This window comes from Bos grunniens, chromosome 4 (assembly GCF_055505025.1).
Source record: "Bos grunniens cultivar Pamir isolate PY7600 chromosome 4, Bosgru_T2T1.0, whole genome shotgun sequence".
In the NCBI taxonomy this organism is placed as follows: Eukaryota; Metazoa; Chordata; class Mammalia; order Artiodactyla; family Bovidae; genus Bos; species Bos grunniens.
The window spans coordinates 32,129,624-32,258,335 of NC_141168.1; the positions used below are offsets into that span (position 1 = coordinate 32,129,624).

The 128,712-nt window shown below is 37.9% G+C and overlaps 1 protein-coding gene across 4 annotated transcripts; it reads left to right on the forward strand.

Annotated features, from left to right (window-relative positions):
* The first annotated feature begins 31,120 nt into the window (after positions 1-31,120).
* On the forward strand, positions 31,121-113,035 carry LOC147373895 (actin nucleation-promoting factor WASL). Of its 4 annotated transcripts, none has more exons than XM_086395815.1 (12): positions 31,121-31,259; positions 73,451-73,585; positions 76,187-76,273; positions 77,869-77,965; positions 81,323-81,346; positions 90,802-90,970; positions 91,978-92,020; positions 93,828-93,981; positions 95,833-95,850; positions 99,835-100,355; positions 107,450-107,558; positions 110,373-113,035. In XM_086395815.1, the coding sequence occupies exons 2-12, from the start codon at positions 73,454-73,456 to the stop codon at positions 110,432-110,434; spliced, it is 1,416 nt and encodes a 471-aa protein (XP_086251941.1). In that variant the 5' UTR covers positions 31,121-31,259; positions 73,451-73,453; the 3' UTR covers positions 110,435-113,035. The 4 variants fall into 4 exon arrangements, with proteins under 4 accessions (XP_086251941.1, XP_086251943.1, XP_086251939.1 ...); XM_086395813.1 differs by lacking the exon at positions 31,121-31,259 and adding an exon at positions 31,418-31,827; XM_086395817.1 differs by lacking the exon at positions 95,833-95,850.
* Positions 113,036-128,712: the final 15,677 nt, after the last annotated feature.

Here is a 128,712-nt window from a genome sequence, read left to right on the forward strand (position 1 = left end):
AAAGCTCCAGAAAGAATGAAGTGGATGGGCCAAAGGGGAAATGACACTAGGTTGTGGATATGTCTGTTGGTGAAAATAAAGTAATATGCTATAAAGAACAATATTGCATAGGAACCTGGGATGTTAGGTCCTTGAATCAAGGTAAATGATATGGTCAAGCATGAGATGGCAGGACTGAATATAGACGTCTTAGTAATCAGTGAATTAAAATAGATAGGAATGGGTAAATTTAATTCAAATGACCATCATATTTATTATTGTGGGCAAGAATCCTTTAGAAGAAATGGAGTAGCCTTCATAGTCAACAAAAGAGTCTGAAATACAGCACTCAGGTGCAATCCCCAAAATGACAGAATTATCTTGGTTAGTTTCCAACACAAATTATTCAACATCACAATAATCTAAGTTTATGCCCCAACCACTAATGCCAAAGATGTTGCAGTTGACCAGCTCTATGAAGATTTACAACACCTTCTAGAACTAACACCAAAAAAGAATGTCCTTTTCATCTTTTGGGGACTGGAATAGAAAAGTATGAAGTCAAGAGATACCTGGAATAACAGGCAGGTTTGGCCTTGGAGTACAAAATTAAGCATGGCAAAAGCTAAAGAGTTGTGTCAAGAGAACATACTGGTCATAGCAAACACCCTCTTCCAACAACACAAGAGATGACTCTACATATAGACATCACCAGATGGTTAATACTAATATCAGATTGATTATGTTCTTTGTAGCCAAAGATGGAGAAACTCTATACAGTCAGTAAAAACAAGACCTAAAGCTGAAGGTCACCCAGATCATGAACTCTTATTGCATAATTCAGGCTTAAATTGAAGAAAATAGGAAAAATTTCTAGGCCATCAGGTATGACCTAAATAAAGCCCCTTATGATTATACAGCAGAGGTGATGAAGAGATTCAAGGGATTAGATCTGGTAGACAGAGTGCCTGAAGAACTAGGGATGGATATTTATAACACTGTACAGGAGGCAGTGACCAAAACCATCCCAAAGGAAAAAAAAATGCAAGAAGGTGAATTGGTTGTCTGAGGAGGCTTTATAAATAGCTAAGAAAAGAAGAAAAGTGAAAGACAAGTGAGAAAGGGAAAGATATATCCAACTAAATGCAAAGTTTCAGAGAACAGCAAGTAGAGATAAGAAGGCCTCCTTAAATGAATAATGCAAGGAAAATAGAAGAAAACAATAGAATGGGAAAGATTAGAAATCTCTTCAGGGAAACGGGAAATATCAAGGGAACATTTCATGCAAGGATGGGCAGGATAAATTACTGAAATGGTAAGGACCTAGCAGAAGCAGAAGAAATGAAGAAGAGGTGGCAAGAAAACACAGAAGAACTATACAAAAAAGGTCTTAAACACTTGGATAACCACAATAATGTGGTCACTCACCTAGAGTCAGACATCCTGGAGTGTGAAGTCAAGTGGGCCTTAGGAAGCATTACTACAAGCAAAGCTAGCAGAGGTGATGGAATTCCTGCTGAGCTATTTAAAATCCTAAAAGATGATTACTGTTAAAGTGCTGCACTCAATATGTCAGCAGATTTGGAAAATTCAGCAGTGGCCACGGCACTTGGAAAAGGTTAATTTTCATTCCAATCCCAAAGAAGAGCAATGCCAAAGAATGTTCAAACTACTGTACAATTTTGTTCATGTCACATGCTAGCAAAGTGAAAGTGAAAGTCTGTCACGTCTGACTCTTTGTGACCCCATGGACTATACAGTCCATGGAATTCTCCAGGCCAGAATACTGGAGTGGGTAGCCTTTTCTTTCTCCAGGGGATCTTCCCAACCCAGGGATCAAACCCAGGTCCCCTGAATTGCAGGTGGATTCTTTACCAACTGAGGACCAGGGAAGTCCAAGAATACTGGAGTGGGTAGCCTATCCTTTCTCCAGTGGATCTTCCCAACCTAGGAATCGAACCAGGGTTTCCTGCATTGCAGGTGGATTCTTTACCAGCTGAGCTACCAGGGAAATCTAGCAGGTAATGCTTAAAATCCTTCAAGTTAGGCTTCAGCAATATGTGAACAGAGAAATTCCAGTTGTACAAGCTGGGTTTCAAAGAGGCGGAGGAACCACAGTTCAAATTGCTAAAATTTGTTGTATCATAAAGAAAGCAAGGAAGTTCCAGAAAAAAAAAAAAAAATTCTGCTTCATTGACTACATCAAAGTCTTTGACTGGGTAGATCCCAACAAACTATGGAATATTCTCAAAGAGATGGGAGTACCAGAACACTTTGTGTGTCTCCTGAGAAATCTGTATGAGGGTTAAGAAGCAACAGTTAGAACCAGATATGGAACAACTTACTGGTTCAAAATTCAGAAAGGAGTACGACAAGCCTGTATATTGTCACCCTGTTTATTTAACTTCTACACAGAGCATAGCATAGGAAATGCCAGGCTGAATGAATCATAAGCTAGAATAAAGATTGGCAGGAGAAATATCAACAAACTCAGATATGCAAAGATGATACCAGCCTAATGGAAAGAGGAACTAAAGAGCCTCTTGATGAAGGTGAAGGAGGAGAGTGAAAAACCTGGCCTGAAACTCAACATTCAAAAAACTAAGATCATTGCATCTGGTCCCATCAATTCATGGCAAATTGAAGGGGAAAAAGTGGAAACAGTGTCAGATTTTATTTTCCAGGGCTCCAAAATCAGTGCAGATGGTGACTGCAGCCATGGAATTAAAAGACACTTGTTCCTTGGTAGAAAAGCCAAGAGAAACCTAGACAGAATATTAAAAAGCAGAGACATCACTTTACAAATGTTCATGTATTCAAAGCTATGGTTTTTCCAGTAGTCTTGTTTGGATGTGAGATTTAGACCATAAAGAAAGCTGAGCACCAAAGAATTGATGCTTCTGAACTGCGGTGCTGGAGGAGACTTGAGAGTCCCTTGGACTGCAAGGAGATCAAACCATTCAATTCTAAAGGAAATCGGTCCTGAATAATCATTGAAGGACTGATGCTGAAGCTGAAGCTCCAGTATTTTGGCCACTTGATGAAGAGCAAGTGAAGAATAAACTCATTGGAAAAGACCCTGATGCTGGGAAAGTTTGAAGGCAAAAATAGAAGGGGGCAGCAGAGGATGAGATGGTTAGACAGCAACACTGACTCAATGGACATGAATTTGAACAAACTCCAGGAGATAGTGAAGGACATAGGAGCCAGGCGTGCTACAGTCCATGACATTGCAAAGATTCAGATACAACTTATCTGACTAAACAATAACAACTACAGGAAGGAACATGGTGCCCTCCACAGCATTTGTTTCTAGTGAGCAAGTTTCCATGCACTAACTTCCTCAGACTTTCCAAGCCCCAAACAATGCCCTCATGACAATCAACTCATGAAAAGCAGACTCCTTTTAGGCCTGTCCTACCAGTTTTCAAGAAATGCTTCAGTTCAGTTCAGTTCAGTCGCTCAGTCATGTCTGACTCTTTGCGACCCCAGGAATCGCAGCACGCCAGGCCTCCCTGTCCATCACCAACTCCTGGAGTTCACTCAGACTCACATCCATCGAGTCAGTGATGCCATCTCATTCTCTGTCGTCCCCTTCTCCTTCTGCCCCCGATCCCTCCTAGCATCAGAGTCTTTTCCAATCAGTCAACTCTTCCAATGGGGTGGCCAAAGTACTGGAGTTTCAGCTTCAGCATCATTCCTTCCAAAGAAATCCCAGGGCTGATCTCCTTCAGAATGGACTGGTTGGATCTCTTTGCATTCCAAGGGACTCTGAAGAGTCTTCTCCAACACCACAGTTCAAAAGCATCAATTCTTTGGTGCTCAGCTTTCTTCACAGTCCAACTCTCATACAAGAAATGCTTAGTCATGCCTAAATCCTGGCAGTGGACTCAGTCCACTTTGAAGTTGAGATTCCCATCACATAAGAATTTACATGCGAGTTAAGGTAATTTAAATGCAGAGGTCTATAGAAATATACCTTTATTTTATATAGTAGATGTTTTCCTGAAACTTTTATATCAATTCAAAATTTGTAAATTAATTCCTATTTAAAATTGAATATAGAATAGTAAGTATTGGATTGACCAAAAAATTCATTCTGGTTTTTCTATAACATCTTACTGATAAATGCAAATGAATTTTTTGGCCATCTCAATATTTGGTTTCTCTGGGAAAGCCTCTTGTAATCCAATTCTTCTAACTTTCTAGATGGAAAAAGTGGCCCAACCAGTTTAAGCCTCCATTTGAAATAAACGTAGTCTGCCCCATTTTTCCTAATTGCTGTCAGTCTTCTACTTCTGGCTCAGTGAGCATTTCATTATAACAGTTGCCTAGAAAGTTTGCTATTTTAAGGATTCATATGGAAAATGATAACAAAAAAGTGTGTGTGTTTGTGGGGGCACTCTTTCTGTGTATTAGTTAATGGGAGTGGGGAAGAAATCCAGAGATTGAAATGAAGAAATCTAAATCTAAGTCCCTGTTGAATCTGGCTGCACCTAGCATTGTATACATGACACAAAGCAAAGTAGCTCTTTTCCTACATTTATTTTTTTTTTTCTTATTCCAGATACGGTCAAAAGCTAACAAAGTCATTGGTTATTTTCTATGTACAATCCTAGTATGGAGTATGGGACAGGGACTCTACTGGCATATTTTAAGACTTGGAGGGTTTTTTTTTTTTTTAATATTTGAGATAGTTTATGAATTGTTCTGTTGTTCAATCTTTCATTCATTCAACAAGTATTTTTTTAACACCTGTAATGTAACAACTACTAAGCTAGGTTCCAGGTAAAAAGAGTGGAAAAGACATTTCCCTTGTTTCTTATAAAGACAAGAAGAGACATAAAAACAAGATAAGGGTATAAAGAACAGGACAAGAAGAGAAGAAATTTCAATATGGTCTATGGTAAATATACCCATAGAAGAGATATCTAACCCACAGAAAGCTGCACTGGTGTCAGTTCCACCTCCTTCCCCTACCCAAAAACCTGCAGGATGCTGTAAAGAAGAAGTGTTTATTTGGGGTCTTAAGGCAATTCAGAGACACAGATTCAGGTAACCCTAAAAGAGTATTTTCAAGGAAGGCAAAGAATCAGGGGCTTATAAAAGACAAAAAAGCCATAGGTTGTTAAAAGCTGTCTGGTGAGAATTCTGATTGACTCTAACTTGAGTCAGAAAATATTTCTCCTTATGGAATTACAAGTTATTTTAAGGTAGGGTTCTGATGAGTAGATAACCCGTCTTGAGTTATTTTAGGGTAAGGGTTTGATAAGTGTCTTGAATTTCTGGCTGGTGTTCTGGATGATTTCATCAGGTCAAAAGTCAGATTCCATCCAAGCTGAGATGTGCATTTAAGCCACACTTCCTTAAAGTGGTCTTGGCTCCATTGTAGAGAGCTCTTTTAGCAATATCAACTCCATTTTTATTCTCCTTTCACACTGGAAGTAGTGATATCAAAGTTGAGACATTAAGTATGAATTGGAATTATCTGGGGAAACGGTGGTGAAGGAGGTGACAAGATCAAGACTATGGAGGTGAAGAGTCAGAATGGAAAGCTCTTTAGATGACCCAGAGGTGAGACAGTACATGTTCTAGTTCCTGAAGCGTTTCAGGGAGGAAGTATCAAGAGATAAGGCAGGTGAGACATACTTGAATTGGATCAGTAAAACCCTTGAAGAACGTTCATGATATCAACTTCATTGTAGGGACCAGGAGATATAGAAGGGCTTATGAGTAGCTGATTTGCTTTTCAGGAAGATCCTATGACTACAGAGTTGAATCGGAAGCAAAGAAAGAGAGATTCATCAGTTGTAGTTTATTCTGATGACAAAACATAGACTTATGTGAAAGTGAAAGTGAAGTCGCTCGGTCATGTCCGACTCTTTGCGACCCCATGGACTGTAGCCCACCACACTTCTCCGTCCATGGGATTTTCCAGGCAAGAGTACTGGAATGGGTTGCCATGTAGACATAGACAAAACACAGATTTATGACTGCAGTAATAGAGACAGATAGGCATAGCCAAGGACAGAGTTAGTAAGAAAGAGGCAGAATTGACAGGATTTGCTCACTAATTGAAGGGCAGGGCAGAGAAGCATACCTCACAGGTAAGCAAAGCATAGAAGCAAGACTCCAGCTTGTGAGGCAAAGTTCATTCATCCTTGATTCTCCACTGCCTAGCCAGCTGTCATGCAGAACATAGTGTGAAGCAAATATATGATGAATGGATGGATAAACATGGATTCACTGATTGACTATATACATTTATTAGTTAAAAAAAGCAGAGAACTTGAGGGGAAAGATTAAAACAAAGAATGAACATTGATAAAGAAAAAGACAGCTCAATTTGAACAACTCAAAATTTCCCATTTAGGTTGAGACTTCTGTGATATCTTATGAGATCTGAATCATAAGCTTAAGGGATTTAAGCAAAGCAAATAGTAAAGATTTGACTCAAACAATGCACTGGTTGATGTAAAGAAAACACACACACACATACTAAAGTAAAACTGGGAAAGAAAGCTAATCCTATGTGAGAAATGCAGGCTAGGTGAAAACATTCTATGTGATGAACATATAAATACACTGTAGTTATCCTTTTCTAAACCAGTGTAAAACTGAACTAGTACAATTTAACATAAAATTTAAAAACCAATAAGGTAGTGATCAATTTATATGTATCTTAACTTTACATAGAAAAGAGGGAAAGAAACTAAAAAGTACAACAAAATAAACTTTATGTTATTTCTTTATATACTATTCCTAATTATAATTATTAAATAACTAAAATAGCAAATGTCTAATTTTTTAAAAAAATGTAAAACTAGGCTCAAACCTGATGAACTACAGCTTGTGCAATTCTGTCCCATACAAGGGCACAAACAGAAACTCATACAAGAAGAGCATGTACCAAAACTACTGAATTGACTGCCAAATCTGAACAAGGAAACAATAAATCTGAGCAAGAATCAAGAAAAAGATTAAAGATTGACAGTAGCCTCCCTAGATAAGAATAGATTTAAACCATTATAAAAATATTCTACTAAGGGAATAGATGTTCCAGTGACACAGGAAAAAGAAAATCAAATCAAGACAACCAATAAATCTTAAGAGACATCATATTGTGTCATCAATAGCTGATGCTATGAATCTTTTTTCATGGGTGTGGTACAGCCTGCTACCAAATCTAGTATTCTAACTGGAACATTGGTTATTAGCTTCCACTGCCCATCAGTGCAAAGATAGCTCTCTGGGCTCTTTCACTTTTGACTTGAGGCAGAAAGTGCCTAAGTAGGCACTTTCATCAAGTAAAGTTTAGTTATTACCTGAGTTTTCTCTTTCTATGACAATTTTCTATTATTCTGTTTCAAAGATACCCCACTTACCACTGGTTTACTTAACTATTCCATAAGTCACAATTTCTATACCACTTAGTTGAATTAATGGGACCTCTGTGCTATCCAGAATTCTCAGTTTCAATTCTAATTTCTTGCCTATTTGATCATTCCCACCACTCAGATGAGGGGCCACCTATTTTTTTAAATTGCAGCCTTTGGGTTTGAATTTTTGTACCAGAAACATCATTTTAATGGTTAGAAACACTGTTATTTATGCAGCAGCCCCTCAGACAACAATTGCATCTAGATGCCAGAGTATTAAGTGTCCAATGATGCTCTTTCCACCCACTATAAAATTTGGTGCCCACTTCATTTGAACTGTGACTGGACATGCAGTTACCCATGGATTCTATCCACTAACCACTCACTTCCAGTCTTGGTGACTTCTCTTCAAATCCAAGTAATTGAATCATGTACAAACTACCCATAACAAAAATGCCAAAAATATTATACCTAAAAGGTTCTAAGTTTCAACCAATATACTAGCAGGAAGGTATAATGCTATAGTATAGCTCAACTATAAGAACACATACGGAGGAAAAATACAGAATTACAAATGTATGTGGATGATGGGCTGAAAACAAGAAAAATTTGGATGGACTGAAATAAAAAACAATTTCACATGTAAGTAATGGCCATAGAACTATGTGTGACAGCAGCAACTGACAGATTCCTCTGACATGCAGTAGAGTTGGTTTCTGTAATTTGGAGTACAAATAATTATGAATCCATAAGGTAAATATACAGAAGCACAAGTAATAAATTCAATAAATTTTGTCAGTGACTTCCCTAGTAACTCAGCTGGTAAAGAATCTGCCTGCAATTCAGGAGACCCTGGTTTGATTCCTGGGTTGGAAAGATCTGCTGGAGAAGGGATAGGCTACCCACTCCAATATTCTTGGAGTTCTCTGGTGGATCAGCTGGTAAAGAATCTGCCTGCAATGTGGGAGATCTGGGTTCAATCCCTAGGTTGGGAAGATCCTGTGGAGAAGGGAACGGCTACCCACTCCAGTATTCTGGCCTGGAGAATTCCATGGAATGTATAGTCCATGGGGTTGCAAAGAGTCAGACACAGCTGAGCTACTTTCACTTTCATACAACAAAGGGTAGTCTTAATGTAGATGTAATAAGGAAGGAAATGTTGGTCATGGAGTGGTTATAATACCATCAATAGCATTTTACCATTAATCACAAACCATTAATCATGAGGCTCATTTCTAACTATAAGTGTCATTATATTTGTATATCAATATCTACATATAGTGCAGTGGTTCTCAACTGGGGCAACTTTTCCTCCCCAGTTGAGGAGAGGGAGAATTTGGCAATATCTGGGAACATTTTGGGTCCATTAAAATGAAGGATGCTACTGGCATCTAGTGGGTAGAGCCCAGTTCAGTTCAGTCACTTAGTCATGTCTCACTCTTTGCAACCCCATGAATTGCAGCACACCAGGCCTCCCTGTCCATCACCAACTCCCGGAGTCTACCCAAACCCATGTCCATTGAGCCGGTGATGCCATCCAGCCATCTCATCCTCTGTCATCCCCTTCTCCTCCTGCCCCTAACCCTTCCCAGCATTAGGGTCTTTTCCAATGTATCAACTGTTCGCATCAGGTGGCCAAAGTATTGGAGCTTCAACTTCAACATTAGTCCTTCCAATGAACACACAAGACTGATCTCCTTTAGGATGGACTGGTTGGATCTTCTTGCAGTTCAAGGGACTTTCAAGAGCCCTCTCCAACACCACAGTTCAAAAGCATCAATTCTTCGGTGCTCAGCTTTCTTTATAGTCCAACTCTCACATCCATACATGACTACTGGAAAAACCATAGCCTTGACTAGACGGACCTTTGTTGGCAAAGTAATGTCTCTGCTTTTCAATATGCTATCTAGGTTTGTCAAAACTTTCCTCCAAGGAGTAAGCGTCTTTTAATTTCATGGCTTCAATCACCATTCATAGTGATTTTGGAGTGCCCAAAAATAACGTCTGACACTGTTTCCACTGTTTCCCCATCTATTTTCCATGAAGTGATGGGACCAGATGCCATGATCTTAGTTTTCTGAATGTTGAGCTTTAAGCCAACTTTTTCACTTTCCTCTTTCACTTTCATCAAGAGGCTTTTTAGTTCCTCTTCACTTTCTGCCATAAGCACGGTGTCGTCTGCACATCTGAGGTTATTGATGTTGGTAGAGCCCAGAGATGTTACTAAATATCCTATACTGTACAGACATTGTTAAACATGCCTGCATTTATTTAAACAGCTGTCCTTGGAGGTGGGAAAGTGACAAACTGGGAGACTGGGACTAGCGCATACACACTACTATATATAAAATAGATAATAGGGACCTACTGTATAGCACAGGGAACTCTGTTCAATACTCTGTAATGGCCTATATGGGAAAAGAATCTAAAAAGGAATGTGTGTGTAAATATATATATTTATATAATATATGTATAGCTGATTGCTATATAGCAGAAACTAAACAAAACTGTAAATCAAGTATATGCCAACAAAAAAAATTTTTTAATAAAACTAAAGATATTTAAAAAACAAAACAAAAAATGAAGGATCTGTCCTTGATTCTGATATTATGATCAATCTGTTAGTTTAAAATACCCTCCAAAGCAAAGAATTTTCTAGTTCAAAATATCCATAGTGTTGAGGCACAGTAGCCCTAATATACAGTTGTTGAAATCACCCTGATGACCAAATTACCTCCAGGCACCACCTCCTGATAGAATCACATTGCAGGGGTTAAGATTCCAATATATAGAGAGATTCTTTAAGAGAATTTCTTTTGGAATTTTTATCTCCTTTCTCATTATCTCTCAAAAATTCCAATGAGAAAATGTACCAATACTTCTGGAGAGCTTATTCTCTGTAACTAAATTCCAAAAGAAATTTCTCTTAAATTTAAGATTACAATACATAAGAGGAAAGGAGATAAAAACATTTAGTTTATTACAGCTGGTAACCATACCCCTCTTTCTCTTTAGAAACTATCTACCCTAGGATTCTTATATATGGTGTGGACAGAACTGACCCATCTGCCCCAGGCACGTGATGCAAATTTACTAGTCAGAACACTGTAAAACTCCATGCCACATTGATTAGTTAAGTAACATGATGCTTTTCAGGGTGATGAGAACTAGATGTAAGACTTTTGCTTTAGTTGCAGGAAAAGAGGAGTTTGCTTGTGTGTTTTCCCCTGGAATTATTGCTAAACTGGTAGATGATAAGCCCAGGAGCTGCAAGGAGTTAGCACATTGAGGGAGACTGCCAAGGATCATAGCTACATCGAACAAAGCTGAAAGGTAGAGAATAAAGGACTGAGACCTACTGACATCAATGAATGATAGATCCAGCTAAGCCTTTAGAGATCTATCTCAAATTTGTCAGTTAATAGACCCAGTTCTCCCTCTCCCTCTTCTTTTCTTTACATAAGCTAGTTGCACTTAGCTTCTGACACCTGCAGGAAAGAGTCCCTTTTAGTAAAGACATTTTGAGGCAACAAAAGGCATACACAATAGAATTATTTAAAAGAAAATCAGAACCGGATATAGGAGGGCAAAATAAGCCAATCCGAAGTTAATACAAGCCAGTATTTTCCAATGTCTGATATATGTACTACTGATAATATGTGAGAAGACTTTAAACATTATACAAGTCATTTATTCTGACACCTTAACAATATTTTGAAGTAGATTAAAAATATAGTGAGCATGCCAAATCCAAGTATCCTATTAAAATACGTTTCTAAAAGTAAAAACCTGGCTTGATTAAAATTAGAATATTCTTCTGGAGATATGAGAATATGGCAAACATCATAAAGGTGTTATGCGAATATCTGAAATTTTGAAAGCATTGACAGAGTTGACATGACAGCATTAAATTTTGCTCTGAGTATCTGAGCAGACTGAGGTAGGGCAAGTGGGGTTTGCGGGGGTGGGATGTGGAAAGAAACACATAAGAGAAAATGTACCAATGCTTCTGGAGAGCTGATTCTCTGTAAAATCCAAAAGAAATTTCTCACTTAGCAATCTTACAGAGAGGCTATTAACTTATATAACTTAAGTAAAATATTCTGGACAATAGTCTTATCATCAACATAAAAGTAAATCCATAATACTTTTTCTTATAACAATCTTCCATTAAAATCAAGAGTTTTTACACTATAACTTAGTGCATTTGGTTCTATAGGAGGCTTAAGTTAATGCAGTATAACCATGCAGCCTCCCAGGAATCTAATTTAATGGAAAAATAAAAAATAGGTTACTTAAGGGTTTCAATTGAGAGCATTTCCTTTGAAAACTTTTCAAAATACCACATTTCTCACTGGGTATTGAGAGTAACTGAATAGCAAAAAATAATGGTTTAATGCTTTCTTAAGTGGTTTTGAAGGACTGGTGTTGTTCTACATTTCTAACTGAGGACAGACTCTGAGGCTTTCAAAATCAAGAGAACAAAAGACAACTATTATTGATGACAAAAAAGAAAAGGCTTTTTTGTAATTTAAAGACTTTTGTATCAACTACAATTAGGAACCTTCTTATAATAGGTAAGATATCAACATAATAGAAATTCATTTTTAGCAGGTCTTTTCAGTTAGGAACTATAGGAATACAAACTGGAGAGTGGGAAACCTAACAATTTATTGAAGAAAGAAAAATAAGGAACAATTATAATGGAATGGGTAGTCATTCCCTTCTCCAGGGGATCTTCCTGATGTAAGGATTAAACCTGGATCTCCAGCATTGCAGGCAGATTCTTTAACATCTGCGGCACCAGGGAAGCCCAATGGAACAACAGCAATAGGCAAATGAGAGAAACATCAGGAATTGGTCTTGGAAAGCATACTTTGGGAAACAAATGAAAACAGGAAGAGCTAAGTGTTAAAAAATAAAACCTGATCTAACAGAAGAGTGATAGAACATATCCAAAGAATAAAGCTCTTTGAGACATTGCTTTGAACTTGGGACAATGCTTTGCTATACTTAGAAAGCAGGAAGAGTACACTGTTTTCTATTTTACGTATGAAACAATTTTAATCATAGCCTTGGTTTAAACAAACATGAAAAGCATTAGTTGCTCAGTCATGTCCGACTCTTTGCAACACCAAGGACTGTAGCCTGCTAGGTTCCTCTATTGATGGAATTCTCCAGGCAAGAATACTGGAGTGGGTAGCCATTCCCTCTCCAGGGAATCTTCCTAACCTAGGGATCAAACCCAGATCTCTAGCACTGAAGACAGATTCTTTACTGTCTGAGACACCAGAAGATAAGACAAAGACCTGAACTGTTTTTGTAGTGAATTAGTTGAAGAAATGCAGACTCTAGAAAGATGCACTACAAAAGCACTTATTCCATTAAACCTTCATTTCTGATAATTTAAAGATTTGTTACTTTTCTTTTACTTGCATACATATTTGCAAGAAAAACTACCTTATTAGCACATATTGCTTCTTAGAAATTTATGGAAATTAAGAAGGGAATTAAAGGTAAAATATTAAATATTAGAGTAAAAGATCTTAAGTCTCCTTCTTACCATATTTCCCATAGAATTAACAGATAACCAATATTGTCTTTAGAGCAGTCATTTTTCCACTAATGATTACACTTTAAACACTTAACTTGCAAAAATCCATAACATATTGTAACCCAAACAATTGTATACTGTCAATCTCTCTCTTCACTTATACTGACATGACATCCCTCTTTTCTACTCCTGCCTAACTTGCTTAGAAAACAAGGTTATTCCATACAGGCAATATCACCACGTGATTATCACTTTTCTTCACTCTCAATGTGATAATTCATTATCTCTACTTACTACTTGTAGTTTTGTTAATTCAAAAGAAATAAAAGAAAAGAACTTCCAGAAAGATGTTCATTTTTCTATGAGAAATTGACAAGCTTTTTGATTAATATATACTTTGAATAGTGAATAAAATGCTCAAAATAATAAGCTTCTAAACCCTTACTATTGCATTTTTACAGCAGAAATATATTCAGACAGATTACTTAAATATAATACATAATTCCTGGGCAATCCAGCACTACTCTTGAATGTATTTTATCATTCAGAGTCATTACTACATTCAAAATGAATTTTTGGTTTCTTCGTTTATGAGATGTTATATGTATCAAGAGTGTCAGAGAAAAGTAAATAAGATTAGAGAGGAAGTTGGTACATGGCAGAAAATTTTCCAATGAAAATAGGAGAATTTTGAAGGAACTTAGCTGGCTGCAGAGGGTAGTTACAGCATTTACATTCTGATGAGTGAGAACAGAAGTTTCAGCCATGATTCAAAAATTTTGCATTGGGAGAGCCAAGATTATTTAGAAGAAAAGGAGATTGAGACCTACAAAGATCTGAAGTAGTTTCTTAGAACTCTGAACAGTCCTCCTTTAGTTTTTTCCCTCTCTTCCTTTCCTTCCTCCCTTCCTTTTTGTTTCTTCAATTCTTAGTCAACAGATATTTATCGAGAATCTGTACTAGGCAGCAGGGGATCAGGTAACTGAAAAATACAAATATATGGGATTGAATGCATATAAAAATAACAAGGTCCATCACCTTAGAGTCAAGTGAGAAAACATAAATATAAATAAGTTTGATTTGTTTTAAGCTGCAGTGGAATTACATGCAAGATTCCATGTGGGCACAGAGGAGAAAGGAGCATTTTACCTGGGAAATTCAGAAAAGGCTTCACAAAAGTGGTAAATACTTAAACTGATTGTTGAAGTACAAACTTGCCACAGAGACAACCTCAAGGAAACAGAAGAGAAGACATTCCAGTTAGAGGGAATAAGGTGTGAAAAATGTGGCCTGTTGAGGCAACTCCACGACTGATGGAGTGTAAAGACTGAGGGGTTGGGTGCAGGGGGAGGAGTTACCAGAGAAAGAGGTTGAATAAGTTGGTAGGGACAAAGATGGTAGATATCGAAAGGCTGTTTGGGGGCATGGGCAGAAGAGATGAAAAACAGGTGACAATAGATAGTGAATAGGAGATAAAATTGATAAGCTATAGTAGCTGGAGATGAGAGGACAGAGGCAGTGTAAGAGATAGGAGGACAGGATGGTTTTGAGGTTTCTTTTTTTTGCTGTTTTTTTTTTTTTGTTTGTTTAAACATTACAATATTGTATTAGTTTTGCCCAACATCGAAATGAATCCGCCACAGGTATTCCCATGCTCCCCATCCTGAACCCTCCTCCCTCCCCCCTCCCCATACCCTCCCTCTGGGCCATCCCAGTGCACCAGCCCCAAGCATCCAGCATCGTGCATAGAACCTGGACTGGCAACTCGTCTCATACATGACATTACACATGTTTCAATGCCATTCTCCCAAATCTCCCCACCCTCTCCCTCTCCCACAGAGTCCACAAGACTGATCTATACATCAGTGTCTCTTTTGCTGTCTCGTACACAGGGTTATTGTTACCATCTTTCTAAATTCCATATATATGCATTAGTATACTGTATTGGTGTTTTTCTTTCTGGCTTACTTCACTCTGTATAATAGGCTCCAGTTTCATCCACCTCATTAGAACTGATTCAAATGTATTCTTTTTAATGGCTGAGTAATACTCCATTGTGTATATGTACCACCGCTTTCTTATCCATTCATCTGCTGATGGGCATCTAGGTTGCTTCCATGTCCTGGCTATTATAAACAGTGCTGCGATGAACATTGGGGTACGCATGTCTCTTTCCCTTCTGGTTTCCTCAGTGTGTATGCCCAGCAGTGGGATTGCTGGATCATAAGGCAGTTCTATTTCCAGTTTTTTAAGGAATCTCCACACTGTTCTCCATAGTGGCTGTACTAGTTTGCATTCCAACCAACAGTGTAAGAGGGTTCCCTTTTCTCCACACCCTCTCCAGCATTTATTGCTTGTAGTCTTTTGGGTCGCAGCCATTCTGACTGGCGTGAAATGGTATCTCATAGTGGTTTTGATTTGCATTTCTCTGATAATGAGTGATGTTGAGCATCTTTTCATGTGTTTGTTAGCCATCTGTATGTCTTCTTTGGAGAAATGTCTATTTAGTTCTTTGGCCCATTTTTTGATTGGGTCATTTATTTTTCTGGAATTGAGGTGTAGGAGTTGCTTGTATATTTTTGAGATTAGTTGTTTGTCAGTTGCTTCATTTGCTATTATTTTCTCCCATTCTGAAGGCTGCCTTTTCACCTTGCTAATAGTTTCCTTTGTTGTGCAGAAGCTTTTAAGTTTAATTAGGTCCCATTTGTTTATTTTTGCTTTTATTTCCAATATTCTGGGAGGTGGGTCATAGAGGACTGGAAAAGAGTACATATCAGTGTTATTCACTAAGACAAGATTAAGCGCCTGAAGAAGAAAGATTTGTAACAAAGATCATGAGTTTGAACTTGTGCATGATGGCTTTATGGAGCTTATCAGCTGGAGCTATAGATCTAGAGTAAATCCAATGGTGTTTGGAGATGGAGAGCCTGAGGAACATAACACTGGGATGTGTATGAACTTGCGTCAAAACAGGAAACTGTGATAGGATGACACATTCCCCTCATGTGTGTCAGACCTTATAATGTGGGTGCACATAGATACTGGGTTCCCAGGTGGCTTAGTCGTGAAGAATCTGCCTGCCAAGTAGGAGATGTGGGTTCACTCCCTGGGTCAGGAAGATCCCCTGGAGAAGGAAATGGCAATTCACTCCAGTGTTTTTGCCTGGGGAATTCCAAGGACAGAGGAGCCTCGCAGGCTACAGCCCATGAGGCAGACATGACTTAAGTGACCAAATAACAACAACATAGACACCATTATTACATAGGAGTTGAGTCATCACATCAAGTCAGTTTTCCTGCTTATTATAGCTTTCCTCTTTCATCAATTCAGACTCTTAGTCTAACTGAACATAAAGTAAACATACAAGATTCAGTGCCAAAAGTGTCCAGGTGATAAAAGAAGTACCAGTATTCCACTGTGTTTATCTTCCTAACTCTCTTAAAGGAGGAAAGATGGAAATGTGAGAAAGAAAATATGTAACCTCAGTTTTAAACAACTTTTTCAAATTAGTTTAAAATATTATCTTAGTCAAGGATCTGTAGAACTCGTCACCAACCTAAGTCTCTTTGACTATAATGTCTGCAGTATTTTCATTATATTATACTGCCTCTCAATAAAACTTTTAGACACATTTAATTGACAGCTGTGGCTAAATAATAAACCAAATATATCCAACGTATACTCATACTTTTTTGCTTTTTCCATTTTAGACATTAGTGAATGAGGAGTTTGAACTAATAATTGCTAAGGTCCCTTGACTACCAAACAAAGAATAAGGAACTTATTCAAACATGACCACTGATGTTGGCTAAGTTATTTGAGTGTTCAAATACTTAAGTACTTAAAAAAAAAAAATACAGTAACTTCCAGCAATGGGGATTTGAGAGGCATAACTGATTTAAAATTATCAAGTAGTATAGAATATATGGGGGGGGGGGGGCGGTTTGGCCATGCCAAGAAGCATGTGCAATCTTAGTTCCTGAACCAGGGATTGAACCCATGCCCATCTCACTGAAGGGTGGAGTCTCAAAAACTAAACAACTAGAGAAGTCTCTACAATCTAGTTTTGAATATGAATTATACATATTAGAGCAATAATTCCATGAATCATAGTCACCAATTACCTATTATATTCTACTGAGGTAATTAAAAGTAGGAATTTTATGCTCATAGGATTATAATTCTTATCGTGCCCCTCTAAGATGCAGGGGCACAATGCAGACTTATAAATAGGCTTAAATATTCATTTTTAAGCCAGAACAGATTATTCGTAATAATGAAAAGAATAATATATGTTTATCTTCTTTTTTGCACTATCTTTCTGTTGTTATTCAGTTGTAAGTCGTGATTAACAGTGACCCCATGAACTTAGCACGCCAGGCTTCCCTGTTCTTCACTATATCCCGGAGTTTGATCAAACTCATATCCATTAAGTTGATGGTGCCATCCAACCATCTCTTCCTCTGTTGCCCTCTCCTAACAATCATTTCAAGCATCAGGGTCTTTTCCAGTGAGTTGGCTCTTGGCATCAAGTAGCCAAAGTATTGGAGCAATGGTCCTTTCATTGAATATGCAGTGTTGATTATCTTTAGGATTGGCTGGTTTGATCTTGCTGTCCAAGGGACTCACAAAAGTCTTTTCCAGCACCACAGTTTGAAAGCACCAATTATTTGGTACTCAGCTTTCTTCATAGTCAAAATCTCATATCAGTACATGACTACTGGAAAAACCATAGCTTTGAATATATGGACCTTTGTTGGCAAAGTAATGTCTTTGTTTTTTAATATGCTGTCTAGGTTGATCATAGCTTTTCTGTTTTTTAATTTCATGGCTTCAGTCACCATCTGCAGTGATTTTGGAGTCCAAGACAATAAAATTTGTCACTGTTTCCACTTTTGCCAAGTCTATTTCCCCATCTATTCCCATTCCAGCCAGACATCCTGGAATGAAAAGTCAAGTGGGCCTTAGGAAGCATCGCTACGAACAAAGCTAGTGGAGGTGTTGGAATTCCAGTTGAGCTAATTCAAATCCTAAAAGATGATGCTGTGAAAGTACTGCACTCAATATGCCAGCACATTTGGAAAACTCAGCAGTGGCCACAGGACTGGAAAAGGTCAGTTTTCATTCCAGTCCCAAAGAAAGGCAATGCCAAAGAACGTTCAAACTACCACACAACTGTACTCATCTCACATGCTTGCAAAGTAATGTTCAAAATTCTCCAAGCCAGGCTTCAACAATACATGAACTGAGAACTTCCAGATGTTCAAGCTGGATTTAGATAAGGCAGAGGAACCAGAGATCAAATTGCCAACATCCATTGGATCATCAAAAAAGCAAGAGTTCCAGAAAAACATCTAAATCTGTTTTATTGACTACACCAAAGCCTTAGACTGTGTGGATCACAACAAACTGCGGAAAATTCTGAAAAAGATGGGAATACCAGACCACCTGACCTACCTCCTAAGAAATCTGTATGCAGGTCAAGAAGCAAGTTAGAACAGGACATGGAACAACAGACTGGTTCCAAATCAGGAAAGGAGTACATCAAGGATGTATATTGTCACCTTGCTTATTTAACTTATATGCAGAGTACATCATGCAAAATGTTGGGCTGGATGAAGCACAAGTTGGAATCAAGATTGCCGGGAGAAATATCAATAACCTCAGTTATGCAGATGACACTACCCTTATGGCAGAAAGTGAAGAAGAACTAAAGAACCTCTTGATGAAAGTGAAGGAGGAGAGTGAAAAAGCTGGTTTAAAACTCAACATTCAGAAAACTAAGATCGTGGCATCTGGTCCTATCACTTCATGGCAAATAGATAGGGAAGCATTGAAAAGAGTGACAGACTTTATTGGGGTCGGGGGATGGTGTGCTCCATATCACTGCAGATGGTGACTGCAACCATGAAATTAAAAGACACTTGCTGCTTGGAAGAAAATCTATGAGGAGAAGGGGACAATGGAGGATGAGATTTTTGGATGGCATGACCGACTCAATGGACATGAGTTTGCATAAACTCCGGTAGTTGGTGATGGACAGGGAGGCCTGGCGTGCTGCAGTCCATGGGGTCGTAAAGAGCTGGACATGACTGAGTGACTGAACTGAACTGAACTGAACCCAGACAGCATATTAAAAAGCAGAGACATTACTTTGCCAACAAAGGCCCATCTAGTCAAAGCTATGGTTTTTCTAGTAGTCACATATGGATGTGAGAGTTGGACTGTAAAGAAAGCTGAGCACCAAAGAATTGATGCTTTTGAACTGTGGTGTTGGAGAAGACTCTTGAGAGTCCCTTGGACTGCAAAGAGATCAAACCAGTCCATCCTAAAGGAAATCAGTCCTGAATATTCATTGGAAGGATTGATGCTGAAGCTGAAACTCCGATACTTTGGCCACCTGATGTGAAGAACTGACTCATTAGAAAAGACCCTGATGCTGGGAAAGATTAAAGGTGGGAGGAGAAGGGGACAACAGAGGATGAGATACTTGGATGGCATCACCAACTCAATAGACATGAGTTTGAGAGAGCTGAGGGAGTTGGTGATGGATAGGGAAGCCTGGCATGCTTAAGTGCATGGGGTCTCAAAGAGTTGGACATGACTGAGCAACTGAACTGAAATGATTTGCCAAGAAGTGATGAGACCAGATGCCCTGATTTTAGTTTTCTGAATGTTGAGTTTTACAGTGGCTTTTTCACTTTCCTCTGTCACCCTCATCAAGAGACTCTTTATTTCCTCTTTACTTTCTGCCATTAGAGTGGTATCATCTGTATATCTGACGTTGTTGATATTACTCCCAGAAATCTTGATTCCAGCTTGTGATTCATCCAGCCTGGCATTTCTCATTATGTACTCTGTATAGAAGTTAAATAAGCAGAACAACAATATACAGCCTTGATGTACTCCTTGCTCAATTTTGAACCAGTGTGTTGTTCCATATTTGGTTCTAACTGTTGCTTCTTGACCTACATACAAGTTTCTCAGAAGACAGGTAAGGTGGTCTGGTATATCCATCTCTTTAAGAATGTTCCACAGTTTGTTGTGATCCACACAATCAAAAGCTTTTGCGTAATCCATGAAGTGTAATCCATGTTTTTGCGTAATCCACGTTTTGCATAATCCATGTTTTTCTGGAACTCCCTTGCTTTTTCTATAATACAACAGATGTTGGTAATTTGATCTCTGGTTCCTCTACCTTTTCTAAATCCTCCAGCTTATAAATCTCAGTTCATTTACTGCTAAAGCCTAGCTTGAAGGATTTTGAGAATTACTTTGCTAGCATGAGAAAACAGCACAATGGTACAGTAGTTTGAACATTCTTTGGTATTTCCCTTCTTCAAGATTGAAATGAAAACTGACATTTTCCAGTCCTGTGGCCACTGCTGAGTTTTCCAAATTTGTTAACATATTGAGTGCAGCATATTAACAGCATCTTTTAGGATTTTAAATATCTCAGCTGGAATTCCATCACCTTCACTGCCTTTGTTCCTAGTAATGCTTCCTAAGGCCCATTTGATGTCACACTCCAGGATTTCTGGCTCTAAGTAAGTGACCACACCATCATGGTTATCTGGGTCAGTAAGACCTTTCTTTATTTAGTGCTTTTGTGCATTCTTGTCACCTCTTCTTAATCTCTTCTGCTTCTGTTAGATGCTTGCTGTTTCTATCCTTTATCATCCTCATCTTTGCATGAAATGCTCCCCTGGCTTCTCCAATTTTAAGAGATCTGTAATCTTTCCTATTCTATTGTTTTCTTTTATTTCTTTGCATTGTTCACTTAAGAAGGCTTTCTAATCTTTCCTTGCTATTCTCTGGAACTCTGCGTTCAGTTGGGTATATCTTTCCCTTTTCTCCTTTGCCTTTCACTTCTCTTCTTTTCTTAACTATTTGTAAAGACTCCTCAATTTTGCCTTTTTGCATTTCTTCTTGGGAATGGTTTTGGTCACTGCCTCATGTATAATGTTATGGACCTCTGTCCATAGTTTCAGGGACTCTATCAGATCTAATCCCTTGAATCTATTCATCAATTTCACTGTATAATCATAAGGGGTTTGATGTAGGTCATACCTTAATGGCCTAGTGGTTTTCCCTACTTTCTTAAACCTGAATTTTGCAATAAGGAGCTGATGATCTGAGCCACAGTCAGCGCCAGCTCTTCTTTTTACTGACTGCATAGAGCTTTCCATCTCTGGCTGCAAAGTATATAATCAATCTGATTTCAGTATTGACCATCTGTTGATGTCCATGTGTAGAATTTTCTCTTGTGTTGCTGGAAGAGGGTGTTTGCTATGACCAGTGTGTTCTCTTGACAAAATTCTTTAGGTTTTTCCCTGCTTCATTTTGTACACAAAGGCCAAACCTGCCTGTTACTCCAGGTATCTCTTGACTTCCTACTTTTGTATTCCAATCCCCTATGATAAAAAGGACATCTTTTTTTGGTGTAAGTCCTAGAAGGTCTTGTAGGTCTTCATATAACTGTTCAGCTTCCTTAGCATTAGTGATTGGCGCATAGACTTGGATTACTGTGATGTTGAATGGTTTGCCTTGGAAACAAATAGAGATCATTTTGTCATTTTTGAAGCTGCCCCCAAGTAATGCATTTCAGACTCTTTTTTTAACTATGAGGACTACTCCATTTCTTCTACTTTCAGTAAAGATACTCAACTTCTCTGTGCTTCCATTTACTTCTTTGTGAAATGAAAGGAATTAATGATTGCTAAAGAGGAGAAGGCAATGGCAACCCACTCCAGTATGCTTGCCTGGAGAATCCCATGGACGGAGGTGCCTGGTAGGCTGCAGTCCATGGGGTTGTGAAGAGTTGGACATGACTGAGTGACTTCACTTTCACTTTTCGCTTTCATGCATTGGAGAAGGAAATGGAAATCCACTTCAGTGTTCTTGCCTGGAGAATCCCAGGGATGGCGGAGCCTGGTAGGCTGCTATCTATGGAGTCACACAGAGTCAGACACAACTGAAGCGACTTGGCAAAGTCCTTTTCATCTTAAAATTGTATAAGTTCCAAGGCGAAAGACATTCAGCTTTTTTAAAAGAAATGGACTGTGCCCTCCTGGCACAGTGGTAAAGAATCTGCCTGCAACTAGGAGATGAGTTTGATCCCTGGGTCAGGAAGATCCCCTGAAGAAGGAAATAACAACCAACTCCTGTAATCTATGTTGGGGGAGGAGGAGGTGGTTGTTGGTAGAGGTAAGTTTAATCCTCTGGATGTCCTCATGAAGGTCCATACATCATAATCACCAGGATGGTTCTTTTTAAACAGACTGATGAGGCCTACCTCAGCATTTGATTCGGTTTCTGATTCAATGTGGTGCTTGAAGTTTTACAGTTCTAACAAGTTCCCAAGTGAGGTCACCAGGAGGGGAAAACACATTTTGAGAACTATTGGTCTATCTCCTTAAGTCCCTAGAGATGGCCAGTCTATTGTATGTTGTTCTGGTTCTTGTTCTCACTACAGTACTTCATTCCAAAGTTGCTTTCCAGACCAAGTCAACCTTGGTTTACTGTTTTGGCAACTGAATTGAGCTAAAAATGATTATTCCCAGAAGCCCCTAACAATATGCTCTGTATTTCTCGTCTCAGACTGGGCCCCTGGATACCTAAGACTGCTCCGGAAAAAAAAACAAAAACAAAAACAGTTCATACTCTGGATGTGCATTAGTTTGCTGGTCAACTAAGGTTGAGGCCATTCCTATTCATTGTTGTTAGCCACAACCCCCCTCCCTGGTCCCATTAGGTTGTGTGTTGATTTCTGCAGATTGTATTTTCTCTCCAAGGGCTCTTGGAATATCACATGCTTAGTAGCGTATGGCAGAGTCTGGAGATGTGAAGTTTTCTTGACTTGATAGAGCCTGTATAGCTATTTTGTAACTTATGAAAAATACTCAAATGTTGTGCCGTGGATCAAAAATGATCATTTGATTTACAAGTATATATTTAATATTATATAGGTTCAACATTATATAATACAATATACAATATTAAATGTATACTTGTAAATCGATTAGAGCTTCCCAGGTGGTTCAGCAGTAAAGACTCTCCCTGCAATGCAGGGGATGCAGGAAACACTGAGTTTGATCTCTGGGTCAGGAAGACGCCCTGAAGAGGAAATGGCAACCCACTCCAGTATTCTTGCTGGGAAAATCCCATGGACAGAGGAGCCTCATAGGCCACAGTAACCGTAGGCCATAGGGTCACAAAAAGTTGGACAAAACTGAAGTGACTGAAACGACAATGCATGCAGGTTCAATATAAAGAATTAAAAAGATATCGTATCAAGATAAGTAAGACATGATCCGAGCTCTCAGAGAGACTTAAATTTAGAGACAGACATTTAAAAAGTAATGATATACAATGGAAAGTTACTCAGCCATAAAAAGGAACAAAATCGAGTCATTTGTAGAGAACTGGATGGACCCAAAGTCTATCATATAGAGTGAAGTAAGTCAGAAAGAGAAAAACAAATATATTAATGCATATGTATAGAATCTAGAAAAATGGTACAGATAAATCTATTTGCAGGGCAGGAATAGATACATAGATGTAGAGAATGGACAAATGGACACAGGGCGGGGGGAATGGGATGTGATAAATTGAGATTGGGACTGACATATATTCACTATCATGTGTAAAACAGATAGCTAGTGGGAGCCTGCTGTATAGTGCAGGGGGCTCAGCTCAGTGCTCTGTGGTGACATAGATGGGTGAGACTGGGGTGCGGGATGATATGGAGGTCTAGGACTGAGGGGCTATATGTATACATATAGGTGATTCACTTCATTGTATTGCAGAAACTAACAACACTGTAGAGCAACTATACCCCTATTTAAAAAAAAAAAAGTAATGATAATTTCCAAATAGAAAATCTATATATCACTGGCTTTGACAACGTAGTATACTAAAAAAATATGTTGTTTAATGGATTCGCTAAATAGCTATTCATAGATAAATAACATCAAGATATACTATCTTATGGTTCCAATCCATTCAACCATTACTAACTTTCCAAGGGCAGTTCAGTTCAGTTGCTCAGTTGTGTCTAACTCTTTGTGACCTCATGCACTGCAGCATGCCAGGCATCCCTGTCCATCACCAACTCCCAGAGCTTACTCAAACTCATGTCCATCAAGTCAGTGATGCCATCCAACCATCTCATCCTCTGTCATCCCCTTCTCCTCCTACCTTCAATAATTCCAAGCTTCAGGGTCTTTTCAAATGAGTCAGTTCTTCGCATCAGGTGACCAGAGTATTGGAGTTTCAGCTTCAGCATCAGTCCTTCCAATGAATATTCAGGACTGATCTCCTTTAGGATGGACTGGTTGGATCTCCTTGCAGTCTTAGGAGTCTTCTCCAAAACCACAGTTCAAAAGCATCAATTTGTCAGTGCTCAGCTTTCTTTATACCCCAACTCTCACATCCATACATTACTACTGGAAAAATCATATTTTTGACTAGATGGACCTTTGTTGGTAAAGTAATGTCTCTGCTTTTTAATATGTTGATAAGGTTGGTCATAACTTTTCTTCCAAGGAGCAAGCATCTTTTAATTTCATGGCTGCAGACACCATCTGCAGTGATTTTGGAGCCCCCCAAAATAAAGTCTGTCACTGTTTTGTTTCACCATCTATTTGCCATGAAGTAATGGGACCAAATGCCATAATCTTAGTTTTCTCAAGTTGAGTTTTAAGCCAACCTTTTCTCTCTCTTCTTTCACATTCAACAAGAGGCTCTTTAGTTCTTCTTCACTTTCTTCCATAAGGTTGGTGTCATCTGCATATCTGAGGTTATTGATATTTCTCCCGGCAATCTTGATTCCAGCTTGTGCTTCATCCAGCATGGCATTTAGCACAATGTATTATGCATATAAGTTAAATAAGCACGATAACAATATACAGCCTTTACGTACTCCTGTCCCAATTTGGAACCAGTCTGTTTTTCCATGTCTGGTTCTAATTGGTGCTTCTTGACCTGCATACAGATTTCTCAGGAGGCAGGTCAGGTGGTCTGGTATTCCCATTTCTTTCAGAATTTTTCAGTTTGTTGTGATCCACAGTCAAAGGCTTTGGCATAGTCAATAAAGCAGAAACGGATGTTTCTCTGAACTCTCTTACTTTTTCCATGATCCAGTGGATGTTGGCAATTTGATCTCTGGTTTCTCTGCCTTATCTAAATCCAGCATGAATATCGGAAGTTCATGGTTCATGTACTATTGAAGCCTGGCTTGGAGAATTTTGAGCATTACTTGTGTGTGAGATGAGTGCAATTGTGCAGCCGTTTGAACATTCTTTGACATTGCTTTTCTTTGGGATTGGAATGAAAACTGACCTTTTCCAGTCCTGTGGCCACTGCTTGAGTTTTCCTAATTTGCGACATATTGATTGCAGTACTTTCACAGCATCATCTTTTAGGATTTGAAATAGCTCAACTGGAACTCCATCACCCCCACTAGCTTTGTTTGTAGTGATGCTCCCAAAGGCCAACTTGACTTCACATTCCAGGATGTCTGGCTCTAGGTGAGTGATCATTCCACTGTGATTATCTGGGTCATGAAGACCTTTTTTGTAGTTCTTCTGTGTATTCTTGCCACCTCTTTTTAATATCTTCTCCTTCTATTAGGGCCATACCATTTCTGTCCTTTTTTGTGCCCATCTTTGCATGAAACTTTCCCTTGGTAGCTCTAATTTTCTCAAAGAGATCCCCAGTCTTTCCCATTCTATTGTTTTCCCCTATTTCTTTGCACTGATCACTGAGGAATGCTTTCTTATCTTTGCTTGCTATTCTTTAGAACTCTGTATTCAAATGGGTATATTTTTCCTTTTCTTCTTTGCTTTTTGCTTCTCTTCTTTTCACAGTTATTTTTAAGGCCTCCTCAGATAGCCATTTTACTTTTTTGCATTTCTTTTTCTTGGGGATAGTCTTGATCCCTGTCTCGAACCTCTGTCCATACTTCAGGCACTCTATCAGATCTAATCCCTTGAATCTAAGAGAGATAAATCCTCAGCAAATATAATATGAAGTTGATATATAATTCTTTAAGTTGATCAATTAATATATAGTAGCTCAGCATATTATTTAGAAATACATATATAAATGCCAAAAGAAACAGTTCAGACTGGATGACTCTTGGGGGAGCAAGTTCAGTTCAGTTCAGTTCAGTCACTGAGTTGTGTCTGACTCTTTGCAACCCCATGAATAGCAGCACACCAGGCCTCCCTGTCCATCACCATCTCCTGGAGTTCACTTAAGCTCACGTCCATTGAGTCAGTGATGCCATCCAGCCATCTCATCCTCTGTCGTCCCCTTTTCCTCCTGCCCCCAATCCCTCCCAACATCAGAGTCTTTTCCAATGAGTCAACTCTTCAAATAAGGTGTCAAAGTACTAGAGTTTCAGCTTTAGCATCATTCCTTCCAATGAACACCCAGGACGGATCTCCTTTAGAATGGACTGGTTGGATCTCCTTGCAGTCCAAGGGACTCTCAAGAGTCTTCTCCAACACCACAGTTCAAAAACATCAATTCTTTGGTGCTCAGCTTTCTTCACAGTCCAACTCTCACATCCATACATGACCACTGGAAAAACCATAGCCTTGATTAGACGGACCTTTGTTGGCAAAGTAATGTCTCTGCTTTTCAATATGCTATCTAGGTTAGTCATAACTTTTCTTCCAAGGAGTAAGTGTCTTTTAATTTCGTGGCTGCAGTCACCATCTGCAGTGATTTTGGAGCCCCAAAAAATAAAGTCTGACACTGTTTCCACTGTTTCCCCATCTATTTCCCATGAAGTGATGGGACCAGATGCCATGACCTTAGTTTTCTGAATGTTGAGCTTTAAGCCAACTTTTTTACTCAGGGGATAGCAAATGAAGCACAGAATTTCTGGGCTTCCCTGTTGTTATAACCTTTGTAGTATCATTTTATTTTTTAATTCATATGAATGTATCACTTTTAATAAAGCTAAAAATTGATTTTCTAAAAGCTATATGTATTTTCAGTATGTACATACACTGAATTGTGTTGTATAACTGAAACTAATGTTTTATGTTAATTATATCTCAATTAAAATAAAGACAATAAACTTAAGATTTCAACTCTGAAATGGAAAATGAGCTACTAATAAACCCGAAGTATGAAAAGAGTAATAAAAATGAACCCCAAAATTACTGAAATAGAAATTACAAACTTCATCAATGTAACACCAAAAAAGTTATATGATAGAAGAGTCCATATCTTCTATTTTGATAGTTTCAGTGAGGTATTCATAGGGATGCATGGTATCTTCAAATCATCAACATTATCCAAACTGCTTACTCATCCATATGTAGATTGACTGTGAGTATATTATAATAAAGAGGTCAATGTTTTCCCCCTTTATTTGGAATAATTCAACTGAGACACTGAATATTCATTAAAGTAAAAGAGCAGTGGGGGAAAAAAGAACAGTAAGTAGCATATTGGAGACTATACCATACATAGGTCTTGAAATCATTTCTTGAATAAAGGTTATGTTTTAGGTATCTGGAGACCAGCAGTAGTAACTATCACCGATAATTTACTAGCACAATTCAGAATTCAGTTTTCCACAAAGATCAATAAAAAATCTGAATGAGTTGTACATAAGCTATTTCTAAAAAAGTAAGCCCCAGAAAGGCTTGTACTCAAAATGAATTTAAAAAGGAAAGAAGGGGAAAATCATTTGCTAGTTTACTTATCAAGATTTTAGTCCAGGAAAAATGAAATATTTAACTTGGGAGAACAAGAACAAATTCTCTTAAACACTGCTATACATAACATTCACATAAATCCTAAAGCCATGGCACTTGGAGGTTGCATGGGGGAAATGATATTCATCACCCCTGCAGTATCCAAGTTTACTGCTATTCTGTCACTATAACTGGGACTCTGCCATGGGAAAGCAGAACCCTCGACTGGTAATTAAGACCACAATGGCTGCTGAATGCCACAGATCCCTGTGTGCAGCTACCTGAACAGTCCTTTACAAGGAAGGGTGTCACTACATCTTTAAATAATTAACATTAGCAAGGGGACCAGGGTGTTTCAGAAGACTTGCAACAGTACATTAACAATGACATTTATAAAGAAGTGGGTTAACAGAGCAGCAGGACAGGAGAAAGTGGCAAAGTATAAAGATAATGACAGGGAATACACGTGGAAAAAATGCCCTCGTTTTCATAAGTAAACTACCCTAATGTTTTCTGTTAAAATGAGGAGTTAATCTTAAAGGATCTTAGCAAGGCAAGATGAAAATAAAATTTAAAATAGATTCTAATTGAGTCAAGGACAGCCAAATAGGAAATATTAAACAAAACTGCCTATTCTTAGTGATATTCATAGACATTTTAAGAGAGCTTATGCATTTTATACATACAGGAAGATAAAATCCCCAGTCTTCTTAACCTAGCTTACAAACTTCCAAGACAGTTAGTTCAAGGGAAATAGAATACTTCTTATTTCCTGGATCAAATCCAGTCTGTCAAACTGGGTAAAAAGAATTTGAGATAAGAAAATAACTTGCCAAAGAAAACAGAGAGAAAGATGTCTTGTGTTCTGCCAAAAAGAGGATATGCTATCAAGAATGAAAGAAAGAAGGGGACTTGCTGAAACTGTTGAAACAAATATAGCTGGTACTGCTTGGTCTCAGGGTGAACATACAAAAACAGAATCCTTGTATGCATGCTAAAGGAGGAAAATTCAAATACTGCTCGTTCATGTGTTCATAAGAGTAAGGAAGTCCTATCTGGAATGCAGTGTTCATCCTTATGTATTTCACATTTTAAGAACAAAGAGTTGGAAAACGCCTAGAGGCAAGCAAAAATTACAATGCAAGGGTAGAAAATACTTAAATTGCAATTTTGTGGACAAAACATACTTATAATTTGGAGGAAAAGCTAAAGAAATGTTTTGGGCTTCAGACAAAAGCCTATGGTCATTATAATTTACCATTCTCATTTCTAAAGAAAAAAAGGGCAAGTAGTCAGAAAATTACATTTAGAAATAAGACGTTGAAAATGTTCTGAAAGGGAAAAAAAAAAATTAAAACATAGTCTAGGCTAAGGAGATTGTGAAAAGATCGGAGCCCACAGTTCCCACCATGGGATAGATTCCACAGCTTATAGCTACTGTGGAATCATCTATTCTCTCCTGTATCTTCTCTTTTCACAGTCCTTTTCTACATCTCTTTCTCCCATATTCAAAAGGTTGATAATCTACAAGTTTTAGAAGCTGGTAGGCAGGCATAAAAATTTTTATCCTTCAGTTTTTATTATTTAGAAACTAATATGATCCTGTCTCTAGATTTATCGATTTTTACAGTTTTATAATTTCAGCTTATTGGGACATACATAACCTATGTGGCACAATATATAGCCTAACTAGAAATTATGCTCACAAAGAAATTACGTCCCAAATTCACTACTATGTATTTGAAGAATTATACAGAGTCCCAAATATGAAGGGCGGTTTTCCAAGCATTAGGCCTAGATACAACAAAGGTAAAAATACACACTTCAACTCAATGCTAGTTCCCTTAGCTAAGGGAAGGCAGAGCAGACCACAGGCAACGATGATCAATGAGAGGACAAATAGTATTCGACTAACCACTCTCTATCAGGTTCTTTACACATGCTATGTTGGTAAATTTCATAACTCAGAAGTAGGTTTAATTATGTTTATCCTACACCTTTATTAAATAAAAATTATTTTCACTTTATGGATGAGGAAACAAACTCAGAACAGCAACTTGGCCAAAGTCCATAAAGCTATAATGGCTGCACAAGAACTCCAATTTAGGACTATCTGAAGCCTATACTTTTGTTACTATCCTGGTTCATAGGTTTGAAAATATTAGGGCTCTAATCTTTACTTCTCAGTAATTTATAATGCTTTCCACTGTCACTGCGGCTTTAAATTATAGGAATCTCACTTTTGATACTAGACAAACTGATTCAGCTTCTAAGTTTGTTAGTTAAGTTCAACGGCAACTCCTTGTTTATATTTCTGAATTTCCAAACCTAATTATTTTACGAAAAGTCTGCCTGCTTTCTCGAAATCACTTTTTTCCCTAACACTGTAAACCAAGGTAACTTTGACATATCCATATTTTATGTGAGGACTCATAGAACTATGATTACATTTTCCTTTTAGATTTATTTCCATTCAGTTAATTTCATTAAGGCAGCCTTCATTTTAATTTTCTAATAATATTTTTAAAGAGTATTTATAATGGCTTAACAATCTGTTTAGTACACCCAAGATTTGTATTGGGAGCTTTCAGAAATATTAAAATCAAATAGTTTTATCAACTTTCATTTGTCAAAGGACAGATGTCTTGAGTTTAACATACGCTTTTTGTTTAATAATAAGCAAACATGATGGTAAGTAACGATTATGCAATAAATGCTAATTTGTTTAAAGTGGAGATGCTTATTCTATAATTCAGAACAGTGTTTATTTATCATCTCCATATTACCAAACTTCGTTTTAAGACAGCTGTCTAGTGTTTAACCTACTGACCAAAGGGAGTTACCCTAGGTAGTTTCCAATATTGAATATAAATTTTTAAAAGATTCCTGGGATTTACTTCTAAGGATTTAGATGTATTTTTCTGAGTGACATCTCTAAATGGGTACATTCACTTTGGATAAAGAGAAAACAAGGCCTTTGGTGTTTGAGAGAAAGAAAAACATGAGGAGGGAAAAAAGAAGTATTTTTCAATTCGTAAAACATCAGGGGAAGTGTGTGGAGGACCCATAGAGAAACGAACCTGAACTGCAACGTTACAAATACATTTATCCTTTTGAGAAATAGCGGGCAGTAGAAACCTTTTCTAAGTGCCTTTGCTTTTTAGGAACGTCCATCAGCAAGGTCTCTTCCACAATCCTGGCAGAGGCCTATTCATCCATTTCCACTGTTGAAGTTGGGACAAAGTCTGAGAAACCGCAGGCACCTGCGGCTCTGAGCGACCTGGCGAGGAACACAGGGAAGGGCGTCCCTTCTCCCATTTTCCGTCTGCAACTTCCAGAACTTTCTGACAGGAGCTCGAAAATCTGGCAGTCGCGCCTCAGAAAAAAGCTATTTCGGGGACGGAGACCTGGGTCTGCACTGATGCTCCGCAAAGGTGTGCGTCTCAGAAGAAGGGATGACACCTCGGTGGCGGAGACGAGCCACCTCCTCTCTTCAAACCTCTGTAGAAGAAGACTATCCGAGGAACGAGCTCGGACGCCAAAGGCTGCGACGGACCCACGGCCCCGCGTCAGACCGCAGGGCGCTCGTAGCCCGCGCCTCAGCCGGAAGTGGGCGTGGCCTCGGGCCGGGTAGGCGAAGCCAGGCGCGGCGTGGGGAGGTGGGGTTCCTCCCGGGGCCGGCCCGCAGCCGCGCGTTTCCGGCGCGCTCCCCCGCGTCTCGCGTCCTGTGGTCTCGCCCGTACCCCGCTGCCATGTTGGATTGTGAGGCCGTTGCCGCCGCCGCCGCCACTGCCGCCGAAGGAAGGTTGGGGGAGGAGTTGGGAGTTTAGCGCAGTCGCCGGAGTGCGAGGACAACGACCATCCGGCCAGAGCCTACCCCGGCGGGAACGGGGAGCTTCCCTTTCTCACAGCGGCCCGCCGTCGGCTCCTCCTTCCGTGGCCTCCTCCCTGCGCCGGAGGAGCTGCGAGATGCTACGCCTCTGATTCCCCTCCTCCCGCCCCTGTCACCCAGAAGGGGAACGAGCGCTCGCCCACTCGCCGGAGGAGACGGCCCTGGCCTCCCTACCCCGCCGGCGAAACCATGAGCTCCGGCCAGCAGCAGCCGCCGCCGCCGCGGAGGGTCACCAACGTGGGGTCCCTGCTGCTCACCCCGCAGGAGAACGAGTCCCTCTTCACCTTCCTCGGCAAGAAATGTGTGGTCAGTGGCTGAGACCCGCATCGCCGCCCCTGACCTTAGCCTCCGGGGCTCGGGAGGGAGCGCCGGGAAGTGGGAGCGGGGAAGGAGGCGGGAGCGGCGCGGGGAGGGTCGGACTGCCGGCCAGGCCTCTCTCTGACCCGGCTCCCTGGGTGCGGGCAGTGCGGGCCGGAGGCCGCCTCTAGGACCTGCCCGGGGAGCAGGGAAGTGTCAGGTCCTCAGCCTGTCCTGGAGCCCTGCTCGCTTGGTCCCGGTTCCGTGCCTCTGCTGCTTGTTCAGACTTTGCTGTCAGGCCTCGCGGGGATCTTTTTACAGGAGCTGCTTGGTCGTAGTAACTGGGCTCCTGGACTGTCTCGCTTCTCCTCCGACCCCGATGTGGGGGTACTTTCCTTCACAATGCCAACGGTTTCAGGAGTGGGTGGGTCGGGGACCGAAACTTAGATATGAATGAATCGGCCCGTAAGGTCTTTTATTCTCCCTTGAGGATCTCAGGAAAGAATGAAGTCGAGTGCATCGGTTTAGAACCGAGGGCAGGTAGTGCTACTGCTCCCCACTGCAGAGAAACGAGGTTTATTTCTCCAGCAGTCTCGCTCAGGCCTGGTTTCTCTCTCCTCTCCACTGTTTTTGTTGTTGTTTGTTTGCATTGATGGGAGATGCTGCTCTCCCAGAACCAAGCTCAGGGGAACCGCGATCTCCAGTAGTTCTTGGCCTTTTGGGATCTGAGAATGGGTCTTAGGTCGGTGCTGTGCGGCCTGTTCCAACTCCAGATGGCCGGTTGGAGCCAGCAGCTCTGCTGTGGGAAGGGGAATGTGTTGTTGACGGAAGCATTCATTACATTGGCTGCTGGCGCTTCTGGGGGTGGGGAGGTTGTGCTCTGTGGGGTAGGCCTTGTCAGCCTGCATCTTATTGGGGTGGCTGAGTTGAGCTGTGGTTGAGACTGTTGAAACGCTTTTCGGGTCCCTTTCTCCCCACTTTACTGGTTAACACCTCAGAGTCTGTGCCACTGGCACCCCGGAACCACCGAGGGAAATGTCAACAGAGCTGTACCTTTTACAGTTTTCCTTCCTAATGTTAAATGTGTCACCCAGACTGCACCTGCTTGTTTAAGAAGTTAGGATTAGACAAGTTCTGGGAAGTTACTAGATTAATTGTTAACTTTCTAGGAGTTTACCCTTTGTATCCTGTTCCACCTGGTAGGAGATTGAATCATTACTTTTTTGCAGATGTGTTTCATACTTCAGAAGTTAGACCTGATTAGAATAAAGTGAGGGAGGTGGCTTAAAATCAGGATTTGGGAAAACAGCTGTGAAGACAGTCAAGCCCCCTCTTCACTCTCCCCACACACTTTTTAAACAAACAAAATAACTGAGCCGGTGAGCCCTCTGTCTCACAGCAATTTAGTAATGTAGCCAAAACTAGAAAAGCAGGACTCCTGATGCCTGTTGTGTTGTACTTTCCACTACATCATGTTGTTTTAGAAGTTTTTTTCTTGTTATCTATTTAAAAGTGGTGTTAAAGGAATAATCACTTTTTTTTTCCACTGGAAGCTGATACAATTAAAGTGTAAGATTCTTAAAGCAGCCCTAATTTGTGCATATTTTCAACTTAGGAAAATCTCCAGCAATTTGAAGGTGACATTATCTGCAAATGAAAAGTTTTTTAAAAAAATTTTCTGGTATACTACTTATGTTATATAATCTGTCTCAGAAAGGAAGTAGTTGTACTATGTGTTACATACCAGACACATTAGGCAGGGAGGGACATTACATTTATACACAAGCATACTGACTAATTGCTCTGCATTTCCTATAATGTTCACTGGTGTCAAAGAAATGACAGACGTGTAAGAATACAGTGATAGATAAAGAATGGATTTCTGTCATTTAGAACCACACTGTTGGAGTTACCTGCTCTTGTTGAATGAAATGGCTGCAAAGATTAATATTTGAAGTCTCCCATTATTAGACAGTAAAGAATGAGATCTTAATTTCTGAAATAGTCCCCCCCCACCCCCCCCTGCTTTGCTGACCTTGCAGTATTTTGTACATTACTGAAATATTTTGTCTCATTAAAAAAAAAAAAAATCACGCAGTGAGATATACAGGTCAGACCAAATTTGTTAAGCAAGAAGTGCAATCAGAGCTCTAAGAATTTTCAAGAAAATGAAGCTGGAGTAGTTACAGTCCTAGCTCTCACGAGTTTCATTCCTTCTTTCACTCAGCAAATTAGTATTGAGTAGCTAATTGTTGAGGTCAAAATCAGAGTTGATGTGTCCCCTCAGGGAGCTTACTGAATCTAGATAAAGAAACTAATGTGTAAACTGCTAAGTACATCAGTACTTCACAGTGACTGGTAAGACACTGCATGTTACAATGGAAAATATCCTGGGTTTGTAATCAGCAGTCCGGGGTTTAAATTCATAGTGTCAATTTGGATAAGTTTCTTAAGCCCCCTGTCCTAGAATTGGTTTTCTCATTTCTAGAATAGGGATACATCTCATTGGGTGGTTGTGTGTATCAGAAGGACTGTCCATAAATGTGTGGATGTTGTTATTTTTATAAAGGTTTAGGTGATCACAAGAGAGGATGAGTAAAAGCATTTTAGAATGGTTAGTACTTGAATATTTAAGTCTAGAAAGTATAGTCGTCATTGAATGCTCAAGTCCCTGTCAGTCAGTCCTTCGTATCTAGAAATTCAGAGGGTCAGCTGTTCCCCCCAAGTTGTGAGAAGTATGAAACAGCTTGGGAAAGTCAGGGGACCTACAGATAATATGTTATGGAGCAAGAGGGGTTCTCAGGTTTACATGTGTGTTGGAATCATTGGGAGATTATTACAAATGTGTATGGCTAGGTCAGATTCCTAGATAATATTCAGATTCGTTGGTCTGAGGTGGAACTTTGGCATTTCTGTTTTTAGCAAGCTTAATAGAGACTAAGTTACATCACAGTTTGAGAATCATTGCTGAAATTCACAGTTTTCTAATAGGGTGATCCTGAAGCATGTTGGAAATGTTAATAGGTTTTCCCTCAATTTTTGGCCCATATTCTGTGATTTATTAAAGTTGAGCTCTTTCAGGATGCCATTTCTCTATCCCCTTAAAATAACAATGCATATTTCATAGATGTGGATGTAAGAGAGATGTAGTTGAGGAAGTATTGCACTGATTAGTGGTATACCACAAGATCAGATTGACTTTTAAAGTTTGAGGAGGAAGGTGGAGTCACTATAGAAGGATTGGAGGCAAAGGAGGTCAGATACATGTTTACAATAAGCTCCATGAAATATGATGAGGGTATGAATTAAACCAGTGCTGGTGGGATCAAGGACAAAAAGACTCCAATAGAATTTCATCCCCCTTAGAGGGCATGAGAGAAGGAAACTGGGGAAGAGGCACGTATAAAACAATTGGCAGAAAAAGTATGTAGAAACATGCATGTGTCACTATGTGTAAATATGCCTAGATGTTAGTGAAACTCTAAGTTGGTGATTGTTTTCATGGAGGATGTGAATCTTCAGTAAATCTATAGTTTTACCACAGTTTTTACAAATAGATTTTGAGAAAGCTGAGGTTTCATTTAAAGCCATATGTAAATATATAAATATATGTTAATATACTTTTACATAAAGTTAATAGTTCTAGTGCAGTTCATAGCTGTTAGTATTTTCTTAGAACAATTAAGAAGGGTTAAACACAAGATCATTAAATCTTGTTTTGTTCTTTTGCCTTTTATGTCATGTGATTAATTATTTTCTATGAAGAGTATAGCCCTCTTGCCAAGAAGAGGTAAACATGTATATATGTTCCTTATTCAAGGATAATATTAAGAATTGGGGAAAAAACAAAATCTATACTATCTCTCAGCAATCATCTCCCATTTGGATTGGGGTTAGAAATATTATTGACTGCTACCATTCCCTGCATATTCACTTGGTTTGTTTTTTAGTGATATTTAAGAAGACATTTTAATTAACTAATTTTAATGTTTATTTATTTATTTTTAGTTCCTTAGCACTTGTTTTAACTTGCTTATTATTGTCTTTTAATTTTTGTGTATTTTTTTTCTCACCCTGTGTGTAATTCTGTGAGATTAGACTTTACGTCTACAGTCTTATATAATTTTGATAATAACCAGCATATAGATCACTGCATACTTCTTGATTGCAAAATTAAAATAGTTAGCTTGTATACTCCTTAGTTCATTCAGCTTTTCTCATTGCTTGATCAGGTTGTTAAAACCTTCAGTTTCTAATGCGCATGGTATCTGGACTTTGATCTTCATTTATTAGGAGAATAAAGCGGTTTAATTCTTCTGCTTAACTAATATGGTTGGTAGCAGTAGCTGTCCAACAGTTAACTTTGTTTCTGTTCTAAATTCTTACATAGGTTTAGAGGGAGAGGTGCCTAGAGAGATCATTGTCTTGATGAAGGCCTAAATTGAGGCAGTCCCGGAGGGAAGTTAGTTTTGGGAATATGTTTCACCTTGAGTTTTATGTTAGGAGGGAAAAGGTTAAAATTCATGGGATTTGGATTTGGAAGAGACAAAGACAGGAAGACAACCTAAGCTAGTGAAGAGGAAAAAAGGTACATACAAAAGTGAATTTCATACAGGATAGGCTGTAAGCACAGGAAATTTAGAAGAATCCAGCAGATCAGGGTTTGTCTATCCTGTTTCTTATTGTTCTTAGGTCTGTAGTATAGGCAGACTTCTTCACAAGTATAAGCCTTAGTGTCTATATTTGTAAAATGAACTTAGCCAACAATTTCAGAGAATAGTACAGTGATGTGTGTAAAGCAGTTAGAATGCCTGCCACTTACAAAGTGTTTTGGGAGTTTAGAGAAGCATGTGAAAGAATGTTGTCATTAATACTGTTGACTACTTGGTTTAGATTTCTTGTTACTGGCAGGGAGGTTTTAAAGTAAAATCTTTAACTGTATATTACATTTGTTTTGATTTAGGTAAGTTAATTCTAACATTTTGGCTGAAAGTCAATACATTATAGAGTATGTAAATAAGAGTTAAGCAGCAGCTGGAACAAATCTATTTGAGGAATTTCTGGGTAACCTTAGCCCTTCTGGTTGCTGACCGGAAAGGGAAGAGGGGATACTTGTATAAGAGGAGTTCCTGGGTTTTTGTCCATGCTCTGCCACTGATTAATTATGAATGTGAACAAAAATCTCCACCTTCCTAACTTTCCTGACCACTTTCCTGATCTGAAACTGAGTGGTTGGACAGAACACACCACAGTCTTTCCACCTTTAATGTTCTACCACTCTAAATATTCTAGTTGCCAGGGACTCTAGCAGAGAAAGATCAGCTCTTCTGTTAACCTTGGCATATTTCTGTTTTGCACAGTGGAGACAAAGATAATATATATCTAAGTGCAAGATAGATTATCTAAGTGCAAGGTAGATCATCTAAAACCATTTCATTGCAGATTCCCATTTCTAACTCACTTTTTCTTTAGCATCACAATTTAATAGGCATCTTACCTCAGAAAGACCAGGGTTAACAGAATTAAACAGCATTAGTAATGGAATAATCAGCTCTTAACTTTGAATTATTATTATTATTATTATTTATTTTTATTACAAGGCATTTTTATATTACTATAAGTATGCCTTTTAATTAAGATGGAGTTACCAAGTCCAATATTTCGTTAACCAATTCCATCTAGAACCTTATTTCTTACGTGACACTGTATTAGTGATATGATAGTTTGATATTACCCTTTATTGCTTATTATCTAAGGTTAAAAATAATTTGCTTTTTCTTTCAGTTTTTAGTTTTTAAGTGTTAAACTCAATAGTTATAGTGAACCGACTTGGTTATTTTAGGGAGACTAAGAGTTGAGGTTTATAAGAGCAGGTAAGAGTTCAGTTTCGTTGTAAATATTCTGAGAGTCATAGCTTTGATCTAACAGTTTAGAACTCAGCATTATTAATATCACTGTAAAGATTCTGGAAACAAAACAAGTTCATACAGTCTTGTCCAGACTAATATATATTGCTAACATAAATAAAATTCTTACTGCCATGTGACTGAATGATCTGCTATTTTTTAAGTGTTAAATGTTGTTTACTAATTAGAAAATGTTTGGAATATTTGACTGTATTCATAAACGTAGTGTAACAAAAATGTATTGTTTTTATTTATTGTATCTACATCAGTATTCTTGGAAGTAAAGAGGATTACATCATTATAGTGTTAATATAAGAGAGTAAAATTATTAGAAAACACCAGTTTCACTTTACGATGTGTTATAAAGGAATTTATGAATTTTTTTTTTTAAGAGACCAAATAACTGGTGTAATGTGGAGGAGGTGGATCTAAGAAAGTTCTCTTTAGAAAATAGAATCCAATGAAAGGTTTGGAGTAACTTCATATTTCAGTTGGTATGACTGTCTGTTATAATAGTTTAATTGTTTTCAGTGTCCTTGGCTCCTCAGTTTGTCTGCCATGGTGATTTTGCTTTTTAACTTATTTTTTACTTGACCTGAAGATTGCTATAGAAGTCTATCTCTGTAAAAGGAGTACTCATTAAAGACCAGGTAAATTGAACCAAAGAGAAATACAGAAGACATCTGGGAAAGTAAAATGCCTTAAAAAAATTATCATCAAACAAATACACAGTAACTTTAGGACAATGAAGTGTTTTAAAGTTAAAACTTTTGTGTTAAACTTGGAGAAGCTAAAAGTATCTAGTATTTTTAAGTGTTAAAATAGAAGTGAAGTTGTTTGTCATTTGTTTGGTTCCAAAATAAATTTAAGTGAAATTCTCTCTCCAAACTGAAATACCTAAGAAATTTCATAGTAGTAAAGGAGCTGATTGATTTGTATGCAGTTCATGAAGCTAATCAAATGATTTCCTCTATTTTTATTAATAAAATATCATCATGATCAAGAATCAAGGACTTGCCTCAGTATCTTGGAATACATGAAAAGGGCAAGGAAGATGTAGTCTTTACCTCTTAGTTCTTTACTAAGTAGGCAGGGAAGACAAAAATTATGCACATCAAGATAGTTTTGCAAGCCAGTGTAAAGTTTTGAATATTAGAAGAAGTAGGTATATCACTGTGAGTTTTAATACATCTTTATGGGGCTTGAGCATGATGTCTTGAATGGCCTGTAGAATTTATGTCAGAACAAGAAGCCATTCAGTTCAAGTGTAGGGAAATGTGTGAGCATCTGTGGAGTAGAAAATTTGCAGGAAGTATTTGAAAATACTGAATAGACTGGCTTGGCTAGAATTAAGAATGGTATTTGCTTGAGGAGATACTGAATGATAAGTTTGAAGGATAAATTGCAGCCAGATTTTAGAGAAGACCTTGAATGTCAGACCTAGGGATTGAGCTTTAGTCCCTAAGTAGGGAGAAGTCATGCTCCCTAGGTGGCACAGTCCTAACGAATCTGCCTGCCATTGTAGGAGACAGAAGAGATGCGGGGTTGATCCTTGGGTCAGGAAGGTCCCCTGGAGTAGGAAATGGCAACCTGCTCCAGTATTCTTACCTGGGAAGTTCCATGGACAGAGGAGTCTGGAGGACTACAGTCCATGGGGCCACAAAGAGTCGGACACGACTGAGCGACCAAACACATAACTGGACATATAAAGGGAGAAGTCACAAAGATTTTGACTCAACGTCAAGATAGGAAGTATCTAGAAATGGGGAAAACTGGAAATTCTTATTCATAAGAATAATTGAGTAACACTTTGTGGTTGTGGTTTAGTCGCTAAGTCTTGTCTGACTCTTGCGATCCCGTGGACCGTAGCCTGCCAGGCTCCTGTATCCATGGATCTCACAGGAAAGAATAGTGGAGTGAGTTGCCATTTCCTTCTCCAGGGGATCTTCCCAACCCAGGCATCAAACCCATGTCTCTTACATTGCAGGTGTATTCTTTACGGCTTAGCCACCAGGGAAATTCTTGAGCTTTAACGTTTACTAAATATTTTCTTATTCATTATCTTAGCAGACCAGACCTGGCCTGGCTAAGGAACCTGAATTGTAGTGACGTCTAGAACAGAAAAAGAATGAGTAAATACTTGGCCTTAGTTCTCATGGCAGATACCACCTATCACTCACAGTGATTTTTCCTACTTTGTCACGATGGGGTTTCTGATTCACTCAGTGTATTCCTACATGTAGCCACTGTCAGTCAGTCCAGGATCACTGTCTATAAAATCTAGTTCCATTCCAAACAAACAACAACAAAAAAATCTAGTTCCATTCCAAAGCTATATTCTTGAAGTATAGTGAAGAAAATAATGGCAATATTTGGTTGACTCTGAATTCAAGATGACAGCAGAACCTCCTTGTGGAAATGGCTCCATAGTAGAAATTAGAAAAGATTAGAGCTGTTGGAATCCTTTGTGTAATGCTTATTATCGAGGCCTTAGGAGTGGAAGTAGATCTGTGAAGGTATCAATGCCTGTGAAGATAAAGAGGTAGGCAGTCTAGCCCATATTTGACTTGACCAGCATTTGACAAGGATAAATTTCAGTAAGGAGTTTAAAGGGAAGAAAGATGCTTTCTTTATAAATTACCAGAAAATGGTATTCTGCAGGTTAACTTTTTCACTTATATTTTGTATCTTTCAGATATTGCCATGTTCATTTATATTGGTTGCATCCTTTTTATTACTGCATCCTATATTTTATGTATTCCTTATAACTTACTAACCTCTGTAACAGTGTTCTAGGGCTAGTGTAACAGGATACCACAAACTGTGTGGCTTAAAAAACAAATTTAATCTCTTACATATTTAGAGGCTAGAAGTCCAAAATCAAGGTGTTGGCAGGATTGGTTCCTTTTGGCAGCCCTGAGAGAGGATCTGTCCCATACATCTCCTAGCTTCTGGCATCTGCTGACCATTCTTTATATTCTTTGGCTTATACTTTCATGACTCCAGTCTCTACCTGTGTAATCATGACAGGATTCTCTTTTTGTTCTCTACTTGTCTGTTTCTCTGTCTTTTTGTGTAAGGAAACCAGTTATTGGACTAGTGTCAGCCCTGAAGACCTCATCTTAGTTCGATTACATCTGCAAAGAATCTCTTGATATATGGTCATGTTCACAGATAAACAGGGGTTAGGGATAGTACCCGAGAAGGCAATGGCACCTCACTCCAGTACTCTTGCCTGGAAAATCTCATGGACGGAGGAGCCTGGTGGGCTGCAGTCCATGGGGTCACTGAGGGTCGGACACGACTGAGCGACTTCACTTTCACTTTTCACTTTCATGCATTGGAGAAGGAAATGGCAACCCACTCCAGTGTTCTTGCCTGGAGAATCCCAGGGACGGGGAAGCCTGGTGGGCTGCCGTCTGTGGGGTCGCACAGAGTTGGACACGACTGAAGCGACTTAGCAGCAGTAGCAGCAGCAGGGATAGTACATCAGTGTATTTTTTTAGGGAGACACACAGTTCAACTCAAAACCATGGGTATTTTTACTTTCTATGTTTTTGCCTTTGAAACAGTGTTGTAATGAACATTCAAATATTATTTCTGTGTATCCTTTCTAGGTATCTCTATAGAGTAAACTCTAAGAAATGAAGTCAGAGAGCATGAGCATTAAAAAATAGTAATGGATACTGCTTAATTGTCTTCCAAAACAGTTATTGTGAAACTGTCTAGTTGCATGAACATTAGAGTTTAAAATCTTTTTTGCATTTGACCATTTCACTGGTGAAAAAAAATCTCATTGTAGTTTCTGAAGAAGTTATCTTTTTGAGTCTGTTGGTCATTTATATTTCTTCTGTAATTACCTGTCATTGTCTATAGACCGTTTTTCTATTGAATTATTTGCTTTTTTTTAGTGACCTGAAAACTATTTAGGAATAGTAATTTTATACTAAAATATTTTTCAGCAGTCATCATTTTATTTTTTGACAGAAATATTTTTGGTCATTGCATAGGTTTTTAATATTGTGTAGTTAAATGCGATAGTCTTTCAAGTGTATCAAGTTTTTATTTAATACTGTCTTAGTTCAGAATTGCGAGAGTATTTACTCACATTGTCCTAGTACATCTGTTGTTTTATTTTATACCTATTATCTTTGATCTTTCTGGAAGTGACTTTGGAAAACAAGAGTCATAGTATTACATTTTTATAATACAAATGGCCATGACACTACTTATTGAGCAGTTCATTTTTCCATACCTATTTGAAATGCTACCCCAGTAATTTACCACATTATCAGATGTACTTAGCTCCATTTCTACATTCTTTTTTTTTTTTTAATTTTTTTGTCAGTGTATAGAATTTTTAGTTAGTATAGCTTTATAACGATGATACAGTTTGATTAGTTTTAAGTCCCTCATTGGGCTTCACTGGTGACTCAGACGGTAAAGAATCCGCCTGTATTGTGGGAAACCAGGGTTCGATCCCTGGATTGGAAGATCCCCTGGAGAAGGGCATGGCAACCCACTCCAGTATTCTTGCCTGAAGAATCTCTATGGACAGAGGAGCCTGGCGGGCTACAGTCCATGGATCACTCAAAGAGTTAGACAAGACTGAGCGACTAAGCACAGCATACAAGTCCCTCATTACTCTCCTTGTCAATATTTTCTAGCTGTTTTTATGTGCCTATGTTGTTGTTCAGTCACTAAGTCATTTCTGATTCTTTGCAGCCCCATGAACTGCAACACAACAAGCTTCCCTGTCCTTTACTATCTCCCTGAGTTTGCTCAGATTCATATCCCTTGAGTCAGTGATGCTATCTTAACAATCTCATTCTCTGCCATCCTCTACTCTTCCTGCACTCTATCTTCCCAGGCATCAGGGTCTTTTCCAGTGAGTCAGGTCTTTGCATCAGGTGGCCAATGTATTGGAGCTTCAGCTTTAGCATCAGTCCTTACAATGAATATTCAGGACTGATTTCCTTTAGGATTGACTGGTTTGATCTCCTTGAAGTCCAAAGAACTCTCAAGAGTCTTCTCCAGCACCACAGTTTGAAAGCATCTATGCTTTGGCATTCAGCCTTCTTTATTGTCCAACTCTCACATCTGTATGTGACTACTGGAAAAACCATAGCTTTGACTAGATGGACCTTTGTTGGTAAAGTAATGTCTCTGCTTTTTATTATGGTGTTTAGGTTTGTGATAGCTTTCCTTCTGAGAAGCAAGCGTCTTAATTTCATAGTTACAGTTACCGTCTACAGTTTTTTTGGAGCCCAAGAAAATAAAATCTGTCACTGCTTCCACTTTTCTATTTGCCATGAAGTGATGGCACTGGATGCCATGATCTTAGATGTTTGAATGTTGAGTTTCCGGCCAGCCTTTTCACTTTCTTTTACCCTCATCAAGAAGCTCTTTAGTTCCTCTTTACTTTCTGCCATTAGAGTAGAATCATCTGCTGTCTGAGGTTGATATTTCTCCTGGCAATCTGGATTCCAGCTTGTTATTCATCCAGCATTTCCTATGATGTACTCTGCATAGAAGTTAAATAAGCAGGGTGACATATACAGCCTTGACATATACAGTTCAGTTGCTCAGTTGTGTCCGACTCTTTGCGACTCCATGAACCACAGCATGCTAGGCCTCCCTCTCCATCACCAGCTTCTGGAGTTTACCCAAACTTATGTCCATTGAGTCGGTGATGCTATCTAACCATCTCATACTCTGTCGTCCCCTTCTCCTCCTGCCTTCAATTTTTCCAAACATCAGGGTCTTTTCAAATGAGTCAGCTCTTCGCATCAGTTCAGTTCAGTCGCTCAGTCCTGTCCAACTGTTTGCAATCCCATGAACCGCAGTACACCAGGCCTCCCTGTCCATCACCAACTCGAGGAGTCCACCCAAACCCATGTCCATTGAGTCGGTGATGCCATCCAACCATCTCATCCTCTGCCATCCCCTTCTCCTCCTGCCCTCAATCTTTCCCAGCATCAGAGTCTTTTCAGATGAGTCAGCTCTTCGCATCAGGTGGCCAAAGTATTGGAGTTTCAGCTTCAACATCAGTCCTACCAATGAACACCCAGAACTGATCTCCTTTGGAATGGACTGGTTGGATCTCCTTGCCGTCCAAGGGACTCTCAAGAGTCTTCTCCAACACCACAGTTCAAAAGCATCAGTTCTTCGGCACTCAGCTTTCTTTATAGTCCAACTGTCACATCCATACATGACTATTGGAAAAACCATAGCCTTGACCAGACGACCTTTATTGACAAAGTAATGTCTCTGCTTTTTCATATGCTGTATAGGTTGGTCATTTGAAAAGACCCTGATGCTGGGAAAGATTGAGGGCAGGAGGAGAAGGGGACGACAGAGGATGAGATGATTGGATGGCATCACTGACTCAATGGACATGGGTTTGGGTGAACTCTGGGAGTTGGTGATCGACAGGGAGGCCTGGCGTGCTGCAGTTCATGGGGTTGCAAAGAGTCGGACATGACTGAGCAACTGAACTGAACTAGGTTGGTCATAACTTTCTTCCAGGAGTAAGCATCTTTTAATTTCATGGCTGCAATCACCATCTGCAGTGATTTTGGGGCCCCAAAAAATAAAGTCAGCCACTGTTTCCCCATCTATTTGCCATGAAGTGATGGGGCCGGATGCCATGATCTTTGTTTTCTGAATGTTGAACTTTAAGCCAACTTTTTCAGTCTCCTCTTTCACTGTCATCAAGAGGCTCTTTAATTCTTCACTTTCTGCAATAAGGGTGGTGTCATCTGCATATCTGAGGTTATTGATATTTCTCCAGGCAATCTTGATTCCAGCTTGTGCTTCCTCCAGCCCAGCATTTCTCATGATGTACTCTGCATATAAGTTAAATAAGCAGGGTGACAATAAACAGCCTTGACGTACTCCTTTTCCTATTTGGAACCAGTCTGTTGTTCCATGTCCAGTTCTAACTGTTGCTTCCTGACCTACATACAGGTTTCTCAAGAGGCAGGTCAGGTGGTCTGGTATTCCCATCTCTTTCAGAATTTTCCACAGTTTATTATGATCCACACAGTCAAAGGCTTTGGCATAGTCAATAAAGCAGAAATAGATGTTTTTCTGGAACTCTCTTGCTTTTTCTATCATCCAGTGGATGTTGGCAATTTGATCTCTGTTTCCTCTGCCTCTTCTAAAACCAGCTTGAACGTCTGGAAGTTCACAGTTCACGTATTGCTGAAGCCTGGCTTGGAGAATTTTGAGCGTTACTTTACTAGTGTGTGCGATAAGTGCAACTGTGCAGTAGTTTGAACATTCTTTGGCATCGCTTTTCTTTGGGATTGGAATGAAAACTGACCTTTTCCAGTCCTGTGGCCACTGCTGAGTTTTCCAAATGTGCTGACATATTGAGTGCAGCATTTTGACAGCATCATCTTTCAGGATTTGAAATAGCTCAACTGGAATTCCATCACCTCTACTAGCTTTGTTCTTAGTGATGCTTCCCTAAGGCCCGCTTGATTTCACATTCCAGGATGCCTGGCTCTAGGTGAGTGATCACACCATCGTGATTATCTGGATCGTGAAGATCTTTTTTGTATAGTTCTTCTGTGTATTCTTGCCACCTCTTCTTTTTTTAATTTTATTTTATTTTTAAACTTTACATAATTGTATTAGTTTTGCCAAATATCAAAATGAATCCACCACATGTATACATGTGTTCCCCATCCTGAACCCTCCTCCCTCCTCCCTCTCCATACCATCTCTCTGGGTCGTCCCAGTGCTCTAGCCCCAAGCATCCAGTATCGTGCATCGAACCTGGACTGGCATCTCGTTTCGTACATGATATTTTACATGTTTCAATGCCATTCTCCCAAATCTTCCCACCCTCACCCTCTCCCACAGAGTCCATAAGACTGTTCTATACATCAGTGTCTCTTTTGCTGTCTCATACACAGGGTTATTGTTAGCATCTTTCTAAATTCCATATATATGCGTTAGTATACTGTATTGGTATTTTTCCTTCTGGCTTACTTCACTCTGTATAATAGGCTCCAGTTTCATCCACCTCATTCGAACTGATTCAAATGTATTCTTTTTAATGGCTGAGTAATACTCCATTGTGTATATGTACCACCGCTTTCTTATCCATTCATCTGCTGATGGACATCTAGGTTGCTTCCACGTCCTGGCTATTATAAACAGTGCTGCGATGAACATTGGGGTACACGTGTCTCTTTCTCTTCTGGTTTCCTCAGTGTGTATGCCCAGCAGTGGGATTGCTGGATCATAAGGCAGTTCTATTTCCAGTTTTTTAAGGAATCTCCACACTGTTCTCCATAGTGGCTGTACTAGTTTGCATTCCCACCAACAGTGTAAGAGGGTTCGCTTTTCTCCACACCCTCTCTAGCATTTATTATTTGCAGACTTTTGGATCGCAGCCATTCTGACTGGTGTGAAATGGTACCTCAGTGGTTTTGATTTGCATTTCTCTGATAGTAAGTGATGTTGAGCATCTTTTCATGTGTTTGTCACCTCTTCTTAATATATTCTCCTTCTGTTAGATCCATACCATTTCTATCCTTTATTGAGTCCATATTTGCATGAAATGTTCACTTAGTATCTATAATTTTCTTGAAGATAACTCTAGTCTTTCCCATTCTGTTGTTTTCCTCTATTTCTTTGCATTGCTCGCTAAGGAAGGCTTTCTTATCTCTCCTTGATATTCTTTGGAACTCTGCATTCAAATGGGTATATCTTTCCTTTTCTCCTTTGCTTTTTGCTTCTCTTCTTTTCGTAGTTATTTGTAAGGCCTCCTCAGACAGCCATTTTGCTTTTTTGCATTTCTTTTGACATATACGGCCTTTCCTAATTTTGAACTAGTCAGTTGTTCCATATCTGATTCAAACTATTGCTTCTTGACCTGCGTACAGGTTTCTTAGGAGGCAGGCAGTCTGGTATTCCCATCTGTTTAAGAATTTTTCAGTTTTGTGATCCACACAGTTAAAGGCTTTAGCGTAGTCAATGAAGCAGAAGTAGATGTTTTTCTGGAATTCCCTTGACTTTTCTGTGAAGCAGTGAATGTTGGCAATTTGATCTCTGTCTGGTTCCTCTGCGTTTTCTAAACCCAGCTTGTCCATCTGGAAGTTCTTGGTTCATATACTCCTGAAGCCTAGCTTGAAGGTTTTTCCCATACCCTTACTAGCATTCAAAGTGATAATGTGCGTGTACTTGGTACTTTTTTCACGACTTTACCTCCCACCCCATCTCCCATCAAAAAATATTTGCTTTAAAATAGCTTTGGATTTATCAATTAATATAGGAAAAATTGACTTAGGATTTCCATGGAAGGCAAGTCTTTTTAAAAAAATGTCCTTATTTCCTTCCATAGTTATATAATTTTCATATTGTGTGTGTGGGCACGCTCAGTTGTGTCCGACTTTTTTTGACCGCATGGACTGTAAGCCCACGAGGCTTCTCTGCCCATGGGGATTTTCCAGGCAAAAATACTGGAGTGGGTCACTATTTCCCCTCCAGGGGATCTGCCTGACCCAGGTCAAACCTGTGTTCCCTGCGGGCCCCTAAGTTGGCAGGCAGACTCTTTACCACTGAGCCACCTGGGAAGCCCCCACATCAAGTGTACTAGCCATCAAAATTTTTTTTTAATTTTAGGTACAAAAATGATCCCAATTATACTCATTGTTAAAAAACACACACGCACACAGTTACTATATGGAATTAAAAGGTAAAATAGCCTTTTATACCTCTCATCTCCTAATATAATTAGTCTCCATAGAAAGCTCTTAAGGATTTGACATGTCTCTTTCCTTTCCGTTTTATTTGTAGGTGTGTGTATGAATGCATATGTTTGCACTTTACCTGCAAAGAGTCTGTTATTATAATGAGGTACATATAAATTTACTTCATGGCCCCCTTTTTTTTTTAACCATCTTTATTATAGAAACTTGTAAACATATGTAAATTATAAAATAGGATAATGGGTATCAACTCATGGCTAGTCTTGTTTGCTTTATATCTCCAGTCACTTTTCTCTTTCCTGTGTTATTTGAAAATAAATAGACATTATATGATTTTCTTTTTCTTAATTAAGTCTGGCTAGAGGTATGTTAATTTTATTGATTTTTCTTAAAACAGGTTTTAGTTTAACTGATTTCTACTGTTTTTCTTGTTTTTTATTGATTTCTGTTCTGATTTTTTTTTTTTTTTGCTTTCATTGAATTTAAATTGCTTTTCCTTTGTAAGGTGATAACTACTCAGGTTATTGATTTGAGACCTTTTTCTAACGTGGATATTTAGTACTGTACATTATCTTGTAAACACTGCTTTACTGGCATCTCATATATTGGATCGGAGAAGGCAGTGGCACCCCACTCCAGTACTCTTGCCTGGAAAATTCCATGGATGGAGGAGCCTAGTGGGCTGCAGTCCATGGGGTCGCTGAGGGTTGGACACGACTGAGCGACTTCACTTTCATTTTTCACTTTCATGCATTGGAGAAGGAAATGGCAACCCACTCCAGTGTTCTTGCCTGGAGAATCCCAGGGACGGGGGAGCCTGGTGGGCTGCCATCTCTGGGGTCGCACAGAGTCGGACATGACTGAAGTGACTTAGCAGTAGCATGTATTGGATATGTTGTATTTTCATTTAATTTAAATTACTTTCTAATTTTTCTTTTCATTTCTTTGACCCACACATTTTCTGTTGCTGTTTTCTAGAAGCATGCAATTTAGTGTTCAAGTTTTAGGGATTTTCCAGATTCTTCTGCTACTCATTTCTAACTTAATTCCATTATGTTAGAAAATATATGGATCCTTTTTATGAATAAGAATATGGTTTAAATTGATGTTCCACGTGCACTTGAAAATAACATGTATTTCACTGTTGTTAGGTGCTGTGCATGCATGCTAAGTTGCTTTAGTTGTGTCTTACTCTGCAACCCTATGGACTGTAGCCCACAAGGCTCCTCTCTCCATGGAATTCTCTAAGCAAGAATACTGGAGTGGGTTGCCATGCCCTCCCCCAGGGGATCTTCCCTGCCCAGGGATTGAACCTGTGTGTCTTAGCTTCTCCAGCATTGGCAGGCGGGTTCTTTACCACTAGCGCCATGGTGGAGTGTTCAGCAGATGTTAATTATATCAAGTTGATCAGTAGCATAGTTTACGTCTTTATCCTTACTGACTTTCTGTCTACTTGCTCTATCAATTTTGAGAGAAAGCTGTTAAGTTCTTCCGTTATTGTTATGAATTTCTCCTTGCAGTTATATCAGTTTCTCTTCATTTGTTTTGAACCTGTTTATCATGAGCATAAACATTACAACAGTTATGTCCTGTTGAAGAATTGACCATCATCATGAAATGACCTCCATTTCTTCTGAAATCAACTGTTATTGGAGCTTTCTTTTAGTTGGTGTTATAATCTTTTTTGGCATTATTTTTAATATTCTCGTGTCTGTGTACTTAAAATAGGCTTCATATATGTGGCACATAGTTAGGTTTTCCTTTTGAAGGCCAATCTGGTAATATTTACTTTGGATGTTTAGACCATTTACATTTAAATCATTATTGATATGATTGGATTTAAACTCTACCATCTTACTGCTTGCTTTCTGTTTGTCTCACATCCTCTTTGTTCATTTTCTCTTTTTTTCTGCCTTTTTTTAGATTGAGTTAGTAGTTTTCTTTTAATCTCGCTTTTTGGTTTATTGTAACTTTAGTTTTTGTAGTTGCTTTAGGGCTTACAGTGTTTAGGGCTTACGGTGTATGTCTTTAACTTACTGTGGTCTGTGTTCAAAGGATGTTTTATCACTTTTGAAAGAACTTTATATAATTGCACAGTTCCATTTCTTCCCTTCAGGATGTTGTGCTATATTGTTGCCATACATTTTACCTTTCAATTCCATGATACATTGTTATTTTGCTCTAATGATTTAAATATTTTTGAAGGTGATTTGAAAGTAAGGGGGGGTGGGAGTCTTGTATTTATCCACTTATTATCATTTCTGTTGTCTTTAATTCCTTTGTGTAGATTCAGATTTCTTTCTGCTGTCAGTTTTCTTAAGTCCAAATATTTTTTCCCTCTTGCTCTCCGTCCCTCCCTCCCTGTCTCCCCTACTTTTTTTCCCCCCCTTGAACATCTCTTATTGTACAGCTGATAAATTCTTACAGCTTTGTGTTTCTGGAAAAAATCTGTATTTTTAAATTTAATTTTATTTACTACTATTTTTCTTCATCTATCTTTATTTATTTATTTAACTTTTGGTTGTGCTCTTTGTTTCTGTGCCCAGGCTTTCTGTAGTTGCAGAGAGCGGGGGCTACTCTGTAGTTGTGGTGGTCGGGATTCTCATTGCAGTGGCTTCTCTCGTTGCAGAGCACAGGCTCTAGGTTAATCGGCTTCAGTAGTCGCAGCTCACTGGCTCTAGAGTGTGTGGGCTTCAATAGTTCTGGTGCGTGGGTTTAGTTGCTCCATGCATGTGGAATCTTCCTAGACCAGGGATCAAACGCTTGCATTGGCAGCTGGGTTCCTATCCTTCATACCACCAGGGAAGTGAAAAACATTTAGTCTATATTTTGCCCTGAACTTGAAAGATGTTTTCTCTGGATACATAATTCTACATTGATAGGTTTTTTTAATTTCTATAAAATGTTGCTCCATTATCTTCTGATTTGCAGTTACTGCTGACAGGAGTTCTACTGTTGTCATTTTCTTTAATCTTCTGTACACAGTATATCTTTTTTTTCTCTGATTACTTTTAAGATTTTTCTCTTTATTACTGGTTTTAAGGACTCTGATTATAATGTGCTTTTGCTATAGTTTTCTTATAATGTTGGGATTTCTTAAACTTCTTGGATATGTGAATTTATAATAAATCGATACCAAGCTTAGAAAATTTTCAGGCTTTTCCCTCCAATATCCACTCCCCTCTCCAAAGAAAAGCTAAACTTCAAAAAAACTAGACACATGTAAAGTGCTTGAAGTTGCTGTAGAATTCAGTATTGTAGAGCTCATTTTTGTTTCTTTCCATCTCATTCTCACTGTCACTTTGAGTTAGTAGCTAGTGCTATGTGAAATCAGTAGTCTCTTGTCTACAGTGTCTGATCTGCCATTAATACCATTTAGATGTTGACTTCTTCTCAGATATTGTAGTTTTCATTTCCAGAGTTTTAATTTGGATTTTTAAAAGTATATTCTATGTTTCTAAGTATTTAACATGTTCTATCTTTGCTCTGGCTAATGTATGGAATACAGTTATGGCAACTTTTAATGTCCTTGTCTATAATTTCTAACATCTGTATCAGGTTTTCATGATTTATCCTTATCTTCACTGTGAATCACATTTTTCTGCTTTTTCACATGCTTGGTAGTGTTTTTTTTTTTTTTTTTTTATTGTAAACCAGATATTGTGACATTTGTCTTTGAATTTTAATGGTAAGGTGTTAATTTTTAATTTTCCATCAAAATACTCTGCATTTGTTAGTTGCTGTAATTTAAGAGCATTCCCCCTTTTGCAATAATGACTAATTAAATATATCTGAAGATACAAATTTTTTTAAATTCTCATCATTGAAAACAATTTTGAATTAATATTCATGTAGTTCCTCTCTTCTTTGTTCCTGTTTCCTCAACTATGATTATTCTTGGTTGTAGTCCAAATTTATGTTTGAAAGACTGCTTTCTAATAGATAATTAGCTTGTTTTTTTTTTAATTAGTAGACTTAATTTTTTTTCCAGCAGTTTTAGATTTACAGAAAAATTGTTTGGAAAGTCTGAAGGATTTACATATACCCTGTCTCCCTTTCCCCACCCCACTTTGTCCTGTAATGAATGGCTTGCATTAGTATGATACATTTGTTAAAATTGATGAGCCAGTATTGATGCATTATTACTAGTTCACATCTGTAGTTCAAGGAGATTTAAATCTGTACAGATCTATAGATTTTGGTTTTCACAAATGCTTGTCATATCCCCACCATTGTGATACCACACAGAGTGGTATGCCCTAAAAATACCGAAAGCTCCACTGTGTATCCCTCCTTTTGAAACTCTAGGAATCATTGGGTTTTTTTTTTTTTTTAAACTTTGTAGTTTTGCCTTTTCCAGAATGTCATGTAATTGGAACCATGCAATAGGTAGTATCTACAGATTGGTTTCTTTCATTTAGCATTTAAGATTCCTCCATGCCTTTTTATAATTCAATAGCTTGTTGCTTTTTAATGATTAAAAATATTTCATTTTAGTGTGTATGTATCACAGATTATTCATTTCACCTGTTAAAGGAAATCTCAATTGCTTCAGTTTTTGGTAGTTGTGAGTAAAGGTGCTGTAAACATTCGTGCTGGTTCGTGCATGGATGTACATTTACAATTGACTTGGGTAAATATCTAGAAACACGATGGCTGCGTCATGTGGGAAACCTGTGCTTAGCTTTGTTAGAAACTGCCAAACTGTCTTCCAAAACTGTTGCATTTTGTATTCCTACTGGGGATAAATGACAGTTTCTGTTGTTACACGTTCTCCCCAGTATTTGGTGTGAGCAGTGTTTTGGATTTTAGTTAATACTAATAGGTTTATCGGAGAAGGCAATGGCAACCCACTCCAGTACTCTTGCCTGGAAAATCCCATGGATGGAGGAGCCTGGTAGGCTGCAGTCCATGGGGTCGTGAAGAGTTATTCATGACTGAGCGACTTCACTTTCACTTTTCACTTTCATGCATTGGAGAAGGAAATGGCAACCCACTCCAGTGTTCTTGCCTGGAGAATCCCAGGGACGGGGGAGCCTTGTGGGCAGCCGTCTGTGGGGTTGCACAGAGTCCGACCGACTTAAGTGACTTAGCAGCAATAGAGTTATAGTCATGTTTCATTGTTCTAATTAGCCATTTCTAATGCTGTATGATACTGAGTATCTTTTTGTATGTTTATTTGCTGTGTATCTTTGCTGAGGTGTCTGTTTAGTCTTTTTGCCCAAGTTTTAGTTGGATAGTTTGTTTCTGATTTTTGAGTTTTAAGAGTTCTCTGTCTTTTTTGGTATGTCTCCTTTATCATATGTTTATATGCATATTTTCACTCAATCTGTGGCTTTTCATTCCTTTATCAGTTTCTTTTGCAGAGCAGAAGTTTTTTTTAATGAAGTCCAGTATATCATTGTTCTCTTTTGTAGGTAGTTCTTTTGCTCTTGTTTCTAAAAAGTTATCATGAAACCCAGGGTCATGTACATTTTTTCCTATGTTATCTTTTAGAAGGTTTTACAGCTTCACATTTGGCAATTAAATCTATGATCAATTTAGAGTTAAATTTTGTGAAGTGTGTAAGAGCAGTATCTAGATTGATTTTGTTGTTTTTGTAAGTGGTTGTCCATATTTCAGGAAGATTATCCTTTTTCCATTGGATTGTCTTTGCTGCTTAATCAAAGATCAGTTGCATGTGTTTATGTGGATCTACTTCTGGGCTCTCATGTTATTAATTTGTGTCTTACCTTTTTTTTTCTTATTTAATCTTGATAAAAATTATTAATTTTATTGATCTTTTACTTTCTTTATTCCTGTTTTCAGTTGCATTGATTTCTGATGCAAATTGTATTTTTCTTCTTTTCTTTTGCTTTGGATTTAATTTGCTCTTCCTTTTTAGTTTCTCAAAGTACATACTTAGGTTATCGATTATAGATTTTTTTTTTCTTTTCTCATACATGCATTCAGTGCTATAAATTTTCCACTAGGCACTGCTTTTGCTGCATTCCACAAAATTTGGTAAGTTCATGTTTTCATTTTAACTTAGTTCAAAATATTTTAAGATTTCTCTTGAGATTTCATTGATCCGTCTGCTATTTAGAAGTATGTTTCATCTCCAAATGTTTTGAAAATCTCCAACTGTCTTTGTTATATTGATTTCTACATTGTTGTCTGAGAACATACTTTGTATGATTTCCTTATTGTTGTGTTTTATGGCCCAGGATATGGTCTGTCTTGGTGATTATTGCATGTAAGTTTGAAAAGAACATATATTCTACTGTTGATGTAGTCTATAAATGTGAACTGGATCCAGACGGATGGGATTGAGTATACGCTAAAAGATTAGCACTGTCTATTTTTTAGGTTCACTTAAAAACCACTAAATAGTTTGTTTATTTAACTCAGCATACTGGAAATTGTTTCCTGCTTCTGTGCTCATCTTACTGGCCTTGACGTGCTTTGAAAATTAGTGGGGAAAGTGCATTCTTCTTTTTCAAAGTATATTTTGACTTTGGTATGCTTTTCTGTGGGTGGAAGTATGATCCCCTTTTCTGTGGGTAGAGATTGCGGTGGAAGCAAATTCCTGTGTTTTGTGGCAGTTAAAATATTAGGAATGGCATTGCATAGACTGAAGGTTTTCACCATGTCATATAGATGTTTATGGTTAATTGAGGTGCCAAGAAGAGAATTGCTGTCATTCTTCTAAAAATAATTTAAATACCACAGATGAGCAGTTACTACTTTTTTGAAAAATATTTAAAATAATTTCGATAATGTAGCAATAATTAATATGATTCTAAGAATCCTTTGACTTTCCATCCTTTTTATTTCATTCAGTGAATGAGTGCACACTGCATATGAAATACTTTGCTAGGGCTGAGGGTACATACATGGCCTTTGTCTTTAGAAGATAAACTGTTTATTGGTGAAGCAGACCTCACATAACAACCTATAACAAATCATTCAGTGATAAATGCTTCATTGGCTGTGTCAAGGAAATGTTACAGCTAATGTTGAGGGAAAAGGAATGTGTTGGCTACAAGAGGATCCCATGGACTCCAAAACAGAATTGAACAATAAAATTTCAGAAACAGTAGGAGGCTGGGAGGCTCTGAGAATAGTGACAGGAGTCAGTGGACCTTCTCTCAACTCCAGTAATCTCCCTGAACTCCTTAGTCTTGTGACTCCATTTGGAAAACCAAATTTCCAGGAGAGAATCTAAACTGACAGAGCTGTAGCCTCTGTGCTTGTCCCTGGAGAGAGGCAACAGGTCACTAACAATTAGAAGTATTGGGGGTTGGGAACAAGTAGCACCTGCAGCAGTGTAGGTTTATTATATATTGATAAAAGCTAGTGACTATCCAACCAAGATACAGTCCAGGATGGTTTGATCTCTCACTGACCTAAACCTTTAGGCATCATTCTTAAAAATTGTTTACTCTTTACTACAGTTCAGTTCAGTCGCTCAGTTGTGTCCGACTCTTTGCGACCCCATGGACTGCCGCATGTCAGGCATCCCAAATCATCACCAACTCCCAGAGCTTGCTCAGACTCATGTCCATCGAGTCAGTGATGCCATCCAACTGTCTCATCCTCTGTCATCCCTTTCTCCTGCCTTCAGTCTTTCCCAGCTTCAGGGTCTTTTCTCGTGAGTCCGTTCTTCACATCAGGTGGCCAAAGTATTGGAATTTCAGTTTTTTAGTTACAACTTTGATTCTAGATTTGAAGATGGTAAAGGTGTGAAGAGTGTCTTGTGTGTGTTTGGAAGTTTTGTTTTGTTTTTTTTCCTTCTGATTCTCTTTATTTTCATTGAGCCACTTGCTGAAAACCAAGGAATACTGAAACTTCTTTTACTATGTAAAATCCTCATATTCTCCTCTGTCTCCTGCCCCTGCTACCCACAAGTTCTTGATCTATTAAATGGTTAAGTTCTTTTAAAAGGAAAACTAATATGAAATACCTTTTAATACCTGACTCCTTTGTAGGGATCGCAGTCTAATATCTAGTTATGCATGGTCATTCAATTTCAGTAATAATAACCAGAGTTAGACATACTGGCTCACATATTTTGAATAAAAATTGCCCTTTGAAACTAGCAACATTGAGTTTTCTGAGGATAAAACCTGGTTTATTGAGTAAATTTATTTTTCTGATTACTGACTAGATCATTATTAATGTTTTACATTACATTTTTAAGTCTTTTAAGAAATTGTAATAAAGTATGTTTTGACTCTGCAACCCCATGGACTGTAGCCCACCAGGCTCCTCCGTCCATGGAATTCTCCAGGCAAGAATTCTGGAGTGGGTTGCCATGCCCTCCTCCAGGGGATCTTCCCAACCCAGGGATCGAATCTAGCTCTCCCACATTGCACACAGTTTCTTCACCATCTGAGCCACCGGTGAAGCTGTAATGAAGTATAAATCTTAAAAACAACTTTGGAAAGGTCTTGCCTATCCCTCCCCCTTTTTTTTTTTTTGCTTATCTGATTCTTACGTATAATGTATAAGAGAGTCTCAAATGTTGTACATTAAGGCCTTAAGTCAGCTTGTATGTTGAATTTAAACTGTTCCTTACTCTTAAAGCTTCTCTTTGCATGTCCTTCTCCCAGCTTGATTGTACATATGAAAGTCAAGCAAATTAAATGTGCTTATATATAAAATATGTATGCACATTCCTATGATTGCCTTTAAAAGCTTGGGTAATTATGAATTGCTGCATATATTATAACAAATGTGGGGGATAGTCGATTGAATTTTAAACTTGCTTATCTTGATTAATCACGTTTAAGAGTTCAGAAGACTCAAAGAGAGTCTGTGAAAGAAATCATAGACTTTACCTTCATTACAGACACAGGCTATCTCCCCGTACTAGCCAAAGTTTGCTTTTCTCTTTATAGCTTTAGACACTCTAATATGTTCTATTCAGCAATGTTCTCTTTTAATTTTTTTTTTTTTTTAAGGGGAAAGACTTTTGAAAACTACTAGAAATTCTTCCTTGGTTATAGTTTCTAAACGGGAAAGATGATCTTTTTTATTTTTCTCAGACTTGTACCATGATATGACTTGAATAGGTCTTTTGTGTTTTTTGGTGTGAGTATATTTTTCAAATCAATATTTAATTACTTGAAAAGCTAAAATATTTACATAGTTTAAAATTAAATGTATGAGAAGAAATATTTTTGTCCTATCCTATCCTGCATTTGCCTGATAAAACCCATGCACACACACAAAACCCATAAACAACTGGCAACTGTTACTAGTTTTCTGTGTCTTTTTCTTTTGGAGAAGGAAATGGCAACCCACTCCAGTATTCTTGCCTGGTGAATCCCGTGAACAGAGGAGCCTGGCAGGCTACAGTCCATGGGGTGGCAGAGTTGGGCATGACTTAGCAACTAAACCACCAACCACCCATATTTAAGCAACAAAAATTATTTATTCTTGCTTCCACTATTGCACACAAATACTATACTGTACTCATTTTATATTTTGCTTTTTTCTCACATAACAGTGTTATCTAGACTTAAAGAGCCTCTTCATTTCTTTTTTAGGCAGCTGTTTAGTATCCCATTGATAGCTGAACTGTGGCTTATTTAATGAATTGAGTAGGTATTTTTAACTGATCTAGAAAATTCTAGTTGCCTGAGTAATTTTGGGTAGTTTTAAAGTTCTGAAGGTTTGTTTTAATAAATGTAAGATTTGAATTATTTTAATAGTTTTGATGGAAGTCTTTCTAAAATGAGTTACTCCATTACCCTAATTTAAATACATCAAACTGAACTTATTTTAATTTCTATATAATAAGCTAGATTATCTGTGAACATTTTGGGTACCATATATTTTACTGTGTTGTATTTCCTTGTGTTGGATGCAAACTATCTTACCTTATGAATTTATTCATCTTGACCATGGTAAGACTTTTTATAGTTATTGCCAGTCAGTTATAGCTCTTCTTTTACACTGTATATCTGATTATATATTTCTCATCCCTCCTGATTACTAAAAACTTTCCTCTGTGCTTTATAAATTTACTACAGTGCTATATAAATTTATTACTGTTCCACATAAGCAAGTTTGAGTAATGCCTGCCTCTATTTTTTGAGTGCATGGGCTGTACCGTAGGGGATTTATGGCAACTCTTTTGTTAAGGAAGCACTCCATTAGGCTTCCTTCCAGGAGAACTGTTCTTATTATCTATGAGTACTGAAGGGGAAACCCCTGTACTAGCTACCTCAGTGCTCATAATTTTTCCTGTTCAGGGCTTTTTGTTTTTTTCAAATGAACTTTAAATTTCTCAGCATGTTTGCTTCTTGTTGGCTTTTTAATTCTATATTCCATTTTATTCTTTAGTATTTCCTATCCAAATACTGTTTTGGATAGTATTTCCTATCCAAAAAATGTTTAACCCAATCATTTGTTCATTTGTGTAGTTTGAAAGTGGAAGTGTTAGCCACTCAGACCTGTCCTGCTCTTGTGACCCCATGGACTACAGCCTGCCAGGTTCCACTGTCCATGGTATTCTCCAGGCCAGAATACTGGAGTGGATTGCCATTCCCTTCCTGACCCAAGGATCAAACCCAGGTCTCCTGCATTGCAGGCAGATTGTTTACCACTGAGGCACTAGGGAAGCCCTAAGGACCTTAATTACCTAAACAGTTGATTGACTTTTTGGAAGAGAATCTTATTTGTAAAACCTAGTGAAAAGAGGAACTGCTTCCTCCCTCTTATTTTTGATGACTGAATCTGACAAGATCATGTTGCTTATCCTTATAAACAGTAAGCTATAATAGTAGGTTAAGTGTTAACACTTAAGGGAGTCCATAGGTGACCTCTGAACTGAGATTTGAAAGATGAGCAGAGTTAGCCAGGTAAAAGGAGGTGAGATACAGGGTGTTTGCATTTGGGAGCATGGAATTGAAATGGAAGATGAGGATATGAGAAAGGGTGATGAGTTAGACGAAAACAAACTCGTGTGTCTTCAACATACAGTGTGTGATAGATGAGAATGGGGCTATACATGCTTTCCTTTCTGTGATTGGGAATAAATTATTTCCCCCATCATTTTGCTAATATCCTACATTGATGAGACCACATCTAAATATCATCTGCTTCATTTTACCAGACTAATAAGGGCAGCCAGACTGATAAGGAATCCATAAGTGAGATCAGATGATGATGATTAAAATAAATTTTAGTTGAAAAGGAGATGACCTGAGAAATAGGGTTGTGAGGGCACATCTCTATTGGAAGTGAAAGAGTTCTTGGCGTTGTACAGAACTAAGTATGCTGTAATTAGTGGGGACAGTACACATCTCCAGTTTTATATTGTAGCTATGCAGCTAGCACCATACCAACTGCATAGCAAACACACAACGGGTATTTAAATGCATGAAGGTTAAAATACCTACAAGTGGCAATTGCTAGAAAACCAGGTTTAAGTTAAGTATTAAGAATTTTCTAACTGAGTTGCTTAGTGATGAGATAGTTTTTACCTTAAATTGTGAGCTTCCCTATTACAGCTGGCATTCAATTCAAGCAAATGCTATTTAATCATCTATTAAGAATGTTATGGAACTTCCCTCGTGGTCCAGTGGCTAAGACTCCCAGGTTCCCAATGCAGGGGGCCTGGATTTGATCCCAAGTCAAATACTTGAGCCACCTGATGCGAAAAGCTGACTCTGAAAAAGACCCTGATGCTGGGAAAGATTGAAGGTCGAAGGAGAAAGGGGTAGCAGAGGATGAGATAGCATCACTGACCCAGTGGACATGAATTTGAGCAAACTTGAGAGATTTTGGAGGACAGAGGAGCCTGGTGTGCTGCAGTCCATGAGGTCACAAAGAGTTGGACATGACTTAGTGACTCAACAACAAAAAAGAATGTTATATGAAAAACTGGTTATAAAGGAGCGCCCTCCCTCCTGACCTTGCTCCCCTCACCAAACACATAACCATTGGCCTTTTCGATCTGTTTCATTCAGTAGTATTTTGGAAGTTGCTCAGTCGCAGTTTTCTTTGTGGGTAAGATCATTGTATGTAAAAAATAACTTAAGTTTGGTTTGGCAAAAGGAATATATTAGCTTAGATAGTTCATTTTTTTGGATTCAGAATTTTGTTGCCCTAATCGGTGCATCATTTTCTCACCCCAAGTAAGGCTGATCCAGGTCTTGGGGCCTGAAGCTTGTACAGTTTGGAGACGCTGTCTTTAAAAAAAAGCGTCTAAAATCTAAATACAGAAGTAGAAAAGAATTACAACAAATGAGAAATACCATAAAGATTACAAAATCCAGAAAAATAGATTCTTACTATTGTAATTTCTGCTATTACTGAGTGATACACCTCCTTAATACTTTTTATCTACAGTTTTTGACCACATATTGTCAGTTACCTGTGTACATGACAACAATTTTATGTTTTCTGTGGAGAGAAACGTTCCTCTGTCCAAGGCTTGGCAAGCTATGGGCTTTATAAAAAAACCCAGCCTACTTGAATTTGTAAATAAAGTTCTGCTGGAATACAAGCACCTCCAAATTACCTGTAGCTGGGTTTGCACGCTACAGTGTTGAAAGAGACTGAATGGCCCACAAAGCCTAGAATATTAACTGCCTGGTAACTTTACAGGAAAAGACTCCTGCTTATTACATAATATGTTTGATCAGAATTTATTGTTTCCTATTATTGATAGGTGTAAAGCTGAAAGGAATTTTTTGAAAACAGTTACTGGTAATAGCACATCTCTACTTTTCTACACTTTGCTTAGAGGGTGCTTCTTGCCTTGTAAAAACATCTCTCTGATCTCAGGTGGCTGGACCACTGACCCCTCCCCAAGAAATGTCCATGAAGTTTGGTCATAGTATTCCACCCCTAGCAGGGAGCTAGACAGCATTTATTCAGATCCTTTTGCTCAGAGTTTAAGATTGGGTCTGGGTGGATCATGTGGTCCGGAAGGGACTGGTCATTTCTGGGGCTGGACAGACATTGAGATAAGGCATCCTTGGGTTAAATATACCAAGATCACCTTCAAGGAGTAGCTGGAGAAGATCCCCTAGGAATGAGAGTGGTGTTGCTGCTACTTCCTGTGTCTTCAGAAAGAAATAAGCCACGCCTTGTAAGGGGCTTCTCGAAGTAAAGGACCCGAAAACTTAACTGCTGCTGCTGCTAAGTCGCTTCAGTCGTGTCCGACTCTATGCGACCCCATAGACGGCAGCCCACCAGGCTTCCCCGTCCCTGGGATTCTCCAGGCAAGAACACTGGAGTGGGTTGCCATTTCCTTCTCCAATGCATGAAAGTGAAAAGTGAAAGTGAAGTCGCTCAGTTGTGTCCGACTCTTCACGACCCCATGGACTGCAGCCCACCAGGCTCCTCCGTCCATGGGATCTTCAAGGCAAAAGTACTGGAGTGGGGTGCCATTGCCCTCTCCGAAACTTAACTGACTTCCTAGTAAATCCGCCTGACTCCTTAGAGCATAGAACATGTATCTGGTTGAATTTTCTCTTTTCATAAAAATCCTTTTCTCTCCTGCACTAGTAATCTTCTGTTTTCCGCTATCTTCACCGCCTCCATCCTCTCCCTTCCCTCCCCAAGAATAAGGTAAAAATTTTAAACCAAATGGATGTGTAGAGGAATAAAATTATATTAAGGGTATATGTTCCTTATAGAATCATTTAGATGGATAAGGTAAAAATAGGACAATATAGGAACTGGGATGAATCCATGGGTATCATGTATCATGAACAGACAATAAATGTATCCAGAGCTGACCAATATATGACTTTTGGCAAACAAGGTGACCTCATGTTGGATTATATGCTTGATAAATTCATGGTGAAAGGGTATCAGATGATAATTTGGCTTTAAGATTCAGGAATACCCAAATCCTATCAGTGACCAAAATACCTACCTTTCTACCCTCTCATTCAGAACTGTTACTTGCAAAGGAAAGTGAAAGTAGAAACTGTACACACACATACACCTATTAGTTTGTTTGTCATTAAAGTGCTTAGGTTTCAGCTGGTAGCATTAAACTTTGGTTAACTGAGGTGAGCATCCCACCTTCGTTAAGAGAGAGGGATGTTTGATGTTGTTTCAATATTGTCTGTAACTTCATGCCACACCACTCTCTTATCTCCCACCCCACGCAGCTTCTAAAACTCTGCTAGCACTTCCACGGTAGGGTCTTTGTTGCTTTGTGTACCTAGGGTGCTGCTTCCTTTCCACTTAACCGCAAACTCTGCTCACCCAACTCATCCCTTTTCACCCTTGAAGTACAGTGTCACTTCAGGGAAACCTTTTCATGCTGAGTAGCTTTTACACTTTACTTGCATACTGGATTTTTCCTTCATACCATTTGTAATAGTTACTAATATCTGCTTCCCATTAGAACTTATGTTTCAGGAGTACGTGTGTAATTCATTTTTGTGTTCAACACCCCTTTTATTCCCACCCCACCCCCATTTATCACAACCCTGTGTTTCTATTACATTGATGCGATTATTTTTTTCATTGTTGAAATTTGCCTTTGATACTGGAATACGTTCTTAAATGTGGTTATATTATACATCATTTTAATGTACATTTATCACTTTATTTTTTTTGCTAATGACTTACTATTCGCAGTTTATATTTATTTTAGACTATGGAAATGATGTTAGATAAAAAGCAAATTCAAGCAGTTTTCTTATTCAAGTTCAAAATGGGTCATAAAGCAATGGAGACAACTCACAGTATCAGCAATACATTTGTCCCAGAAACTGCTGACAAACATATAGTGTGGTGGTAGTTCAAGACATTTTGCAAAGGAAATGAGAGCCTTGAAGATGAGCATAGTGACTGGCCATCAGAAGTTGACAGTGACCACTTGAAAACAATCATCGAAGCTGTTCCTCTTGAAACTCCTATGAGGAGTTGATGAACTCAGTGTCGACTGTTCTATGGTTATTTGACATTTGAAGCAAATTGGAAAGGTTAAAAAAAAAGCTCAGTAAGTGGGTACCTTATGTTGAGTTCAGTTCAGTCACTCAGTCAGGTCCGACTGTTTGCAACCCCATGAACCGCAGCATGCCAGGCCTCCCTGTCTATCACCAACTCCTGGAGTCCACCCAAACCCATGTCCATTGAATCGGTGATGCCATCCAACCATCTCATCCTCTGTCGTCCCCTTCTCCTCCTGCCCTCAATCTTTCCCAGCAACAGGGTCTTTACACATGAGTCAGCTCTTCGCATCAGGTGCCCAAAGTATTGGAGTTTCAGCTTCAACATCAGTCCTTCCAGTGAATATTCAGGACTGATGTACTTTAGGGTGGACTGGTTGGATCTCCTTGCAGTCCAAGGGACTCTCAAGAGTCCTCTCCAACACCACAGTTCAAAAGCATCAATTCTTCAGCATTCAGATTTCTTTATAGTCCTACTATCACATCCATACATGACCACTGGAAAAACCATAGCCTTGACTAGACGGACCTTTGTTGACAAAGTAATGTCTCTGCTTTTCAATATACTATCTAGGTTGGTCATAATTTTCCTTCCAAGGAGTAAGCATCTTTTAATGTCATGGCTGCAACTGCTGCTGCTAAGTCGCTTCATTCATGTCCGACTCTCTGCTACCCCATAGACGGCAGCCCACCAGGCTCCCCCATCCCTGGGATTCTCCAAGCAAGAACACTGGAGTGGGTTGCCATTTCCTTCTCCAATGCATGAAAATGAAAAGTGAAAGTGAAGTCACTAAGTCATGTCCGACTCTCAGCGACCCCATGGACCACAGCCTACCAGGCTCCTCCATCCATGGGATTTTCCAGGCAAGAGTACTGGAGTGGGGTGCCACTGCCTTCTGCAAAGCTGACCACAAATCAAAAACGTTGTCATTTTGAAGTGTCATCTTTTTATATGCATCAACACTAAACCATCTCTTGATGGGATTGTGACATGCGTTGAAAATGGATTTATACAACAACGGACAAAGACCAGCTCAGTGACTGGACTGAGAAGAAGCTGCAAAGCACTTCTCAAAGCCAAACTTACACCAGAAGAAGGTCATGGTCACTGGTGGCCTGCTGCCGGTCTGATCCACTACAGCTTTCTGAATGCTCTCGAAACCATTACATCTGACAAGTGTGCTCAGCAAATCGATGAAATGCACAGAAATCTGCAGGGCCTGCAGCTGGCATTGGTTAACAGAAAGAGCCAAGTTCTTCTCCAGGACAGTGCTTGACCATGTGTCACACAACCAGTGCTTCAAAAGTTGAACAGATTGGGCCACGAAGTTCCTCCTCATCCACCATGTTCATCTGAGTGAGTGAGTGAAAGTCACTCAGTTGTGTCCACCTCTTTAGGACCCCATGGACTATACAGTCCTTGCAATGCTTCAGGCCTGAATACTGGAGTGGGTAGCCTATCCCTTCTTCAGTGAATCTTCCCAACCCAGGAATTGAACTGGGTCTCCTGCATTGTAGGTGGATTCTTTACCAGCTGAGCCACAGGGAAGTCCCATATTCATCTAAGCTCTCGCTTAACAGATCCAGCATCTCAACAACTTTTTGCAGGGAAAATGCTTCCACAACCAGCAGGATGCAGAAAATGCTTTGCAAGAGTTTGGTGAATCCTAAAGCACGGATTTTTATGCACAGGAATGAATAAACTATTTCCCATTGGTGGAAATGTGTTGATTGTAACGATTTCCATTTTAATTAATAAAGATGTGTTTGAGCCTAGTTATACTCCTTGGAAGGAAAGTTATGACCAACCTAGACAGCATATTCTCCAAGCCAGTCTTCAGCAATATGTGAACCATGAATTTCGTGATGTTCAAGCTGGTTTTAGAAAAGGCAGAGGAACCAGAGATCAAATTGCCAACATCCACTGGATCATGGAAAAAGCAAGAGAGTTCCAGAAAAACATCTTTTCTGTTTTATTGACTGTGCCAAAGCTTTTGACTGTGTGGATCACAATAAACTGTGGGAAATTCTGAAAGAGATGGGAATACCAGACCACCGGACCTGCCTCTTGAGAAATCTGTATGCAGGTCAGGAAGCAACAGTTCGAACTGGACATGGAACAACAGACTGGTTCCAAATAGGAAAAGGAGTTCATCAAGGCTGTATATTGTCACCCTGCTTATTTAACTTATATAAAGAGTACATCATGAGAAACGCTGGACTGGGAGAAACACAAGCTGGAATCAAGATTGCCGGGAGAAATATCAATAACCTCAGATATGCAGATGACACCACCCTTATGGCAGAAAGTGAAGAGGAACTCAAAAGCCTCTTGATGAAAGTGAAAATGGAGAGTGAAAAAGTTGGCTTAAAGCTCAACATTCAGAAGACGAAGATCATGGCATCCGGTCCCACCACTTCATGGGAAATAGATGGGGAAACAGTGGAAACAGTGTCAGACTTTATTTTTTGGGGCTCCAAAATCACTACAGATGGTGACTGCAGCCATGAAATTAAAAGACGTTTACTCCTTGGAAGGAAAGTTATGACCAACCTAGATAGCATATTCAAAAGCAGAGACATTACTTTGCCAACAAAGGTCCGGCTAGTCAAGGCTGTGACTTTTCCTGTGGTCGTGTATGGATGTGAGAGTTGGACTGTGAAGAAGGCTGAGCACCGAAGAATTGATGCTTTTGAACTGTGGTGTTGGAGTAGACTCTTGAGAGTCTCTTGGACTTCAAGGAGATCCAACCAGTGCATTCTGAAGATCAGCCCTGGGATTTCTTTGGAAGGAATGATGCTAAAGCTGAAACTCCAATACTTTGGCCACCTCATGTGAAGAGTTGACTCATTGGAAAAGACTCTGATGCTGGGAGGGATTGGGGGCAGGAGGAGAAGGGGACGACAGAGGATGAGATGGCTGGATGGCATCACTGACTCGATGGACATGAGTCTGAGTGAACTCCGGGAGTTGGTGATGGACAGGGAGGCCTGGTGTGCTGCAATTCATGGGGTCACAAAGAGTCGGACACGACTGAACTGAACTGAGACAGAATATTCAAAAGCAGAGACAGTACTTTGTTAACAAAGGTCCATGTAGTCAAGGCTATGGTTTTTCAGTGATCATGTATGGATGTGAGTTAGACTATAAAGAAAGCTGAGTGCCAAAGAATTGATGCTTTTGAACTGTGGTATTGGAGAAGACTCTTGAGAGTCCCTTGGACTGCAAGGAGATCCAACCAGTCCATCCTAAAGGAGATCAGTCCTGGGTGTTTATTGGAAGGACTGATGTTGAAGCTGAAACTCCAATACTTTGGCCACTTGATGTGAAGAGCTGACTCATTGGAAAAGACCCTGATGCTGGGAAAGATTGAGGGCAGGAGGAGAAGGGAACAACAGAGGATGAGATGGTTGGATGGCATCACTGACTCAATGGACATGGTTTGGTGAACTCCAGGAGTTGGTGATAGACGGGGAGGCCTTGTGTGCTGCGGTTCATGGGGTTGCAAAGAATCAGACACGACTTGAGCGACTGAACTGAACTGAATAATGGTTTAAAATTCATGGTCCAAAACGGCTGTTATCTTTGCACCAACCTAATAGATGCTCAGATTGATTATATTCTTTGCAGCCAAAGATGGAGAAGCTCTATACAGTCGGCAGAAAAGACCAGAAGCTGACTGTGCCTTGAATCATGAACTCTTTATTGCCAAATTCAGACTGAAAGAAAGTGGAGAAAACCACTAGACCATTCAGGTATGACCTAAATCAAATCCCTTATGACTATACAGTGCAAGTGAGAAATAGATTTAAGGCACTAGATATGATAGACAGAGTGCCTGATGAACTATGGACGGAGGTTCGTGACATTGTACAGCAGACAGGGATCAAGACCATCTCCAAGAAAAAAAAGGCAAAAAGGCAAAATAGCTGTCTGAGGAGGCCTTACAAATAGCTTTGAAAAGACGGAAAGCAAAAAGCAAAGGAGAAAAGGAAAGATATACCCATTTGAATGCAGAGTTCCAAAGAATAGCAAAGAGATATAAGAAAGCCTTCCTTAGCGATCAATGCAAAGAAATAGAGGAAAACAATAGAATGGGAAAGCCTAGAGATCTTGTCAAGAAAATTAGAGATACCAAGGGACCATTTCATGCAAAGATGGGCTCATAAAGGACAGAAATGGTATGGACCTAACAGAAGAAGATATTAAGAAGAGGTGGCAAGAATACACAGAAGAACTATACAAAAAAGATCTTCACTACCCAGATAATCATGATGGTGTGATCACTCACCTAGAGCCAGATGTCTTGGAATGTGAAGTCAAGTGGGCCTTAGGAAGCATCACTACGAACAAAGCTAGTGGAGGTGATGGAAATCCAGTTGAGCTATTTCAAATCCTGAAAGATGATGCTGTGAAAGTGCTGCACTCAATATACCAGCAAATATGGAAAACTCAGCAGTGGCCACGGGACTGGAAAAGGTCAGTTTTCATTCCAGTCTTAAAGAAAGGCAATGCCACAGAATGCTCAGACTACCGCACAATTGCACTCATCTCACACGCTAGTAAAGTAATGCTCAAAATTTTCGAAGCCAGGCTTCAGCAATACGTGAACTGTGAACTTCCTGATGTTCAAGCTGGTTTTAGAAAAGGCAGAGGAACCAGAGATCAAATTTCCAACATCCACTGGATCATGGAAAAAGCAAGAGAGTTCCAGAAAAACATCTATTTCTGCTTTGTTGACTATGCCAAAGCCTTTGTGTGGATCACAATAAACTGTGGAAAATTCTGAAAGAGATGGGAATACCAGACCACCTGACGTGCCTCTTGAGAAACCTGTATGCAGGTCAGGAAGCAACAGTTAGAACTGGACATGGAACAACAGACTGGTTCCAAATAGGAAGAAGAGTACGCCAAGGCTGTATATCGTCACCCTGCTTATTTAACTTACATGCAAAGTACATCATGAGAAACGCTGGGCTGAAGGAAGCACAAGCTGGAATCAAGATTACCTGGAGAAATATCAATAACCTCAGATATGCAGATGACATCACCTGTATGGCAGAAGGTGAAGAAGAACTAAAGAGCCTCTTGGTAAAAGTGAAAGTGGAGAGTGAAAAAGTTGGCTTAAAGCTCAACATTCAGAAAACAAAGATCATGTCATCCATTCCCACCACTTCATGGCAAATAGATGGGGAAACAGTGGCTGACTTTATTTTGGGGGCCTCCAAAATTATTGCTGGATGGCATCACTGATGGACATGAGTTTGAGTGAACTCTTTGAGTTGGTGATGGACAGGGAGGCCTGGCATACTGTGATTGATTGGGTTGCAGAGTTGGACACGACTGAGCAACTGAAGTGAACTGAAAATTACTGCAGATGGTGACTGCAGCAATGAAATTAAAAGACGCTTACTCCTTGGAAGGAAAGTTATGACCAACCTAGACAGCATATTGGAAAGCAGAGGCATTACTTTGCCAACAAAGGTCCATCTAGTCAAGGCCATGGTTTTTCCATTAGTCGCGTGTGGATGTGAGAGTTGGACTGTAAAGAAAGCTGAGCGCCGAAGAATTGATGCTTTTGAACTGTGGTGTTAGAGAAGACTCTTGGGAGTCCCTTGGACTGCAAGGAGATCCAACCAGTCCATCCTAAAGGAGGTCAGATCTGGGTGTTCATTGAAAGGACTGATTTTTAGGCTGAAACTCCAATACTTTGGCCATCTGATGTGAATAGCTGACTCATTGGAAAAGACCGTGATGCTGGGAAAGATTGAGGGCAGGAGGAGAAGGGGACGACAGAGGATGAGATAATTAAATGGCATCACTGACTCAATGGACAAGGGTTTGGGTGGACTCTGGGAGTTGGTGATGGACAGGGAGGCCTGGCGTGCTGTGGTTCATGGGGTCGCAAAGAGTAGGACAGGACTGAACGACTGAAGTGAACTGAACTGAAATGAATAGGTGCTCAATAAACATTTGATGAATAAATACATCCAGCACCAGTTTTTTAAATAGCTAGTAAGACCTTAGTGCTTGTGCCTCATCCTAAGGCAATAGCTGTTTTTAATCTGGCTCCATTTTCCTTCACTGTTGAGATTGTTTGTTACTACTTTTATATTCCTCCTTTTCCAGTCCTCAGCGTTGTTTGTTTTTTTTATTTTTAAATACTGTTCTTTGTGGAGCCTTCTGTCTTTGATACATGCTTTTTTAATTTCTACCGTTTTCTCTTTTTTTTTTTCTTTTTCTGGTTATTTCTCATTGTGCAAATTACCAGGTGATAAAAAAAATCTCTTCTTAAAAAAAAAAAAAATCTCTTCTTTCCGGAATGAATTATTTGTGCTTTCTTTTTCTATGATTTTTACTCTTATTTACCACTTACTAATCTTGTTTCTATTTTTCAAATGGGTGGTTTCTGTATTGGGTTGTTAGGTTACCATGGAACAAAAGTGTTATTATAAGTTAATTATTTAGGAAATTGCTCTTTGAGATCACTGTATAATTAATTATCAGAATTCAAATTTTTATAGTTAATTTTTTTCATGGAGAAACAACCAAACTCCTTATCTTTCTTAACTTTTAATATTCCATTTATGTTTCATATTAAAATTTCATGTTCAGGACAATAATGGGGCATTTCATATAAATATGTCATCACAGTAAGAATATATTTAAAGCTTAGCTTTTATGTAATAAGAAAACTTAGCATTAATTTTTGCGAGTTAGATTTAGGAACTTGGGGCTACAAATGCACATAAAAAAAGCTGAAATGTTTTGACTAGTAATCTAGACCATTGGGATTGCAGAGAAGACTTCAATTTATTCAGTCAAATGATTTCTTTTTTCACAGTTTATTTTTAATATTCATTGAAAATGTCTGAACTTTTTTTAACACCATTGTATTTTTTTCATTAATAAAACAATAATCATTGTAGACAATTATTAAGTATTACATCATAGTACTTGTTGTAGACAGTTGATTGTCAAGCAAGGATATGTAAGTCCTGATATTTTTTAGTCTTTTCCCTGTCATCTGATTCTATAATAAATAAACGTCTGTTTTCTTAAAATTCTTATTCTGACCTGTTATATAATGTGGTTGTTATGATAGTGTGATTTGAGTCTTATTCAAGATGAAACCCCTTTTAACAAAATGTTAATATAGAGGTACTCTGAAGAAGTGGCATTTTCCTTAGTTTTGGGTCTCTGCAGTTGCTAGTGTGTGTGGGGAGGTAGCATTGACTCTGAGAAGAGAGCCTGCTTCCTAGGACTGTCCTGACTGTGGAAGGGGATAAACAATCCCCCCCTTGTTATGAATCATTTATGCTTTAAACTTTGTCTATTTCAAGATAATTTCATACTTACAGAAAAGTTGTAAATGCAGTACAAAGTATTCCTATTTACCCTTCCAACATGTTTGTCAAGTGTTTATAGCATTTTACCATGGTTTTCTCTATGTGTATGTATATGCATATTATTATTTTCTGAATCACTGGAGAATAAGTTGCTGATATGATGCCCCAAATATTTGAGGATCTGTATCCTAAAAAAAGGTCAATCTCTTTGCATTATCATAGTATCATTATCAAAATCATACTATGTAATTTTTAATTTAACATGTGTTTGCTTACTTGGGCAAAGTACAGGTGAAGTAGAATATAGACTTATAAAACTTTTAGGTACTTAAGGGAATTACAGTCTACTAATAATCAATTTTGGAGAAGGAAATGGCAACCCACTCCAGTGTTCTTGCCTGGAGAATCCCATGGACAGAGAAGCCTGGTAGGCTGCAGTCCATGGGGTTGCACGGAGTCGGACACGACTGAAGCGACGCAGCAACAACAGCAGCAATAATCAATTTAGAAAATTATTCCATTTTAGAATAAGATGTGTGATGTGACAAGATTTTAAACAGGATATTGTGTTTCTAGAAACGTGAAGGAAAAGCAGTCATTTCAACCTAGAGAATCAGGGAAATGCTTCTTGACTGTTGCAGTCAACCCCAGAGAAGTGGAAGTGCCCTGCCGAAGGACAGTGGTAGGGATTCACATCCCAGAATTCATCCTCCATTTTATTTCTGTCCTTGACAGTAAAAGTTCTGAGGACTGACGAACTGTTGGAATAACTCAGCACTAAAATGTCAGCAATGCGTGAGATAGGTCAGATTCTGTTTCTACGAAAGTTGATATAGTACTTTTTTTTCTTTTAATTATTAACAAATTTTCACCCTAACATTATTGAGCTTAAGAAACAGACTGATTTCCTTTCCTAAGCACTTGTCCATAGGTTGTTTTTCAAGAATACCTTCTTGATTATGAAAGACAAGAAGTAGTTGAGTTGATTAGCTGTAATTAAAGGAATGGAAGGAATGTTTTTAAAAACTTAATTAAGCCACTGTCAATCTAGAGTTTTAGGGATAGTCACTGTTTTTATTATTTCTGGCATTTGTATATTAAATGTTATGCTAGTCTTTATAATTATTCTGAATTAATCAGAAAAGGCTTTTATAAGGTGCTGTAATATATAGTTTTCAGACTTTGACAGTTTAAGAAGGAATGAAATAGGCACACTTAGACTGACAGTAACATTGTACCAAATTTTAAAAATTGTATTACTGAAAATTGCATATTAGTTGTGTTCTTTACTATTACAATTTTGTAAATTGTTTTAGACTAAGGTTTATAACACCAACCATACTTGTGTAGAGAATATAAAATTGTTTGCCAGATCTTAGATTTTGGTTTACATTTATGTAAATATTTAAATGAGATTTGGGGGTATTTGTGATTGTTATTAAGTCCATATATACACCCAGACAGTGTTTTGCACTGTTAATGTTTGTTCCTTTGACAAGGGAATTTCCATAACGGAATTTCAAACTCTTTAATAATACATTTTTTTTCTTTTGCAAGCTGTAACTTCTTGTTTTCTAGTTAAATAATAAAGTCAGAAGCTTCTTAGGACTTTTTCTTGGTATTTAAATTCCTAATTGTTTTTCTTTTTAGAAATAACCACATTTTTATAGCACCATATTAAAAGAGCTGGAATTTATATGAATTTTCCTTGGAAAACAAGTTTTCTCATCTGATTTTTTAAGTTTTCAACTTGATTTTTAACATCTTTGGTTAATAGATACAAAATCTTTTTTTCTGATATTTTCAATGCTAGGGGTTTAGGGTCACAGTGCCTGTGGAGGTGTCATGTTAAAACTGTACACTTACAGCTCACTGGTATGTTCTAAGCAGGCCAAGGGCACACCCACATTCTTCAATCTACTTTTTTAAAACCCAGTGTCCTAGTTTCTGAGCTGTCTTCGTAATTTTTCAACTGGCTCTTGTGGAATTTTTCCTGCTGCTTTGTGTCCTGTTCATGGCTGTCTATGAAATATAAAGATGAGTTTGGTCTGCAAAAGTTAAAAACATCATCAATCACTGTTACCTGGGAAAGTCTTTCTGAAATTTTGATCTCTAGCAGAACACTGATTTCTGAGTTTATTAATTGGTCTTTGAAATTCTCTTATCAAGAGAAGGCATTCCCCAGGCATAGTTATGTAACCCAAAACAGTTTCATCTCTAAATCTTAATGTAGTCTGTCTTTTTTTCACAATGCCCAGTGTTCATTGAACTGATGTACCAAGTCATAATTGTCTCCTATTTGTGGTTGTTTAAATATCTTCTGTTTTTAAAACATAATTTATATTTATATAAATATTTTGTTTTTATTTATATTAAAAATACAATTTTTAGTTTTATTTTATATTATTTCCTTAATTTCTAGTTTAGGAGTAAGATTTCTGGGTCAGAAAAAATTATTGTTTTCAGAGGATTTATAAGTGCTGACCTGTAAATGGGTGTATTACTCTTACAAAAATTGGAATTGAATAATAGTTCCATGTTAGATTGTAGTATTTCAGTTCAGTTCAGTCGCTCAGTCGTGTCCAACTCTTTGCGACCCCATGAATTGTAGTATATAGGAAACTTAATTTAGAATTAAATGAAAGTTTCGATTGTATCATGATATCGTCATGAGGGAGGTAGTAGCTACAAAACCCTAATGCATGTTCTAAGGTATCCATTGTACACAATGAATTAACTCCTTTCCTGTGCATCTAAAAGGGTAATGGAAGAATTGGAACAATAGTCACTCAGATCGTTTCCATATCTTCATTATAGCTTTCAAGCAGTGTGGCCAGGTGCACTTCACTTAAAATCTTTTTTTCCCTCAGTTTTACCATCTTTAAAAAAGGAGATGTTAGAATTCATCTTTCAGTATATGTTCAAAGTTAGCAGCACTGTAATTAATAAGCATAAATCTTGCTTATTACCTATAAATCTTAGTACCTATATTTAAGGGGTTAACTATTTTATAGAAGTCAGACTTTACTAATAGCTATTACTTTGTTGCTCAGATGTTCATTTTATGGGCTTCCCTGGTGGCTTGGCTGGTAAAGATCTGTCTGCAGTTGTGGGAGATCTGGGTTTGATCCCTGGGTTGGGCAGGTCCCCTGAAGAAGGGAAAGATTACCCACTCCAGTATTCTGGCCTGGAGAATTCCATGGATTGTATAGTCCGTGGGGTTGCAAAGAGTTGACCACAACTGAGCAACTTTCACTTCATTTTATTGGGAAATAGTATATAGTACTGGGAGTAAGAATACAGGATCTGAAGTTATAAATTGCCTGGATTCTAATTTCAATTCTGCTACTCAACTGTGTGATATTGGGCAAAGTATCCTCTGTAACCTTGGGTTTCTTAAGCATAAAATGAAGCTTTAATAGTAATAAAAATTGCATTATATTTAAAAGTGCTTATGAGCGCATTCCTTATACATGTTAAACCTCAATGCATATTAACTTTCAATAATTACTTTTAGTATAGTTATTGTATTAGTTATGTATTACTACATAAGAAATTAGTTCAAAACATAGCTTAAAATAATGATAAATGTTTATTACGTTTTTGTTTCTTCGGGTCCAGAATTTAGGAGCAGGTTGGCAGGGGGTTCTGGTTCAGTCTCCTTGCATTCAAGGTGTTAGTAGGGGCTCAGTTATCATAGTGTAATTTTTAATCTAATGGCTATAAATTTGATGTTTTGCAGACCATGTCTTCGGCAGTGGTACAGTTATATGCAGCAGATCGGAACTGTATGTGGTCAAAGAAGTGCAGTGGTGTTGCTTGTCTTGTTAAGGACAATCCACAGAGATCTTATTTTTTAAGAATATTTGATATCAAGGTGAGTTTTGTTTTGCCTTAACTTAAAGTGTAGATGATTAGGTTTTCTACCTCAATTGTAATTTAGTATAGATTTGTTTATCCTTTATGTAATATTTAAATTATACTTAATGTTAGATGAGTAAAGCTTGGTTTGAGATATTGAAGCATGGGCATTGTGATCAAATTGGCAGTAAACCCTAAGCCAAATGTGAATAGTTGCCCATTTTATCTGTCCACATATTAAAGGTTTTGCTGGTTTGTCTGTTTTTATTCTTTTGGATTTGGACTTTGCCCACATTCTCTTATTTTCTAATGATACTCTTTTTATTCCATCCTGTCCATCACAGACTAGCATATATAGTTCTTGCAGGGAACTACAGAAGTGTATCTTAGCTTGGTATGTTCTTATTTACTGCAGCCTGGATTTAAAGTATTATACAATATCTATAGTAATGTATTTGCTGCCTATTTTATGTTGTTTCTCAACATAGGTATATTCAGATTTTCCCAGCTTTGTATCCCTCTGTCTCAAGTGTAAATCCACCTTGTCTTAGATTGGATGCCCTTTGTCAGGAATTCATCTCTGATAGTCACTGTAAAAATCATCTTTTTGCTGAGATGAAGTCTCTGTTTATCTTTTAAAATCTTTTCTGTGGGTAAGCCTCCTTACTTAATATTTATGTGTGGCAATAAGTATAATAGGGTTGTAGTTACAAAAAAAAAAAAAAAACTAACTTTAAACTCCTGGACAGTACTTATGATTAAATAGGGTGTAATCAAACTGCTTTACTTTTCTGGGCTTCGGCTTATTTATTTGTAAAGTGCACTGACCATCTGGGTCTGTTGCAGAGTATTTCCCTGAGAGTAAGTTTAAGTCACTGCCCTTTGTAAATTAGTAATTTGTAACACCCATTTCACATACTTCAAGACAGCTGAGAGATGTGGTGTACTCCTGTTACTAACAGGAGTTTAACCATAGCAGCGAATTCTAGGGGGTAGGGAACACATGCATAGTTTAAAAGACACTCCTAAGTCCTTTGATATATTTCTCATCAGCAAGGAGAAGCACTATTTAGAAAGCAGATATACATAGAACTCCACTGAGAAGAAGGGGATTCCATTATAAAGGTCATAATGTGTGTGGTGGTGGTTTAGTTGCTAAATCATGTCCAACTCTGTGCGACCCCGTGGACTGCAGACCATTAGGCCCCTCTGTCCATGGAATTCTCAGGCAAGAATACTGGAGTGGGTTGCCATTTCTTTCTCCAGGAGATCTTCCCAACCCAAGAATTGAACCCAGGTCTCCAGCATTGAAGGCAGATTCTTTACCAACTGAGCTATGAGGGAGGCCCCATTACATGTGTACAGCATTTTAAAATATTTTTGAATTGGTGGTCTAGGTGGAACCTTGCATTTCAGAATAGGGCTGTGATTATATTTCCTTAACCAGTCATCTCCAATTATAGATAACCATTGCTAAATACTTACAATTAGCCACATGTGGTATTAAGGTTAATTATATTTCTTATACTAAGGCTATCGATATGACAGTCACTCATGGATCCCTTAACCATAGTTTAACCTTGTACACTTCAATCATCATTCTCTTTCTGCTCATGATTGATAGTACTTATACCAATGTTTAATTAGGAGTTCAGTTCAGTTGCTCAGTCATGTGACCCCATGGACTGCAGCAGGCCAGGCTTTCCTATCCATCACCAACTCCCAGAGCTTGCTCAAACTCATGTCCATTAAGTCAGTGTTGCCATCCAACCATCTCATCCTTTGTCGTCCCCTTCTCCTCCTGCCTTCAATCTTTCCCAGCATCGAGGTCTTTTCCAGTGAGTCAGTTCTTCTCATTAGGTGGCCAGAGTATTGGAGCTTCAGCATCAGTCCTTCCAGTGAATATTCAGGACTGATTTCCTTTAGGATGGACTGGTTTGTTCTCCTTGCTGCCCATGGGACTCTCAAGAGTCTTCTCTAACACCACAGTTCAAAAGCATCAATTCTTTTGGAGAATTAATTAATCAGAATTAATTTTGGAGAATTAATGATAATTTATTAATAATAAATCAATTAATTAGGAGACCACTCTGCAAAAGTTAGAAATTCAAAGATTGTTAATGAACAGTACAGAGAAGGCATATTTGACCCTCTCAGTGTCTACAGAATTGAGGAAAAAAGAATGAAATCCAGTAATACTTGATATGTACACTCTAAATACTGCTGATAGAACTATGCTTTGATAATCAGTGCATGTACAAAAGAATCTTACCACTTCTAACATTGATGATCTAGTAATTGTTCTAGATATGTATTTGACCAAGTATATATTTGGAAATGCTTGGCTAACAAGATTATATCTTAGCATACTGAGTTCAACTCACTTGGTATGTAATTTTTATGAAAGAAACAACCAATATTTACTGTTTTGTTGCTACTTATTAAATTGTGTGATATGTTGTTTATGTATTGTACATATATGTGCTCTGTGTGTAAAGGCTATTAATATAAACAGTGCCCTAATATGAGTCATCTCCTTTATTTTTGTTCCTTTTCTTTTTTATTCCTAGAGGTTTTCTTATTGGTGACTCTTATTTCAACTTTTATTTTTTTCTAGGATGGGAAACTATTGTGGGAACAAGAGCTATACAATAACTTTGTATATAATAGTCCTAGAGGATATTTTCATACCTTTGCTGGAGATGTAAGTCATATTTCCTTTATTTCCCTGTTTAGTGTAATTGCGTTTACATTTGTCTGTGGAAAGTATGTGCTTTTTGTGTAAATCCATTGTATAAAATATAAGGAGTTATTTTACTTTTAAAAGCCTAGTCACAGATATTACGGCTTAATAGGAAGCAATGGCTAAGATTTTAAGGGAAAAAAAAGGTTTCCGAGAGGAATGTAAATGTAATTTGGCATGTAGAAGAGGTTTCTTTTTCATCTTCTCTGTCTTATATAGTTTTAACCTGTCTGTGTGATTTTGGACAAATAGTTTAACTCTCTGAATTTTAGTTTTCCTGTCTATAAAAATGAAACCCCTAATCCATGGTAACTTTTAAATATTGAAGATTATATTGCCATACAAATTATTTTGTGAAAGAATAATTCATGGCCTAGAAGAGTACTAAAATGAAGTGTTAGCTGTTCACTTCTTTCCAACTCTTTGCAACCCCATAGACAGTAGCCCACCAGGCTTCTCTTTCCATGGATTCTCCAGGAAAGAATACTGGAGTGGGTAGCCATTTCCTTCTCCAGGGGATCTTCCTGACTCAGGAACTGAATCCAGTTCTCCCGCATTGCAGTCAGATTCTTTATTGTCTGAGTCACCAGGGAAAGTGAGACAGGGGAAACAGAATTTTAAAAATTTATTGCCTGTACCTGGGAACAGGGCTTCTTTGGTGGGTGAGGGGTAAAGAATCCACCTGCACTGCAGGAGATGCGGGTTCGACCCCTGGGTTGGGCAGATCCCCTGGAGAAGGAAATAGCAACCCACTCCAGTATTCTTGTTTGGGAAATTCCATGGACAGAGGAGCCTGGAGGGCTGCAGCCCATGGGGGTCACAAAAGAGATGGACACAACTTAGCAACTAAACAATGACAACAACAGCAACATACTGGGGGACAATGTTAAAATGATTTTTGTACTACATACTCACAGGAGTTGTCTGAGGGAGGACTAGATTGAGTGACTTTAATACTCTTTGTTTGCATATTTGTATTTCCTAGATTTTCTACAATAAAAGGTTGGATTAGATGATATATCTGTCTTTTCAAAATGTATTTTCTTCTTTCTTTGTTATTTTTCACATTTTTCGTCATTGTATGTAAATATATGTACATACATAAAAGTGTGGACTAAATGCCATTATAATGTCAAGTGTGTTCTCACACTTTTAATAATGTACGTGAATACCTGTAATTAAGCTGCAAAATAAAATCATAAAAAAGAAAGAGTTGATCTGCATTTGATCAGTGTTTCTAGTGTTTGCCTTTTCAAATCCAAATGTTTACAGAGCTCTATTGAAGGATCAAATTCTGTTCACTCTTTTTTTTTTTTATTGAAGATGAAGCATCAGTTTAACATTTGAGTGTCTACTGTAACATAATAGTAGTCTTTTACTCTACCTTCTCCATGCTTTTTGCCTTCTTAAATTATTCAAGTGATTAAGTTCTTGTGTGCTAATAAAGTAAGGTTGCTTTCTTCAGAAATGTACTTTTGTTGGTTATTAACTTTTTTGTTAAATAAAGCTTAATTTATAGGTTTTGTTGTTTACCTTTTCTGTTGAAAATATTTCAGACCTGTCAAGTTGCTCTTAATTTTGCCAATGAAGAAGAAGCAAAAAAATTCCGAAAAGCAGTTACAGACTTGTTGGGACGACGACAAAGGAAATCTGGTAAGCATTTTTTAAAAATTTCTTTAAACAGGAGCTGGCTGTGGCTTACGGGACAGATCTGTTCTACCATCTATTTTTGTAAACAAAGTTTTATTAAAAACAACTATACTTGTTGATTTACATATTGTTCTTGACTATATTTTCTCCCACAACACAGTTGGATAGTTGACAAACACTATGAAGCACAAAGCCTAAAGTAATTCCTATCTGGCCCTTTACACAAAACAGGTCACTAATTTTCCCTTTAAAAAACTGACTATTTTTATTGGGTTGATTTTCTTTTTTTTTTAGAGAACTCCAGTAATCTTTTTCGTTGATAATATTTAACATACACTGACTCTTAATGTTTGCATTTTTATTTCATTATTTGTAACTCACATTTTAAAAAGTATTCTATATTTTGTGAACAAAGACTTTAGGCAAGCCTAGAAGCAGATATGCAAAGTTGCAAACAAGATCTGTAAACATTGCTTTTTCTGTTTTGTACCTAATGTTGTATGTTATAAAATCATAAGGAACTTAGTTTAATGCATGAGACTCTAATATATATAAGACATTAGCAAATGATGCAGGATAATATAGAGCTTTAAATTCATTGATGTAGAACTAACTACTCAACAGTAGTCAACTACCAGGCATTCCTGTTGTAAAGTGGGAAAAGGGTGATTGAGAAAGGTAAATCTCTCCAGAATCATCTTCTTAAGCAGATCACTTGTAGGACAAATAGCTTATGGGAGATGCAACCAGCAAATAGATCCCCTTGAAACTAGCTATGCTCATATATTCCTTGAAAAAGTCTTTTTGTACGTCCAAGTATACGTTACCCCAGTTTGAAAATCACTGTATTCAAGGATCTGCTTTACCAGTAAGAGGGAATAAATCATGAAAAAGGACAGGAATATAAAGGCGTGTGTTACATTTTATACATGTTAACTTATTTTAATGGGTTTCCAAGGAGGAGGTAATGTGCAAAATGAAAATAAAATGAACTGAGTTGTTGCCTCACTGTCATCTTATTATATCCTCTTTGTAATGAGTGAATAGAATTATTAGGCACCTATTGTTTTTTACTCCTTTTTGGAGCCAGGGTTGTTTACCGCTTGATTCCATGCTGTGGAAGAATTTAATTCTGTGGAAGAATTTGAGGTTCAGTTCCTATTTCAGTGACATGTTGTGGTGCTAGGCCAGAGGCTCCCTGGAACTCCTTTTAGTCAAACTGTGTGACATTTTCAATATAAAAACAAGTTTAAAACACTTCTTACCATGTGGAATAATTGACTTTGAAATAGATAGGGCACCTAAAGGTGTCTTTCACCTGGTGCAGGAATTCTGTTTATGCAGTTCTTAAGCTTTTAGTCATAGTGTTTCAGAAGCAGAAAGATGGAAACCCACATGGGAGACAGCTGATTTATCACTGGGCATCCTGTCATGCTAAGTCAGCCTTCAGCCTCGCCTCTCTTTAACTTAGATGCATGGGGACCAACTTTTGGAGCAACAAATAATCAGCCAGTTTTAATTTGGAAGCCATCTACCTACCGTGCCCTCCTTAGGCCTTCACTTCTTTAGCTTAACCACTTCCATTTTGTTATTCCTCACATAATATAATTTATAGACTCACTGTCTGTATATTGTGCTCTGAATGCACTATAGATTTTTATATCTTCTTCAAATGATCCACATTTAGAAAATGGTCCTGCTTCAAATATGATGTTCAGGTTTGAATGTAGTACTCCAACCATGGTATGACTAGTACTGTGATACTAAAAACTTCCCCTGATATGATTAAACACTATTCTGCTAATGTTTCTAGTAAACACTTTACACCATTCGCTTTCATTTTTAGTTCAACCAAAGATCTCTTTTTTTCTTAACATGGTACTCAAGCCAGGATAGTGTTATATTCTAAGTAATTGCATTTTAGAACTTATACTCTGAACTTTACATTATCTCAGCATATTTCCATGTTTGTGTCACCACCAGTTTAAGAAGTATTTCCTCTCTGGATGCAGATGTAACATCACCTTAGAAACTAGAGATTTGACATTCATGGACACAGGATGTGCTTATATCAAATGTTTCAGAAAATTACTTCATCAGACCACCGGATGGAGTAATCCATTTGTATTTCCCATTGCCAGGATTTTCAAATTGCCCCTCAATTAAATCCTATTAATTTTAGGATTGTGACTGTTTAGAAACTAAATATTTTATTATATTTTTATTTATGGTATTTGGAAAATTTGGAATATTTTGGAAATACGATTTTGGAAAATTTTGTATTACAAAAGTCTGTGGAAATTGTGTTTGTTGGAAATTCTTCAACCACTTTTGAACTTTCATGAAAGGAAAATTGTGTCAAACCTAGTATGAATGCAAGACTATGAGTATGAATGCAACAGGTTAATAGCAGTTCTCTTGGTATTACTCCTCCTTAGTTGGCTATAGTTTTTCAGTGTTATTTCTGTCTGCCCCCATGCTTAGGCATCTATAGGTGTTTTCATTAGCTTTATGCTTTCATTCAGTCCCATAGCTTTAAATACTATTTGCTGCTGACTCCCAAAATTTTATCTACCCCCTTTGACCTCATTCCTGACCTTCAGACTTGTGTGCTCCAGTTGTCTGTCAGAATAGCCTTCAAACTTATATGTATGAACAGAACACTTAATCCAGGCTCCCCAACCTGATTTAGACCTGCTCCTACTCTCCTGGTCTTCCCTGTCCCAGTAAAAGGCATTGGCTCTACCTTGTCACTCTGGCTCACAGAGGTTCTTCATAAACCCTATCAGTGAGTCCTATTGTCTCTACCTTCAAAAACGTGTCTTGAGTCTGTTTCTCACTTCTGTTGCTACCACCCTAATCCAAGCCACCGTCGTTTGTCATCTGGACTACCTAACGCTCTCACTTGTCCCTCTGCTGTCACTGTATGCCCCTTACTCTCTCTTTTCCACATAATAACCAGGCAGAACTTTTAAAAACAGATTAGATCATGCCATTTGTATTCAAAACCTTGTAAGAGCTTCCTATCATATATGAAATACAGTCTATATTCCTTAACCCATGTCTTGTGGGATCCTACATGCTCCAGTTCCCTGGTTTCCCTTCTGACTTCTCTCCTTCCACTCTTCTTTGGTTCACTGCAGTCCAGTATTATGGTTTTGCCTTTATGCTGTTCTCTCCTGAGGGCCTTTAAATATGTTCCTTCTCTTGCTTTTTTCAAATGGTGCCCAAATGTCAGTTCCTCAGAGAAACTCTTATTAACCACTTATAAGAGTAAGACAGTTTAGATGAGTTAATTTTTTATGTTGGTTTTTGTATTACATATGTCTAATAATATTCTTTCAATTTATTTCCTAACAGAGAAAAGACGAGACCCCCCAAATGGTAAGCTCTTCAATAATTATTGATCAAAAAAATTTTAGGTTGTAATTTAATCCTTGTAGAAACAAGTATCATAGACATTGTGCTCAGTTGCTTCAGTCATGCCCGACTCTGTGCAACCCTATGGACTGTAGGCCGCCAGGCTCCTCTGTCCATGGGATTTTCCAGGCAAGAAAACTGGAGTGGGTTGCCATTTCCTTCTCCAGGGGATCTTCCGACCGAGGGACTGAACCCAAGTCTCTTACATCTCGGGCATTGGCAGCCAGGTTCTTTATCACTAGCGCCACCTGGAAAGCCCCATCATACACATTAATACCTACTATTTAATATGTATGATTAAATACTGTAGTATATTGTGTTCTTATTTTAAAATAAATAATAGGTGGGGACTTAGAAATGTACTATTCTTTGGCTTTTTTCTAGGATGAGGGAAGACAACAAAGGCTGCCGTTCATTATTACATCTTAATTCCTTATGTACAGTTGATTTAAGTTCAAAAATTATACAAACTGGTCTTAATGTTTTCCTTAAAAAAAACAGTAAATGTTATCTATCATATCTCTTCATTTCCTGCTCTCATGTTTCTTTTTTTTCTTATTTCAAAAGATTATTTTGCAATAGGAATATGAAACTAGCCCCTTTCAGAATGAACACTTAACTATTCTGGTATGTTTAAATAAATAGTAGCTGTGCTTACTGTGCTGATGTGTTTAGAACACATAGTAGCTGCACATAATCCTCTTTAATTTGATAATGAAGTAATGTGGATTGAAGTATTAGTAACTGAAATAATACAGATTCATTTATTTAAAATCTATGTATTTATACTAAAGAATAAAAACAGGATACTAAGATATAAAGGACAAGGTCCTAGATCTTTTGTGCAGAGTTTCATCCTGGGTCCCATAAACTCTGGCTGAAGTTTTGTGCTAAATGTTGTATGTATGTTCTTTTCTCTGGGGAGAGGGGATCCATGGCTTTCATCACATTGAAATGGGATCCCTGATCCTATGATAGTAAAGAACTATTGTTCCAGGAGCCTTTGTTATAGTGGGGAATATAGCTGCTGCTTTTTCAAAGGCATCTCAATTATCTCATCAGAATATAGGATGATTATTCAGGGAAACATTTAATATAGTACAGAGTTCTTAATATATGACAACTGTTGGTGGTGGTTGGTTTTTGTTTCTTTTAAACCAACATATTACTTTCTGATTTTGTCCTTAAATTTGTTTTTGTGATATAATAACATGAACCAGACATTGCTGTATTAAATTTTGGATTATTTACCTTATTAGAATTTTTTAAAAAACTTGACTACCTTCAATAGTACTTAATATGTGCCAAGCATTGTATACTTTGACTTTCTCTTTGAATGGAAATTTTTAATACTTAGTCCTGTAACAGGACTGCTTGGGGATAAATAAAGTAATCAAAGTGTTTAGCATGGTGCTTGATACTAGTTACCATGATGAAGACAGTGACAGTGATCATACTCACAGCTACCCTTTAATGGTCATTTGCTACCTGCCAGGCACTGTCCAGAAACCAATTGAAGTAGCTGCTATTATCCCTGATGTAGGTGAGAAGACTGGCACGATAGGTGACTTGCTCAGGGTCACAGAACTAGGAAAGTGGAGCAAGATTCAGTCTCAAGTGTTCCAGCTCCAGAGCCTGGCCCCGTAACCACTTTGCTGTAACCACTGTGCTACATCAGGATAGTTTTGAAGGAAAAACTGAGACCTAGAGAGGGTACGTAACATGCCTTGAGGTGTGCAGCTAGTATGTCACAGAAACAAGGGAAGCAGAGCAGCTGAGCCAGAAATCTTGCATCTGTGAACCTTTAATGTAGCATTAGAAGTTTTTCCACTTGTGTGCTCAATATTTTAATCTCCTCTTTTAATTTATTAAACTATTTGGCCTTCTGTGAGCATATATTAAGTAGCAGTGTGGAAGGCTTCCTAGTGTTAGCATCTTTAGGGAAAGTAATCTGAGATTATAAAGTGTAGATGTTGTACAAATAACATAATTAAAGTTAAGGATGTAAGTACTTTTTGATTTTTGTAATTTAATTAATACATATAAAATATGTTTTTGAAGAGGCACCTAATCCACAATGGTTTGAATTTGGATATTCTTTATGTGACAATGATGTCTTATAACTTTATTATCCCTAGTAAGAAATACTCATAATTAAATTTAGTTTCTTTCTCTGAAATGGTTCTTGTTTTAAAATCTTAAAATATAAAGTTTTAACCTTTTGGCACAGTGGTCCCAAACTTTTTTCATTAAATAAACAGAAAATTTAAAAATGGTATTGTTAAAAAATTATACAGCATGTGTTGCCAATATTTGCATACTTATTTATTTATAAGATACACATACAATTATTAATAGAAATTTTCATATTTTTCCCTGCAGTGCAGTTGCTTGCCTTGTTCTCCCCATGGTGGAGAGAGGACTCAGGAAGGTGGCCTATTGCTTTTCTGCATTTGCTGCGCTGCCACTAGGTGGCGATGGATACTTTTAACTGCCTTGCAGAGTCCATGCAGGGGCTTTGTCCCAATCCTCATTTCGATCAGTCTAGCCGACCTTTTCAAATTGTAACTGTAAAAAAGACACTTTATGTAGAAGTAACATGTATTCCTGCCCTAAAGTACAATTAGGACATGTGTTTTCCTCATTAACTCCTAATCCATACACTTTTTTTTTTCTTTATTGGTCAACCTCACCTTTTAACTTAGACACTTTCCAATGATTTGTTCTCAGCTTTATGACTGCTTGACATCAGAGGTCACTAGGCCACCTGTTTCTCAACTATTTTACCTTGGTGAGAGCTCTCTGCTTTTTATGTAATTAAGCGGAAGAGTTTAGTTTGTTCTTTTAGTTTTAAATTTAACTAGAAATGCTGTTGAGTGAGAATATTAAAAAACCTTTTCTCTGACAGTTGTCGTTCATCAGAAGAAGGTAATTTGTCATAACTGCTTTTTGAAAAAGAAGGGAAACAGCCCCCCTTCATTATGTATTTACGTAATACATGTTCTTAGGATGAATGTAATTTCAGAAATGGAATAAGTAAAGTTTACTAGAAATGATTTATTTCTGTTACCATATCTTTCATAAACTTTATTTTAAAAATGATTCTGTACTATATACAAGTTATTAATTTTTTAGTCTGTCACTTTTAACTATTTAATTAGGCTTTAGAACATTATTTTAAATTTATTTCCTAACATCTTCAAACTGTAAAGTAAATGCTGCCAACAAAAATTGCCAAACACTTAGTCTCTTGAATGTGTAAAAAGCCCTTTTTTCTAAATTTTGAAACTCATAACCATTTCTTGTAACAGTTGGACCACAAACTAAGAGAACTGATAAATTGGTAAAGACATAAAATATACTTACTGTAAAGTTAGTGCTGTTGATCAGTCTTGGCATTTAACTGTTGTGTAAAAGGTACTCTAGTTAATAGAGTAGTGGACTAGACACCAAGACAGCAGAGTTTACCTTTCCCTTTGTCACTGACTGTGTGACTTTAGACAGGTCACCTGCCTCTTCCTGTCCTTAATTGTTGTTTTTTGTTTGTTTTGTTCTTTATTATAGAAAGAACACATCTGAGTATCATTCTGTTGGTGATGACACTGTCCTTAGTTTTTGTCTATAAAATGAAAGATTTTGAAAAACTAGCTAATTTCCCAGCTTATACCAGTTTTTTTAATAGGTCTCTAAAATCTGAATTTTTCTATATAGACTTAATTAAGTAGTGTTTTAACCAATACTGATGAAGTTTCTGTGAAATAAGTAAGTAGCTAATGGCACAGCTTTATGAACTGCTTGGTAGATGCATAACAATATATCCACACCTGATTTTGGAGGAGGGTGAGGAGGGGAAACTTTGGTATTTATTCTGAATATCAATTATATTTCATTCCTGTCCTTTTCATCCTTGACTTTCTTCAGAGATGGCTGAGTCATTTTCTCCAGTGAGTTGTAAATCAGGCTTACAAGAATCTTAACTTTATTATTTCCCAGAAAAGAATTTACTAGCTTGAATAATTTAAACTGTTAACTTTACCAACTTTATACCATTTAGGATATTCTTAGGATAATAGGTTACTTTTATATAAACTAAAGTAACATCAAAATATTTTTATTTTTCCTAAAATTAATTATAATTGTTAAATTTTTGTTTTGTTTTTCCGGCTGCACCACACAACTTGTGGGATCTTAGTTCCCCAACCAGGATTGAACCCAGTGCTCATGCAGTGAAGTGCAGAGTCCTTACCACTGAAACACCAGGGAATTCCCAAATTTCTGTTGTTTTATAATGGAGAATCTGGTTATTCCTTTATTATTGCTTTTTAGACACACCTATTTCAGGAAGGATGACAGCATAAAGAGAGTATCTAACTCTGATATACCTCAAACTGACTTCAGTTCAGTTCAGTCACTCAGTCGTGTCCGACTCTTTGCGACCCCATGGACCACAGCAAGCCAGGCCTCCCTGTCCAAAACCAACTCCTGGAGTTTACCCAAACTCATGTCCCTTGAGTCAGTGATGCCATGCAACCATCTCATCCTCTGTCGTCCCCTTCTTCTCCTGCCCTCTATCTTTCCTAGCATCACGGTGTTTACAAATGAGTCAGCTCTTCGCATCACGTGGCCAAAGTACTGGAGTTTCAGCTTCAACATCAGTCCTTCCAATGAACACCCAGGACTGATCTCCTTTAGGATGGACTGCTTGGATCTCCTTGCAGTCCAAGGGACTCTCAAGAGTCTTCTCCAACATCACAGATCTAAAGCATCAATTCTTCGGCACTCAGCTTTCTTTATAGTCCAACTCTCACATCCATACATGACCACTGGAAAAACCATAGCCTTGACTAGACGGACCTTTGTTGGCAAAGTAATGTCTCTGCTTTTTAATATGCTGTCTGGGTAGGTCATAACTTTCTTTCCAAGGAGTAAGCGTCTTTTAATTTCATGGCTGCAATCACTATCTGCAGTGATTTTGGAGCCCAAAAAATAAAGTCAGCCACTGTGTCCACTGTTTCCCCGTCTATTTGCCATGAAGTGATGGGACTGGATGCCATGATCTTAGTTTTCTGAATGTTGAGCTTTAAGCCAACTTTTTCACTCTCCTCTTTCGCTTTCATCAAGAGACTCTTTAGTTCTTCTTCCCTTTCTGCTATAGGGTGGTGTCATCTGCATATCTGAGGTTATTGATATTTCTCCCAGCAATCATGATTCCAACTTGCGCTTCTTCCAGCCCAGCATTTCTCATGATGTACTCTGCATATGAGTTAAATAAGCAGGGTGACAATATACAGCCTTGACATACTCCTTTTCCTACTTGAAACCAGTCTGTTGTTCCATGTCCAGTTCTAACTGTTGCTTCCTGACCTGCATATAGATTTCTCAGGAGGCAGGTCAGGTGGTCTGGTATTCCCATCTCTTTCAGAATTTTCCACAGTTTATTGTGATTCACATAGTCAAAGGCTTTGGCATAGTCAATAAAACAGAAATCGCTGTTTTTCTGGAACTCTCTTGCTTTTTTGATGATCCAGCGGATGTTAGCAATTTGGTCTCTGGTTCCTCTGCCTTTTCTAAAACCAGCTTGAACGTCTGGAAGTGCATGGTTCATGTATTGCTGAAGCCTGGCTTGCAGAATTTTGAGCATTTCTTTACTAGCATATGAGATAAGTGCAATTGTGCAGTAGTTTGAGCATTCTTTGGCATTGCCATTCTTTGGGATTGGAATGAAAACTGACCTTTTCCAGTGCTGTGGCCACTGCTGAGTTTTTCAAATTTGCTAACATATTGAGTGCAGCACTTTCACAGCGTCATGATTTAGAATTTGAAATAGCTCAACTGGAATTCCATCACCTCCACTAGCTTTGTTCATAGTGATACTTCCTAAGGCCCACTTGACTTCACCTTCCAGGATGTCTGGCTCTAGGTGAGTGATGACACTGTGATTATCTGGGTTATGAAGACCTTTTTTGTATACTTCTTCTGTGTATTCTTGCCACCTCTTCTTAATATCTTCTGTTAGGTCCCTACCATTTCTGTCCTTTATTGAGCCTATCTTTGCATGAAATGTTCCCCTGGTATCTCTAATTTTCTTGAAGAGATCTCTAGTCTTTCCCATTCTATTTTCCCTCTGTTTCTTTCCACTGATCATTGAGGAAGGCTTTCTTATCTCTCCTTGCTATTCTCTGGAACTCCACATTCAAATGGGTATATCTTATCTTTTCTCTTTTGCTTTTAGTGTCTCTTCTATTCACAGCTCTTTTAAGGCCTCCTCAAACAGCCATTTTGCTTTTTTGCATTTCTTTTTCTTGAAGATGGTCTTGATCCCTGTCTCCTATAATGTCATGAACCTCCGTGCATAGTTCATCAGGCACTCTATCTATCAGATCTAGTTCCTTAAATCTATTTCTGACTTCCACTGTGTAATTATAAGGGATTTGATTTAGGTCATACCTGAATGGTCTAGTTGTTTTCCCCACTTTTCTTCAATTTGTCTGAATTTGGCAATAAGGAGTTCATGATCTGAGCCACAGTCAGCTCCCGGTCTTGTTTTTGCTGACTGTATAGAGCTTCTCCATCTTTGACTGCAAAGAATATACTCAGTCTGATTTTGGTGTTGGCCATTGGTGATGTCTGCGTGTAGAGTCTTCTCTTGTGTTGTTGGAAGAGGGTGTTTGCCATGACCAGTGCGTTCTCTTGGCAAAACTCTATGAGCCTTTGCCCTGCTTCATTCTGTACTCCAAGGCAAAATTTGCCTGTTACTCCAGGTGTTTCTTGACTTCCTACTTTTGCATTCCAGTCCCTTGTAATGAAATGATTGCTGCTGCTGCTAAGTCACTTCAGTCGTGTCCGACTGACTCTGTGCGACCCCATAGACGGCAGCCCACCAGGCTCCTCCATCCCTGAGATTTCTAGGCAAGAACACTGGAGTGGGTTGCCATTTCCTTATCCAATGCATGAAAGTGAAAAGTGAAAGTAAAGTCGTTCAGTCGTGTCCAACTCTTAGCAACCCCATGGACTGCAGCCCACCAGCCTCCTCCGTCCATGAGATTTTCCAGGCAAGAGTACTGGAGTGGGGTGCCATTGCCTTCTCCATGAAATGATTAAGGGGGTTCTTAAATGTTATTAAGTATAAAGATAGGAGAGTAATAATTTGCAGCAGCATCTTTGAATGGTGTTGCTAATAATGATGAGTAATGATAAATTGTAAGAGGAGAGAAAACAGAAAGAGAAGAATGAGAAGTAAAAAGTGAGCACTAGATAAGTCTATGAAGATACTAGTATGACTCCAGTTCAACCCTTTAACATTTGAATTCTCATTATTTTTAATAAGTCCCTTTTTTGGAAACTACAGTGAACTCAAATCTTGAATCTGAACAAATTTGAAAATCTAGTTCTTTATCTCCTATTTAATAAACTTCCTATATTGCTTAACTAACCTTTAATTTTTGGTCCAATTATTGTCAGATTATTCCTTGATGCTAAATCAGCTTTTAATGGTTTTATCCATATTTTTCACTAGCTTCCATTTTTTTCCAAGAAGAATTTTTACTTCTTGCCAATATGAGCAATTTCCTACAGAATTTTGTATGAAACTATAAATAGAACTTTTAGACATTTACATACTGTACTTAATGACTTTGAATATTAAGGGAAAATAGCTGAATTGTGTATATCTTTTAGTTGTGCACAAATTATTTGTCTGATAAATTGGCAGATGGCGTTTATAATTTTATTTTTACTGTATTTCATCTTCAATAGTAGAGTTGAGGGAGAAAAAATTAGTTATATATAGTTTCCCATGGAGATAAGTGTTTTTTTTCAGACAATGTTTATGAATAGGTTGCCTTTGAGGTTTTCAGGATAATTGAAGAACTATTGTCAAGTTGGCATTTAGTGATCACTCAGGATACATTAGCCTATAATTTCTTAGAGTTTCTGTCTGCCATTCTATGGTTGTGTTGGAGATTCCATACACCACCCCTCCAGTTGGTGATTCACTAGAAGGACTCACAAGACTGAGCATATAGTAAAGATCTCTTACAGTGAAAAAATACAAAGCAAAAACAAACAAAAAAAAAGGGAAAACACGTGGGATTAAGTCTGAGGGGAACCACACACAATCTTCCAAGAGTATTCTGTCATTGGTCACAGGGAATGTGCTTAATTTCTCTAGCAATGAGTTGTTGCAACACACATGAGATGTGTTAAGGAGAAACTCAGTGCCTGGGGTTTACTGGGGGCTAGTCATGTGGGCATCTTCTGTCTAGTACATACCAAGATTCTAGACTCACAGAAGGAAAGCAGGTATCAGCATAAAACATACTGATAGTACTAATAGTTGAGACACAATGAGCCCATCTTATCAGGGAATAAGAACCCTCTTAAAATCCTAGATCCTTAGATGCCAGCTAAGGGCCAGCCTTGCAAGCAGGCCTTTCTAAAGATAGCAGTCTTAGGCCTACTCTGTTAACTCTTTCTCTGCATAATAGTGATTATATTTTATACAACGTTTTTAAAATTGTCATTACTATTATCATCTCAGAGGAGTTTGGTCTAATAGGAAGTTTTGTCATACATTAAGAGAATCATACATTTAAATGGAATCTCTGAGGAACATGTGTTGCCCTTCAGTTTAATTTTTAAAGGAATTTTTAAGATGAATTTGTTTCATTCAGACTTTCATACCTTTAAGAGCAAGAGTACTTTTATGAATTATAAAACAAAATTTTTTGTGCTACATTTAGTGTCACTTCTGGAGATGCTGTTAATAATACCTGAAAATGCCTAAGGTCTTTTTGCTGTTGATCCTTGTGGAAGATGGAATGTTTTAAGAATTTTTGTGTCTTAAATTTTTGAGCTATATACTTCTGATAGCCAAAGTATATGTATAGTAATGAGAAAGATGCTACTAGACTTAAATATTACTGTTTTGGAAAAAATGATAATAATAATTATATAAGCATTTTTTTCCTCATAGACTAATAAAGTTGAAATAAAGAAGTAAAACTAGATTTCTTTACTAGATTTAAAACAAAGATGCTTCTTTTCTTTTATTCTTCTTATGTAATGTATGCCACTTTATTAATGAATAATGTGTTGGATGTGAAGCTTGTAATAGTCAAAATTTAATGGGTCAGATAAATTTAAATTCTTGTTGAAAATTCATTGTACTTTATGAGATTTAGTATTATAAAAATAGTTTTCTTTGAAATAATGTATCTATGCTAATTTAAGAATTTGTTACAGACTTCTGCAGTTTAAGAATTTTTGAAATTTATTATTTATAAAAATTAACATGTGATTTTAAAACAAATAATTTATAGTATTGAAGTGGTCCTGCTTCAGAAAAAGGTATTTAAATTATAAATTATGATTGTGATAATTCTTAAATCTCTTTCATATTATTTTGACTTTATTTGCAGGTCCTAATCTACCCATGGCAACAGTTGACATAAAAAATCCAGAAATTACAACAAATAGATTTTATGGTCCACAAATCAACAACATCTCCCATACCAAAGAAAAGAAAAAAGGAAAAGCTAAAAAGAAGAGGTTAACTAAGGCAGATATTGGAACACCAAGCAATTTCCAGTAAGGCAGTTCTTTTATTATTCTTATCTTTACTTTTGATTTATTCATTTCTGCTCTTTTTTTAAATTGTTAGAAAGTTCTATTTTCTTTTTGGGAGACCCCTTACCTTTATCGCTTGCATACCTTCTGCTATAATTTTGTTGTTGGAGTTTTTAAAGGCTGTTGATCAATAGACTTTTTATGAATCTTAGTTACTTTACTTTTCCACCTATCAGAAAAGAAAAATTAGAGTTGTTTTTTCAACTAATTGTTGGACATGAAAATGAAATCTCACTTTTCTCTATAAATGATATTTGGAAATTACCTAAAGGCATTGTCCTATTCTGTTTGGGCTGCTAATAGAATACTATAGACTGGGTAGCTGATAAAGAACAGAAATTTATTTCTCACAGTTCTGGAGGATGTAAAGAGGCAGGCAAGATTTATTTAGTGTCTTGTAAAATCCCACTTCTTAGTTCATTGCCGTCTCCTCATTGTGTCCTCACATGTTGGAAGAGGGCGAGAGAGCTCTCCAGGCCTCTTTCTTAATGGCACCAATCCTATTCTTGGGGAATCTACCTTCATGACCTGATTACCTCCCCAGATCCTCATCTCCAGGAATTATCACATTGGGATTCGATCTCAAGATAGGAATTTTTGGAAAACTTGGTCTATTGTAGGCATCAAACCTTTGATATTCATTCGACGTATTTCAAGCATTCTCCTGTGCATTCTTCATTTCTTCATAACAGAATTCCTGTCATCTTACACATGTAATGCTTGTATTCTTGGAAATGGATGCTCAGAAAGGTTGTGCAAAAATATTAAGGCTCAGTTAGTAGTGGAGTTGGGGCTAGAATCCTGGTCTCTTGACTACTTACACTTTTTTTCCCTGAAAATGATTTTGTCTATGAGAACCATTAGTTCAGGCTAAAAATTCACTGGTTGGGTTGGATTTCATGTGTATTATGTTTTTATTGTCACTTACGCATTTTTTTTTTCTGTTTTTTTTCTTTCTGCTACTTTAGACACATTGGACATGTGGGTTGGGATCCGAATACTGGCTTTGATGTAAGTTATTTTCAAGCCATAAATGTTATAACTCTAAATATGTAGGAATGTCATGTCCTACCTTTAGACTTTTATGCTTATACATTTTTGTGAGTTCTAGTGTTTGGTTGAATGTGCTTATATTCATGTTCATATTCCACTGAGGTTTAAAATCATATATTGTTCTATCATTGATGGCTAAGTCTCTAAAGAGAATTTTTTTTTTTTAGGCTTTATCTACTATAATATGAAATCTCTATGTTTTGAAAGCCAAGAGGAGAAAATTGTTTCTGCAAAGTGATCATTTGAGGGGAATATAAGCCAAATTACTTGAAAGTACTATAGTCACATTCTGAATATCCAAAGATTGTCTAGATCTTTGTATTCTATTGCTTCTTCTTGGTGATTTTGTCATTCATTCATTTATAGCATTTGAGCAAAATAGTTGAAAATTGGTTACCTAAGTATACATATTTAACATTTGACTGATAATCAGGGTTTGGAAAAATTATGTTGAAAAGAAATATTATTTGTGATTAGAATCGAAAATTATTTTGGTTACTTTTTTATTACTAGAACTACAGTGTTAACACCACAATATTAAAAAAAAAAAAAAAACTTTATTTTTTTTCTATTAGGGTATAGCCAATTAACAAACAATGTTTTGATAGTCTGAGGTGAACAGTGACGGGACTCAGCCATACATATACATATACCCACTCTCCCCCAAGGGCTTCCTGGGTGGTTCTAGTGGTAAAGAACCTGCCTACCAATGCAGGAGACATAGGAAATGTGAGTTCGATACCTGGGTTGAGAAGATCCCTGGAGAAGGTCATGGCAACCCACTCCAGTATTCTTGCTTGGAGAATCACATGGACAGAGGAGCTTAGCAGGACAGTCCATAAGTTCACAAAGAGACATACACGACAGAAGTGACTTAGCATGCACATTCTCTCCCAAACTCCCCTCCCATCCAAGCTGCCACATAACATCAAACAGAGTCCCATAGGCTATAGAGTAGGTCCTTGTTAGTTAAGCATTTTAAATATAGCAGTGTATACATTTCCATCTGGCAACCATAAGTTCCTTCTCTAAGTCTGTAAGTCTTCTGTTTTTTTGTAAGTAAGTTCAGTTGCATCATTTCTTTTTAGATTCCACATATAAGGGATGCCATATGATATTTCTCCTGTATTTGATGTACTTCAGTCAGTCAGTATGACACTCTCTAGGTCCATCTGTGTTGCTGCAGATGGCATTATTTCATTTTTAATGGCTGAGTAATATTCCATTGTATATATGTACCACCTCTTCTTCATCCATTCCTGTCAGTTGACTTTGAGGTTGCTTCCATGTCTTGTCATAAACAGCACCACAGTGTTTTTGAATGCCTCTTTGTCTTGGGCATTTTACAGGGTACTTGGGTTATGAAGAGGTACTTGACCTCAAATTTTTTAATAGATTTAATAATACTTTTTGTGGTTATTTGTGATTATATCTAAATCTTATTTAGGACAAGGTAGAATAGATGAACTTTAGAGATGTATCATTCATGAAGGGATTGGTAAAAATCAAAATAAGATGCTTTTTTTTACAAAGGTAGGAAACAAAAAGAAAACATAAAATATAAAGCCTATTCTTTGTTCTTATCTTTTTCTGTTTTTTATAAGATATTTACTTAGCATATAAATATTCTAACTATATTAAAAATTTATAAACACAAAAGAAAATAATTTCATAAAAGGCACAGATATGAGAATAAAATTTCAACTTGCTGTTGTGAAAAATTGGGGATAGATTTTATAGTTAGCAATTATTTTATCTGTTGTAGCTGAATAATTTGGATCCAGAATTGAAGAATCTTTTTGATATGTGTGGAATCTCAGAGGCACAACTTAAAGACAGAGAAACATCAAAAGTTATATATGACTTCATTGAAAAAACAGGAGGTGTTGAAGCTGTTAAAAATGAACTGCGAAGGCAAGGTAACTTTTATTTCTGTTTAGGCATTCTGACTATTTTTCCTTTGAATCTTTTGAAGTCAGTTGCGTGGATGACAGCTACATATGTTCATGTGAACCTTCCTTAAGCAGAATGTTGTAATTTATGGGATAACTTGTTTAGCCCAGTGTACTGGATTTTACATTATTTCAGTATAACTAAAAAACTTGTCAAGACTTTTCTAACTATTTAAAAGTCTTATATTAAATTCATGAAAATTCATACAAAGTCTTCTGGCTGTTTGGTTTTAGAATAAAAAAGTGTAGTTGCATATTTCACTTAGTAAATGTTAGAGACCACTATCAAAGTTGCATTTATGACAATTAGAAGTAGTAATTTAAATATAATTATGAATTCTATAATGTATAATAAGCATTTTTAGAATATAAATAATGCAAAATCTTTATTTTGAAATAAATTTTTTTCTTAGCTAAAATATAAAACTTGCCATTTGGTACCTGCGAACACAAACAACTTGCACCTTTTTAAGATTTGATATTTTATTTAAATCACCATGTTTTTTGGTCATGTTTTAATAATTGTCACAATTAAATATAAATACACTTAACTCTGAGTTTTCCAATATGACTGTTACCTCTTTACCAGTTAATTCACTGGGGGCTACTTTTCTTCCTCCTTTTTGCATACTCGTGATAAGACAGTATAGCAAAACAAAAGCTCCAGATAATCAAAGCATTCTTTTGAAGAATTTAACTAACATTTTAAATTAGGTATTTGACCTACCTGTATCTTTTTCACTGCTGATGTTCATTCATTCATTCATATATTCAGTAAACATTATTGTGTTAGCACTAGTCTCTACTCAGGATATTTAGATACAAAGATATGGTTTCTGCCCTCAGAAATCTTACTATCTATTGTGACAACAGATAATGTAAACAATCATGCAGTCATAATTGCTGTTGTGGAAACGCAATGCTAATTCCACTGAAAATAGTATGATGATGATTTATCTTATTTTGTGAAAAAAAATCACATTTCCAAATTGTATGGATTTTTAATAAAAACATCTGGGCAACATTGTTTTTAAATGCTGCCAAAATAAGTCATGGTTATAATTAGTGTGCAAATGATGGAGGTCTTGAAGACCTAGTTTGTTCTTTGACTGTCTTTTTCTCCACTGTTAACACTCACCTTCATCTTACACCAGATGATGCTCAGGGTCTCTCTGAACTGTTTATAAATACTCTTGGCATTTATTAGACAGTCCATATTGCTGGCCTCTCGCCTGAATATCTGTAACTGAGAGTGGTCTGTATTAACTTGATTGAGTTTGTTTTTTTAAACTTTCTTATTACTGCTTTTTATTCTAGTTGCTTTTAAAATATCAAATTAGGCAAAGTGCTTAATTGAATTACCTAAAAGCAAAGGAAAAAATTCATAGGCATTACAAAAAAAAATACTTGAGAAACTTAATACTCAAGAATCTTAACTCCCAGTGTGGAACTTTTTAGACACCCAAGAATGATTTTATAGAAGATACATTTTTTAAGAGGAAGAATAAAAAGACAGATAATGATTTATTATGGAGATGTTTCCTAGGCAAAGCATATAGCGTGTTCAGAAGTATGATAAAAATAGGGAGAAGTTTATGAAGTTGCCATAAAAATAGGTTTTGTAAGACCTGACTCAAATTTCTTGAAATTATTTTGTAATATCATGTAATCAGGCTTGTAAAAAGTGGAATTATTTTGTAAAATCATGTAATCAGGCTTGTAAAAAGTGGTAAACCTTATCATTTCCAGTATATCTTTTTGTGTATCTGTGCAGTTGTTTGAAGTCCATTAATTTATAATAAATAATCTGCTCTTTAGGTCCACCACAATGGAGTGGTATGTATGGGGATGTTATTTGACCCAGTGTCCTAAATTATGCATGTGTTTATTTTCAAAGAAGCTATTAACTCATATATCCTGCCTCCAAAACTAATATCCAGTAAGGTTTTCTTCCCTTTATTCAAACTAATGTTTGGGGTATATAGATGCTAAAGTAAGAAAGGAAATTTATTTCTATGAGTCAGATCATTTTTGTCTGTAATTTAATTTTTTTGAAATTTTGTGGGTTACCTCTTACAACACTGCTATTGTTTTTAGTTTTACTTATTATACTTATTTTTAGTGATTGATTTTTACACTTGGCATTATTTCAATAACCTACATAAAATATACTTGTATTTTTAACATTAATTTGGGGCAGTTCAGATCAGTCACACAGTCGTGTCCAACTCTTTGCGACCCCATGAACTGCAACACTCCAGGCCTCCCTGTCCATCACCAGCTCCTGGAGTCTACCTAAACCCATGTCCATCGAGTTGGTGATGCCATCCAACCATCTCATCCTCTGTTGTCCCCTTCTCCTCCTGCCCTCAGTCTTTCCCAGCATCAGGGTCTTTTCAAATGAGTCAGCTCTTCACATCAGGTGGCCAAAGTATTGGGAGTTTCAGCTTTAGCATCAGTCCTTCCAATGAACACCCAGGACTGATCTCCTTTAGGATGGACTGGTTGGATCTCCTTGCAGTCCAAGGGACTCTCAAGAGTCTTCTCCAACACCACAGTTCAAAAGCATCAATTCGGGGCTCAGCTTTCTTCACAGTCCAACTCTCACATCCATACATGACTACTGGAAAAACCATAGCCTTGACTAGACAGACCTTTGTTGGCAAAGTAATGTCTCTGCTTTTTAGTATGCTGTCTAGGCTGGTTATAACTTTCCTTCCAAGGAGTAAGCGTCTTTTAATTTCATGGCTGCAGTTACCATCTGCAGGGATTTTGGAGCCTAGAAAAATAAAGTCAGCCACTGTGTCCACTGTTTCCCTATTTATTTGCCATGAAGTGATGGGACCGGCTGCCATGATCTTAGTTTTCTGAATGCTGAGCTTTAAGCGGGGAGGACTAAACATAAACATGCAGTTGGGTGAAGGACAACTCAGGGAGCTGTCAGTATTCCCATAGATTTCAATCTGTGTTGAATAATATATGCCTGCTTTGCTTAATCCTGATGAGAGTGCATGAGAGCAGTTCTTCAAAGTGTTTCCTGAATTCTGTAACACATTTCTTTTAAATATTAATGTATTTATATTGTTTTATAATTTCTGCTTTTAATTCCCTTAAATATCAAATATCTAGAGTTATCTACTGGTTATGCTTAATTTGACCTGAAATAATTATTTTTAAATATATCAGCTTGTCATTACAGTGTACCATCAAGAGGAAGTTTTTCTGAAAGTTTCAGTCTTCCTTTCTCACTAACCTTTGATAGTAAGAACAGTTTGATTTGTTGTAACTTTTGTGTCATGCTTTTTATTTACTAATTAAATATCTAAGAACTATCATTGTCATTCTGAATCTGGTGTTTGTGGTGACTCAGAGTTTTGAAAACCTATAGGCCTTCAGACTTTCTCATAGTGGTGTGTGGTGTCTGCCCAGTAGACGTTTTTGTGCATGTGAACCTAGCTGATGTTGTGCCATCTCTCCTCTCTTCTCCTCTTAATTCCTTCATATTTTTACCCTGAGATATGGTATATCTTTAGCATACTTTCCTTTTTATGTAGTCATAGTACAGATTATAAAAATAGAAAGGTGGTAATAGATGTTTTCCTCATGAAAATACAGAGAGATTTCCAGTCACTTTTCAGAGAATAGAAATGCTAAACTTGTGCTGTACCCAAATTTGGTACAGCTGATAATTTATTGACTATAAATTAATGCTCTCCCCTTGCCTGAGCAGTAATTTAGTGTCTCTTTGAGTGATTATTAGCTGAATCACAAATTATTCCAATCAGTGTGCTTACTCCCAGTTCAAAAGAACTTTATTCTCTCTACTGAAGAGATTCTTCATTGTACATAGAACATTATGGTTCCAGAGTCCTTAGCAAAACCACAGGAAATGATTGACTAACAATACAGTTTTTGTAGTATAGAGTGAGTCCTTTTCCTCTTGATTAGCAAACAATTAAGTCATAAAAAATACTAGTTCAGATAAATATCATTGCTTTTTGAAATGCAAGCCTTAAATTGATTAAAATGATTATATCTGCTTGGAGGATTTGACGTACTCTCCTATTCAGGGGCTGTACATAATGTACATAGACCATGTCCTCTTGGTTTTACTGTTACCACAAAATATGCTCGAAAAAGACTGGTCTTAGCAAGTTTGTCTTCTTGCTTTGGATCTGGTGAGAAAATTGGGTGAACCTTAGCTGCAGCAGCAGCATGCCTTGAGTGTAAATCATGGGCACTTCCCTTAGGGGTGGCTTGTATCCAAGTAGGATGACTCTCCTGTTTGCTGCTCCATGTTTCCAGTTTTAAAAGTCTCTGTATCAGGAGACAATACCCTTGTGAGCCTTGCCTTACTGTCTTTTTCATCTCATGTTTATGACTAAATTTGATAGCATATTTTATAGCATATTTCCCATGATTATCTCAAATGAAATTAGAAAATAATGTTTGGCTTTCCTTTGAAGTGAGGGTTTTTTTTTTCCTCTTGGAGTCTCAGTGAACTCCGGGAGTTGGTGATGGACAGGGAGGCCTGGCGTGCTGCGATTCATGGGGTCGCAAAGAGTTAGACTGATCTGATCTGATCTGATCTGATCATTGCATTTTTGAGCATCTAATCCTATAATTTGAAATTAAGGTGGGTATTTGTATAGACTTTAGAACTATCCATCAGGAATATATTAGTTTGTACCAGTAAATATAAATAGCTTTATTCCTTTAAAAGAAAAAGTTATTTCTTTTCCTACTCATTCTTTAAATTAGTGAAAAAATAATGAAGTTTATTATTCTGTAAATTTGTGTATGCTCTTGGTAAAATCATGCCTCTGGAAATGTAATATGTTTATACTTTGAACTTCTCTGTTTTAACTTACACTTTACCTTTAGTAAAATAAGAATGTATATATTATTACTGTCAGAGTAATGTTAATATTTTACTACTAACTTGAATTTTACAGCATTTAGAAGTTTTCAGTAAATTTGTTAATGTCTCCTGAATAAGTAATTGAACATTTCAGCTGAGCAACCCACCTCCCTTACTGCCATTACTAGAATTACACTATATCTATCACTATATTATATATTTATTATATATGTATTATGTATTCTTATATATCCTATAAACACAAAAATAGAGGACATTATAAATTACAAATGTAAGTTAGATGACAAAGGTTCACATTTTAAAAGAAAATCCCATGGACAGAGGAGCCTGTTAGGCTGCAGTCCATGGAGTCGCTGAGGGTCAGACACAACTGAGCGACTTCACTTTCACTTTTCACTTTCATGCATTGGAGAAGGAAATGGCAATCCACTCCAGTGTTCTTGCCTGGAGAATCCCAGGACGGGGGAGCCTGGTGGCCTGCCATCTATGGGGTTGCACAGAGTCGGACACGACTGAAGTGACTTAGCAGTAGCAGCAGATTAACTTGAGTAAATTCTAATAGATTATACTACATTAGCTATTTAATTCTGAATATAAATCAACTGTATAGAACAGCTAACTATACTTGATTCTTTAAAGAGGAAAAATAACCATTGATTTTTATTTTCTAACAACTAAATTCTACTACTTTAGCGAATATTTTTTCAAGACCAGGAAAGTGATCTTTAGGCTGAAGATTCCCAAATTATTGGGAATTATAAGATATCATAAGAATTATAAGATATCATCTTTGCTCAGATAGCTTTGTAATTAAAATACAAAGATGAGGCCTTTTTTTCCTCATACTGTTTTAATACATGTTGAAATATGTTGCTTTTTCAGTATAATGTTTGTGGGGGGAAAAAAGCATGCTTTCTTTTTTCCTGTTTGTATTTCAGCACCACCACCTCCACCACCATCAAGGGGAGGGCCGCCCCCTCCTCCCCCGCCTCCACATAGCTCGGGCCCTCCTCCCCCTCCTGCCAGGGGAAGAGGGGCTCCTCCTCCACCACCTTCAAGAGCTCCCACAGCTGCACCGCCACCACCGCCTCCATCCAGGCCAGGTGTAGGAGCCCCTCCACCACCGCCAAACAGGATGTACCCTCCTCCACTTCCAGCTCTTCCCTCCTCAGCACCTTCAGGGCCTCCACCACCACCTCCACCTCTGTCAGTGAGCGGGTCAGTGGCACCACCACCTCCGCCGCCACCTCCGCCTCCACCAGGGCCACCACCTCCCCCTGGCCTCCCTTCTGATGGTGACCACCAAGTTCCAACTCCTGCAGGAAGCAAAGCAGCTCTTTTAGATCAAATTAGAGAGGGTGCTCAGCTAAAAAAAGTGGAACAGAACAGTCGGCCGGTGTCCTGCTCTGGAAGGGATGCACTTTTAGACCAGATACGACAGGGTATTCAACTGAAATCTGTAAGTAATCCATTCTTTTCAATCTAGACTACCTATCTTCATGGAATTTTAAAGTATTATAAGATGTCTTTGGAAAGAAATATTTTTTTTACTTTTTCTCGTATTTTTTTTAACCCAATGAACTTCTGATATTTTTAATACCATAAAACGCACACATTTATACCTTTACCTGTGTAACCTATATTTCTATATCAAAATACCACCTTAGAAAGTTCCCTCATGCCTCTCTCCCTTCTCAAAAAGAATCACTGATCTGATTTCTGTCACCATAGTTTTAGTTTACCTGTTATAGAATTTCAATAAAGAGAATATTGCACTGTGTTCAAAATTCATTGTTCTAGACTTTTAAATAAAATTTAATTGAGAGAAAAATCTTTATTAAACTACACAGAAGTAAAAGTAGCCATATTGAAATGAATCGTAATCATTTTGGTAAAGTCAGACTATTAACTGTATGAAAACTAAACTATATTTTAAAGTTTCTGTGTCTAAAATTTAGATTAGTAGAGAATCAGACTCCACAGAGAATTGAAAGAATTTCTGTGGTGATGGCAGATAATTTTGGATTCTCTGAGTTGGATGAGGTCATCATTTAGCCTTCTTCTAGAGCAGGGCTTCCCTGTTGGCAGTGTGAGAGACTCAGGTTCGACCCCTGGGTCGGGAAGATCCTCTGGAGAAGGAAATGGCAACCCACTCCAGGACCCTTGCCTGGAAAATCCCATGGACAGAGAAGCCTGGTATGCTACAGTCCATGGGGTCGCAAAGAGTCAGACACAACTGAGCGACTTCACTTTCACTTAGAGCAGAGGTTACCAAACTTTTTTCTTTAAAGGACTAGACAGTAAACATTTTAGGCTTGCAAACCCATATAGTATGTTACAACTGCTCAGCTCTGCTGTTACAGCACAGATGCAACAGCCGTACATATACTGTGAAAGCAGCCATAGACAGCACATAAATGAATGCACATGGTTGTGTTCTATAAAGCTGTATTTATGGACACTGAAATTTGAATTTCATATAATTTGTACATATCACAAATATTCTTCTTTCATTTTTGTTTTCTTTCAACCATTTGAAAGTGTAAAAATCATTCTTAGCTTTAAGAAAGTTATACAAAAAGATGAGACAGACTAGATTTGGCCCGTGCAGTAGTTTGCTGACCCCTGACCTAAAGCCTAAGCTACCTAACATTCCTACACTTCCTCCAGGCCTTTAGATGTGGTCTCTCAGTTCTTGGAGGAACACTTTTCTGTAGGACTTCAGACAGAAATGATAGCTTTTTCTATGAAGTAAATGGAACTAAAAGGAGGAGATTTTTAATGGAAAATTATTTTGCAGTAGGTAGAGAATTATAATTTCCTAAATCCTAGAAACTGTCTAGGAGGGAAATGACAGATAGGGAACACAACTAATTGAATGAAGGCATTTAAACATTAGCATAGCACAGATTTAAGAAACTTCTGGTCTTTAAAGTGTGTTTAGATCTTTTCTTAACATGTATCCAGAATGATACTTAGATCAGCCTCTGAACAATCAACTTCCCTCTTCCCATTTATTTCTGACTAAAGGTTTCTCAGGAACTGAATAGTTGTTAGCGGGCAGAATTATTGTCAAAATGACCACAGCCCAGATGAAGAGCAGATTTTAATGGGGCCGTCCGTATCCTTTAGAATTTCAGGTACATAAGTTGACCCTTGGACACGGGAGTTATGTGTACAAGCCCCTGGAGCAGTCAGATGTGTGTATAACTTTTGACTCCCCCAAAACTTAATTACTAATGGCCTGTTGTTATCTGGAAGCCTTACAATAACATAAAAATGAACATGTTTTATATGTTTTATATATATATTATACTATATGCTATATTCTTAAAGTAAGCTAGAGAAGAGAAATGTTAAGAAAATCATAAGGAAGAGAAAACACATTTACAGTACTGAATTGGATTTATTGATACTATAACTTTACATCATCTGCTCACAAGATGAATAGTCTGTTAGTACCTACGTCAGTATTGGTCAATATTCTTTTTTTATATATATATATATTCTTATATAATGCTAGATGTTATATGTAATACACTAGACATTGAAAATGAAAATATGATAAATTTATAGTTATTTACAGGTATAACAATTTATATGTTGATAATGATTGCTTTATGGTAGCCTAGTATATTCAGTATTATTGCTTCACAGTAGCTGACCTACATACTAATGAATGAATCATTATAAAATTTTTATGGCATATATTATTACAGTCATATTCTTAATACTGTATTGGAAACATTGTTTTTTTTGTTGTTGTTTTTTTTTTCAAAACCACTTACCTGTGATGATGGACAGCTACACGGTTTCTCCAGTTACGAGAGAGGCATACTGTATGGTGATATAATATGGTGTAATCTTGTACACTGTGTCCTACATGATGAATACTTAGGCAATGTTGATATGAAAATATTTCATACAGTTCTCACCATGTAGTTATTAGATTTTCACAAAAAGGCACACTTACACAACAGATAAGTTTATTTTATTAACTGTATGGCATGATCAGTTCAGTTCAGTCACTCAGTCCAACTCTTTGCGGCCCCATGGAGTGCAGCACGCCAGGCTTCCTGTCCATCACCAACTCCCGGAGCTTGCTCAACTCATGTCCATCGAGTTGGTGATGCCATCCAACCATCTCATCCTCTGTCATCCCCTTCTCCTCCTGTCTTCAGTCTTTCCCAGCATCAGGATCTTTTCCAATGAGTATCAGGTGGTCAAAATATTGAAGTTTCAGCTTCAACATCAGTCTTTCCAATGAATATTCAGGACTGATTTCCTTTAGGATTGATTGGTTTGATCTCCTTGCTGTCCAAGGGACTCTTAGTAGTCTTCCCCAACACCATGGTTCAGAAGCATCAGTTCTTCTGCGCTCAGCTTTCTTTATAGTCCAACTCTCACATCCATACATGACTACTGGAAAAACCATAGCTTTGACTAGACGGACCTTTGTTGACAAAGTAATGTCTCTGCTTTTTAATGTGCTGTCTAAGTTGGTCATAGCTTTTCTTCCAAGGAGCAGACATTAATTTCGTAGCTGCAGTGATTTTGGAGCCCCCCCCAAAATAAAATCTGTCACTGTTTCCATTGTTTCCACATCAATTTGCCATGAAGTGATGGAACCAGATGCCATGATCTTTATTTTTTGAATGTTGAGTTTTAAGCCAACTTTTCACTCTGCTCTTTGACTTTCATCAAGAGGCTTTTTAGTTCCTCTTGACTTTCTGCTATAAGGGTGGTGTCATTTGCATATCTGAGGTTATTGATATTTCTCCTGGCAGTCTTGATTCCAGCTTGTGCTTCATCCAGCTCTGCATTTTGGATGATGTACACTACATATAAGTTAAATAAGTAAGGTGACAATGTACAGCTTTGACATACTCCTTTCCCAGTTTGCAGCCAGTCTGTTGTTCCATGTCTGGTTTTAACAGTTGCTTCTTGACCTGCATACAGATTTCTGAGGAGGCAGGTCAGGTGATCTGGTACTTTCATCTCTTTAAGAATTTTCAGTTTGTTGTGATCCACACAGTCAGTGGCTTTGGCGTAGTCAATAAAGCAGAAGTAGATGTTTTTCTGGAACTCTCTTGCTTTTTCGATGATCCAGTGGATGTTGGCAATTTGATATCTGGTTCCTCTGCATTTTCTAAATCCAACTTGAACATCTGGAAGTTCATGGTTCACGTACTGTTGAAGTCTAGCTTTGAGAATTTTGAGCATTACTTTGCTACTGTGTGAGATGAGTGCAATTGTGCGGTAGTTTGAGCATTCTTTGGCATTGCCTCTGTTTAGGACTGGAGTGAAAACTGATCTTTTCCAGTCCTGTGGCCACTGCTGAATTTTCCAAATTTGTTGGCATATTGAGTGCAGTACTTTCACAGCATCATCTTTTAGGATTTGAAATAAGTCAACTGGAATTCCATCACCCCCACTAGCTTCTTTCGTAGTGATGCTTCCTAAGGCCCACTTGACTTTGCATTCCAGACTGTCTGGCTCTAGGTGAGTGATCACACCATTGTGGTTATCTGGGTCATTAAGATCTTTTTTGTATAGTTCTGTGTATTCTTGCCACCTCTTCGTAATATCTTCTGCTTCTGTTAGGTCCATACCATTTCTGTCCTTGATTGTGCCCATCTTTGCATGAAAAGCTCCCTTGGTATCTCTGGTTTTCTTGAAGAGATCTCTAGTCTTTCCCATTCTGTTGTTTTCTCTATTTCTTTGCATTGATCACTGAGGAAGGCTTTCTTATCTCTCCTTGCTATTCTTTGGAACTCTGCATGATGATGGCATGATGATTACTTCTACTGCTTAAGTGAAAGTGGATCATCACAAAGGTCTTCATCATTGTTGTCTTCACACTGAGTAGGCTGAGGAGGAGGAGTAGGAAAAGAAGGGGTTGGTCTCCTACACCTAACTGCAGTGATAGCTTCATGAATTTCTTGTTCTTTTTTCATTATGACCTTAATGCTGGATTCATTTATCCTTAATTGGTGGGCAGCTGCAAACCTCATTCTATAGAACATATCACACAATTCAGCTTTTTCTTGTAATGTCATGACTTTTCTCCCCTTCTTTGGAGTACTTCCAGCATCACCAGTGGCACTTGTCCCATGGTTTTATTCAAGGATTGCAGTATTGCACTCAATCCAATGAAAAATACACGAGAACTGCAAGAGATCACTTTTTACTGCAATACACAATTTACTGGGGAGACAAAGTGCTCACACTAGTAGAATCACAAGGAGTTTCAAGTAGATACTCATGCTTGGCTCACTGAATTAGCGACAGAAGGTATCTGCAAAATTAGGGCAATAGTACAGTGTGCACTGCAATTAATCTTATGCAGTTATAATTTAAAACTGCATCTTTACATTTATTTACATTTCTGTTAACAGGGAATGATGCCATGTATGTAGGATTTCCCAAAGTCTCTGTGTGTGCATAAGCTTTAATAAATTCTAACTTCTTACAATAGATTTGTATATACTTTATGGTAGTAAATGGTAAAGTAGACCTGTATCTACATATGTTTTATGCATTCATGACATGTCTAACTTTTTCTTTGCATGAATTTGGGCAATGGGGTTCATCTATTAAGTTTTTTCAGATGTAGAAGATCTTTAAAAAATGTCCCAATACATTTATTGAAAAAAATCTGCATATTAGTGGACCCATGCAATTCAAACTCATGTTATTCAAGGGTAGCTATGTGTATGTGTGTAATTATTTAGTATAGCTGTGCTATTTCATTTTTAATTATACCAATAACATACTTTTCTGTGGATACCATCAGGGACAAAATTAACAAAATGAGTATTTTGTATAAATGACTACTTATTTTAATCAAAGTGCACAGAGAGCAGTACTTTCTAAATTGTATTTTTTTCCCCTTAGTTTCTACAGATTTCCTGTAGTCTCTTTTTTAATGGGGCTTCCCTTGTGGCTTAGCTGGTAAAGAATTCCACTTGCAATGCAGAAGACCTGGGTTTGATCTCTGGGTTGGGAAGATCCCCTGGAGAAGGAGAAGGCTACCCACTCCAGTATTCTGGCCTGGAGAATTCCATGACTGTACAGTCCATGGGGTTGGAAAGAGTCAGGATAATATAAAATAATCAGGGATTATTTTATATAGAAATTCGATTTTAATAAAATCCTTTTTTTTCTGTTTTAATGAGACCCTTTACTGATAGGGTTTAAAAAAAAAAAAAAAAACTTTTTATTTTGTACTGGGGTATAGTCGATTAACACAATGTTACAGTAGTTTCAGATGAACAACAAAGGGACTCAGCCATGCTTATACATGTATCCATTCTCCCCCAAGCCCCACTCCCATCCAAGCTGACACATAACATTGAGCAGTTACATGTGCTGTACAGTAGGTCTTTGTTGGTTATGCATTTTAAATATAGCAGTGTGTACATGACCTTCCCAAAGTCCCTAACCATCACGTTCCCTGGCATCCATAAGTTCATTTTCTAAGTCTGTGAGTCTCTTTAATGAGACCTTTAATATTGATTTTTTTCCCCCAAATGTAGTTTGTATTAGATAAAGTAAATAGTACTTTAGTTGGGGAAAGTTAGTTGCCTTGTGAGGTACATTTTGAAGGCTACCCATCTGATCTCCTTAAAGAGAAGTTTCACATACATGAGAAGGAAGGTTAATTTTGAATTACAGTATATATATTGTCTATTATACATATTTAGAATATGTATGTATACATATGTGTACATATTTATACATTATATCTATGCTATGCTAAGTCACTTCAGTCGTGTCCGACTCTGCGACCCCATAGACAGCAGCCCACCAGGCTCCCCCATCCCTGGGATTCTCCATGCAAGAACACTGGAGTGGGTTGCCATTTCCTTCTCCAGTGCATGAAAGTGAAAAGTGAAAGTGAAGTCACTCAGTCGTGTCCGACTCTTAGCCACCCCATGGAGTGCAGCCTAATAGGCTCCTCCGTCCATGGGATTTTCGAAGCAAGAGGACTGGAGTGGGGTGCCATTGTCTTCTAAGTTATACTTTATATTAAATATAATATTTAAAATTATAAAGCTTATTAGCAAAGTTGAATTTTTCAGGAAAATATAAGTCTCTTTAAATGCTCTTAGATATCTTGAAATGTGCTTCTCACCTGTAGCTCTCGGAATCTAAATATGTCCTCAGTTTTATAAAATACCCTTTGATAACTGTTTTAAAGTTTCTTATCAGCCCAGATTTTGTATATTAGAATAAACAGAAGTAACTCAACTTCAAGGGCAAGTAGCAAAAAGTTTGATTTTTAATCTAAATTTGGAAATCTGTTGATGGCCTATACATTAAAAATGGAAAATATATCTTGCATAAGTCTTCTAAAGCAGCAATTTTGTTTTTTGTTTTTTTTTTGCTTTTTCTTAATTCATTTAATCCTATCCTGGGCTTGATTGTTTGCTTTTTTGGTTTTATTTTGTTTTAAAATAATGAAGTGATTGTAAGAGAGAAAGATTTTCTGGAGAGAGAGACTTTTTGATAAGGATGTATTACTCAGTTTTGCTGACTTTCCTTTCCAAGGTAACTGATGCCCCAGAGTCTACACCACCAGCACCTGCACCCACTTCAGGAATTGTAGGTGCATTAATGGAAGTGATGCAGAAGAGGAGCAAAGCCATTCATTCTTCAGGTATATTTGCATGTGTATACGTATAGTTAATAAATTTGAATATTTGAAGTTCTGTTTCTCTTTTTGTTCTATGACAGTCTTTTCTAGATTTTCTTCCTGCTACTGAATAACTTATTGATATAGGTTCTCAGACTTATTTTAAGATGTTGTCACTGTGACTAGTCTGTTTGAAGCTTAATGGAGGCCATGTCATAACCATAAATTGGAAGAACAATTTTGGCAAAAATGGCAGTTTTGTTTCCCAAACTAGAAGTATTAATAGAATGCCTAGCAAACAACTTCTTAAAAAAGACTTGACATTCCTGTATCTCATTCCTGAGACATTCTTGTAACTTAAGGTAAATTTAGGTTTCCCTGATTTGTAAGAATTGGGACTGAGAAATGAGATAAATTGTATTGTTTCTGGGGTTTGCTAAAGAACCCTAGTTTTTTGTTTTCTCTTTTTTGTTTTTTCCCAAAACATTATTTGAATAAAATAGTTTGTACTTGTGGTTATTAAACATATGCACACCACCATTAAATGAGTATCATTTTTGAAAGAGAGAAAGAATATGGGTTTTGCTACGGTAATGGTGGAGATTTACTGAAGAACATGATGTATTAGATGCAGATCGTTGTTCTTATTAAATCTATTATTTATTCTCTGTGGTGGACCTCATTTCTCCAGATTGTTACATGGAGAGAATTCATAAATCAGATGATTGATATGAATAGCAAATTATTATGCAAATAACCAGAAGGTTGCTGAGCACATAGTAGGTGCTCAGTAAATGTTGTTTTCTTTGTTTATTTCCCCTTAAGGATGTGGATGTCTATGATCCTTTAGCAACATTTGTTTTCCTTAAATAGGCATTTTTATTTCTATACTGTGCTAAAAAGATAGAATAGGCTAATTCAGTCCACAAGTATTCATTGTGAGATAATAAGAAAAAAAGAAAAATCCCTGCCTTTATGGAGCATGCATTATTCCAGTGAGAAAGAGAGAGATAATAAATAAAACAAATTCGAAAATATGTACTTTAAATAGTGATATGTACTAAGGAAAGAAAGTAAGCAGAAAAAGACTAACAGACTGTGAGAGAGAATTTCATTTATCATAGGATAATGAGGCTTACCTAAGATATCATTTGAGAAAAGACTCAAAGGAGTTCAGGGAGTAAACCATGTAGAAAACAGGAAAATATGCACAGCCAATACAAACGCCCTGAGGTTGAGGAACAGTGCCAAGGTCAGTAGGGGTGGAACAAGAAGAAGAATAAGGAAGAAAGAGAAAGAAGAATAAGGAAGAAAAAAATAAGAAAGTAGTATGCGAGGTGGCAGGAAGCCGAGAGTAAGGCTTTGGAGGCCATGACTGTGGTGGGCGGCCACTGGAAGGTTCTTAGCAGAGTAATGATTGGCAGTGATCCGAGCAGGATATGATGCAGCTTTGAACCAGATTGGTAGCTCCTGAGAAGTGGTTGGATACTAGTTATACTTTGAATGTGGATAACATTGGGTTTGTTGATGGATTGAAAACAAAATTTGGGAAAAAAGGAGTGATGGATGAGTCTGAGGTTTTTGACCTGAGCAACTCAAAGAGTGAAGTTTTCATTAATAGAATGGAGAAAGATTTAGGAGGACCAAGTTTGAAAGGAAAGATAGGAATTTGATTCTGTACATATTAAATTTGAGATACTTACTAAAAATTTAAAAGTATATGTTGAGTAGGCATTTGGTTATGAGTCAGATTCAGGGGAGAGATGTGAACTGTTAATATAATTCTGCATGTAATTAAGTACACGGTATTTAAAGGTACAGAACTGGATGAGATCATCAAAGAAGTGGGTATAAACAGAGAAGAGAAAGTCTAGTAGAGTTTGGAGGACTGGCGAATGTGGTATCTTAGAAGTCAGGGGAAGAAGTTTGAAGGAGGGCAGGGTGATCATCTGGGTTAGATGGGTGTGATGGGTCACAAAACTGAAAACAGAGAATTGAGCTTTAGCTTTAGGAGAAGGGAAAGGCTACCCACTGCAGTTCTGACCTGGAGAATTCCATGGACTGTATAGTCCATGGGATCACAAAGAGTCAGACACGACTGAACGACTTTCATGTTCAAGTTCACTTTTAGTGATAGTAGGTCCTTGGTGACTGGGAAAGAGCAGTGCCAGTGGGTTCAAGAGAGAATCAGGGTAGAAAAGGAGATTGGGTATTGGGGTGCCTACTCTGTTTCCTCTATGGCTTAGTGCTGATGCGGTTCCTACCTGTCACTGGAATTATAACTGAAGTCAGCTAAACAACGTGCAAGTATATTTTTTTTTTGCAGCTTTTCTTGTGATATGTGTGTTGATTCATAGAAAATGAAGTTTTAGTTGCCCAGTCTGATTCTTTGCAACCCCATGGACTGTAACCCACCAGGCTCCTCCCTGCATGGAATTCTCCAGGAAAGAATAGTGGAATGGGTAACCATTTTCTTCTCCAGGGGAGCTTCCCAACCCAGGGATTGAACCGGGTCTCCTGCATTGTGGGCAGATTCTTTACCATCTGAGCCACCAGAGAAGCCCTGTTGATTCAGAGAGATCAACTCGTGATTTTACACATAAGGAAGCACAGGTTGAAACTGGTTCCATAGAGATTAAGGAACTAGAATCCAAGTCTTCTTACTCCTAATCTTCAGCTCACAATCAAATACTCTTTAAATGTATTTTATTGATTCATTTTAAACCATTTTAGTAACTGGATTCCTCCAGGTTGTATTTTAGAAGTTGAATAGCAAGAATTATGTTGTGTCATTTTATTTATGTGTATGTTTTAATTGTCTTACTGATTCTCTTCTAGACGAAGATGAGGATGAAGATGATGATGAAGATTTTGAGGATGATGATGAATGGGAAGACTGATCTATATATTATATATATATATTTTTAAGGTGAAATACTAAACACTACTTTCTGTCTATGGATTCTGTAAAATTATCATGTAAATGTTCTACCAATTTGCTGTATATTTTTGTTGCCTTTTTGCTTTTTTTTTATTAATCTGTGCAATACCTCATTTAATCTGTAAGGGTTTGTCATAATCCTCTGCAAAGCTACTCCCTGTGACTGTGTGCACGTTTACACCAGGATGCTCACTTGATTTGTGAGTGTTTTTCATTCCATCAATAAGGGAGTTTAAATATTATATGTGAGACTGACAAAAACCTTAATGTAATTTAGTTATAATGCCAGAAGGAAAACACTATTTTCATACCCTACTTTTTCTGTACCTAAATTTTCTTATTAAAATCTAGTATAGCACTACATTCTTTTTTAAGTGATGCAAACCTTAGTTTATTTAGCCCCTTCTTTTTGAACACATGCCACATGAATGTTGAAACTGATACATTGCACAGTTCTCTAGACTTCACTACACTGATGCAAGTTCTCAAATTTTAGCAATATACTCTACGTAAAATCACTACAGAGATGCTAGTTGGGAAAATGAGTAACACACCTCTTACAGCAGTATTGCCTGTTGTTGTACAGATCTGGTATTTGGAGGCTGGAATCATAAGGAGCCCTTGCATCCCTAATACTTGACTGAGGTTATTTTTGTGTTATAGCAAATGTGGCAGGCTCTTTTTGGCAAAAATTTTTAAAAAGTATTTTTGGTATTATTCTGAAAGAAAAGATGTTAAAGTTTAGGGGATCTTAGATATAATTCCATACTACATGAACTGAAGGAGGCTATACATTGTGGTATTTGATTAATTTACTATAAAAAATTCAGAACATAAAAATGAGGTAGGATTAAGTATTTTTATTTTGCAGTCTGTATGGATTGAGATAATTCAGAAATACCAACCATAGAAATCTTACCTAGTTGGCTAAGGTATACCCTGTAATAGTGAAACTATAATATGCTGGGTGTTTTTTTTTTTAATTTTGATAATTTCTCAAGGTTTTTGTCAAATGTCAGGTGAAGGGTTACCTTTTTCTTAAAAGATTGATGGTCCCAATGTCAAATTTCTTGGAACACAAAACCCAATGATAGATTTTTAAAAAGCAAAAATAAAACTTTACAACCTGCATATCTGTTATATATGCTACATGATGTGTTAAAATTAGGGTTTCCTTGCCTCTCTACAGTACACTAGTCTGCCTAAGGGTGATTGTTTCATATATATAGCATTAATTATCATACCTGCCTACTTTAAATTTTAGGTAGAAAAATGATCTGATTTAAATAAATACAGACACCTATTTTTCTCACATTGAGTCATATACAGAATGTAGTTCCAAATGTATTTCATTACTATAGTCACAATATCTGACTAAAAATTAAGCTCTCTATAATTGTACCGACCAAAATCTAGTTATTGGCATGATCTTGACAGGCTGGACCTGCAAGATGTGGCTTGAATTTTAACCAGTTATCACATAATCTCTAGTGATCATGCATCTAGTTATCATGAGAAATAATTTAAAAGGTTTTGTTGCTGAAAGCAGTAAGTGGTGCAGTACAATAGTTAAGTTATTCAGAGACTGTTACCTACCTTGCAGGAATAATTTAAGCTCATGGGAAAGATTCTAGACTTTTTGTTTCTTGCAAAAAAAACAGTGCCCTCTGCTGCTAAAAACCTTTTTCTGCTTACTTTTTTTTTTTATTATTGTGGCTTAATTTCTGTGGGTCTGGTGTGGATGAGGCTGGACAACAACAACCAATAAAATTAGGAATTTGTGCAAATGGTAAATAGAACGTTTTAATTATTTTAAATAATATTGATCATTTTCCTTTTTGTTTCTTTTAGACATTATATAAATTTTTTGCAATATCTTGGAAATGTCTTTAATGCCAATTTAAGATATCTGTTCACTTTAGGGCAAGGAATGCAGGGTTTTCTAGCTAACTTCGTTATAAAGATTTATCAGGAGCTGCTCTGAGCAGAGGATATCAAATCTTCGAATTGGAAACACAATTCTAAACATGTGAGATGGGTATAAAATTTGCCAATGGTAATTGAGTTTATTCTTTCTTCTTAAAGGACAAAAAAAAAAGACTTTTGTTGTTGCACAAAGTCTAAATTAATATTGGTTGAAACACAGCAGCTGTGGGATTCAGTCCAGGCATGAAGACTAAATCCACTGTAGATGTAAAGGTTGCATGTTTTCAGTCCTCCACCGCCTCGCACCGTGGACAGCACTATACCTGTGCGTCGTCTGAGAGCTTCCCACATGCACTCCAGCTAAATGATTGTCTGGTAGCCTTCGCGTTTAACAAACTAGCATGAGGCTTTTTATATCTAAATACTACGTGATAGACAATTTCAGCTAGCCACATATTGTATGTATGAGATTCATAAAGACTTTCAATCATTCATTTCCATTTATCAACTGAAATTTTGTTTAGTATGTGAATTTTTTTTTTTTTTTTTTGAAATGTATAGTGAATAGGATGTTGCACTGGTGGCAATTCATCATGGAGCATAATAAAATTAATTTGACCCAAATAGTATAAAATAGTTTGTTTTCATTTGTTTATTGTTAAGAGATTAAAATGGGTAAAAAAAAAAATTTCAAATTGTTTAATAATGGATTCACAGCAGTGAATGGAAATGGTTGAAGTTTTCAGCCAACTGCATGCCCTGAAAGTTGGAGTGTGCCATTAAATAAACTTGGTGAGCAAAAGAATGTTACACCCTGTTCTGCCGGGAAACGTGACAGCTGCTCAGCTGTTCCTCCAGGAGCCACTGCTGTGGTATACAGAGTGTTCACATTGCAAGGTCACATTGGAACTTGTGCACGCCGAAAATGTTGTGCTTTCCTAAATCAGAGTGATAGTGGAGTTTACTGGTAGTTCCAGTAAAAGCCAAATACAGTAGTTCATGTGGAAGGAACTTAAAGAGCTTTGCTATCAAAGGTGGTGCTTACTTTTAAACAGGAAATTCAGTTTTTGATAAGTAGAATTTTCCGTTCTACTGACCCTGGCACAAGTGGGTGTCTGAAGATTAAGCTGAGTTGTGGAATCTGTTGTGTAGGATGCTGCAAAATGCCTTCTAAAAGCATTGGTCACATTTAAACATTTTCCATAATGATATGTCCTTTTACAAATTTGTTTCTATTGTACAAATGTGAACCCTTAAGAATGTGTTAACCACACTTTTAAAAAGTTTTTTAAAGAGAGAAGTGCCTTAGAATTGCTTTTGTCATATTATATTTATCTATTCAATGAAGAAATTCCTGAAATTACTTACTCTGCTTTAGAAATGGAGTTCTTAAAGGAGAACTATAGGGAAAAGGCCTATTACAGTACAATGGAAAATTCTTTATGAACATTTTACTTAGCACACTTACCTTATTGACACTGTCACATCATACCTCCAAAACAGCATACTTTTTGTAATCTCTTGTTCTTTTATTCTTAGATTTTTTTCCTTTAAGTGTGCTTTTTAGTGAAGCCACTAGAAAAAGGCATAATAACCTGGCTCTTACTAATATGATGGGGAACTTCCTTTGCAGTTAATGTTAAGACTGTATCTTTTGTATGTGCTGCATGGCATCTTCCTTTGCCATGAGGGAACCCATTGAAAATTTTGGCTTTATAAAACAAATCTGGATAAATCAACAACAGCTTAAACTTTTTTTTTTTTTTTTAAATTTATACCAGTGATCAGGCTTGCCTGATGGCTCAGATGGTAAAGAATCTCCCTGCAATACAGGAGACCCGTGTTCAATCCCTGGATTGGGAAGATTGCCAGAGAGGGAAATGGCAACCCACTCCAATATTCTTGCCTGAAGAATTTCATGGACAGAGGAGCTTGGCAGGCTACAGTCCATGGAGTTGCAAAGAGTTGGACACAACTGAGTGACTAGCACTCACTCAACTCACTAAAAAAGAAATGTTAATTTGCACCAGTGATCAATCTACTGATACATATATAGTATTACATTTTACACAAGTCCAGTGTAAATCTAAACCAGCCATGTGTACCACTGTCAAGATCAGTCAAGATATGAATAACAATTACTTTGAGTAAAATATAACAGTAGCTTATAGGTGGTTTCTAGCTTAGGTGTTTGTATATTGGGGCATTTCTGATAAATTTGAAGTACTCTTAATTTTTTAACAACTGCAAAATTTTCTTATCCTTAGTAAGGATCTTTTAAAAATTTGTTAAGAACTACAGTTATAGCAGTATCAAATTGCATTATGGAAATTGAAGTTCCATGTGTCATATTGGCATTTTTTAATCTTGAATTTGGTTGCCATGTCTTGACCTAAATTCAGTCTTATCATAGTTCTTGCTAGATGTTTGAGGATTTTCATCAAGGCCAGCATCAATATCTCCTTATTTAAACTGATTATTAAAATTAAATATATGATGGGCATTAAAATATAACAATAGTCTCTGATCCTGTCCTTCCTTAAATCTAAAATACTTATGTCACAACTGAAAAACAGTTGGGAGACCATCGAAGTTATATCAAGCATATACTCATATCCTGGATGAGAGCGTGTCTGGGGTAGTTGAGGGACTTGCTTGAGGCCCATTAGAGCCAAATATTAATAGTAGAAGCCAGATGTGACTACTAAATCAGCTGCTCTTTCCCATATACCATAATACTGTTTTATTCTTGTTTTCACTGTTTTTCTTAAGTTGTGGATAAATTGCAGATTTACTTTGTTTCTGCAAGATTTACGGCTACAAATTTCACCCTTTCTCACATGTCAACTGGGTGTTGATAAAAGCCTCTAGCATCCTGTTCCCATCTTTGCCTAGTAAAGCAGGCTGGCTTTGACGAGACAGCCTGATTCTGAAGCGTGTGATGGTATCTTGGCTCAGTGATGGCAGTCACCCTACATTGTCCAACCATTCAGTCAGCACAGGACACTTCTGTCAGTACTGAGTGGAAAACAAATTGAGGTTTTTATTCTACATCCAAATTCTTTTCATTAGTTCCTTGTAAATGGGCATTGCCTTTATTTAAACATAAGTATTTTGTAAACCCTTATGGTCAATGGCCTGACAGAAAATTACTTTGAGGATGTATTAATCTTTCTGCCTAATTATCAGCCAACAGCTGTACTGTCAATTTATAGACCAGGAGTTCTTCCAAGGAGCACAAGGACAAACTGGACACTTGAAATCCAACTTTTTGCTTCTCTTATTGTTGAGACAGGAGAATTCTAACTAGGTTGCATGTACTTCACCTTTGCTGTAAAAGGGACAGGAAAATAAAATATATTTAGTATTTGTGGTGTTGAAAGAAATTAAGTGAAAGGAAAAGACATTATTACGTCCAGTTAACGTTAGGGAAATCAACAAAGCCATTCATAACGTCTCAATTCTGTAGTTGTCTATTTGACAACTTGGGTCCTTAAATCAGCTTCCAGGCCTAAAAAGAAACCTTCTTTTTTTAAATGAGTGGGAGTCTAAGGAGGCTGAGCATAGAAAAGAATTTTGTGTGTGTTTGTCTACACAGAATTTGTGTCTCCAGCCATTGTTTTTAAAACTGGGATTGGGAGAAAACTCAGCAAGTAAAACTAAGTGGGTTCGAATCTCCATTTTGAAGGATAATGACTAGTTAGGGAAAAACTGATGCAATAGAATATTTGGGTTCTGTTTGTTTATTGAGCAAGGATGTAAGTGTAGAAGGGCCAACTTCTTAGTTGTGTATTCAACTAAGGCTCAATATAGTCCATTCAGATAGAAAATTTTTAACTTCCTTAAAAACACTGCCAAACTTTGCTGTGGGTATTTGCTGAAGGTTGTGATGTAGATAACATTAATAGTTCAGTAATTATGAGAGTCTAATAAACCTCATCCTAAAACTAACTGCTTTCCAAGCCACCTCTAAATGATCTATTGTTATAGTCTTGTTTTCATGCATGATGCCTCCAGTTCCCATAGAGCATGATTATAAGGTCCTGCTGCCTCAAGATGTTTAGAAAGTTCAGGTGGATTGTGAGCCAGTTGAATGCTTTAAAATCTCTACTAGGGCCTCACAGTTTAACATGCCTGGGACAGCCTGACATGGTTCATGCCAGTTAAACGACAAACAAAGAGAAATTCTATATACAACCTGAGCCCTGTCAGCATCCTTTTTACTTGACATTTTCATTGCTTTGATTTCTAGAACCCAGAAGAACAAAAACTTGTTGACAGGAGTCACTGCAGTCAGCCCTCTGTTTCTGTGGGGTTTGCATCAAAAGATGAAGGGCTAATTGTATTCCCTGTACTGAACCATATTATTTTTAATTTTTTAATTTTTTTATTTAAATTTTTAAAAATTGTATTTTTTTTAATTTAATTTTTTATGCCACACCATGCAACTTGTGTGATTTTAGTTCCTCAGCCAGGGATAATGGGAATGAGAATGTAGAGTCTGAACAACTGAACCACCATTTTATATACGGGACTTCAGCAGACTTGAACTTTGGTATCCATGGAATTCCAAATCCTCTGTGGATACTGAGGGATGACTGTATTTTTCATATGTGTTTCCTCACTTCCCAGCTAACTGAATATTAAACCAATCATTATTCCGTTGGTTATTCCAATAGCCTGCTTGGGAAAAGATGGTAGGGAGATAAAATTATGCATTTGAGTCCTGTTTTGATTCTATAAAACTTATTCTAGTCATTATGTACAGTTCAGTTCAGTTGCTCAAAATTATGCATTTGAGTCCTGTTTTGATTCTATAAAACTTATTCTAGTCATTATGTACAGTTCAGTTCAGTTGCTCAGTCATGTCCAACTCTTTGTGACCCCATGGACTGCAGCACGCCATGCCCTGTCCATCACTCCCAGAGTTTACTCAAACTCATGTCCATTGAGTCAGTGATGCCATCCAACCATCTCATCCTCTGTCGTCCCTTTCTCCCAGCCTCAATCTTTCCCACCATCAGGGTCTTTTCAAACTTCACCTGAGGTGGCCAAAGTATTGGAGTTTCAGCTTTAGCATCAGTCCTTCCAATGAATATTCAGGACTGATTTCCTTTAGGATGGACTGGTTGGATCTACTTGCATCCAAAGAACTCTCAAGAGTGTTCAACACCACAGTTCAGAAGCATCAATTCTTCGGCGCTCAGCCTTCTTTATAGTCCAACTCTCACATCCATACATGACTACTAGAAAAGATGGACCTTTGTTGGCAAAGTAGTGTCTCTGCTTTTTAATATGCTGTCTAGGTTGGTCATAACTTTTCTTCCAAGGAGCAAGCATCTTTTAATTTCATGGCTGCAGTCACCATCTCCAGTGATTTTGAAGCCCCTCAAAAATAAAGTCTGCCCCTGTTTCCACTGTTTCCCCATCTATTTGCCATGAAGTGATGGGACCAGATGCCACGATCTTCATTTTTTGAATGTTGAGTTTTAAGCCAACTTTTTCACTCACCTCTTTTACTTTCATCAAGAGGCTCATTAGTTCTTGACTTTCTGCCATAAGGGTGGTGTCATCTGCATATCTGAGGTTATTGATATTTCTCCCAGTAATCTTGATTCCAACTTGTGCTTCATCCAGCCCTGCATTTCGCATGATGATCTCTGCATATGAGTTAAATAAGCAGGGTGACAATATACAGCCTTGACATACTCCTTTCCCTATTGGGAACCAGTCTGTTGTTCCATGTCCGGTTTTAACAGTTGCTTCTTAACCTGCACTCAGATTTCTCAGGAGGCAGGTCGTGTGGTCTAGTGTTCTCATCTCTTGAAGAATTTTTCAGTTTGTTTTGATCCACACAGTCAAAGGCTTTGGCATAGTCAATAAAGCAGAAGTAGATATTTTTTTGGAACTCTTGCTTTGTTTGATGAACCAACGGATATTGGAAATTTGATCTCTGGTTCCTCTGCGTTTTCTAAATCCAGTTTGAACATCTGGAAGTTCTTGATTCACATACTATTGAAGCCTAGCTTGGAGAATTTTGAGCATTACTTTGCTAGTGTGAGAGTAATACATACATACATCCATTTTTTTTAAGATTCTGTTCCCATATTGTTCATTACAGAGTTTTAAGTAGTGTTCCCTATGCTATACAGTAAGTTCTTATTATCTATTATATTTTTCATTTTTATTGAAATATAGTTGATTCACAATGTTGTACCAGTCTGCTTTACAGCAAAGTGACTCAGTTATACACATATATACAGTCTTGTAATATTCTTTTCCGTTATGATTTATTACAAGATATTAATATAGTTCCCTATGCTATACATTAGGACTTTGGTGTTTATAAACCAAACTATTTTAAATGATTGTTGTTACTGTAATTTGGAAGTAGGCCACAATATAAATCTCTCATTGCATGTATTAATATATTTCTACCTTAGGGTAATAGAGTAAATTCATGTGACCACATAATTTTAAGACCCATTGAGAGATCAGGCTTCCGTCTCAACCGTCTGCCAGATCCCTAGTAGGTTTTTGTAGTTTATTACCTTGACGTAACTAGGAATAGAAAGTGTGTGTGCATGCTAAGTTGTTCCAGTTGTGTCAGACTCTTTGCCACCCCATGGGACTGTAGCCTGCCAGGATCCTCTGTCTGTGGAATTCTTCACACTTTAACAATGATATCAGCTCATGAGAATTGTTCTGACAAGTCTGGAGAAGCAAACTTGATGCTATGTCAAGATCAAAATATAGAAACCTTTTCCCCAAGTTTTGGTTTCCATGCGTTAATTCCCAATGGCATTTTTTTTTAAAGCATCTTCCCCAAAGATAGAAACTACTATGCAATGTCAAATAGGAAACCGGAAGAAGCAACAGGTTTCAGAAAATTATAAGGCTGCTTCCCAGTCTTCAGTTACTACTTCTCTTGAAAGCATTGTCCCCTTAAGCCATCCTCTAGCTTTACTTTTTTCTCTGACTCAAAGCAACAACCTCTATTCTGCTCACCTCTCCTAGAAATTATCCAACACAATTTTTGGCTATTGTTGTATGGTTCCAGTCACTCCTCCCCCATGACAGAAAATAATAATTGGTAACCAGGAGGGCTAGCTAGGGAGTATAAAATACACAGAAGAGGACTTGGTTTTGCATGTGTGAGTTCTTGAAACTTGTGACGTATTATTGGGACTTGGGGAGACACAATGAAAGTTGGCTTCTTCTAAGTATTAATGATATCAAGAACACCTTCAAGTAAGGACTATCCTGGTGGTCCAGTGGTTAAGACTATGCTTCCACTGCAGGAGGTGTGGGTTTGATCCCTGATTGGGGAACTATTAATAAGATCTTGTGGCCAAAAAGAGATGGGGTTGGGAGAGAACACCTTCAAATATTGGTTCTGCTTTGTATGGGGAGTACATTACCTGCCCACACAAATGTTTTTCTAGTAAACACTGTCCCCAGAGGGCACAGCTAACACTTGCCCACTTAGCTTGCAATTCTCAGTGTAGACGGATTTCTGACTTCCTCAGCGAGGCATCCCCTGGTCCTGTCTCCTGTCTGCAGAGGGTACTGAACTGTGAGCACCCAGCTAGTTCAGACCAAGCCACTTTTTGATAATAATGGTGAAGCCAGTAAAGGGGCTTCCAGAAGCCCCTTGGCTGTGCTTTCGCCACTCCCAGACCTTTCATCGCTGAGATGCTGAGAAAAATCAGGTTTAAAGGGACCCACCATTTCCAGGCAAGAATACTGGAGTGGCCATTTCCAACTCTAAAGGATCTTCCTGACCCAGGGATCAAACCTGCATCTCTTGCATCTCCTGCATTGCCAGGCAGATTCTTTACCAATAACGCCACCTGGGAAGCCCCACATTGGAATACTTAGTAAGTTGGGCATGACATGAAATGTTTTACATGGGAGAGTTATTATTCCCATTTTTTAGTCAAGCAAATGCAAAGTTGAGTTAAACAATTGGCACAAAGTTAAATAGTAAATAGGGGCTTCCCTAGTGGCTCAGATGGTAAGAATCTGTCTGCAATGCAGGAGACCTGGGTTCGATCCCTGGGTTGGGAAGATCCCCTAGAAAAGGGAATGGCAGCCCATTAGTATTCTTGCCTGGAGAATCCCACAGACAAGAGAAGCCTGGTGTGCTACAGTCCATGGGGTTGCAAAGAGTTGGACACAATGAGTGGCTAACACATACAAATAGTAAATGGCAGAGCTGAGCATCAGACTTAGGTCTGACAATATAAAAAACGTACCCTAAACCACTATAGTTCTCTGCCTCCTAAGTGCATTGACACCAGTAATGATCTGAATAAACAATTAAAATATTACTCCATTATCTTTACAACTGTAGAAGGCTTGGGATTGTTCTGCTTTTGCAATGCGAAGACCCAGAGGGAAATGCTGTCACACTCTTCAGTTCAGTCACTCAGTCATGTCCGATTCTTTGGGACCCCATGGACTGCAGCACACCAAGCTTTCCTGTCCATCACCAACTCCCAGAGCTGGCTCAATCTCATGTCCATTGAATCAGTGATACCATCCAACCATCTCATCCTCTGTTGTCATCCCCTTCTCCTGCCTTCAATCTTTCCCAGCATCAGAGTCTTTTCCAATGAGTCGGTACTTCCCATCAGGTGGCCAGAGTATTGGAGTTTCAGCTTCAACATCAGTCATTCCAGTGATTATTCAGGACCGATTTCCTTTAAGATTGACTGGTTTGATCTCCTTGGAGTCCAAGGGACTCTCAATAGTCTTCTCCAAAACCACATTAAAAAGCATCAATTCTTTGGCTCTCAACTTTCTTTATAGTCCAACTCTAACATCCATACATGACTACTAGAAAAACCATAGCCTTGACTAGACGGACCTTTGTTGGCAAAGTAATGTCTCTGCTTTTTAATATACTGTCTAGGTTGGTCATAACTTTTCTTCCAAGGAGCAAGCGTCTTTTAATTTCATGGCTGAAGTCACCACCTGCAGTGATTTTGAAGCCTCCCAAAATAAAGTCTCTCATTGTTTCCCCATCTACTTGCCATGAAGTGATGGGACCAGATGCCATGATTTTCGTTTTTTAAATGTTGAGTTTTAAGCCAACTTTTTCACTCTCCTCTTTAATTTTCATCAAGAGGCTCTTTAGTTCTTCTTCGCTTTCTGCCACAAGGGTGGTATCATCTGCATATCTGAGGTTACTGATACTTCTCCCAGCAATCTTGATTCCAGCTTGTGCTTCATCCAGCCCTGCATTTTGCATGATGTTCTCTGCATATAAGTTAAATAAGCAGGTGACAATATACAGCCTTGATGTACTCCTTTTCCTATTTGGAACCAGTCTGTTGTTCCATGTCCAGTTCTAACAGTTGCTTCTTGACCTGCATACAGATTTCTCAGGAGGCAGGTAAGGTGGTCTGGTGTTCCCATCTCTTTAAGAATTTTCCACAGTTTGTTTTGATTCACACAGTAAAAGGCTTTGGTATAGTCAATAAAGCAGAAGTAGATATTTTTCTGGAACTCTCTTGCTTTTTCTGTGATCCAGTCAATGTTGGCAATTTGATCTGTGGTTTCCTCTGCCTTTTCTAAATCCAGCTTGAACATCTGGAAGTTCTTGGTTCACATACTGTTGAAGCCCAGCTTGGAGAATTTTGAGCATTACTTTTCTAGCATATGAGATGAGTGCAACAGTGCAATAGTTTGAACATTCTTTGGCATTGCCTTTGTTTGAGATTGGAATGAAAACAGACCTTTTCCAGTCCTGTGGCCACTACTGAGTTTTCCAAATTTGCTGGCATACTGAGTGCAATACTTTCACAGCATCATCTTTTAGGATTTGAGATAGCTCAGCTGGAATTTCATCACCTCCACTAGCTTTGTTCTTAGTGATATGCTATTTAAAAGAGAGAGAAAAAAAAATATGTTAAAATCATGCAGCTAAACCAGCAGCCACTAAAGCAAACCAAGGCAAGTTTTGAGATTACTACAGCCTCAGTTTTTTGGAGTATTCATGAATAGAATCTTTTGTCATTTTTTGTTTGCTCATCCCCAATTCCCATTCCTCCTCCCATCACCATCAAAACATTTTTTTTTCCATTTAAATGTTAGCTTAGGTAACTTGCATGCTTAATAATCCCAGATGCTTAATAAATGATTACAAGTGATTTGAGTCATCCCAAATGCTTAATAAGTGATTACACAAGAATTTATTTGGAATTACCTCAGAATCCTGTCTCTGAATTTCAAGTAACCTCTGTCAATGTGTCTCTTTCTTTAAGCATTTTTCATTGATTTCATATTTTTTCACCCCATGGTGACTTTTAACTTATGATGATCATACATGGAGAAGAAGCTGGATTTGTTTTGCCTTTTATTCTTTAGCTTCTCTTAAAAATAATTCACATTTTTAAAAACAAATTTTATTGATATTAATGAAAGCTTCTAGGGGTAGAAGCATAGATACCATCCCCATAAGTTTTGATGGTCAAGTTTCTTGTTACACTTGTTATACTTCCTACAAGTGTCTCAGAGAAGAGTCACCGAAAAGTCTTGGCAGCATTCAGAGAAAAATAAATATATGCATTGGAGAGTATGCTTGTGCTCCTCCTAACTGTGTTATTTTCAGTTTTCTGCTGGTCTCCTGCATATTCTGTACCCCCCAGCTGAAAATGATGATAAAGCAAGAGCCACAGATTAAAGTATACCTGCCAGAAAGATGTTCACAAATACATATAAGTGAGTGTATTTTCCCTCTGACACTTCTTTAAATGTAAAAAAAAAAAAAAAAAAAGCTTAAGTTTCCCAATTTTTCTCCAATGTAAAGAGTTTCTCCAACTGCCATTTGTTGGATTATTGGTTCACGTGTATGTTAAGTGTGGCTGCCACCCAGCCCCAACTTGGAGGAGAATTAATGCTTGAGAAATGCAGGAAGGGCAACTTCCAAACTGTAATCTGAGACTGACTTTAGATTATTTTTGTATTTATGTACTTCACTGGTGGCTCAGAGGTAAAGAATCCACCTGCAATGCAGGAGATGCAGGTTCAGATCCCTGGGTTGGGAAGATCCTCTGGAGAAGTAAATGGCTACCCACTCCAGTATTCCTGCTTGGAAAATTCAATGGACAGAGGAGCCTGATGGGCTACAGTCCATGGGGTTGCAAAAGAGTCAGACACGACTTAACAATACAGCAATGACTACACAGATGGATCAACTGAGATTTCATTCAGGAAGAGAGAAAATTTAACAGTTGGTGCTACGGATAACAGGATTTTGATCAGAGATGACCAGACTTTCCAAATACATACCTAATTTTTAAAACTTCTAAACATATAACCACAACAGTCATGTTGCTAAGAAGTTGCTGAATTTGTCATAAAGCCTACATGGCTAATTACACAAGGTTTCAATCTGAGACAAGTGATTAGTCATCTGAAAATTAGTGCAGAATAGCCAATCAACAAGTAGATAATAGATCAAAGTAAAGACTTCAGCTTTGGAGTGTGAATTTGTCTAATGAATTCAATGTTAGGGGGTTAAAGATTATACAAATTTGACCTCAGGATTGTTTATTTAGAGAACAAGACTTTTGTTTTCCAGTTGTCAGTCCTCGGCTCATCCAAACACTCATGACTGTATCCTGAGGACAGATCTAAGATCCCATGGGAGAAGGGGTGGAGTGAGGCTTCGAGGGGAGAGAGCCAGCAAGAGTGGATGCAGATATTCTTAGAGCTCTGGCCTGCCGTGCACACAGATGGGCAGCCTACCACTGGCTGCTCCCTAGAGAAGCCCTCCTTCGAGCTCCTTAGTCTCCACATGTAGTGGAGTCTAAGGCAGTCTCCTGCCCTGTCATGAGTGGTCATAGTAGTTTGGTCACTCAGTCCAACTCTTTGCAATCCCATAGGCTGTAGCAAGCCACATTTCTCTATCTATGGGATTTTCTAGGCAAGAATACTGGAGTGGGTTGCCATTTCTTTCTCCAGGGGATGTTCCCTACCCAGGTATTGAACCTGAGTCTCCTGCATTGGCAGGCAGATTCTTTACCACTGAGCCACCAGAGAAGCCCCACCCTGTCATAGACCCTGGGATAAATCTTGCCTCTACACTTCCTTTCTCAACCACTATCATTTTTGGTTCCTCATCACCCTTTAGCCACCTGGGGAGGAATGGAGAGAATATATGATCACATCGTCTCTTTATTGCTGAGCAGCTAATCATCTCCACCAATTTGTATGTATTGAGTGCTTGCTGTTTATTAGCAATGAAGGTAAGATAAAGTCCCTGATCTCTAGGATATAGAATCCAGTAGGTGAGCAGGAAGATTAAGACATCTACACAGATAGCATATATAATGCAAGGCAAGATATACATTGCCTTGTATTATATATGCTATATATATAAGTATTATGAGACTGTGGAATGTAGAATACAAGAGGGGAGGATGATGGAGGAAGAAGATGAGTTCAGCCTTAAATACACTGTGTCTGGGGTGCTTGTTCTTTTAAAAGAGTGGATTTAGAATCATAAGGGTGGTATTTGTGCTGGAGGTAAGAATGTGGGCATCATGTGGTAAGAGTGGAATTTAAAGATGAGACTTTGGATGAGGTCACCCAGGGAGAGTGTGGAAAAGAATAGATCTCCTTTGAAAGATGCCCCTTTCCCCATCTCCTTGGTGCAATAAGTGACTCATCTTTCAAGGTCTTCTGAAGAATGAGTAGGTGGTCCCTAGATGTAGAGAGTGGGAAGGGAATTCCGGGCAGATTGATGGTCTGTGAAAGGCGTGTGTCAAGAGGTGGCATCACTGATTCAGTGAACTGCACGTTGCTCAGAATGGCTTAAGCATGGGGAGCATGAGGACAGATTGATCTCGGGTAGTCTCAGTCTACAATGACTTGAGGCTGGGCTTGGGTTCCCAGGCAGAGATTGAGGCTGAGTCATGGTGGTGAGAGTACCAGATCCTAGCCACTAGGCTAGTGGTCTGTGACAGGGGACCTGGCCCTTCAGCTTTTCAGAAAAGAATTCCCACAAAGACAGAAAGTAGTCCCTGATGGCTCAGATGGTAAAGAATCTTCCTGCAATGCGGGAGACCCGGGTTTGATCCCTGGTTCAGTAAGATCCCCTAGAGAAGGGAATGGCAACCCTCCCCAGTGTTCTTGCCTGGAAAAAATCCTCGGACAGAGGGGCCTGGAGGGCTACAGTCCATAGGATTGCAAAGAGTTGGACATGACTGAGCAGCTAACACACACAGTGAAACAAGTAAAAGTATTTATTAGTAGAAAAAAGAAGTATAGTATGTGTAAATAGAGCTATCTCAGAGAGAGAGAGAGTTGCTGAGTTGCACCCTTTTGACAGTTTGAATTACTTTTATGGGGCATTTCTTCTGGGTTTCCTTTGGCCAATCCTTTTGGTTTGCCTGAGTCACAGTCCATATTTGGTGTATCTCAGGATCCTCCCATGAGTTCACACACAACTCTTAGCCAAGATGAATTATACCACAAAGGCCTATGGGTAGAGCATCCCTTGACATCACTCTCATTTTGATCTCCAAGGAGCTTTCCTGAGTATGTATAGTTGGGGAGGTCTCCTGACTTGGAGAATGAGAAATACGTTGTCTGGGTAGGCCCCAATTTTAATTGTCCTGCTATTCCTGTCTTGGAGTTTTGGTCCATAGGGAATGAGTTGCCAATCAGTTTATCCTTGGGGGCCCCATCTACTGCCTGCCTCAAGATGAGGATGAAAGATCGGCAGGGCCACATTTTCCAGGCCAAGGGAGCTGAGCTTTATTCTGTAGAATGTGGGTTATCACAAATTGCATTTGGGAAAAATATCACTTAAGCAAGTAGAGAAAAAATGGGCGAGGGAGAATGGAGACAGAGAAACCAGTTAGAAAGCAATTGGTTAGGAAAAAGCCAGTTCAGAAGCAACAGTCCAGATAACAGATTGTGAGTGACTCCTCAAAGGTTTTTATGGTGGTTAAGGAGAGGAAATGACATTTTTAAGAGGAGAAATTCTATTCATGGCCATAACCTGAGGGAAACTCCTGTTAAATTAAAGCTTCTGATCTGCCCCACTCTGACCAGTTTGCATATGCAAAAGTAAACTGGAGCTGCTCTTTGGCAGGAGTTGAAGAGCGTTGAATTTGCTGTGCAGAACAGAATGAAAAGAACTTGGAACTCCCAGGAGTGATGTAGGAGGATAGTAACGAAGACAAATCATGAGAGAAGAAGAAGGAGTGATAAACTAACAATAAAATACAGACTATCATGTTGTATAAAATGTAAGTAGGGGTAAAAAATCTCAAATAGGGAGTTAGTCCCTCTATTACTGTTGTAACATATGCTTGAAATCACTGTGTTACTGTAATAACAATCTTTCCTTCATTTCCCGAATTTTCATGTAATGTCGAGGCTGTGGAAACCAGGGAAGAGGGCTGATTGTCACAGGTCTATTGTCACATTAGGTCACTGTCGACTGAAATAGGGCCAGGCAACCATAGGTTTGCAAGAGGCATGTTTGGTGCATGGAACCAGAGACAACCATGAGCAGATAAAGCCTCTATCCCCTATCCTCTTCATCCCAGGAATTCTCAGAACTCTTTGGACTGTCACGGAGGTGCACTGAGGTTTCCAGTTAACTTTATCTTGACTATTAAATACATGTGTATGGCACATACAGTCTTCCCTGCTGGCTCAGATGGTAAAGAATGTGCCTGCACGGTGGGAGACCCGGCTTCAGTTCCTGGGTTGGGGACATCCCCTGGAGAAAGCAATCGCTAGCCACTCCAGTATTCTTGCCTGGAAAATCCCAAGGACAGAGGAGCCTGGCGGGCTACAGTCCATGGGGTCACAAAGAGTTGGACACGACTGGGTGACTAATGTCACATCACATCATATGCACATACATATGTCACTTTTTTTTTAAGTTTTTGCAAATCTCTTTATACATATGTCACTTTTATTTGACATGAGGAAAAATATGTACATAATATATGCATGTATTTGTATTTAAATATGTAAATATTATATATAAATAAGATTTTATCACATCAAGTAAAAATTATAGTAGATACTTGCATGTGTAGATACATCTGGTTGGCCAAAAATGTTCATTTGAGTTTTTCCATAAGAAGGTACAGAAAAACCCAGATGAACTTTTTGACCAACCCAATATATATAATATAATACAATACAATGACATACCAGGAATATGTAACTTTTAATTCTGAGGTTTGTGGACGCTCCGACCCTCTTCAAGAGGAGCATATCCATTTTCTGAAGCATTTGAGTTATCGCACTCTACCCCTCCAACCTGATGTCCATCTTCACGGCTCCCATGGACTTGCTCCCGCCAAGAGCACCAGTTTGAGTGAACGCCTTTGAGCTCAGGAACACACTGAGGCATTTTGCGCTGCCAACTGGCCCTTCCTTAGTGCAACTCTCTGCTTTGCCACCTGACTCTCCTCTGGTTTTTCTTTAGACATACTCAGTCAGCCTCTGCCCTTTTCTTGGAGTGACCTCGTCCAAACCCCCATCTTTAAGTGCTACTCATACTCAACCCCACAAATCCTTATTTCCAGCACAAACCTACCTTCCCCATGATCACTACTTTCAAATGGACAAGTACCTCAGACACAACACTATTTAAAACTGAACGTATCTTCTTCCTCCAATACTTGCTGTATCCTGTTCTCCCATTTTGTCGCACGACTATCCACCCAAACGGCCCAGCCTGGACATGTCAACCTGGACACCTCTCTTCTGTTGCCCCCTGCCTTCCTTCATCTAATCAGTCACTAAATTCTGTGGAGCATGCGCTTTCTCAGTCTCTGCTTTATCTGTGGAGCACGTGCTTTCTCAGTCTCTGCTTTATCTGTTCTGACGTCTTCACACCTACACAGTGTTCACAGTCTGTCTGCATGTCTTCATTTCTAGGTCATTGCAGTGGTCTCCTTACTGGTCTTCTTGCCACCAGCCTGGGCCTCACTGAGTCCGTTCTTCTCTCAGTCGCTGTTGTTCAGTCGCTCAGTTACATTCGACTCTTTGCAACCCCATGGACTGCCATGCTAGGCTTCCCTGTCTTCACTGTCTCCTTGTTCAAACTCATGTCCATTGAGTCAATGATGCCATCCAACCATCTTATCCTCTATTTCCCCCATCTCCTGCCCCCAATCTTTCCTAGCATCAGGGTCTTTTCCAATGAGTTAGCTCTTTGTATCAGGCCAAAGCCATATTTTTGCAAAGCTGTATAAACATCATGTCATGCTTTTTGAAATTCTTTGATGCTTGCCATGACCTTCAGAATGAATCCCCATTCTTTAGCTT

Coding starts and splice junctions, on each gene's coding strand:
- LOC147373895 (XM_086395813.1), top strand. CDS start 31,711: ATGAGCTCCGGCCAGCAGCAGCCGCCGCCGCCGCGGAGGGTCACCAAC. Junction 73,586..76,186: donor TAAGAATATTTGATATCAAG/GTGAGTTTTGTT, acceptor ATTTTTTTCTAG/GATGGGAAACTATTGTGGGA. Junction 107,559..110,372: donor CAAAGCCATTCATTCTTCAG/GTATATTTGCAT, acceptor ATTCTCTTCTAG/ACGAAGATGAGGATGAAGAT.